At 45.4% G+C, this 114,542-nt stretch overlaps 20 protein-coding genes and 1 long non-coding RNA gene across 28 annotated transcripts; 10 read left to right on the plus strand and 11 right to left on the minus strand.

Moving 5' to 3' along the window:
• The first annotated feature begins 3,625 nt into the window (after window positions 1-3,625).
• Window positions 3,626-40,494, plus strand: LOC6531583 (homeobox protein prospero). 3 transcript variants are annotated; one of them, XM_015195937.3, is made up of 10 exons: window positions 3,626-3,689; window positions 4,746-5,002; window positions 18,773-18,826; window positions 30,474-31,276; window positions 32,346-32,579; window positions 36,917-38,390; window positions 38,450-39,660; window positions 39,751-39,921; window positions 39,981-40,098; window positions 40,161-40,494. In XM_015195937.3, the coding sequence occupies exons 4-10, from the start codon at window positions 30,496-30,498 to the stop codon at window positions 40,189-40,191; spliced, it is 4,020 nt and encodes a 1,339-aa protein (XP_015051423.1). In that variant the 5' UTR covers window positions 3,626-3,689; window positions 4,746-5,002; window positions 18,773-18,826; window positions 30,474-30,495; the 3' UTR covers window positions 40,192-40,494. The 3 variants fall into 3 exon arrangements, with proteins under 3 accessions (XP_015051423.1, XP_039228482.1, XP_002092381.1); XM_039372548.1 differs by having other exon boundaries at window positions 3,641-3,889; window positions 38,450-38,931; XM_002092345.4 differs by having other exon boundaries at window positions 3,643-3,889.
• On the plus strand, window positions 5,037-6,050 carry LOC6531581 (ribonuclease kappa-A). Its single transcript, XM_002092343.4, has one exon. The coding sequence runs from the start codon at window positions 5,453-5,455 to the stop codon at window positions 5,993-5,995; it is 543 nt and encodes a 180-aa protein (XP_002092379.2). The 5' UTR covers window positions 5,037-5,452; the 3' UTR covers window positions 5,996-6,050.
• LOC6531582 (histone-lysine N-methyltransferase, H3 lysine-79 specific) lies at window positions 6,727-8,106 on the plus strand. Its single transcript, XM_002092344.4, has 3 exons — window positions 6,727-6,920; window positions 7,001-7,327; window positions 7,377-8,106. The coding sequence occupies exons 1-3, from the start codon at window positions 6,875-6,877 to the stop codon at window positions 7,925-7,927; spliced, it is 924 nt and encodes a 307-aa protein (XP_002092380.1). The 5' UTR covers window positions 6,727-6,874; the 3' UTR covers window positions 7,928-8,106.
• On the minus strand, window positions 28,172-42,339 carry LOC6531584 (tRNA pseudouridine(38/39) synthase). 2 transcript variants are annotated; one of them, XM_002092346.3, is made up of 6 exons: window positions 41,977-42,339; window positions 41,825-41,916; window positions 41,286-41,768; window positions 40,664-41,224; window positions 40,484-40,608; window positions 28,172-28,472 (listed from the first exon to the last, which is right to left on the minus strand). In XM_002092346.3, the coding sequence occupies exons 1-5, from the start codon at window positions 42,255-42,257 to the stop codon at window positions 40,532-40,534; spliced, it is 1,494 nt and encodes a 497-aa protein (XP_002092382.1). In that variant the 5' UTR covers window positions 42,258-42,339; the 3' UTR covers window positions 28,172-28,472; window positions 40,484-40,531. The 2 variants fall into 2 exon arrangements, with proteins under 2 accessions (XP_002092382.1, XP_043062872.1); XM_043206937.1 differs by lacking the exon at window positions 28,172-28,472 and adding an exon at window positions 34,264-34,592.
• Window positions 31,272-32,347, minus strand: LOC26534516. Its single transcript, XM_015195938.2, has one exon. The coding sequence runs from the start codon at window positions 32,160-32,162 to the stop codon at window positions 31,341-31,343; it is 822 nt and encodes a 273-aa protein (XP_015051424.1). The 5' UTR covers window positions 32,163-32,347; the 3' UTR covers window positions 31,272-31,340.
• A 216-nt stretch (window positions 42,340-42,555) lies between the features above and the next one.
• Window positions 42,556-45,089, plus strand: LOC6531585 (F-box only protein 42). Its single transcript, XM_002092347.4, has 3 exons — window positions 42,556-42,982; window positions 43,041-44,419; window positions 44,477-45,089. Exons 1-3 carry the CDS (start codon window positions 42,802-42,804, stop codon window positions 44,915-44,917), a joined length of 2,001 nt encoding a protein of 666 aa, XP_002092383.1. The 5' UTR covers window positions 42,556-42,801; the 3' UTR covers window positions 44,918-45,089.
• Window positions 45,090-45,092: 3 nt separating this feature from the next.
• On the minus strand, window positions 45,093-50,654 carry LOC6531586. Of its 2 annotated transcripts, none has more exons than XM_015195939.2 (2): window positions 50,502-50,654; window positions 45,093-46,145 (listed from the first exon to the last, which is right to left on the minus strand). In XM_015195939.2, the coding sequence occupies exon 2, from the start codon at window positions 46,134-46,136 to the stop codon at window positions 45,099-45,101; it is 1,038 nt and encodes a 345-aa protein (XP_015051425.1). In that variant the 5' UTR covers window positions 46,137-46,145; window positions 50,502-50,654; the 3' UTR covers window positions 45,093-45,098. The 2 variants fall into 2 exon arrangements, with proteins under 2 accessions (XP_015051425.1, XP_002092384.1); XM_002092348.3 differs by lacking the exon at window positions 50,502-50,654 and adding an exon at window positions 47,825-49,008.
• Window positions 47,402-50,387, plus strand: LOC6531588. The gene is made up of 2 exons (XM_015195940.3): window positions 47,402-47,724; window positions 49,008-50,387. Exon 2 carries the CDS (start codon window positions 49,008-49,010, stop codon window positions 50,259-50,261), a length of 1,254 nt encoding a protein of 417 aa, XP_015051426.1. The 5' UTR covers window positions 47,402-47,724; the 3' UTR covers window positions 50,262-50,387.
• A 252-nt stretch (window positions 50,655-50,906) lies between the features above and the next one.
• Window positions 50,907-53,539, plus strand: LOC6531589 (mediator of RNA polymerase II transcription subunit 16). Its single transcript, XM_002092351.4, has one exon. It carries the CDS (start codon window positions 50,978-50,980, stop codon window positions 53,438-53,440), a length of 2,463 nt encoding a protein of 820 aa, XP_002092387.1. The 5' UTR covers window positions 50,907-50,977; the 3' UTR covers window positions 53,441-53,539.
• Window positions 53,540-53,711: 172 nt separating this feature from the next.
• Window positions 53,712-57,528, plus strand: LOC6531590 (vacuolar protein sorting-associated protein 35). Of its 2 annotated transcripts, none has more exons than XM_015195941.3 (8): window positions 53,712-53,846; window positions 54,283-54,472; window positions 54,532-55,265; window positions 55,321-55,556; window positions 55,612-55,950; window positions 56,008-56,571; window positions 56,632-56,815; window positions 56,875-57,528. In XM_015195941.3, exons 1-8 carry the CDS (start codon window positions 53,844-53,846, stop codon window positions 57,034-57,036), a joined length of 2,412 nt encoding a protein of 803 aa, XP_015051427.1. In that variant the 5' UTR covers window positions 53,712-53,843; the 3' UTR covers window positions 57,037-57,528. The 2 variants fall into 2 exon arrangements, with proteins under 2 accessions (XP_015051427.1, XP_002092388.1); XM_002092352.4 differs by lacking the exon at window positions 53,712-53,846 and adding an exon at window positions 53,881-54,069.
• Window positions 57,529-57,585: 57 nt separating this feature from the next.
• Window positions 57,586-71,253, minus strand: LOC6531591 (tubulointerstitial nephritis antigen-like). 2 transcript variants are annotated; one of them, XM_015195943.3, is made up of 4 exons: window positions 71,087-71,253; window positions 59,447-59,640; window positions 58,367-59,352; window positions 57,586-58,287 (listed from the first exon to the last, which is right to left on the minus strand). In XM_015195943.3, exons 2-4 carry the CDS (start codon window positions 59,610-59,612, stop codon window positions 58,144-58,146), a joined length of 1,296 nt encoding a protein of 431 aa, XP_015051429.1. In that variant the 5' UTR covers window positions 59,613-59,640; window positions 71,087-71,253; the 3' UTR covers window positions 57,586-58,143. The 2 variants fall into 2 exon arrangements, with proteins under 2 accessions (XP_015051429.1, XP_002092389.1); XM_002092353.3 differs by lacking the exon at window positions 71,087-71,253 and adding an exon at window positions 60,830-60,967.
• LOC120321093 lies at window positions 61,062-64,071 on the plus strand. Its single transcript, XR_005560646.1, has 2 exons — window positions 61,062-63,532; window positions 63,585-64,071. It is a non-coding gene; the product is annotated as an uncharacterized LOC120321093 (long non-coding RNA).
• A 1,171-nt stretch (window positions 71,254-72,424) lies between the features above and the next one.
• LOC6531593 (membrane-bound alkaline phosphatase) lies at window positions 72,425-74,351 on the minus strand. The gene is made up of 4 exons (XM_002092354.3): window positions 74,225-74,351; window positions 73,811-74,160; window positions 72,726-73,746; window positions 72,425-72,656 (listed from the first exon to the last, which is right to left on the minus strand). Exons 1-4 carry the CDS (start codon window positions 74,295-74,297, stop codon window positions 72,469-72,471), a joined length of 1,632 nt encoding a protein of 543 aa, XP_002092390.1. The 5' UTR covers window positions 74,298-74,351; the 3' UTR covers window positions 72,425-72,468.
• A 399-nt stretch (window positions 74,352-74,750) lies between these two features.
• On the minus strand, window positions 74,751-76,682 carry LOC6531594 (membrane-bound alkaline phosphatase). The gene is made up of 3 exons (XM_002092355.4): window positions 76,232-76,682; window positions 75,398-76,088; window positions 74,751-75,342 (listed from the first exon to the last, which is right to left on the minus strand). Exons 1-3 carry the CDS (start codon window positions 76,637-76,639, stop codon window positions 74,840-74,842), a joined length of 1,602 nt encoding a protein of 533 aa, XP_002092391.1. The 5' UTR covers window positions 76,640-76,682; the 3' UTR covers window positions 74,751-74,839.
• A 918-nt stretch (window positions 76,683-77,600) lies between these two features.
• LOC6531595 (membrane-bound alkaline phosphatase) lies at window positions 77,601-79,449 on the minus strand. The gene is made up of 3 exons (XM_002092356.4): window positions 79,007-79,449; window positions 78,254-78,944; window positions 77,601-78,195 (listed from the first exon to the last, which is right to left on the minus strand). Exons 1-3 carry the CDS (start codon window positions 79,409-79,411, stop codon window positions 77,693-77,695), a joined length of 1,599 nt encoding a protein of 532 aa, XP_002092392.1. The 5' UTR covers window positions 79,412-79,449; the 3' UTR covers window positions 77,601-77,692.
• Window positions 79,450-80,096: 647 nt separating this feature from the next.
• On the plus strand, window positions 80,097-81,423 carry LOC6531596 (glycerol-3-phosphate phosphatase). Its single transcript, XM_002092357.3, has 2 exons — window positions 80,097-80,915; window positions 80,970-81,423. Exons 1-2 carry the CDS (start codon window positions 80,173-80,175, stop codon window positions 81,160-81,162), a joined length of 936 nt encoding a protein of 311 aa, XP_002092393.1. The 5' UTR covers window positions 80,097-80,172; the 3' UTR covers window positions 81,163-81,423.
• An 83-nt stretch (window positions 81,424-81,506) lies between these two features.
• Window positions 81,507-86,110, plus strand: LOC6531597 (potential E3 ubiquitin-protein ligase ariadne-2). Its single transcript, XM_002092358.4, has 3 exons — window positions 81,507-82,209; window positions 83,671-84,980; window positions 85,041-86,110. Exons 1-3 carry the CDS (start codon window positions 82,131-82,133, stop codon window positions 85,185-85,187), a joined length of 1,536 nt encoding a protein of 511 aa, XP_002092394.1. The 5' UTR covers window positions 81,507-82,130; the 3' UTR covers window positions 85,188-86,110.
• Window positions 86,111-86,213: 103 nt separating this feature from the next.
• Window positions 86,214-87,347, minus strand: LOC6531598. Its single transcript, XM_002092359.4, has 2 exons — window positions 86,910-87,347; window positions 86,214-86,856 (listed from the first exon to the last, which is right to left on the minus strand). The coding sequence occupies exons 1-2, from the start codon at window positions 87,267-87,269 to the stop codon at window positions 86,389-86,391; spliced, it is 828 nt and encodes a 275-aa protein (XP_002092395.1). The 5' UTR covers window positions 87,270-87,347; the 3' UTR covers window positions 86,214-86,388.
• LOC6531599 (solute carrier organic anion transporter family member 74D) lies at window positions 87,346-89,765 on the minus strand. Of its 2 annotated transcripts, XM_002092360.4 has the most exons (6): window positions 89,552-89,765; window positions 89,267-89,496; window positions 88,896-89,210; window positions 88,003-88,844; window positions 87,638-87,948; window positions 87,346-87,579 (listed from the first exon to the last, which is right to left on the minus strand). In XM_002092360.4, the coding sequence occupies exons 1-6, from the start codon at window positions 89,725-89,727 to the stop codon at window positions 87,396-87,398; spliced, it is 2,058 nt and encodes a 685-aa protein (XP_002092396.1). In that variant the 5' UTR covers window positions 89,728-89,765; the 3' UTR covers window positions 87,346-87,395. The 2 variants fall into 2 exon arrangements, with proteins under 2 accessions (XP_002092396.1, XP_039228484.1); XM_039372550.2 differs by having other exon boundaries at window positions 87,638-88,844.
• A 271-nt stretch (window positions 89,766-90,036) lies between these two features.
• LOC6531601 (solute carrier organic anion transporter family member 74D) lies at window positions 90,037-92,375 on the minus strand. Its single transcript, XM_002092362.3, has 5 exons — window positions 92,184-92,375; window positions 91,901-92,130; window positions 91,519-91,839; window positions 90,292-91,459; window positions 90,037-90,235 (listed from the first exon to the last, which is right to left on the minus strand). Exons 1-5 carry the CDS (start codon window positions 92,321-92,323, stop codon window positions 90,052-90,054), a joined length of 2,043 nt encoding a protein of 680 aa, XP_002092398.3. The 5' UTR covers window positions 92,324-92,375; the 3' UTR covers window positions 90,037-90,051.
• Window positions 92,376-92,539: 164 nt separating this feature from the next.
• On the minus strand, window positions 92,540-97,287 carry LOC6531602 (solute carrier organic anion transporter family member 74D). The gene is made up of 7 exons (XM_015195944.2): window positions 97,133-97,287; window positions 95,549-96,372; window positions 95,193-95,422; window positions 94,788-95,120; window positions 93,409-94,271; window positions 92,897-93,348; window positions 92,540-92,841 (listed from the first exon to the last, which is right to left on the minus strand). The coding sequence occupies exons 2-7, from the start codon at window positions 95,866-95,868 to the stop codon at window positions 92,667-92,669; spliced, it is 2,373 nt and encodes a 790-aa protein (XP_015051430.1). The 5' UTR covers window positions 95,869-96,372; window positions 97,133-97,287; the 3' UTR covers window positions 92,540-92,666.
• Between the last annotated feature and the right edge of the window lie 17,255 nt (window positions 97,288-114,542).

Raw genomic sequence — 114,542 nt, forward strand, 5'->3', positions numbered from 1 at the left:
TATCCAATTTTAAAAAATAATTTTCATTTGTTTTCTCTGAAAATGCTAATATGGTACATATTCAATGTTTTAAAAACCATACATAAATAAATTTTAAAGAAGAACATTTTTATTTTATTTAAAATAAATAAATTTTAAAGAAACAAATTTTTTTTTTGTTATTAAAACAAATTATGAAAATATCTTAACTGGTCCAAGAGTTATGATTTTTGTAACCCAAAAGTATCTAAGGCGCCACTGTGCACCGCTGCATTTGACTTGCGATTGCTTCGCGAAACGGACGAGAAAAACATTGCAAAATGGAAAAACGCTGCTTAACTAAATCAAAAACAAACGACGAATTCAACCAGCCTGAAAACCCAAATAAAAACCGAGTGGCATTTATGACGCTTTGGCTGAATTAATGAATGAATCGTGGTGGACATGGAAATGGATTTGGAGTTCGGCTTTGGAAGCTGACAAACTTAGAGTGAAATGGTTGTGAAATAGTTATAGCCATGGTAATGGTCCAGATGAAATAAAACATTCCAATTTATTTTTTTTGTAGTGCTCGATTCAAACGGGTTTAAATTAAGCTTTAATTTTAAACTAGCTTTTTAGTTGTCTCAGCTAAAAGACAAGCTCGGGTAAGTGGCGCCATCTAACAGATGGTCTGCTCAAATTTCTTAGCCAACAGATGGCGTAAGTGAGTGTATTATACGTGACATGAATAGATTATGTTTTATGTATTTTACTTTAAAATAATAATATGTAAACATAAATAAAAAGATAATTCTATTATAATGAAAATACTAGACATTATTAAAAATTTGCAGATAGGGAATAAAGAAACCCTTAATTCTTGAACAGCTTCTAAAGGAAAATATTTTACATGTCCAGAAAGAAATTTTGGCAGTTCTTATGGTAATCTAAAGCACCTTTATAAAAATATATCAAAATATTTAAAATTGAAATGATTTTGAATCATATGGAATGAGCAATTTAAGTCTTGCTATCATTCAATCCAACTCTACCTTATTTTATCGATTGTCCTTGGCAGCATTTCCATAGAAAAAGACCCAGAGACTCAAATAAATATAGATCAAAGTCACTGAAGCTAATGACGTATGAGCAATGCACAAACACAGCATTGGGGTGTCGGCGATTTAAAGGGGTTAAATGCTCCCCTAAAATTCAACAGGTGAGCATGTGGGTGGAATATCTATGTTTGTGGGTGATGGAATGGTCTTCGCTGACTTCACTGACCTTAAATCCCATTTTAAGCCCGTATTGTGGAAAATTGCTACCCTATTTTGCGATTCGCATTGATTAAATCAACTTTTAAGCCTAGATTATTATGCGATTAAATCCACTGCATTTGTGTGACTGACTGCGCATTTGAGATTGTTTTTCTTTACTTGTGCGTTTGTCAAGTGCAGTTTGAAATTCAAGTTGCCTAATAACTTAAAACCCCAAGCAGCTTTAATGGCCATAATTCGTCTTTGGCCGCAGAAGAGCTAGAAGAATCCGAAGGCAACAGCCAAGAGGAGTGTCTAGGTGTTGTTGCCATTGCTTTTGTTGTTATGGCGGTGTTAATGTTGTTGTTGCAGCACCACTATTGACATTATTGATGGAAATTCTTTTCTGTTTTTACGGGGGGAAAACGGAATGAAGAAAGTAAAACTTGACGAACCACTGACGAACTTCAAATGCTCTGATGCTTTTACCAATCTAAATTATTTTTAAATTTCCCAATCTTTAAGTACTGATTACAATTCTTTTCTATTTTTATTAGTTAGTTTATAGATGTTTCCACCTTGCCTTTTAATTGATATAAGGAAGAAGTCAGCCATTTTGGGTAAGTAAAAACTATTTGTGACTTGAAAAGTGCTTTATTTATTATTAATGGACTATGTCTTGTTTCATAGTATTACTACTTTCTGCGGATAAGTAGCAACGCGCGCTATTTACCCTTTCTTAGCAGCAAATGAAAGCCCAACGATGAGGTCGCTTATGTGGACAGGTGCAGTGGCCAGGTAAATTCAGGTGTGTGCGTGTGCGTGTGTTTGCCTCCGTTTTCATATGCCGTCCGTCTGTTTTTCGAATGCAGCCCATAAACCAATACCCATACCCAAACCCATACCAACACCCATAACCAGGCCCAAACCCAAAGCCAGAGCCATGGCATATCCATATCCCCCGGCTTCTGGGCCTAAACGAACAGTTATGCAAATCGAGAAGAGGCGCAGCTCCTCCCCCTCCTTTATCAGTCTCCCACTCGAGCGGTATACTTTACTTTTTTTTTTTTGTGTGTGTTTTTGTGTGTATTTAGCGCCTAATACCCAAGTTTATGTCGCTTAATTATAGACCTTAAACAGCCGCCGCGAACCGTTGGCCTAACATGCTAATCGGCAGACTCGGGAGCTAACCCCTTTTCCCATCCTGGCGGCGGTATCGAATGACCTTCTTCTGATCTGAGACGCCACTTGATGATCGATGAGGGGATAGCTTGGAAACTGTAGTAGCTTGGGAGCGGAAATCCGCGATGCGAATACTTTTGTTAGCCCAAACTGGTAATCGATAGTTCGCTTCAGTCCCACATCAATTGCCGGCCTTTTAGAGCCGGCTATTAAGCGGATTTGGCCAATTCGGTAGCGTACAGATTGGAAAAGAATCGCTCGTAGATCTGCTTTTAATAAGGCTTAAATGGCTCTGAGCGGGCACGATTAATTCGCCATAAAAGTGTGGCTTTAATTGGCCGACGAGTGGGAAGCATTAACTAAGGAAAGTGTTTGGCAAAAGAGCAGAATATGAATAGACCACCGACATTACACTGCTAGGAATCAGGAATACTCTTATCTGTCTTATTTTCTGCATGATTGATTTGGCAAGTAACTCCGTGTAAAGTATTTGTATTTTAATATTGATAAAATAATCTGAATTTATTGATTTCTAGTTCTATTTCTGAATTGCTACCATACATATGTATGTATATGTACATATATACTATAAAGTTTTTCACCTGACATTGACAGATAAGAGGGAAACAGGCACTTTGCCCTTTGCACTACATTTGAATGCCAAACGGACTGCAGTCAGAAGTATCCACCCGAAACAATGGGTGGGCGTTTAACAAGTGGGTGGTTTTCCAGTGGGTGGCTCTGCTGTGGGCAGTAGTTGTCCTTCACATGCCCTCTTACCTATGACATTAAGCGAAGCAAATTGAGTGACTGACTCGATTATGCCACTTGGTCAAAGTATTTGCTGTCCTATTCGATTACTGAGTGCACTCATAATGCATGCAATTAAGCGGAAATTTTCAACCATAATTGCAATAATTAATGCAGACCGTGAAATAATTTTTAAAGCGAATTAACATTCTTACTTCTTGTTAATAACAAAAAACAAAAAAATGTTATTTCATACTATCACTTAATGCACCATGATGCTCTCTCGCGAAATCCCCTTCTCATCTCTTCAACTCTCTCTCTCTCTCTACAGCATTTAACACCCACAACAGTAACAGCAAAAGCGCGATGGAGACATTCCCCCACTTGTTGCTCTCAGAGAGCCACTTCTGTGGGAGAGGAGACCCAGTGGGGAGAGAGCGAGAGCGTCCAACTATTTAAGCCACATCGCAAGGCAACTCGTGCTCAATCTTTGTTTTCGTAGCGCGGCGGTCGCATCGGAGTTGAGAACTCGAAGTAAAGGTGAACGAAGAATTCGATAAATACAATTGAATAGTTTTGAATATGTTGCGGTGATTTTTGGATTTGCATACCGGTTTTCGATAAGCGAATTCATTAAAACATGTTATGTTTAAATATCGAGAAGTGTTCCAAAGTGCGAAACAAACAAATTTAACAACAAATCTCCAAAGCGAATCACAAACGTGAGAGACACAGTAAATGTATGAAGTGTGCAAATATGAAGTGATATATATCCATAACATATAAATAGCAACCAATTATTTATTTTCTTATCAGTGTGTACATTATATTTTCATAAAGCACAAATAAAATTCGGTGAAGACACTAAAAAATTCATGCTTAAAGTTAAACTGAAAGCTAAACACTTTTTTTTCGATGAAGTTGCATTTTTTTATATGAATGTTTTTACTGATAACTGCGCTTACAACAAAAACGAGTGTGTGTGCAGTTGCAATGAAGAATGTGCTAGGCAAATAAGGCAAACAACAAACATATAACTGTAACTGAAACCCCACACTGGGAAAATAATCAGCCAAGAAAAATATTTTGACGTCTGTCAATTATTGAAAAATATTCTCTTGTAGTCAAATATTCTTGGAATTAAATTAAACTCTAAAAATAAAAGATCAGTAGAAAGCTTTTGAAAAAATCGTAACATTTCTTATCTTATTTTGTTTTAATAAACTGTAATTTAAATAAAAATGTAATAATCTTTTTTTATTTTTTTCTGTGCTTTCATAAGGAAAATACAGATAATGACAAGTTGATTGATTTGCGCAAAGGGAATTCGAGACACTTAAGATTTAGCCAAGTTCAGTGAGCAAACGCCCTAATGTCAAGGTCTTTGGCTTGGGGATCGGGTTTTAGACTAATGGACTTGACCCCCATTTTCTGGGGCTCTACGAAATCCGCAGCTTAAGTTACCAGAAAAACATATTTACTCACTTGGAGCTGAGGCCTTTTGTCTCAAGTTGCAACATGTGCTGAAAAATACAAAATATTATATCAATTAAGTTTAATTTTTCCAATTCTTGATGTTTCTCTAATCGTGCTTAGTAACCCCAAAAAACTAACGACAATTCGCATAAACAAACACCATAAAGGAAACGTTAAAAAAACAACATAGTGTAAAAAAAAGTTTAGCAACCGCGAAAACGACTTACGAATTTTCACAACAACTTGATGTTTTGTAACGGAGTTTCAAGAAACTGGTAAAAAAAAAAACTTTATTGTGAATTCTTCTGCTGCTTCTCCTTTGCAAGTGCGGCAAAAATTTTGTGGCTCTGCGGATTTATTAAGAACATCAAGTCACGGTAAGTTGTGCTCATTATTTGGTTGGCTATTTTGAATGCAATATCTTCCGCATGATTCACAAGGGGAATGCAAATCAGAGGCTGCCCTTTAATGAATCAGCTATGAAGCTACTTGGAATGGCCTACATTTAGTTCGGTGAAATTCACTTGTGATATAAATACGCAGAACTACATAAATGCAGCCATTGAATTGTAAAGAATTATTCTTGAAATATCAAATATATAGCAGGTCTTCGTTCTGACCGCAACTTACATATATGCTGCTACTACATATATCATTCACATATGCATGCAAATGGTATGGAAGACTGGTACTGTCAGCTGTCCATCATTGGCTAAGATCGAAACTAAGCCATTTCGAGTTGAACAAACCCAATCGCAATGCTGTCGAAAGCGAGAGGCACGGGTACGTTAACTCCATAATCCGACCACTCTGACCACTGTGATCTAATGCCGCTGAAATCGCACAAGGTTGTACTTGTGTACGAACCCGTGTTCATATGCAGATACATACATATTTACATGTATAGTACTCGTATGTGGTCCAATACATTCCGATTACGGTTTCGCTTTCAAAGTCGACTTAAACTTGGCATTCGGCACCTGTTGCGGTCAGAGCAACACTCGCCTACACTGTCGCACAAAGTTCGGATAGAATTGAAGAGAGAGCTGAAAATGATTTGTGGTCGCAAATGCTGTCTGTTCTGCCTGTTCATGAGCTCCTGGGGCTTCATAATGCTGAATCTGCTGGGCATTTTCTTCTACGTCCAGTCACTGATGCTCCTGGAGTCGTTGCCCTTGGAGCACCAGTACAACAGTATGGAGAGATTCAAGGAGGAGGCAGACGAGGCCTTCAAATACGTCTCCACCCGGTGCTTTGTGGCCGCCGTCATCTATCTGGGATTCATCTTAATTGCGATAGTGGCCATCCGCCGGGATAACAAGAGGAGGAAGCGTCTCTACAAGCGGGGAGCAATGCGAACACTTCGTTGATTTGTGTGCTCCAATGATTGGTTACGGAATAAACTATATATTTTCATGGTTCCAATTGCATTTCACCCACTCAGCGACGTCCACCCACTTGTTGGTTCGGATCGAGAGAACCAGTTTGTTGACCGCATTCTGCGATTAGCCTTAACTTCTTTATCGGCTATCCACTTTTCGAGTCTGGCCGACTGTCCAACTGTCCACTCTGTCCACTCTGTATTATGCATTCGTCTCGAGCAACCGATTTTTGACAGCGCACGTGACACCTTCTCCGAGGTGTGTTCTTTTTTGGGCATCATAAATTTCCGTGAAATTCTCTTTCCGAAACATGCTAATGGGGTGTGGGTTCCCAGTTCTGGCTATTCTGGGTCACTCTGGGTGCCCCCTACTTCACTCTGCTCTACTCTATTCTAGTCCGGGGTTATGTATCTTGTTCTTATCGACCGGGCTTTTGTGTCTTACACGAAAACCGTTGTGTAAATTATCGTACACGATTTTCTAGTTGCACTCTTGTGTATCTGACTTGTTATCACCAACCAAGTGCAGTCTGCTGAAGTCACTGCATTTTTTCGGGAACTCGGGTTAACTGATTTGGGGTTCTGGCAATACTTGGGAAGTATTCTAAATTATTAAAAATTCTTATGCAGATGTATATTTATATGTACCTTTATCTTACAAGATCAAACGGAAGCAGAGATCTTTAAAACACGATTCTGGACTGTACTGGCTGAATTCAGGAACATTTGATATTGACATCAAATTGAGATTTTTAAGTTTGTGACGCGTAAAAAATTTTATATTTTAGTAGGCAAACACTTGGCCAAGAAAATCAAAGTTTTTCCAAGACCACAAAGGTCCAGAGAAGGGAAGTGAAGAGCAAGTACTATGTCCCGATTTTTTATAGCCACCAAAGAGCGGCTCCAGAGGGGGTGTAAGTAGAAGCCACGGTTTGAAGAAGTTCAGGATTATGAACTCCCTTCAACGCAGAATAAAACCATCCTAAACCCCCAGTTCGCTTTGGCCAGATGTTGATCCACAACACTGTTTCCCAGCAAATGGCCGCTAAGACGCCTCCTGCGCCAGCAAAAGCGGGCAAGGCCAAACCGCTGCCACCGCCGTCCACCAATCCACCACCCAAGTGTCCGGGTGGCGACAAGGATATGAAACGCAAGCCGGGCTACTTTGCCAGTGGTGGTACGCACGCTGTGCTCAGTGACTGCCCAAAGCCGGAGGGCGACTTTATGAAGGCCTGGTCCGCCAAGAACAGCCGCTATAACCTCTTCCTCATCTCCGGTGTCCTGGCAGCAGGGGGAACCTTGGGCTATGCCTTGTCGTCAGGTGGGAATAGCAACTCATGTTTTCTGCCTTCTGTACCATTTAATCTCAGGTGTCCTCTGTCTGAATTGGACCATTCCCGAGTATCCGTACAACGAAGACGAGATGGAGGATTTTGAGATCGAAGAGGAGCGCCGGCGGGAGGAGAAGGAGGCGCGCGAGGAGCGCCACCAGGACGCAGTGGAGGCCAGGGAGCTGGGCATACGGCGTCGCCGAGCCAAGGAGGCCATGGAGAGGGAGGTGGACCTGATGCAGCGCGACATGGACGGCGGCATCACAGACGCCGAGTTGGATGAGCTGCAGCACCTGGCCGCCGAGCGCGAGGCCTTCGAGCTGTGGGAGAAGGACGAACTGAAGCGGTTGGAGGAGCAGGAGAAGGAGCGCGAGAAGATCCGGAAGGAGAAGGCCAAGGTCAAGGCCGAAAGGGACAAGGAGCGCGAGAAGAAGCGGAAGGAGAAGGAGGCGCAGCTCGAGAAGGAGGAGGCGGAGCGCGAGAAAGCCCGCGAAAAAGCGCGCAAGGAACGTGAAAAGGCGCAGAAGGAGAAGGAGAAGGAAAAGGAGAAGGCCGACAAGGAGGCCGAAAAGGCCAGAAAGGCCGGATAGTATGCCCTTATACTTCAGTTCAATTTACTTTGCCAGCAGTAACACCACAACAGCTAAGAAAATTCTTCAATCGGGCAAATGGAAATCAATACCCTGAGAGTAAAGCCCCCAAAAACACAGGATATACTGTTCAATAAAGAATCAAAATTGGTTGCTGTTGGCCGTCATGTTCTGCATTAGATAATGCGGTGTTTTGTGTTAATATCATATATTGATGATTTGATATCATATATAAATGATATAATATCATATATTGATGAGATTCCTCTGAGAAGATTGGTTGGTCGTTACAAGTTACTTCTAATTTTTGAGGCTCTGACTTTTTAAGCTTAACCAGACTGGAGGCACTCAAGTTTTAATCATGCCCAATCCAGATCCCTGGCAGAGTCTAATTACATATTTGTGTTGTGCCACTTTATAGACTACTTAACTTGCCACATGCAGCCACTTCCAGTGCAATATAGCCAGCGTTCTGTTTCGGACCAAATGAGGTGCAATAACAAAATGCTGGATGGCCCGAAGACCATAGATGTACGTATGTTTTATGCATTTAGAGTCAGTCGGGCACTCAGTGAGCTGTAGAGGAAATGGCTCATTGCATGTAATCAAAAGCAGCGAAATTGTATCTCGTAGATAGCATACGCATAGAGTGGATTCAATTGTGGCTACCATTACGCATCAAAGTGCGATCCAATGTTCGCATAACAACGACCACTTGTTGTTCGTCGCAATAAAGTGAGGTTCTTTCTCCGATTGGCCTCAGTTTTGGTTTGGTTTGGCAGCCCCTAATCTATTTAATGAAAATTCGCTACCGATAGATAGATAGATATAAAGCGTTTCCCCTTGCGCACCGCCGACCAGAGATGTATCTGCATTTGTATCTGCTGTGCTAAGTGTGCCGGCTTGTGCGCACATAATGAATCACAATCGTCGTCAGTTAAGCCAGGCTTATCATTAATCAAATTAGCTGCAGCAGCAGCGACTACAACAAAACACTTGCTTGTCTGACACCGCGTTGCAGTTGCAGTTGCATCTTCCAAGTGGCAATGCGGCACAGTGGGCCAGATCGGCAGTGTAATTAACTATTAACATGAGTGGCTGCGATTGTGCCACAAATGAGCAATTGCCGAGAGCTTATCAAATGGAGTAGAACAATCAATTAACAGCAAGGGGCACAACAAATTCTGGTCCATTGCAGTTCACTGACCCGTTGAAGCGATCTCAAAATCAGCGTGATTCCTATTCGATTTTGGGAGTGGTTTTCCAATGCGTCATGGGTTCTAATTGTATTTCTAAACATGTCGTAAATCTCCTTGATGCTAAAGCGTTGGGCAATTAATGCAGTTCAGTTTGGATTGATGGCTACTTTTAGGGAAAGAATCTTAACTGAAAACACTAGTTATGCATTAGATATATATTAACTTATCATTTATATATTGTATCCTAACAAGCAATAATAACCACGGTGCGGTGCCCACACATGGCCAGTCCGCTGAAGCTAGCTAATTTATCACTGGCATTCACGCTTCGGTATTCCCTATTCCACCTATATCCATACCCATATCCATATCAGACCCCAAGCCCAGCCCCTCCCCATCGTCCATTTCTGACTGCGAGTGACATTATTACTGTCACACTGTGTCGCCCGATGCAGCTCCTCTGCCTTTTATAATGCATTTATGCTGCAATTTGTTTGAATTAGCGGCTCGCGGGCCCCAACTTGCCGCGGATCGGAGTGGCTGGAGCCGATGGAGCTGCTTGGACATGGGGAAGTGTGCTGCGGAGGCGGAGTGGCGCAGTGTCACCGGTTTAGTGGTTTATTTGGGGCGTGTATCCATGCATCTATGCCCGTACCCCACTCGGCCTGGTACAAGTATCTTATGCAAGCAGAGCTCGAAATCAAAAAAAAAGAGCTAGAGATTGGTCTAAAGTAAAAGTAGCTGCATTTACCCAGTTGCAACACCGCCAGATGAAAGCTTCCGGGCAGGGGCGTTGCCCATGGAAATGGGACGCTGCTGCTGCTTAGACCGAGGAAATTCCAAAAGTAACTGGAACTCATTTTCATGAAAATCCCCTTGGATTTCCATCTGCCATCTGTCTGGCTTAAAACAAAGCATTTATCTTACATTTATCTCTAGCAAATATGCGTTTTCAACGGAGTTCATGAGTTTACACTATACTCTATATCGTGCCTTATCGAGTCTTACATGTAAATATTTGCATCAGTGACCGGATTCTGGGCTGTGATAAGATTTACAGCAGCATTTACAACCTAGAGATTATAAACCAAGCTTTTATTTATGGTAGGCTTATTCATGAAGATAAAGTAGGAATATAGAAGAATTTTCTCTTTAGTATACTCTGAAAAACTAAATTAAAAGAAGTTGTATTGCATTTAGCTTTTAATATCCATTCCATTTTCTTAGTTCCCCCTAGCTTAAGTTCTTTCACAATGAATTTTCAGTTCATTGACGGGGAAAGCGCCCTGCCAACTCTAATTGGAACTCTCACTTGATAAGCGTTACAGTAAATAAACAAATTGGCCAAGTGGTTAGTGGCTGCTTGGCTATTTGGCTTGGAGCTGCCTTTGGGGGCCTATTCAGCAAATTGAATCGCTGCTAATCGAAGCTGCAGAATTGAGAGCCAAGAATCGAGAGCTGAGAATCGAGAATCGAGATCCGAGAATGACGAACGAAGAACGGAGAGGTGCGAGCGTGCGAAGCGGCGTTTTGTATCTGGATTGAGGTCTTGCCACAGTTAGCCGAGCAAAGCGCAGTTATACCAATTCTCCATGGCCACAGTCTCGGCCACAGTGGGTCAATTCTCCATGCTCCACTCTGGGCAATCAATTTGTGCGACTTGTTCTAGGCCTTCTTCGCGCACTTCTCGATTTTGTTGTGCAGTGCACGTAGATTGAGTCACTCCTCCTCGCATTTGGCATTTGGTATTCCCATTTGTATACGAGTATATATGTACATATGTACACTCATATTCGTAATTATTGTAATGAGCCATTTCTCTAGTTACTTTCCTCGTTGAGCGGATGGGCTGGGTTTTTAATTAATTTTCCATTGACCCAGCCTGACAGCTGAGCCTCAGCTTTTTCCCTCTTTTATTTGTTTGAGCCCAGATCAGAGCTTGGCCAGCCCAAGAGCATTTCATATTAATTCTCATTTTTTGGGGCTCCAATTCGGGGCTTTCGGATCCGCCTCTTCTGTGTGGCCTCCGGTTTCGAGGGGGCCTTCTGTCCAGATTCTCCAGCTTATTTGTTGTGTGGCCATCGTCAAATTTCGCATTGAAACACGAGACAGTGGAGCCAAAAGCCATGGGTATAATCCGAAAACCCTTGAGATGGGAGAGCAGAATATCTGTGTAATAATAGATGCCATGGAAATTTCATACTAGAATTATAAAATTATGAATATTTACTGTCGGGATTTACTAAAATCAAGGTAACATATGCCAACTACTTTTCAGCAACTGGTACCACGGTGCATGTCCTGCAACTGAGCTTTGTTATAAATTAAATTATTTTCGCGTGCATATATCTCCTCGGTATTTATGTGCCCATGTGCCGTACGGATATCGTTACACTAAATTGTTATGTCGGTCTGCTGACCAAAGAAAGAAGTCCGGAACATCAAAATGGCAGAGGGGGCGTAAGCGATTTGTCTTTCGGTTAATTTTTTGTCGGCCCCTTAAGTTGAAGTACCGCTAAGACCACCGCCTTCGATCCTGTTTCGCCTTTATTTTCTTTTTTGGTATTTTGGCCCATTCTTCAGATTGCGGAATCTCGGGTAATAAAGTAATTAAAGCTCCTGACACTGTTCAATAATTCATCTTTCTTTCGGCGAACGGGAGATTAATTGAGATTGGAAAGGGGTATGCAACTGATTTGCATTTAATTGCGTATAATTGGAAAACCAAATATGTATTATTTTCACTCACTTAACTTTATTTGGCAAATGCAACTCGAAAAACGTTTGCTGTCCAGCGAAAGCAAACAAAAGCGAGAGACTGAGGTAATGAGTGCAATAAAAAGCATTTGTTAATGACTTTTGAATACGCAATTTGCTGTTGTTGCTTGGGTTCCAGTCTTCAGCTTCTTCATGGCTATATACATACACATATATGTATATACTAGTATACAGATATATCTTTTATTTTCCTTTTGTTAACTGTAAATCGTTTTACTTTCGCGCGAGTTTTAATCGCCGCCTGTTGCTTCTGATGAAGATAATGATGATGATGATCTGCCAAATCCACAGTCCGAGAAACATTTTGCAACATTTGTTGGCCACGTTAATGTGGCCACCATAAAAAGCGTGTGAACCCAGTGTTAACGTGTCGAACCAGACAATAAGCCACACTTGGCGACACTTTTCTCTGGCCATCGCTTTTCCTCGCCGTAAGTCGATTGGGTCGTTTTTACCGGCCAAAAGTGAATGCGGCTTTTCTTCACCATTTCCATTCGCCCTAATGATTTCCGTTGAGATTTTAGCCCTTAAAGCAGGAAAAAATATACTTTTCCGCACTTACTTTGCTGCTTCCAATTTCTTTTCCTACTTTGCTATACACAATTTTTACCCACGGAAAATCAGAGATTTAAAATAGATTAGAAACTGTAAACTTATCAACACGATTGTGACAAAATTTTATTATAAACATGGTATCGTTGAAAATATAATTTCGTTTCAGGTTTAGTTTGGCATTTTACATATTTCTACCCAAACGGCCCACTTACCACTTACCACTTACCACCGACCGCAATTCAATTTTCACTTCTTAACCCAATTGCACACCCTCATTTTCCGGTATTATCCACTTGCATTTTCCGCCGAATGGCCGCTGGGCAGCGCCAAGTTGCTGATCCACAAATTAGACTCACATTTAATTGCAGTGCTTGGCGGCGGGAAAATGCAGTTGCAGTTGGAGTTGCAGTTGCAATTTCGCCTTGCGACTGTCAGCAAACCGAAAAAATGCAGCAAAAAAATGTTCATTTCATTGCGCGGGTAAAAGTCGCCTCGATGCAGTTGCTCCGTGGACACAATGGACCGTGGATCGTGAGCTGCACAGACAGCTACTGTTATTTTATTTGTCAGGAAAATTGGGTCAACTTGAGCGGCGATCTGGGGGAAGACTGGCCAAGAACGATGACTAAGAAATGTGTTAATGATAGCGAGTGGCGTAATTAGCCAGAAACATTTCTCGTTGGCCAAAACGAAAACGTTTCGCTGTCGCATGCCACACAAAATGCTCGCATTTCTGGGGCAGCTGAAAGCCGCGGCAGGAAATTGCGTGCATTTTTGGTGGTACATAAATTAGTTAACTATTGCATAAATTTAGTTAACCTTCGACAGGTGAGCGTAAGCCAAAAATTAAACTATATTATCCACTAACTATATTTGCATTTGAGCGTTGACAGAATAAACATTAATCAAAAAGTATACAAAACTAAGAGGGCTGAGTATAGGCAAATGTTTAATTATTTTTTTTAAGCTACATTATATTAATTAAAAATTGTTTGTAAATTAGTTCTTTGAATATTTATGTGTCATTAAGAATTGAGGCTCCATGAAATGAAAACCTTTTCCCCAAATATTCATTAGTTAACTCCAGGCTCATTTGGGTATGCCTTGGGGAAATAAAATGATCAGTTTTGTTATTTAAATAGCTGAATACATTTCGGAGAACTGAACGGCAGAAGCAAAAACCATTCGAAAATCATCAACGAATAAATGTCAAAATAATAACAAATTAACTGCCTTGGCTGCCGTGGCTGCCACAAGAAATATGACAGTTTACAAACGGTAAAAAATGTGCCCCACAGCAGCGGCAATAAACATTAACTTGGCTTAGATGACGTTGACAATTTCCAAGGCGTCAACTTGTCAGACTTGGACGGCTCATAAGGAAATTTGTCTGCAGGTTGGCAGTGGAAATGGAAGTTGGTACTCGGTACTGGTGGTTATGGTTATGCTAACGGTTAATTAGTTAATACAGCATAGGGGTCAAAGAACTGCAGATAACCCTAAAGGGTACACCGGGAAAAATAACTATGAAATAGGTTTGGGTACGCGGTTAAAGGGTAGGAATTGTAATGAAAAAATATAGACTCTAATATTTCCATAAATTTTAAAGCTCTTCTTGCTTCATTTTTATGGAGTGTAAAAATAATAGTACTGCTTCTTTATTTGTTTCTTCGTTGTCTGGCCCACGCGTCTATCCCCAAATGATAAATGATTAAACAAACACGAATGCTCATACATATTTAGCCAAAGGCAATATGCAGGTAGAACATCATTAAACCCTGTCGTCTCTAGTTTAATTGGTCATTTTTACGTGCGGAAAGATTATGGATATCCCACAATCGCTTTGAGGAACATAACTTTTTAGGGGAATTTTCACGCTGCTTAATACTTCAACACCTAACCAGCTTCCGCTGCACTCAGACATCCTCCTCCACTTCTACACTTTAGAGGGTATATATTAAGTGTACATATAGGAAAGATCCGACAAAGTCGACTTCAACGGAAGTACACTCACGACTCGCGTTGGTTCGCATAATCAAAGACATGCAGACAAAGTGTAAAGACCCTTTAGAATTGAATGCTTGAGTCATCCATCGACAGCAACTTTGGCGGCTTTGGATGTGAGTTTTGTGTTTGGTGTTTATTTGTATTTTTTGTTTGGGCTTTGCTTCCGTTTTCAAACAGAGAACCACCGCTACGACGATCGAAACCATTAGAAATCCAAAGCTGCCACCTGTAGTCGGCGTTTTTCTGTGGCAAGTGCACAAATGCAATCAACTGCAATTGCAGTGGCAATTGCAGCGTTTCCGCTGCTTTTGGCCAAAAAAGGCATTCGACAATTATTGTTATTGAATGTGAGGAAAGGCAACAAGTGCAATGCACTGCACTTAAATTGCGCCCACTTATAATCCAGTCGATGAGTAAAAGGGACAGCAGCAGCACTTCGGTGGCAACTTCTTCGTTTTATTTGCCAACACGAAAGGCAAAGACCGGTCAACTTGGAAATTGTCAACACACAGCCAGATAGCCAGCCAGCCACTTGCCACACAACTTTGCCTACAACTCCCCAGAGTTTCGTAGCCTCGTCGATTCGTGGGGCTTCGGCGGGGTTACCAGACATCCAGCTGCGTAGACAGAGCTCAGACAAACGTCAATAGACCAGCAATATAGTCGAACTCTGCCTACGCTTCCCTGACGTGGAAATTATCGAGAAATTACCGGGAAGTGCAAATAAAAGCGGTTTGAATGTTTATAGATACTTGCTGCTTTTTAAATGCATGTGGGTTTAGCTAACGCAAAAGTTCAGTGCCAATTGAAACTAAATAACTGAATTAATCCAAGCGATTTAGTTATTGTTGATCGCAAACCATATGCCATAGTTCTTGTACCGATTTCAGCAATCCGATGCCCTATCATAATCTTTGGCTAGCTTTGCAGTTTGGTTGCTTCTCTTTTTTTTTGGCATGTGCCGCGTGAAAAACGAAATGAAAAGTTGTTGCTGATGTGTCGATGCGGCTGCTGCGCTGTTGCTGTTGCACTGTTGCTATTGCAGTTGCAGTGGTCAGTTGGCGGCGTATCTTTTGGCCAAACGAAGGCTGCGGACCCAGCGAAGTATAGACACACACTTGCAAACACATTTGAAAATGGAAAGTCGTCGTCTGGTTGTCGTTTGCAGTTTTGTTTTGGGGGTTTCGTTGGGGTTTTCTTTTTCCATTTTTTTCGGTTTCATTTTGAGATTTTTTTTTGCTAGACTGCAGACTGCAACCGGTTGCATTAGTGCAACAGCGCTCCGAAACATTAGCACATGCAACATATTTTCGTAGTATTTTTATTAGATTTTGATTTATTGTTTGTGTGGATTGTGGGGGCCTAGTGGCTAATTGGAGTTGGCCAAGTCGGAAAATGCGGTAACTGCCGTGCAGGCGGGATTCTTGGCGAGAAACGAGAAATCTCCGCATCTCCTTTGCGGAGGAAAGCGAAAGTTAGACGCTTTAAATTTGAAATTGAAATTTCTTGTTACTCGGTTTATGGCCGAGGAAAAGCAAAAGCCGCGATTCGCGAGACTCCAGCCAAGTGCACGTTTTGGTTTGGGCCATAAACTGTGGCCTGCCATTATGAGCTAACGCGGCCAGGGCGACGGAGAGGTTTCTTTTCGCACTCGCACTCGACGGGTTACATAAGGTTGCGGTTCGGCAAAACCTTACCGAACGTCATTAAAATTGCAAATTTCTTTCCGCCTTTATCTGCCTGTGTGGATAATGGGACCAGAAACTAATAAGCAGGTGCCGCCTGGATGTAGAAATATCTGCGGCAACGGACCAAAGATACAAATCCCATTGTTACAGCCAGATAAACCTTAGAGCAAACTTTCTGCTTTACTCGGCGATTCTGCGTGTCAACGATTTCCAGAATCGAGTTTATAAATAAATAAATAAAACATCAGCTTGAATTAGTGACTGGCCCTGACTGTCTATCGCTTTATAGTTGAGTTGAAACAAAACCATAAGCTGGATTGATTTATAATCGCATACAATATCTGTATTATACGTTTCCTAGACAAAGGTTGTGGCACAAAACTACCGTTTTATTGAAGAGGCGAGCTAGATTTTGATATATTTTTTATGGTCATCGCAAAATCAATTTTGCGGTTAATAAAGGGTTTAGTGGGCCTTTTTATATTCTGCACAGTTTTTTAATAGAAAGGCAAAACTTTGAATGTATGTTTAGAAGTCTTTAACCGAAAAACCATCTTTTCCCAAATGAACTTGCCAAATTTGGAAAGATTTATGTATGGCAAAGATTACTTTCTTTAATCCAATTAACCATATATATCTCATTATTCTCTTGACATCCCACGATGGTCTCAATGGGTTAAAATTTCACCCGCTTCAATTTCAATTTGAGGCCGTAATCAAATACATTTGGCCACTGCCCACTCAAAAAAAAAACACACACGCACAACAAATTAACAAGTTTATCAATTAACATTTGAATTATATTTATGAGCAAAATATTTCGCTCTTTCATTGCCATTAAGTGTTTATAACTTTCACTGCAGCGTCGCTGTCTCATCTCTCAATAGAAAACATTAATTAAAGCATTAAATGCACATAATTAACACAGTCGCAGATGCTGCCGCTTCTTTTGCTCGTTTATATATGGTTATATATTGTATGTCTATAGTGTGTCTTTCTGCCCGTTTTTGCCAAACAGTTGCACATTCGTATGTGCGGGATTTTAATGATTTTCCTTTGTTTTGTGGTTGGTGTTTTTCGCAAACGTTTTCGCATGGGAAATGATTGGGGAGCAGTGCAGAAAAAGTGGGCAGCTCTGCGGGGAAACTCCGCGTCATTGAGGAAAAGCCGTCAAGTTGAGTTAACCTTGAGTTTTCCGGGATAATAAATTAAACTGTTTTGTGTGTGGGGGCCATTTTCAGTTGCGGTAAGCATAATTTCTTTTCTTCATATGCGGAAGATATAATCGAATGTGAAGGAAGCATAACCGCAGACTGTAAGAAAGCCATTCGCCTTAAGTGCCATTTTAATAAAAATACAACTAGCTGTTGGCACAAAGACAACAAAACCACTGATTAAGTTAAAAACAATCCTAATAAGTTCGCTGATAGACGAAACTCTATTATCTTTGACCGTATCGCAGTTTATTTTATGCCAACATTATGTAAACGAAGCCCAAGCCGAGCGAAAAGAAACTGAAAAATTAAATCGGAAGCTTCACCCAAATAAACCGAGTTTTTACAGTTAAATCAAGATGGGCAAAAAATGCGGCGTGTGTGTCAAATACGTTTAAAAATTCAACAAGAAAAAAAGCAGCAGAAATCCATCGAAAAATTTGACCACAGTAAGGGAACAATGCAAAATAAAACCGAATAAAATTAAAATGTTTGCCTTGCAAACCGGTTGGAGCATAATAATAATCATATCAGAACCGGTTGGATTTAAGAACTGTTCAAAATGAACTGTAGTCGAACAGAGAATAAAATCTCCACAGTTTTTCTGCCTTGGCTTGTAATCTCTGAAACCTTTTGGCAATTAATTTTACAATTTAAACCAAAATAATTTAATTTAAGGTAGTGTCACAACGGATCACAGCCTAATTTCAATTTGATTGGCGCTTGATTGAGATCTGCGGGCGAGACAAGCGTGAAGCATGCAAAATTGCCGCGACTCTGTAATATAAATATAATAAACAACTCAACGCTTTTGACCAGAAAGAAAAAGCGGTCGAAAAGATTGCCAAAGTTATTGCCTGTCAGGCCAAGTGACGGCTGCCCAATCTTGGGTTTCTCATTTCGCTTCGTTTGGTTTGCTTCGGTTTGGTTTGGTTTGGTGTTTTTGGGGTTTCTCTGGTCCTGGTACCGCTGATTATTGAAAGAACTCTTCCGGAATCGCGGGGTACGGGGCAAATGGGTATTACTTTCCAAGTAGATAAGCCATCGGGCGAGTGCTAATCACAAGCTGCCTTCAACGGGTCCCCTGGCCATTGATTTATTGCCAGATTTCAAGTTAACACTTTTTTGCCGATCCCAAATTGAGTTATTTATTCCTGCACCGAACGGTCACGTACTCAGTGTGGCAGTAGTGGCAACCTGTTGCACGATGCTAGTTGCAAGTTGCACGTTGCACGTTGCTAGCGCAAAGCTTAGATTTATATACGTAGATTTTGGCAGTCGTGTTAATGAAGTTTTGCTGATTTATGTGCCTTTGAGGCTGTCGCCAGTTGCCCACAGGAAGTGGTTTTCAAAAATCGATTTGGAAAATCTAATTGGAATCCTTTTTTCTCTTTTGCCTTGCAGATTCTGGGCAGTTCACTTCTAACGCTGGAGTCATCACTGGAAACCCATTAACTGGTAAGTGCTAAAAACGTAAAAATATTTAACAGCCCGTGGTATTTGTCAAACATTTAAGCTGCCAAATAAACGTTTCTGTTTACTGCCTGCGATCATTAATGGCTGGTCGATGGACAGGCTCCCAAAAGAACTACAAAAAAATTATCATAAAATCCCCGCTTAAATAAGCATTCATGCTCCAGTTATGAGCGTTATTTGAGGATCTTCGGCCACCTTTCCACCACAACAAACCGATTCGTCTTTATTCTGCTGCGTTTTATGGTTTTGCTTAGCTGCACAACCAGTTTGGCTTTTGTTAATCAAAACGTCAGAGAAACCTTCACGAATGACAAGAAAAAATGTCAAATATTTTGTTGCAGGGGAAAAGTGAAAATCTGAGAAAATAAAATCGTACAAACGCAAAATGAAAATTACTCAAATTGTGGTTTATTTTTCCTAGCAATTCATGCATGTAAAGGGGTGCCAAAGTGAAACTGAAACTGGCTCTTGGTTACGGTTGAGTAAAGTTTGCGATCATGCCTTTAATGGGTTATAAAACGAGGGTTTTGGGTCTGTAAGTGGAGGCCAAGCTTGTTAGCGGTTCTTTTTTTCGTAAGGAATAAATCATGGACAATTTTTGGGCATTTATTTCTTGACCCGAACCGTTTTTGTCTCTTCATTTCACTTAGTCATATAATTTTTATGTTTTCGTATATTTTTCTTGTTTTTTATGCCAAAAGAAAAGTGATTCACGATCTTTTTGGGTCAAGTTTACTGTTTTTTGTTGGTTATACTCTTCTGATTGCCATGAATCACTTGTATCTTGGCCAAAAATCAAACTCATTTTCCACAACAATGTTGTGCGACTCATTAGCGCTGTTTAATTAGATATTTATCTTGACTTTGGCCTGCAGCCAAATTTCGCACATCTATCGTCTGTATTTTGGAGTTCTCTTCGCCTCGCACTTCAGTATTAGGTTCCCTTATTGTGTCAACACAATTCAAAGCAAATTGCCAATTGTTGTCGCTTTGTCAGTTTTGCTAATTCCCAAACAAAACAAAATTGAATTATTTATCAAAGGCAAAAATAAAAGCAAAAAGAAAAACGATTTTTGAGCAAACAAAAGACAAGCAAACTGTGCTTCGAAGTTCATAAATAATTTGTTACAGATTCGGCGTTTTATTTTTGGGTCTCCGCGCATTGTTTAGGTTTCGAACTGAAATACGCCTTTTGAGAGCATTGAAATTTATAGATTCCCCAGTCAAAAGCTTTCAATTTTCTGGCCAGCAACGATTCTTGATTGAGAGCTATGAAAGGAATGGTCTATTCAGGGGTTCTATACTAGGGTTCTTTTCCAGTTAAACGACTTTCCCGAACAAAGGAAGGGGCAACAGTCGGTAGAATACTTTCTAAATGCACAAATCATGCCAGTGGGTAAAGAATTACACGCCGTAGAATAAACATTTCGGTCTCCGAAACTCCTAAATAGGCTTTAATTAACAATTTATGTATGTCCAGTGGCAGTGGCGGTGGCAGCAGCAGCAGCATCAACTTGATGCATCATCCTCGCATCGGCGGGGGATTCATATCTCCATCGGAGGCTGTAATCTGCTGGCTACTGTGCGTTGTCACAGCCAGCTCCTGCGGCCTCTCTTCTGCATAGTCATCCTTAATTATTATGATTATCGATGTTTTATGCTCTATAATTGCCGCTGGCGGTGCGGAGTTGGCAGTGACTTGGACTTTTTGGGCGTCTCCCGGCCCGCCCCCCAAAATTGCTGTCTTCATTGCGCTTGCCTTTTCCTAAGGCCCTTACCTAATTGATATAATTCAGCAGTTTAGGTTTGGCTTTCTTTGTTGCATGCCTGACGTTCGCCACGTCAAGTTCGTGTCCTAAGTCTTTTGTTTTGGCCGTCAACTGCCGCTGGTTCTACATAAATTACAGCAGGCTAATGATTATCTCTTAGTTGGTTAGTCAAGTGTCAGTCTAACACAAGACAAACACATATATCCGCCGAGAGTGAGGAACCAAAACACCGGCAAACTAACAGCCGACATCGGGTGAAAAGCAGTTTTGTTTTGACACAGTTGCTGCACAGTGGACTCATAAAATGTGCACTATTAATTGAACAGTAGTTATGAACACAGCATGCGCCTAATTTATTGGTTCTTTAAGATCCATAAAGGTTAAGTACATTTTACCGCTTAAACTCGATGCCATTTTATGGGTTACAAGAAGTCAAAAGTTTACTACTTACCTAGTTTCAATTCAATAGGCATAGAAAAATGAGAATTTAGTCCCATTTTAAAACAGTTTGAAGTCACTGTGAGCCAGTTTGCTAGCTGGCAGCTCTATCCGGACCACGTCCATCCAACCGGGCGGAATGTCCAGGGCGGGCGTGCATTAAAATTTATTATATAAGCCAACAGAGTCGCCTTTTGCAGTCGCAGCTTCATCTGCCGCCGTCGCAGCCGTTGCGTTGCGTTGCGTTGCAATCTTTTAAAAATCTCGCGTACTCATCAACAACATTTCAAAGTGTACGTACATCAAAGTGGACTAGCCCCTGACTTCCCAGCCTAACAGTTGTACATGGAAGGTGTATCGCATAAAATCACAAAAAGCTATCTAAACAGGAAACCCAACAGCAACACATCAACGGGGCAGTAGCAACATCGGCTGCAACAGCAACACCAACAACAGCAACAAAAGCAACCACAATGTCGTTGGCGGCGTCGAGTAAATTAAAACAAAACGTTGTCGTCGTCTCCACCTCCTAAAAGTGTTCCTCGGGCCTTGCCACTGATCCTGCCCCCCATTCCCATCCCCATACCCATTCTATACCCATTCCATGCCATCGCAGACCCCTTTTATACCTGTTGCTTAGATGTTCTACTCCTGCTCCTGCTCCGGCTACTGGATTGCGATTGCTCCTCCTGGCTGTCTGACTATGTCTGCTACTGTCTGCTGTTTTGTTGCCTTAACACTTTGCACAAATATTATTATGTATTATGCTTTTTCGCCATGTTGCCCATGCTGCTGCTGTTGTTGCTGTTGCTTTTGCTGCTGCTACTGCGGGGTGGCAGCCACAACTTTGATGGATTGCACGTCTGTCGTGAAGAACTCAACTTCAACTTCGACTTCAAACTCGACTGAGTGAAATGGCAGCCACTTTTTTCGTTAGCTGGGCGTGATCGGGGGCAGGAGAAACGACGACAGTAATCAAGAGCAACAGAATTTGAAGGTCAGAACGCGTTGTAGGTTTTTTGGGAAAGTCTCGCCGGAGCCGAAAACGTTGTTTATTAGCATCAAATTTTGGTTGTTTAGATCTGGCATGGAAAAAAAAGACATACTTTAATGTCTGAGTGCACGTTATGTTAAAGATTTATCTATTACACTGCTCATTGCATTTTCAGTGGGTATTTACTGTTTTATATTGACACTGAACCACACTGAATTTTGCATTGAATATAAATCAAGGCTTAAAAACATTTATATTGTGTATCCAAACCAACATAACTTTTGACTTTAATGCTACATTTGATTTAAGGCATTCACATTTATTGTTACTCAAAGCAGATCTTGTCTATTTATGTCGATATACATTGTAAACGCCCCCAAATTTGTAGCCCCCCACTCAAGTGCAATGTGCAAGAAAACAAATGTTGTTGTGGCACGCAGTTTCCCCGCTCTTCAAACGCCTCTGCCTTTCGAGTTGGGTGCGACTGAGCCATAAACCCAAAATTGAGAAAAAGATGCCTTAAGATGGAGCCAATGATGCATTCGACATTGGAGTGCCAATCAAGGGAAAATGAAAACAGGGCTCATAAATGCTGAGTAAATCGGAATTTCTTGATTTCTTGATTTCCAGGCGAAGACCCGGAGCTTTGAAGCCCTAGATTGATTAGTCACGCCTCTTAGAGCTCCAGCTCCAGCTGCTGCAGCTGCACATCCCAAGTGCTTGGCATGGTGGTGTAGTGTAAAAGAGCTAAGCAAACAGAATTCAAATCCCAATCCAAAGCGGCAATTAAGCGGCCAAACGAGTCTAACAATGGAAACTGAGGCCATAAAACAGCATGAGTGCGAATATGCATACACATACCTGTAAGCAAAGCTGCAAAACTGAAAACTGAAAAACTAAAAAACTGCAAAGGAATCCGAGTCTGAACCACAAAAGCAACAGGTGCGCAGCTGGGGATCAGCAGCATGTGAGAGAGCAACAAGTTTACCATAATCACAATAATTTTCAACTCAACTGGACACAAGTGGCACAAACGGAAACAACGAGACCATACCTCAGTATGTGCCACAAAAACTAGAGAGCAGCGGCAAGGGGCAACAGATCGAAGCCTCAAATTGTTGATGGATGCTCTGGACGGACTGAGGAACCGAGAACTGAGAACTGAGAGCTAAGAGCTGAGAAAGAAAAGCGATTGTACAGGCAAATGCAAAGCGGTAGCTGCCACTAATGACGGCTTAGTATCCATAAGAAGCTGCAAGCCAGCCCGAGAATTATTCACTCATTTCGATTTCCCCAGCCTTACTTTCTCCACTGTTCAGCAGTTCTTTTGAGTTAGAAGAGTGAATGGAGGCTTTAAAATTGCTAAATGCAAAGTAAATGCAAAGCTCTTGTGCAGCAATTAATTTGAAAACTCTGCCGATTGGTTGTACATCTAAACATCTATTGCTATTTATCCAATAAAAATGTGGTTCATTTACGAATTGGGGCTGTGAAAATGTATTTGACTGCCTAGCAATTGATTGAAAATAAAGAATACTTTTCATCTTCTCTGAAAATTTCTCTCAATCGATGTCGAACCATGCTGAAGCTTTCATTCTCGATCAGACAGTTCGTATCTTTTCAAGTCGACTTTCTTTCAATCCTGGCCATTGTGCAAATTATAAAGCCATGTCCAGGTGATTGACATGCCACGTAACGGGGCAAGAACCAAGGAAGAGCCCGTCCGTCTGTACCGTCTGACTCACATTATAAAGCCATAAAAATAACACCTCCAGCTGCAGCAACAGCCGAAGACAAAGTGGCATCCATCATTGGGGAGCCTTTTCGTTTCGTTTTCGGAAGGGGGCCACACGCAGCGATCGACAAGAGGCAACTGGGGACAAAAACGGCCAAACTAATTACATGCCAAGTAATTTTAATACCCACAAAAAGAACTTGCCCAGTGCACTGAGCACTCGCACACCAGCAGCATCACTTGCAGCAGCAGCATCACTTGCAGCAGCAACATCCGAAGCAGCAAACGCAGCAGCAGCAGCAGCAGCCGCATCAACGCGCGGAGCAACAAACACGTAATGTGGCAAACAGAAAAAAAAAAAAACAGAAAACCGAAACAACAAAAAGTGGTGCAAGTAAACAGCATGAGGGCCAATGGACTCGCAGCAGCAGTCGCATCAACATCACAACCAAGTCACTGGCTGCAGCAAATGGCCAACAACTCGGGCTTGACCCATGGCCAACATCTGCTGCGATTGCTGTTGCTGCTGCTGTTGCTGCTGCTGCTGGTTGCACTTGTATTTTGGGTGTGCAACAGGAAGTTGGCCTCGCTCGCTTTGATATGTAAATTGTGCCAAATCAATGCCTGGCTCATAGCCTTGCTGCCGAATGTGGTAATTAAAATCGCTGGGCAGCAAAAAAAAAAAACAAAACAAAACGAGCGAGCGATCAGCGGCATTAGTATGCAACTCTCACTCGGAGACAGCGGCCGCAACTGTTGGCCATATAAGCGGACTGAAAAGAAAGGCCAACGCTCAGTGCTCAACAAAACAATTTACCAAGTTTGGCCTAAACGGCCAGTGACAGTCCGGCGACAACAACAATTGCAACTGTTACGGCAGTAACATCCTCATAGCGAGCATAGCAACACGTGCGTTTGCCTTTTGCAGCAGCAGCCGCAGCAGCAGCAGCAACATCAACATCGAAAGGTGCTTGGCCAGGCAACTTTGAAGTTTTTCGCGCGAAATTTACTAACGGCAACGGCACAGGAGCAACAACATTAACAACAGCAACATCATCAGCAGCACAGCAACTGTGCAACTAAAACGCGCGTGCGCAACATTTGCCACAAATGGAGTTATCAACCAAATGGGTCTTCATCGATATAAAAATTGATGAAGCGCTCTTCTCGGAGGCAAAACTTTGGCCTGTCCCAGCATCCTGAGAGATTGCAGCCAGCAATTTTCCAAGGAAATTGCTTTCGCCCCGAGTGTTGGTGCGTGTACTGCCGCTGGGTCTGCTGCTGTTGCTGTTGTTCTTGCTGATGATGTTCCTTGCAGCGGTCTTTGGAGACTCCTTTTTGCTTGTTACCCAATGCCAGTGATTTGTGTTCTTAGCTAATGAGCAGCTATCAAAGAAATGTCCAATAAATTATGGCCACAAGAGCAGCACACTATTCGCACTACTCGCAACGCAGCAAACTGAAACGAACAAAAGTGAAAAGTGACAAAGCCCGTAAATACGTATTTATTGTTTTAGTGTCGTGGAATTTGTAGCTGGCTGTTGTGTCTGTTTGCCTGACACACAAAATCATTGAGGTGTCAAAAGTAAGCGACAACATCTACGAGACCCCATATGTATATATTTGTTTCCTAACCGAAAGGCGAATTGCGGCCATAAACCTGGACCCACTCAGCGGCCATTGGCGTAAAGATGTTGACAGAGATCCGACACAAAGCAAACTTGGATGTGCTAATCCACAGGGATAATGGCGGGGAATGTGCCCTCTTGTTTACCTTTCACTTTTCAACCTGGGTACTCCTTGGACCCGACACCTTGTGGCAGTGTAGCATCGTCCAAAGCACAGCTGCAACATGCAGCACATTCCCGGAGTGCACATGTGCCCTCATAATTGAGGTTCAGCCGCATTCTGAGCACTCCTTTTCCACTGCCGTCATGCATTAGCTAATGACAAGCCATGAAACTATGGCCAAATGGGTTGAACAACCTCACCAGCCGGCCCACTGGGCACCAAATGAAATTGTCATTTCAGAGCGTTCCAGTTGCCATCGCAGTTGTGTTTGCTGTTGCAGTTGCTGTTGTGCAGTCAGAACAAGTTCAAGGCATAATTGCTACAAGCAGCAACATTGGCAGCACTCGTGTGTAATTGTCGTGGCGGATCAGTCGCAACACCTGATTAAGTGAAGCATCACATGGCTGTTGCTCGTTTTTATTGCATCACATGTTGCTGGTGTCGAGTTGCGAGTGGCGAAGCCCGCAAGGATGTGGCATCCTGTCACTGCTTGTCAGCAGCAACACATGCTGCTGGCGCCAGTGCAACAGCAACAGCAACAGCAGCGAAAGTATTGACTTACGGCAACAGTTGTTCACCCTCCCTAATTGAATGGCTATTTTCGGAGCTTGATCTTGTTGTGGGTGTGTGGATAAGGAGATGCAGGAGCACTCATCAAAATCTGCCATCATAACTGCAAACTCAGGTTTGCTGCTGCTGCTTTTGCTGCTACTGTTGAAAAATGTTGTTTACCAGCAATTAAAAAAATTACATGTACGTGCTGCAGCGACGACAAAGTTGCTGCCAGTCCGCAGCAAGGCAGCCAGGCAGCATCATCATCACCGATCCGAGTTCCTAATAGCATTGATTAGAATTTTTCCGCCAGCCTTCTTTGCTTCACTTTTCGTTTAATGCCAGCGCATGTGTGTGCCTCAGTTTGTAGCCATCCCAGCAATTTTCCAAAGAAGAGACACAAAATATTTAATTATCCAAAGTGCAGTGGGCAGAAAATCATAAACACAGATGGAGATTCATTCGTAATTGTTTCCATACTTTGTTGAGTCAAGCGATTAAATGTTGCTTACAACTAAGCGACATTGCATCAAGTACCAATAAAAGTACGGAATATGGGGATATCTAGAATCATTGATAACGTCGTTGTTTATCGGGAAACTATCAGCAACATCGATGTTTTTCAAGCTCTAATTTGCAGCAGCATGTCGCTTATGAAAAATGTGCAGCATTACTTTAAAGATAAAACTCCTGGGCTGAACTTGTTTCTGGGTCCAAGTCGCAGCTTAATTAAGGTGGAAAAGGGCCTGGCCAAAGACATGCATCAAGTGACTGCAGCAGCAACTGCAACAGCAACATCTCGAGGAGGAGGAGCTGCAGCAGGTTTCAGTGATCTGTCATTGCCGGCAAATGGCTAAACCACTGCACAGCCACAACTAAAAATAGTTGCACACGTGCATGAATTTCGGACTATTAGACGTAATAGCTGAATGCATCATAATTTACCTTGACATTTAGACCAATGTCTGCGCATGCCGCAGTTAATTGCCAGCGCGCAACATGCAACAGCAACAGCCGCAGCAGAAGCAGCATAACAACGACAACAGCAACATCCACATCAACAACTATGCAAATGGTTTGCTTACACGCGTGCATTTTGATTAGGTTAACTATTTATAGCCATGCGATGCGGCATCAGCGTCGGCAACATTTCAGTCATGAGTCACAGCAGCAACAGCAACAGCAACAGCAGCAGCAACACTTGCTGCGACATGGGGATAATCACATTGATATGCCTAATTAGCTGCAACAGCGACCACTGCCTAACTGGCTGACTGGCTGGCTGGTTGGATGTTTTCGATAATCCTCCTGCACTGGGCAAACAGGTGCCACCTGAAGGTCAGCCGCTTTTCCAATCGCAGCAGCCGGATTGCCGGTTTCTAGTAGCTGGCTTAATAGTGTCTGCCATGCGGCTACGATTTCGCAGTGCGGAGCAATTAAAGTTCTGATTGAAGCTCGAAAAATGCTGAAAGTTCGGAAGTTCTGCCAAAAACGAATTGGCGCGGCCATTTAAAACGAAAATGAAAACTGAACGCATGCGCCAAAGTCGCCGACGCGCCACTCAAGGCAGCCGCTGGGCAAATGGATTTCGGTTTTTGGTTTTTGGTTTTTGGATTTCGGCTTTGGTTTATGTTTCGCTTGAACTGGTCCACTCCGTCTTGGGGCCCAAAACTCAAGAAACTCCGGTGCCAAACTCCCTGCCCTGATCCGTCTGCGTCTGCGTTTTGGTTTCTGTTTCTTTTTCGGTTTCGGCCTGGCCAACTTGGCAACCTTTAAAAGAATGCGGACTTGCCAGTAGTAGACACACTCACTCGCACACACACATACTGCGATATGTAGGCGCACGGTAGATAGGCCACATCGAAGATATATATACGAGCGCCTTCTATATGTACGGCATGCACGGGAAAAATAACTCAAAAAGTTTGTGGCAACAAAAGGTAACAACTCTCAAGCTGCCCCGTGATAAAGCCACCGCGTGGGGTGGTCAAGAAGTTCAGGAATTACACAGATTACACACTCTAACTTGGCTCTGAAAACACAAACAATTTCTCAACATTTTGGTACAAAGCTTTTATTTGTTGATGTGCAAAAAACATTCGTCTCTAATAGTAGTACAAATTTTATAACACTCGAAACCTTCGAAGAATTCCTGTGGCAACCCATGCAGCCAGTCCACTGCCGCAATTGTTGGCGGGATCATTTGAATCAGTGTGCGTTGGCCAAGGAGTGTGTGTGTGTTGCCAGTTGCAGTTGCCACATGCCGCATGCCGCATGCCACAGCTGTGGCAGTCCGGCTTGTTTACAGGAATTTTACAACTATGCAGCCGGCTCCTCCAGCGGGTCGGGCTAAAAGGATGAGGAGAAAATGTTGTTATTGCTTATTAAGAAAAAAAATCACGATGCGAGGGCAAATTAAAATAAAATTAAGTGCAGAAAAAATGTGGGAGATACGCGAAACGCGGCAAACGGGGAAACGGGGGGAATACAAGTGAAGCCAGGGGGCGGAAAGGCCAACGGCTTAGCCTTGTCCTTGTCCGACTGAAAGGCCGTTTAAAAAATAGTTTAGCAATCGTCAGCCCCGCGGACAGAGAGTCACGTTCGCGCTGCTCACCACTTGGATCCCGATCCCGATCCCGATGCCGATGGCCATCTCGATCCCGAACCGCTGCCACTCCATCTACTCCACATCCACATCATCGTCATGCGGTAATGAGCCAAGTGAGGTTCTTGGAATTGCGCCAGCGGCGCGTCCTTGAAACTGGTTTCGCCCCATAAACAAGGTGGCCATTTGCCTGGATATCGGACTCGGATCCATAATGCGGCTAGAAACTATGACTCGGTCCCTGACTCTGATCCTCAGATTCCCATCTGCTGGCCATTAAAATTTTGCACTATTAATTAGACAACGCACAGCAAATTTACGGCAATGACCTCTCGCAGACCAATTAAATGCACATTACGACAACGTATTGCCGAGTTCTAAACCACAGGCCCCTGCTTAAAAGCTTTAATAAAAATCAGCCAGGCAAGGTTCAAAGCTACTGATAAAATTAGCAAAATTATTAATGCACAGAAGCCGGAGAAATTGGCACTATAGCAAACAACCTACCGATGAGGGGGGATATTTACATATGTAGACATTCACTTCATGATAAGTGAAATAGTGGACAGCGGTTTTCAGGTATAACAACTAAATTTTCAAAACATCGTTTTCAAAACAAGCGCTAATCTAATGCATAGAAAGTTTGTTAAGTGAAAATAAAAGGGTCTGCCCTAACACCAGAGCGCCATCTGTCGGTGATGTTATTATACTGTGTTTTTACTACTACTAGAAACTTGCGCTACAACTGTCTTATATTTATCTGCGCTGACTCGGCATTATTGCAGATTTCTCTCTGTGTACATTATGCGTTGGTCGCTGCACAGGCAAATGTCACATCAATTAGAGACACCGAGGGCCACAAGATGTGGCGATTGCAGCTGGCTTGGCTAAGTTGGCTAGGTTGGCTAACTTGAGCTAGCTTGGCTAGCTAGCAGGCGCATAAAACATCAAATAAGCTTTGACTAGGTTGGCTAATTTGAAAAGTAAGAGGCAGTTGGGCGAATTGCCCATCTCCAGTTGTGGTTGCGCCGTGGTTGAGTGGTTCAATGGCCACCCGGCCACCCACTCGACAGCTGTTCGCTGACCTTCGCCGCCTGACGTTGACTTTCCTTGATTTCTACACGTATCGGTTGGAAAATGTCGAGCAAATATTGCGATACTCGTACCAGCTGTGGGTAAAAACAAAAGTCACAGCACCAGAGCAAATATTATATAAGCACACACATCAATCTGTGTGCTGAGCGTGTGTTTTTGGTTGTTTTTTATTACTGTCTGGTAATCACCTCTGATCCGTTTGTTGAACCGATAACAGTGTCGACCAACTGATAAGCTTGTATTTATAGACATTTAACTACTCTATAAATAATGTCATCAGTCATTCATCAAACCTCCGTGGCAATTAAACACATTCAGCTGGGAAGTAATCACTGTCTCGGAACTGTTATCTGGAGTAGTACAATAAAAATCAAAGCCAAGAAAGTAGGAAATCGATGGTTAACCATTAACCATTGGCCATGCTGTTTGTTGAAGTTTGTTTAAGTTTGTTGAAGAAGCAGCGGCAAACAGCAACACTTAAAATTTGCTGCAATTGGCGTTAATTATACGCTCCGTTGGACGAAAAAAGCAACAGCAGCGAACAAATAGGGAATGTCGATGGAAATTGCAGACAAATTTGGGCCATAAAACAGCTCTACTCTATTTTTGCTTTTCCCGAAAATTAACCCACAATTTTCGTTCAATTGCAGAAACACCAACATAGTACATAGTATGCGTCTCTTCAAAGCGCGCAAATCCACGGATACCTACAGCACACTAGCCGCGCAACAGCAACATCAGCAGCAGCAGCACCAACATCAAGCCGCCGACAGCAGCAACATTTCCCACAGCGGCAACAGCAGCAACAGCAGCAGTAGCAACAAGACACACACACCGGCAACATGCAGCAACAGACTGAACAAGAGCATTGTGAGCAGCACCAGCATATCGTCATCGCTGCCTGATCTGCATGACAAGTCGCCCGTCATGATCCTCAGCTGCACCACCCTGGCCAGCAATGGAGCCACCGCCACGACAGCGGTCACAGCAACAGCTGCCGGCACTGCAGCAACATCTGCCAGCTCGCTGCAGCAGCAGCAACAGCAGCAGCATTTGCAACACCAGCAGCAGCCGTTACGCACGGCCACGCCCACGTGTCTGCTAAGTGGCCGGCAGACGCCATCGGCCATATCGGTGATGTCGCTCCAAGAGGCCACCAGTCTGCACCGCCAGCAGCAGCAACACCAGCCACCCACCATCTACGTGCCGGTGGCAACGAAACTTGGCAGCAATGTCAACACTGGCAACAGCTCGGCTACACTGCTGCTCAGCTATGGCAGCAGCAGCAGCATTGCCAACCTGCAGCAGCAGCAGCAGCAACATGCCGCCCAGTACCAACAGTATGTGGCACAGCGACTGCACGCCGCTTCTAGCAGTTGTTTGTACGAGAAGGGGGCGGGTGCTGGAGCGGGGCCGAGCAGCAACAAGAGCAGCCGATCCCTGACCCCAAATGGTAAGCACTTTACTACTGTATAACTAATGGTAACCATTATTATATATATTTTTATATATATAAATTAGCTTTTATTGGCCGATAATATCATGGGTAAAGAGCTGCAATCATTTAGCTGCCAAAGGCAATTACTTTGCGTGTTTAACGCCTTATCGAAGTAAGCCATACCCTTTAGCACACAAAAAGCTTTTGCCACATTGTTGGGCGCACTGAACAGGACATGTGATGCACCCTGGGATAGCATGCTGATGAAGAAAGGGCTCCTATTATCGCAGACATTCACTAGTCTCAGCCAGTGATGCCTGTTATCCTCCTCAACCTGCCAAATGCTACAGTTAGTATTGGCGCCCAATTCCAAGTGATTTCCAGCAGTTATGTAGAACAACTCCTTGGTGTGTTCAAGACACAAGCGACGAGTCTTCACCAGAAGCCTCAAGGATCTGGGCAAACTCTGCAACATGTTTTGCAGATTATTGTTCCACAGCTCCGGATGCTTACTTTTGAGGCTCCTCAATTCCCGCGCAAAGTTTGAAAGATGAAGCTCGTTCAGAAGATGGGAACGTTTGAGGTGCCAATAAAAGCTCATCCAAAGCCGCAGCTTAAAGGGATTTCCGGTATTGAGATGGCTTTGCAGATATAGAGACGATTTTTGGTTTTCTAAAATATCCGACCAGGGAACATTCCATGCCACTCGCTGTTGTTCTTCTTCATTTAACGACGCACTGATGTCCATAGTCCATGTATCAAAATCCGAAAGGCTTCCATTTAAATGTGTGCCTACAAGTTCAATCAGTTGTCCATAAATATCGCTTTTAATTACCGCCTTAACTGGTTTCAGTAGCGAGCTTGAGCCCAAAAGTATTATGAGCGCAATGTGAACGACCATTGCGATGGAAAATCTTATTTAAACTGATCTATAGATTCCCTATTTGTTCAGTTTGCCTTGTGGGATTTCCGTGTATTTGGCGCTTATCGCGTGTTTTTTTGATAATCCCTTGATATTCAGCTGGGCCAACGACCTGCTTTCCATTTCCTTAAACCCAACTGATACCAATTCCTGTTCCCGCAGGTCACCTGCCCGACTACAAATTGGTGACTGCAATGCCAGTTGTTGTCCTGGACGATGAGCACAAATCCAATTCGTTGCCACCGAGTGAAGCGAGTCGCAACAGCAACATCAGCAGCTGCAACAACAGCAGCAACATGAACGGCAGCAGCAACAGCAACAGCAACAGTCTTGACGTCAGCAACAGCAACTCGCATTCGGGGAGCTCCACTTCTTTGGCCAGCACCACGAGAAATGGTAAGTACTTTGGCCAAAAATAGAACCCGAATCCGGGCAAATGCCTGGAAATTGATTTTCCCTTCAAGTGGCGGCGCCTCGAGGGTTTTTCTTTTCCCGTGGAGTTTGTTTTATTTTGGGGCACATTCTCACTGAGAGTGAGGGGGAAAATGAATCTATAAATTATAGAACGGCAGAGGGTGTGTTGTCAGCCAGGTATTAAGAACTCAATTTGGAGCACATTTTAATTGAAGCAATTAATTTTCCATGGCTAAACATAGGAAGCAGCACTCCCAGTGCTTCCGTGTTTAGCGAAGGGCCAAATCAGCGCCAATCAGTTGCCAATTGTCATCGATACGATCCGTATTGTGCCGCATGCCACATGGCACAGACTCTACTCCAAAATACCGTATTGACCCGATTTCGCATCAATGCGCGCCGCCAACATCGCTGGCTGTAATGCGATCCCATGTCTGCAACTGGAATTTGTATTGTTTTCAGCACCGGCACGAGTTGTTGGTGCGGAGAGCAGGCTGTGGTCTCGTTTTTGAAGAGGAGCCCACCCCAAAAGCCTAAACTACACAGGGAGAAACCCCACTGTACTTGCACATATGTCGAAAGCCTACTTAGAATAGCTTGCATAAACCCTTCTTTTTTAAAAGAGGGGTATAAATAATACATATTCTTTGAAATGTATTTAAAAACCTTTTCATGTTGGTTTCATCTCATTCTCCCAGTGTAGAATATCCCACAGCCAACAGCCGACGAAGTGTGACAAAGCTGAGCATTATATGTCATTCAATGCAGTTCAGTTGAGTTCACTTTACTTTGGTTCAGTAGAGTTGAGTTGAGTTTAGTTATAATGATTTGCACAAAGAGCACTTTATATATTTATTTTTATTTCTGCCCGGTTATGTGATATGCGATTGAGGTTTTCGGTTGTACAGATGGGTGGAGTTGTGAGGAATAGATATGGATATTAGAGTGGCTAGTTAGATAAGCGATGAATCGAGGGCAGGAAACGGCTGATGAAGTGATTGGCAAATCAAAATCAAAATGCCAGGCAAGCATGGGAAAATATGAAAGCCACCGAAAGAAAGCCAGAATCAATACTATATTTATGCGCAAGCGATTTTCACTTTTCCTCGACAGCTTCGCACAACCACAGGCCATCATTATAGGCCGCGAGTTCTAGCAAACGGCAATTCAAATAATGCATTTCAGCCGCACTGCGGCAACCGCAAAACGTTTGATGATTGCATTCTGAGATGCCGGCCGACAAAAGCGGCCAAACAGCTGCAAGTCGGGCTGGAAAGATATGGCAGGTTTTATCAGGTGCCGCCGGAATCTGCAGCTGTTGCTCCACGAGACTCATTCATCTTGGGACTGAACTCAAAGTCACTCCAAAGCCATCGCCATCGCCATCGCCATCGCTGCATTGCATGCCAAAGTCACATTCTAAGTTCGTTGAGCTTTTGCCGCCTCTAATGCCGCACTTAATTGGTTTTAATTAAAATTTTACCAAGTGTGCCGGCCCAAGGTCAATTTCAGTTTATATAAAGATATAGCTGAGTAAATATTTTCGTTTTGCACATCGACCCAAAAAAAACGATGAGAAATCAATAATCTTTAGGCCTCGCTCTCAGCGTAAATGCTATAATTTTCGATCCAGTTGAGATTTCTGGATGGTTTCACCTTCCACTTCTTTATACCTCTGATGGCGCTGCACGCATGCGCATTTATTGTGGATTATCGCTTATTACATGTTCCCCCTGACTTGATTTCAAAACCGATTATCGATCTCTCATTGCCCGCCAACTGCAACTCCAACTCGAACTCCAACTGAAGCTCCAACTCCATTCCGTTATGGCTAAGTCTTCTGAGAAGAATTCTCCGCCAGCAATTCGCATTTGTACGTGAGATATTATTGCATGCCATGTGCACTTGGTCTTGGCTTCTCCCCGATTCATTCCCAAACTGATTTTGATTCCGATGTTGATTCTGATTCTGATGTTGATTTTGATTCCGTTTGATCTGAAAGTGGCACAAAATCGCGACTTTTGAGTTCACATTTGCATAAATGAATACGCCTTTCCCATGGCTTTTTGGTTATTGAACTTTTGTTGACCGTTTTTACACTTTTAAGTGGGATTTTTGTGATGCATATCAATTGAAGTTGTTATGGCTTCTTAGGTTTCAAAATGACTTCCTATTTTATTCAGTCCTCTTGAGAAAGCGCATCCTAACAGCATACATAATATCTTAAATGAAACTTCTAAACTTCTTCAGCTAATAACATAAATACTAAAATATTAGATTCCTTGATTACGCAAAGTAATGATAGTTTGCAAAAGTACCAGAGCTATCTGTTCCTTTCTCTGCCAACTCTGGAGAGCTCCACTTCATCCGCCAGGAACCATGCCTTTTCCTCCTCTGCAGCACTTCAGATGTTTAGCTCTAAAATTCAGCTCCAGCTCTCTGGGTCTCGAATGGTTGTGCCTCAACATCGCTTGCATGTCAGCCGGCAAAAATGCAACAAAGCCATCTCCGACCAGCAGCTTTTGAAATAGTGAAATAGTGGAAATGGGGGAAAAATGGGGGGAAACGGGCCTCTTGGGCTGGCGGGCATTTGACACCGTCTTGAAAGTTAAGTGGGTGTAGAATTTGTGGCATGTGGCCGGCGGTGACTGCAGATGGAGATGGAGCTGAGGCCCGGGAGAAGCAGAGATGGGGAGAGCCTCTTGGAGTGTGGCTGAGGTTGTCATATAATTGATGCCCGCGCGCCGTTTCCTATTATTGTTTAACACTCTGCTGCAGCTCCTCATGCCCCCACCATCCAATCCTGCCCCCCCTCATTTCCTTTGGCTGTGTGATTGCAATGGTGAAAACTTTAATCAAAGGCGAACTCGGTCAGGCCTTGGGTGGAGTTTCGCCGTTTGGAGCGGCTGTCAACCTGCATTGGCTCTGGATCTGGCCACCCCTCAAACGCCTCCTCATCATCATCATCATCATCAGCATCATCATCCGCATCCCGGCTTCCAAGCCACTGCGCCCACACATGGCCAGAGCCAGGGCAATTTGAACGGACCAAAGCCCGTGGCTGGGCTGCGGCTATTAAACAACTTTGGCACGAGTCAGCGAAAGGAGCTGGAAGAAGCCAGAGATGGCTCACACTATCCTCAGTGATCACTGATTACCGGCTGGGTGCCGTGACTCAACTAAGACTTGTTCTACACACCTAATAAATAGTAACTTAATAGTAGCAATAATCAGTAACTTTAAGATATGGTTTAAAAATCTCTTTGCTTTCTTCTACAAGTTTTTGCATCACTACATCGTAAGCTGCTAAAATCTTAAGCACTTCTTTGAGCGGCTTAGTCAGTCACCTGAGTCACCGCCTCGCATCACTGATCACGGTTTTGGGGTCTCACTCCGCCACTTCGATTTGATGAAAATAGTTTGGGAAATTTTATTGGTGGAGCCGTATAATGCGCTTTGAAGTCAATGGCAATGCGACGCCTTCTTGATCCCTCGAATCATTGGATGTGCATGTTTTATGCTAATTGTTTGTAAATGCCCCAACCCGCTGGATCGGCACCTCATCTTCTGGCGATAAATATGGAACAAGCGCATAAATTTGTTTATTAACCAGACTTAAAGTGCTGTTAAGGCCGGATCGTTAAAGTATTTTACGATGTTATTAGATTTCCACTGGACGATGGGCAGTTCGAGTCCATATAATGATTGGTTATGCTCTATTAGTAATTGAGGTGTGTTTACTGCTCAATAACTGTGCAGAATAACGATCTTTCGATGACCAGGAGATGGGCTGCTAATGCTCAAAATCAATCGAATATACACACCTCTTTAAATTCTATTTATGGGCATGCTTACTTTATTTTTAAAATTATAAATTAAAATACTACTACTACTATGCGGGTGCTTATCACTCAATATTCAACTCTACGAAGGGGTAAAAAACATTGCTATGACCATCTGATCCCTCCACTCTGAGCACAGTCGTCGCCTGCATCCTTTCTTGTCAAAAGCCTTCAACGTCAGTTGAGGTCGAAAGATCTTTAAGGCCGACCACTTCTTTTGTGTCTTTATGTGGGGGAACTCCAACCGCAAGTACGCGAAATCGGATGCCTTTTCACAGGCACGTGGCATTCGGCTGACCACAATGCAGCTGGAGCGGTAGATTGTCATTGGCCATGTGCAAGATCAAGTCCGTGCGGAACCCTGGACATTTCTCAGCTTGTGGCCAGGCGTTGAGATTTATTGAAGTGTTATAATTAAGTTAGAAATCGCTTTCTGATTGCAAATCCACTGTTCTTCCCTTCTCCACCCTCCTGCAGTTTTCACCTGGGGCAAGCGCATGAGTCGGAAACTGGATTTGCTGAAGCGGAGTGACTCGCCCGCCGCCGCCCACAAATCGCATTCGGATTTGAGGAGTCTGTTCCACTCGCCAACGCACCACAAGAGTGTATCCGGTGGTTCCAGCGGACCCAGTTCGGCGAAGGCCTCGCCCTCACCCACTGGCGGCCATCAGAGCAGCTCCGGCTCCACGACCAGCACCCTCAAGAAGTGCAAGTCGGGGCCCATCGAAACCATCAAGCAGCGACACCAACAGCAGCAGCAGCAGCATCAATCGGTCCAGGATGTGGGCACGGGACAGAGCCAGAGTGCTCAGTCCACGCCCACGCATCAGTTCCAGGCGGCTGCCCGCCCACAGAAAGCGCTAAAGAACTTCTTCCATAGGATCGGGTCCACCGGCATGCTGAACCATCGCTCCCACAATCTCCTTAAGGCTTCGGAGGCGGCTCAACAGGCCACCCCGGCAGCCACCACATTGTATAGGAGCAGCTCAACCAGCCAGCTGTCCAGCAGCTCCTACGTGAAGTGCGACGATCCCACCGAGGGTCTGAATCTTCAGAGGGAGCAGCGCGAGCAGCGTCTGCCGCGGATCGCCAGCCTGAAGTCCAGTAGCTGCGATGACATAGCCAAGGTGAGCAGTTGCCTGACGGCCAGTACAAGTAGTGGCAGTGCTGCCGGCAGTTTGGGATCTCCACCGAGTGGTGGAGCAGCTGGTGGAGGCGGAACTGCAACCAGTGCCCAACACGATCCCTCGCGTCGTGGCGCCTTTCCTTACGCCTTCCTGCGATCACGTCTCTCCGTTTTGCCCGAGGAGAATCATGGAAATGTACCAGGACACCTGAAGCAACAAATACAGCGGCAGCGGGAGCAGCACCAACAGCATCAGAGGGATCTCCTCCAGCAGGAGCAGACATCGTCGCCCCTACCCCAGCGCCGATCCCCCGAACAGGCGATGCTGAACAATGTGTCACGCAACGACAGCATCACCTCCAAGGACTGGGAACCACTTTACCAAAGATTAAGTAGTTGTCTAAGTTCAAACGAGTCCGGCTACGACAGCGATGGGGGTGCGACGGGAGCCCGACTGGGCAATAATCTGAGCATCTCCGGCGGAGATACCGAATCTATTGCCTCGGGCACACTGAAGCGCAACTCGCTCATCTCCCTCAGCTCCTCGGAGGGCGTTGGAATGGGCATGGGTCTGAGTCTCGGAATGGGAGCTCCATCGACGAGGAACAGCAGCATCTGCAGTGCTCCCGTGTCGCTGGGTGGCTACAACTACGACTATGAGACGGAGACGATACGGCGACGATTCAGGCAGCTAAAGTTGGAGCGCAAGTGCCAAGAGGACTACATCGGGATTGTCCTGTCGCCCAAAACGGTAATGACCAACAGCAATGAACAGCAGTACAGATATCTCATCGTGGAACTGGAACCCTATGGCATGGCCCAAAAGTGAGTAGTGGAAAGTTACGAATTTATGCATTTCCCAACTTTCAACTTTTCTTCTACAGGGATGGCCGCCTTCGTCTGGGCGATGAGATTGTCAACGTGAATGGAAAACACCTGCGAGGTATTCAATCCTTCGCAGAGGTCCAACGCCTGTTGAGCAGCTTTGTGGACAACTGCATCGACCTGGTGATTGCTCACGATGAGGTGACCACGGTAACTGATTTCTACACCAAAATCCGTATCGATGGCATGAGCACGCAGCGCCACAGGCTGAGTTATGTGCAGCGCACTCAGAGCACAGACAGTCTGAGCAGCATGCAAAGTCTGCAGCTGCAGCAGGAGAGGATGCAGGGTCACAATACGGAACAGGAGCAGGAGGCCCAGGGCGAGGATCAGTGCGATGCGCGTTCAATGGCCAGCGTCAGCACAATGCCCACTCCGATGCCGCTGATGCAGCATCGCCGGAGCTCCACGCCCAGACACTCATTGGATGTCGGTGGACCGGAGCATGAACTCCTCAGGAGACGGGCACGCAGCTCCTCAGGTCAGCGCAGCTTGGCTCTAACACCGACCCCACTCTTTGCCAGCGGCAGCAGCAGCTGCTCCTCCTCCCCTAACCACCGGTTGCTGGATAACGAGAAAGACCCTGCTAACGACACCGATTCCTATACGCCAGTGTATGCAAATCGGGCGGCCAGCGTGTGCGTGGCCTCCTCCCTGGCGGACGATGAGAAGTGGCAGTTACTGGCACGGAAACGTTGCTCGGAGGGTTCCGCCCTATCAACTACACCCAACCCGCAGCAATTTGGCCAGCGCACTCACTACGCCAGGAACTCCATCAATCTGGCCAACTCGCACTACCGCTCGCTCCGATTTGCCCACTCGCGGTTGAGTTCGTCGCGGCTAAGTCTGTTCATGCAGGCGCCGCCTAACAGCCTAACCGTCGGGGAGGGAGTCGCTAACACCCCATCCTCTACAGCTACCACCACAACCACTGATCTCACTAACCAGCAGCAACAGCAGCCAAACCAGCAACAGACACACCAATCACTGTACATCAAGCACTCGCCAAAGAGCGTCTCATTGTTCTCGCCTAATCCCTATGTTAACGCCTCATCCTCACCAGCTTCGGCATCCACATCAGCGGGTGCCGGCTCTTCCCTGGCCCCGCCAGCCGCTGCCCTAATGCATCACAGGCCATCGCTACCGGTGGCCAAGCTAACAATACGCGACGAGGAAATGGCGGAGGTTATCCGTGCGTCGATGAGTGAGGGTGAGATTCAGTAATCCAATAATCTACTAAATACCTTACTAGACTAAATCAAGACCTTGTCAAATACTAAACACTTGTTAATAATTATAGGTAGTGGTCGTTGCACCCCGAAGACTATAACCTTCTTCAAGGGACCCGGACTGAAATCGTTGGGCTTCAGCATAGTGGGAGGTCGAGACTCGCCCAAGGGCAACATGGGTATCTTTGTAAAGACTGTGTTTCCCTCAGGTCAGGCAGCCGACGATGGCACACTGCAGGCGGGTAAGTTTTTCAAAGGCATTTCGATATCAGCAGCCATAACTAAAACACATTTCTAACAGGCGACGAGATTGTGGAGATCAATGGAAACTCTGTGCAAGGCATGAGTCATGCCGAAACCATAGGACTCTTTAAAAACGTAAGAGAGGGCACCATTGTGCTCAAGATATTAAGAAGAAAGTAAGTACAGCTGAGAAAGCGACGTTTATGAATTTAAAACTAACGTTTTACTTTCTTTGCAGATTGCAGAAAGCTAAATCGATGGGTTGTTAGTTAATACCCACATTTGACTTATTCCCATGGTAATACATGATAATGGACAACCTACATCGTTTAACTAAGTTAAATGTTAGCTTCGCTAATAAAGTGAAGCCTCTTTTGTAATCGTACAAAGCCCCTTGCAAGAACTATACTAATACACAGACTCTATTTAGAAACTAGAATCCCAAATAGTATGTAAAGAAATGTATGGAGTTACAATTTTAAATTATTTACCCATTCTAGACTAGGATAAGGTTCGAAACGTTGTACAAGTTCTATTTACATACAACCTTAATATATTTACCTGAAAAGCAATATACGTTTTGTTTCAATGAAATTATATTTAAATAAATCACTCTGTTTCTGTATCATTCTTCACAATCAGTCGTTGCTTTTTTACAAAATGCTCTATCCGGTTCTCCAAACTCTCTGTAAAAACCAATTAATTAGAGTAAAATAGAAAAAGTGTGTTTTCTGAACCTACCACATCGTTTGCGTTCTAGAAGAGGCTGATATTGACGTGGTTTGACGGAATCCTGCAAAAGGATCACTTGCGCCTGCACCTTCTCTTTCGGCTTAAAGTTATCTTCTAATAAGGCTTCCAGTTGTTGAAGAACATTACGTATCATGGTGCTTTTAACACTAAATTGCGTCCACTCACACTGGGTGTTTTCAATAAGCTTCTGTAGATTTTCCTCATTGTATATCCACTTGGTAAGATCACGCTCTAAGTGTTCAGCAACATTTGTGTTATCTGTTTCTTCGGTGACTGTATCCATGGGCTCTTCATTTGCATCACCGCTGCCTGGATGGTTTACACTTCTCGTTGTCTGGTCCCGAAAGTCGCAACGAAATAGATTTAAGGGTAATCCAATGGCGGGTGTGTACTGAGGCTTGCATGGATTAGATTCCACATCAAGCAGTTTACTGATTACGGCGGGATTTTCTTTTTTCTGTCCAACAAGCAACAGCACCGCCATTATGCAACGTATTTGGTGCCAGAGAAAAGCATTTGCTTGAATTTCCAGGTAGTACATGTCGTAGCCTGCGGAAAAGTTATGTTTGAAAATGTAATTGATTTAGAGCCAATACAGAGCCGAACAAACCTGAATTTGTATGATTTTCATCACAAGCTTCCACCCTGGCTGACTGCAGGTTTCTCATGTAGTTGGTCACTCCGTTGTGAACGTCCATTTTGCAAAAATTTCGGAAGTCTGCGTGACGCACTAGGAGATCACAGGCCTTACTCATGGCTGCAATATCTAGATCACCCTTGGGAAAATAGTAACGATAGCTACGGGAAACGCAATCAAATCGAGCGCTATAAACCGGACTTCGCAGTGGCATCCACGCCACGCACTGTATGTTCTTTGGCAGCACTCGATTTAGAAGTCCACAGTAGTCGATCTCGGTGGAAATCGCTGTGGGATCCAGTTGGGATTCGGGTGGATGCTTGCTGCGCAGATCGATGGAGATCACCTGGCAGAAGGCGCTCACCTCCTTGTCTGTGCGTCCACAACGGTGATAATTGGAAGTGGCTCGGGATTCAATAAGGCAGGTGCGAGTTAGGGCGCGGAACAAATTGGCTTCTGTGGTAATGCGAAAAGTTCAGCAAAAATCTGTAAGCGTTGTGTCAAGAACCTACCAATAGTATCATTGGAATCCTCCTGGCAGGCAAATCCTTGATAATCCCAACCGAAGTAGGTTATTTTTAGTAAGACATGACGCTTGTGAGCACTGAAAAGATGAATGAGTAAATGCATCTCGACCTGATCTGGAAATGGTTTAGCAACTTACCTGCTCCAATCAAACTTACGTTGCTTCTGCACTTTGCTGGACGTTTTAGCCACCTGGGTAACTCGGTCCTCCGCTTCGTTGCCAAAAAGTACAGAATATTCGCCAAGTTTATCCTGCTCGGTTAACTTTTTCTGCAGCAGATTTCTCAACTGAAAATTGTAGGCCTCCAGTTGGACAACTTTGTCGATCAGCTCGGTTTGGGTCAGTTTCTCCAGAGCCTCGCGGGGCATGCCTTTCAATCGTTTATTTATTACTATTTTCTTGTCATTTGTTGCACTCATTTTCGCGGTAAATAAGAAATAAACAATTTAAAAGCAACACGTGAAATTCTGTTTGGCTTTTGCCATTCGCAGGGAAGCGCGGACATCAGAGATGTGCAAGCTTAGCTAATAACGCATATCCACTGTCATTGTGGTACATAAATACATGCATTGCTATTTAAGCGATTATGCAGGCAAATCAGGCAGACAAATAATAAAGCTACTAAATCATCCTGCCTTTTAAAAAGTGATCAGAAATAAAAGTTTTGATAATGATGTAGAATAACAGTATATTATTCTAGAATGGCAATAGTTTTGGTATTTTTATTGTGTCCAGTTGTATATATCTTGACATCAGCACGGTCACACTGTTCGCAGCTACTGTTTATGTTATAATTTATTTTGGTTGTCTAAAAACCAAAAATCATCTGGAGTTCAAGCCAGCATATTAGTAAAGCGACTTTCAATCTTTCGCTGCCTTTTGCTGCTTCTGTGGTGCAGCATCTGAAGGTGAAGGACACCACGCACGCCACGAAGAAAGGAGGCTGCAAGGACATCACAAAGGATGGACGCAAGCAGACACAAGGTCGACGGCGAAAACGACAATTGCGAGGCGACCTTGGCCGCTGTAAATCTGAATGTCCTTCCCGATGAGATACTGGAGTTCATATTCACCTACCTGCCACCGTACGGCGACTTGGAGCACTGCAGCCTGGTGTGCAAGCGATGGCACGCCATTGTAAAGAGTGAGTATCTGGAAACTACAATCGTAATACCATTTAACTATCTTCTAATCCTTTGCAGATCTTGTGCGCCGTTCCAAGCTAAATCTGGAGAAGGGCCTCACCGACTTTCGACTGCGCTGGGAGGTGTTCTCCCAGCAGACTGTCAATGGCGGCGCTGGTGCACCATTATCCTTCATTGCCGGGCGATTTGCTCACTCGGCTGTGCGGCAAGGCAATTCCATGTACGTGTTCGGCGGCGGTTCCTCCTCGGACACCACCTTCAACGATCTGTGGCGCTTTGATTTGACGCACATGCGTTGGGCTCGGCCAGTGGCCACTGGGACCTATCCCTCGCCCAAGGGAAGTGCTTCAATGGTGGCGTGGCGAGACCAGCTGATACTCTTTGGCGGCTGGCGATACCCCTCGCTACATCCGCCTTACCAACCATGGTGTTTGTTTGACGAGCTGCACTACTACGATCTTGGAAAGAATCGCTGGCTACTACGAAGCTCCCTATCTTCACCGCCACCAATGGCTGGACACTCCGCCACTGTTCATGGCGATCGGATGGTAGTGTTTGGCGGTTACCAGATCAAAGACGATTTCAATGTGAACTCAAACGATACATGGGTATTGGATCTGCCGGAGCAGCGCTGGTGGCAACCACTCTTTGTCGGCAACACGAGACCCAGTCCACGATACGGACAAATCCAGGTGGAGTTGGGAAAGAACCATCTGCTGGTTGTGGGAGGATGTGGCGGTGCCAATCGGGTGTACACTGATGCCTGGCTGCTGGACATGACCAGGGATGTATGGAGCTGGAAGTCTATTACTGTGCGCAACAAGCGTTTCGGAGCCGTCCACATGTGGTGCAATCCCGGTTGCAAAGTCAACAACTACCTGGTGGTCGTGGGACCATCGCCCAACATGCCGCAGGACTTCCAGATGATGAAGCAAAGCAGAGTCCCAGTCGTTGGAGGACGAGGACCTCCGCCGCCGAATCCTCTTCAAAATGTACCTCCCAGGGGATACCGGATACCAGTTCCGGATCGTCGGCTGGGCGGAGGATTGGGTGGACCTGGCCCAAATCGTGGAGGAAACATCCGTCCTGGAGTGGGAGGTGCAGCAGCTGCACTGGGCCCTCAAGAGCAGTATTTGGCTAACCGAAGAGCAATTCTCAATCAACATATGCAGCAAGCGCAGCAATTCCTGCACAACAGTAATGTGAACAATAATAACAATAATTACCAACCACGCTCGGGAAGATTGAGTGATCTCCATGCTCCGCCAGTTCCGGCTGCAGCTGCTTCTCCACCATCTCCGCCCGTGCGACCAAATGCTCCACCGTCTCCCGCCGATGGCGATGTGGATGCCGCACAACGCTTGCAAAGAAATTTAGCTCTAAGGTGCCGTGATAATGAACCTAGGCTGCCAAAACGCTTTGATGAGCTGTATGAGGTGAGTGTTTTCTAGCGCTTTTATTACAGAACTCTTACTTATTCTTTGTTTCATAAGGATCCCTTTCGAATGGCCGCCTTTAATGTGCCCACGCGATCGCGGAGTGCCTCCCGGGATCACAACGAGAGGATCCGACGCATGGAGGAGAAGATGAACGCCATCCGCAACTCGCGACGCAGCGCACCTGCGGCCGCCCAGGTGGAACCACAACCGCTTCGCGCACCCTCTCCCAAACGATTGCGCTGCAATGTGCAATCCCTGTTCGTGTGTGACATCTCCGGCATTTTGGACAGCAGCGAACCCGCCCTCGAGTGGGTGGAATACAAAAACTTCGGAGTGCTCAAGGGTGCTCCGGATCGGTTAATCCTGTCGAGCCTCATTGCTGGCAACGGCGAGCTCATCCTCTTCGGGGGCGTGCACAAGGAGACACTAACGGACATCACACACCATGTGTCCAATTCCATACACTTCCTGAGTGTGCCACGTGATATTATCTAAGCTCTGAACCGACGGCCCGTCCTAGTCGAAAGTTACTCGGATAGCAGACTGTTGCTGGTAACCCCACTCCCAAAAAACCCTCACAGTTCGGCGTTTGAGGTTCATTTAGGCATTAAATTGATTGTAATGAATATGTTTTATGATTATAAACGATTATTTAGAGGATCTCCAACGATTAGCTCTAATTTTTGCTATCGAGCATTTTTATTAGGTCGTAAGCATGTTGGAAACGCATATCACAGAAGTCATCTTGGCATGCCACACACTGCTCCAGGAGCAGCTGCAGCCTTTCGTTGTTCAGATTCTTGAGCAAGTAATCCCTTAGCAAAAGGCACGCCTGGTAGATATTGGCATCCAGCTGGTGGCCGGAGCAGAAAGCCGAGACATCGAATGTAAATCCCTCGCCCGGCAGAGGCTCATATTTTTCGGCTTGTCCTGTTGCGGATGAAGCGTCCACCAGTACCACGGAGTCCAAATCAATGAGGTACACCTTCTTGGTGTGTTCGTCGTAAGCGAAATTATCGCCGGTGAAATCGGTTAACATAATGCGAAAGTCCGAGAAGCCAAAAGTCAGCTTGAGCGAGAGCTGCATCAACTGGAGAGCCAGCTCCACTCGCAGATCTTCTTCACCTTCGAAGTAGTTAGTCAAAGTACGTCCTGCGTAGGATTGGAAATGTGTGAGACCGCAGGAGGCGTAGGTGGTAGGCACTGGAAAGCCTTGCAGATACAGTTCCTGCATGAGCAGCGGACTGACGTAGTGCATCATGTAGAACCACACACTTGCGGAGGCATGTCCACGCTGCTCCAAGTACGAAACGAAGCGGGGTTTCCTTGACGGAGTTCGGCAGAGATGGAAGCCACCAGGTCGCTCCCCTAGTTCGTAGAATGCTTTCTTCACATCTTTGATCTGTTGGTTCTGCGCATCAATGATCTTTCTCTTGGCTACCACCTGATCCTGGTCTTTAAACCTTAGGAAATAAATCACTCGACGATCAACGAGCAAGGAAATGGCTTTTAGAAGTTTACTCCAATCGGAGGGCTCTGCGATTTTCTGGAAGATTTCCCCGCACAGCTCTCTTTGTCCAAAGAAGCAGTTTGGGCACAAACGCAGATCCTTCTCGAAAAGCTCCTGGAACACTTCCCGCTGCGGCTTCACCTGCAGCTCCTGCAGCAGGGCCAAAATGAGCACCACTTTCAGTTGCCCGGGCGACAGGTGCATCACAGGGAGCTGCAAAGAGACAGACGGGGAAACGGATGAAGGGGCTTGCCAAACAACAGAAGAAGCCACACGTGTATGTATCCAAAGAAATGTGCGTGAGGGCCCAGCCTCCAGTCCACTGACCACATTACCTGTTTGGCAGCTACACGCCAAAAGCGAACCTAAGCACCGAGCCAAAGAAGCAGCTGGCTGTGCCACCTTGACGAAGCGTCTATACTCTTTCGCCACATTAAGTTCCATTTGCTATTGAGCAGCGCAGTCGTATGTATATTTCAAGTAATGAAAGTACTGCCCTCCAATAAAAAAAAAATGCTAAAATTCTATTTTTAAGATCCCCCCCTTAAGCACTTTCTAATTTTAGGATCTTCAGATTGGTCATAATTATTGCAGATTAGATTATGAACCATTATCGCATTTATCTCACCAGCTTTGGGTGTATGCCAGAATGGTTAGCTCACAAGGTCTGTAGAGTAATGGCGTCGAGGGAACTTACAGAAATAACTTTGGTTCTGAAGAAGAGCCAATTGAATGGGTTCAAGGTTGGCCATCAATCGCTGGGAGCAAGAAGGCAGACGCTTAATTTGTTATCTCTGCAGAGGTGGGAGAGCAGCCATTATGGAGATACCGGTCGCATCCTGCAAGACCTCCACTTCCACTCCCAGTCCCTTTCGCCTTGCCCTATACTTCAAAATTAAGTGTGTCCCAGAATGGACTGGCTCTGGGAGAAGACGTTGGATTTCTGGTGCTCATTCTTTGGCGACCACGAGCATAATTACTCGACTAAAGATTCAGCACCATCGCTCACGACTTCGCCAATACCTCAGTCTATCAAACGCAAATCCCGTGTGAGATTCAGCCGCAGCACCATACGCAAACTACAACTTAACGAACTGGAACAGTTGGGCTCCACAAATGCCTTCTTCAATTTCCTGCTCGCCCAGCGGATTCGGCAAGTGGGCTTGCTCGGTCTCAACTACCTGGATGTGTTGAAATCCCACCGACTTATTTCGGGGCAACACATCTGGCACTCCATGGATGAGAAGGAGCGGAGACCCTACCTAAAATTGGCCGAAAGTATTCGGCAGCATGATATGGAAACCTTTCAGGATAGAAGGAAACTTGATGAAATCGGCTATCAAATGTATGCGTGCCAAAAAAGAGCCAAAATCGCTGAGAACTCGGAACGCAAAGCACCAAGAGATTGGGAGACGCAACCGAGGAGAGACCTGAAAACGAAATCGCTTGGAGAACGTTCCCCCAAAGCGACTAAGATCAGTTGAAGGTGGCGCGTTGCGCTCGACGGTTGTCGCTATTCTGGTGCTCGCTCAAGTTCTCCGAACTCTTGGAACAGCTGGGTAGTCTGGCCTGGCGCATTAAGACGCGATATCGGTCAAGTTCAGACGACAACGACAACGACGACGAAGACGACGCTACGATCAGTCAATTAGCCTCGCCGTGAGGGCGCGTGAAATTCACTTTTAAATTTCCCGAACTCGATTTTCATATACAACACAGATCCACAGATCGCTTTTGTTACGAATCTCGCGTGTGCGCTTGTTTGAAAAGGAATTTGTCACAGTGCCAAAAGGTGTGTTTCTTCTTGGAAATGTCCACTTAAATCGTAAACTTTTCCAATGCGCTAAAAAGCCATAAATTAGCGCTAAGGTCGCACGAGAACCCTTCATTACCTGACTTAGGTTCGCTTTGCGCAACTGAACAGCGCGATTCGAGGCGAGTCAACAATGTGCGCAGCAGAAGCCCAGATTATTGATTGACTTTGCAATTTACGATGTATATTTGCATGAGCTCAGTTCGAGATTTTCAAAAGCAGGGAATTAGCACTCATCTCATCTTCGGGCCAGGTATTTTTTATTTTGGCAGATCCCCATATTCAAGTACTACAATATAGAGAGATATATAGATAGTTAGATATAATCGTGTGTTATTTGGCTTGGCAGTTAGCAGTAATTGTGGGGCGACCACCGAAACCACCGTGTTAGCTGCCCATAAATTACACGTTAGATAAGACCGACATGTGCTCCTCGCCGACTTCGAGAGGCCCCCATATAAGTCGCCTTAGCCTGAGCCCCACTTGTCCAACTAAAATCTGTAAAAACACTTTAAACCGGTTATATACATATAGTACCCGCTGGGAAAACAAATAGCGAACCCGAGCCGGCAATAGATGAATAACCAAGCCACCAAATGGCTGGCAAACTGGCGCGTCGTAGTTATATTATTTCGGCTTATTGATAAACAAAAGTCTGTATATACAAATGTGTTTATATACGAGTTTTTGCATTCGGCGATCTTGATTCAGCGCGTTCTTGGCCATGACTAAGGAAATCAAATGCAAGTCGCGTAATTGATAATATTCAATTCGATTGCGTCACGTTCACTGGAGACACTCAAAAAGCTCCTTCACTCTACAGATTATGTTTTCAAGGGGATTGCGTTATCGGACATTTTAATCTTCTCGGTTTATGGCACACGCCCTTTTAATTAACACCCATAAAATGGCGAGCGAAATTGGAAGTGTGAAATTTGATTTGTTTTAAATATCATGTGTTACGACTTTTCTAGCTCTTTTAAGACTTACTAAAAATAGTTACTAACTGAATAAACTATAAGAAACAAAGAACCCATTAAACATAGCAAATACCTGTTTTGACCAAACACTTCCCCAGATGCCTCTCTCATTTTTGAGTTTTTTTTTTAATTTTACATTTCGTATCGCTTTCTATTCGCCCGCGCCTGAATAGTTTCTATTGTATCGCGAATGATTGATGGACGCCCATGACACGGGCAAATTATAAACCGGTTCTCGAATGGCTCATTAACATTAATCGCCTTTCTCTGCCCCATTCGCAGATGAGCATCTCGGCGGTGGATCGCAAAGAGCAGGCTAGTGTGGGCAACGCTCTGGGTAGGCGCTATGGGCAGCTGCTCCATGGAGCCAAATACACAGATTGTGTGTTCCACGTGTGCGAGGAGCAGGTAAAGTGCCACAAGCTCATACTATGCTCCGCCAGTCCTGTTTTTGAGGCCATGTTCTTTGGTCCTATGCAAAACCACGAGCCCGAGCCGGAAATCGAAATCCCCGACATAAGTGCAGCCATCTTTAAGGTGCTGGTGGAGTACATCTACACGGGCGTCGTTGACTATAATAATCTGGAGCTGGTGGCCTGCATAGAGCTGTACTACGCGGCTGAGAAGTATCTGCTGGAGGAGTTGATCGCCGACACGCTGATGGCCATTACCCGCAAGCTGCGCTTCGCCAACATCCTGCCCGCTCTGGAGCTAAGTGTTTGCATGGGCCTCGACGGGCTGCTGGAAGTGTGCATGACCTTTTTCATGCGATGCTGTGTTAATAATGGACAGTATATGAGCCACCTTAAGGAGCACTATGTGCACGTGTCCAAGGAGTGTGTGAAGGCCATCATAGCGGCGTGTAAGGAGCCGCACAAGCTGCTCATCTGGTACGTTTACGAGTGGACGCGCCAGGAGTGCGAGCAGCTGGGTCTGGGTCCCAGTGATGCCGACTTAGTAGTTCACGACTTGGGTGGCAAGACAAGTGATTGGCCAGCGGCTGCGGGTGCTAATGATTTGGAGTCACCAGCCTTAACTCCGGTGGTGTCGTTGGAGCGCTGCTATTACAAGGCCTGTCGGCCCTTCACAGTGGATGCAGAATCTCCGGTGTTTCGCCTGCGTCTTAAGTGCGCTAGGTTTATCTCATTGATGGGCTTGGTCCTGAACAGCAGGCTGACCCCCAACCGTCTGGGTCACGTCCAGCAGCTTGAGTACCGCGAATCGCTGCGCCTGGATCTATGCGAGGTGCCCGCCGACAGTGATGGCCCTGCCACGACGCCCGTGTGGAGCCATGTTGTCCAGGGGCAGAGCACGAAGTACAACTGCGACCTGCATCTCGGCTGGCGTCGCGAAGAGGCCTGTGTGCTCAATCCGGAGCTGACCTATGAGCTGCAGATCCGCTGGGACAGCAGTGCCTACGGGGCGGAGTATCCGTGCAGCCTGCAGTCCTGCCAGGCGGACGGAATCCGGTTCATCGACGAGGACAGCTTTAGCGGAAGTCTCGTCAAGGGAGTGCGTTACGCCAACCTGGTGTAAGCGCTTCAGCCGCGATACGCGATACCCCCAAAATTAGTTAGTTCGTAAGACGTGAATGTATTTATTGCCCTAAGTTAATGTACGCCGCCTCAGAGTTCAATAAACTGTGAGTAAGATCGCTTCAAACACAAGGCGTCTGCTGATAAATGGAAAAGCCGGTTTGCAGCCGCTTTTGTTTGGCGAATGTCGAACTCGATCGCGGAACGCCGTTCCGACTTCGAATACGGGAACTTAACTCACCTGTTGTCGCGGCCACAGATCAAGACACCTGCTTCGACGAATGGACAGCAAACATCGGAAAAATAATAAATTATAATACAATCATCTGATGTAAACAAAGCGAAATTGAACAAGAGACAGTGTGACCAGGTGGGGATACTACTTTAAAGTTTAATTAGGGCGACCCTAAAATAATCAACGGTGGTAAACTGGCTATTTTATAACTTACAATGTTTTAGGTTTAGTAATGGATTAACAACTGCAACATTATAACAATTCTTTGCTGTTCAGAAGTAAGATATTTAAAAGAACTACCGAAAAACCTAAGCATAAATCCCAAACATTTATTGTAAAAAATGCAGTGGAAAAGCAGTGGAAACGCAGTGGACCGTAAACACCCGTGCAACAGTGCTGTAAAGCTGTGAACAGAACAGTGTTGGCAGACGCCGGTTGCAAAACAATAATAGTCCGCTTTGGTTTTTGTTTACGCTGCAAAAATGACGATTTTGTACAAAGTGGAGGGCAAGGAGTTCAGCAAGGACAGTGTATTTCCGCACAAGAACGTCCTCTGCTCAGTCTCCGCGCGGAATATCGTTGCGTTTAGCGCCCTGCAGAGCGCCATTGTTCCGGCGTCCCACGGAGGAGATGCAGGCGATGGATCCTTGCCAGGAGCGGGCTTGGGCGTAGGCGCTAGCAACAGCCACGTGTACGTGTGTGACATCGTTACGCCGTGGGAATACTACAAGGTGTGCTCCTCCAAGTCGCTAATCAGTGTTCTCCAGTGGAGTCCCAACGGCGAGCAACTGCTGCTTGGATACGTCGGTGGTCGCGTCGAGATCTGGCGGCCAAGGAACCAGTCCATAAACCTGTGGGTGCTGCAGTATCACGCGACCGTGCCCTGCGAGGACATCATCGAGGCACAGTTCTTCCACAACGGCAAGGGCGTGATCTTCAATGCGCTGAAGAAGGATCACACTTACTATGCGGAAAAGTTCGAGCGGATAGAGCAGCAGAGACCCACTCTTAGCGGATTCGGCGGAGTGGCCAGCGAAGGATGCGTGCTACTCACTTCCTCTGGACTGCTGGCCGCCTTTAGTCTGCCCGTAATCCAAAAGATAGCCACCGGAGGAGGAGCAGCTGAGGGACCGGCCCATGAGGTCGTCGAGCTGACACCCACGCTCCACAGCATCGGGATTTCGCGCAGCTTCATCGAACACTGCAGCTTGACGCCAAGTCCAACAGGAGCCCTCAATATCGCTTTCAGCTGTGGCTGGCAGCAACAATTAGTGCAATGCTTTAAGGTCTCGCTTTCTTTGGAGGGCGAACTGGGTCTGGAGCAGCACTTGGCCATCAAATCCGAGTCCCAGACCAGCATATTCTTAGGACCTCTTGACGGGAGACGGATCAGTCACCTAAAATGGACACGGGTGGCCAACGATGATGTGATTTTCATAGCCTACGCTTGTCCGGATGGTGCTGGCAGTCAACTGGAGCAGTGGACGTTGACACGCCGGCACCAAAGTGTGCACGCCCTGCTCCAGGGTGGAGGAGGTGCCAACAACAAGCCAAATGAGTTCGTGCAATCGGAAAGCTGGGAGCAGGTGGGCAAGGTACAGCTAAATGCATCCTTGGCGGATATCAGCGTAACACGACTATCAGTATCAACGCCGGACTCTTGTCAAGTGTACGCTATTCTTCAAGACAACAGCGTCCAGGTGCTGGAACCCAATTCCATGAAGCAGCTTAATCACACCCAGTTTGATAAGCTATCCGACGCCAGTGGCGGAGTTAAGTTCGTTAGCGGCGACTTGACACCCAGCAGCCAAATGCTCCTCATTTTTGACAGTCATGCGCAATTGCACGCCATGCAGGCACCTTTGCTGAAGCAAGGAGGATCGGGTTTGCTGCTGCTGGAATATTGCATCGTCACAGGATGCGATGCCAGCGATGTGCTACTCCTTAACCTGGGAAACCTGGAGGCTCTGGTGGAAAAGCTAACCGACAACTTTACTCGGCAGCCTTCCTTTGTGCGGCATTTTTACTATGCCAATTTTCTGGCCCTCAAATCCAACATATGCCGAGTGCAGCAGCAGGAGTTTGACAATCTCATTATCTTACACGCAATATCCACCACATTCAAGAGCCTCCTACGGCCCTCTGACCTGGGTTTTCAGGATAAGGGACCTGCCGATAACTTAGCCATAAAGCTGGCCGAATCCATTCCGGATGTGGACACCGTGATGCTGAACCTGGACGCCAAGGACTTCACTGTGGAGCCGGTGATGCTGCAAAGTCTACAGCAACTGATTCAGTGGGTCACAGACCTGGCGCTTAACATGTTGCACCGCCTGCCCGAGGAAGTTATGAAGAGCAAGCTCTCCGGAAAGCGGCCAAGCTACGACATCAGCCGAGACATCGTGGCCATCAGCAGTCTGCGCGAGCTTCTGGTCATGATACGCATTTGGGGCCTGCTGAACACCCAGTGCCTGCCCGTCTACACCAAGACTATGGACAACATCGATGTGCTAGTGATCCTGTTTCGTTTACTAACTCGCCTGGCCCAGAATCCTGCCGAGCCGGACGAAATGCTGCTGGACGAGTGCAGCCTGCTGTCCAAGCAGCTGCTGATTCCGCAGCCCACAAAGTTCAACCCCACCACGTTGCTGAGTGCCCAAGGATTCGCGGCCGTAAAGTCGGGACAGCTGCAGTTCACCTCCCTGGTGGAGCCAACTTGTTTGCAGGACATGGAGACGGAAGAGGTGATCTTCGCCCGCTCCATTAAGGATGGCGTAAGCAATCTCCAACTGGGCGCTCGACCCAGCAACATCCGGAGGTGCGCCCGCTGCGGATTTGTTTTCGTCAATAACGCCAGCAAGGTGGCCAAGACGTCGGCCCTCAAGGCGTGGTTCAGCAAGTGGCTGCACTGTCACTGCGGTGGCTTCTGGAAACAGGTTCACTAGTAAATCTAAATGAGCACTGTCCTTAGTTCTTAAGTATAATTTAAGCTTCAAATAAACGTGAATAATGGCTAACAAGTTTAGAGAGATTCAGAAATTGAATAATCAAAATTGAAATTATTTTTTACCGTCGGCAACGTAACATCAACAGAGAAGTATCATCATAATCAAATTCACAATTTTTAAACGAATTGTATTTGAATTTAAAAAATTGGTAACTGGTTGGTGTATTCGCTAACGGTTCGATATCAACAATAACAACATATTGCACAACTAGCATCACTAGCATGCCAATCGATATCAGGACGTCCAATTTGTCTGTCGGCTGTCGGCAATCGATATCTGCTCTGCAAATAGATATTTTCAGAATAATTGGCTAATTTCACATCGCCTTAACGCTGCAGTAATGGTAAGTGCATCGAGGTGCATCCTGTAGTCGCCAGTAGTCGGGATTCCTAGAGATCAGAGTGCCGCAAGTCGAGGCAAGGCAAGAGCTGACTGCGCCCCTGTCGACGTCAATAAAAGGCTGCCTGTGGTGAGAAGCAACGCCCCCCGGTCCAAAACCCACGTCCATGTATCCCTGGAGCTCCTCCTCGTACGGCGGCCAGGTTCCCAGTGCCGCCAACGTCCGGGTAAATACTCCACGAATCCCAGATTACGAATCTTGGATATGTGTAATCTCTAACCCACTTATCTTCAACTTGGGCAATCCTCCGGCTCAGCTTCCGGACTTTATCCGGGAATGAGCAAAGTGTGCTTATCTCAAGCCGTCTCTGTTGCTCGTGCTTAAAATATATTCCATGTATCCCTTAGCCAATAATATTGCCTACCATCTGTCCTTTCAGACCATGCCGAATGGTTTGGATGACCAGGAGAAGCTGCTCGCCGAGGCTATTGGAGCGGCGAGGAAGCAGGCCTTCCAAATGAATCACTTTCTGGACAAGGAGCGAATGCTGGATTCGCTCAAATGCGCCAGCACCATGCTGAGTGAGCTGCGGACCTCCGTCCTCTCCCCAAAAAGTTACTACGAGCTGTGTGAGTAATACTTACACGTAATTTCACCTCCAGATCTCATTGCATTTATTGAACCGCAGACATGGCCGTCACCAACGAACTGTGCCACCTGGAGCTGTACCTCAGCGAGAAAATTGACAAGAAAACCGATTTGTACGAGCTCGTTCAGTACTCGCACACTATTGTGCCACGGTTGTACCTCCTCATAACAGTAGGCATTGTGTATATTAAGAATGACCCTACACTGAAGCGTAGCATTCTGAAGGATCTGGTCGAGATGTGCCGTGGTGTCCAACATCCGCTGCGAGGTCTATTCTTGCGCAACTACCTGCTGCAGTGCACCCGCAACATCCTACCCGATGTGTTGGTGGAGGAGAACGAGCACGAGGGCAATGTCTATGATGCCATCGACTTCGTGCTGACCAATTTCGCCGAAATGAACAAGCTGTGGGTGCGCATGCAGCACCAGGGGCACTCTAGCGAAAAGACGCGACGCGAGAAGGAGCGAGAGGAGCTGAAGATCCTGGTGGGCACTAATCTAGTGCGATTGTCGCAGCTGGAGTCGGCCACTCTGGAGACCTACCAGCGACTCATTCTACCGGGCATTCTCGAGCAGGTAGTTAGCTGCCGGGATGCAATTGCACAGGAATATCTGATGGAGTGCATCATCCAGGTTTTCCCCGACGAGTTTCACCTAAAGACACTTGACCCCTTCCTAAAGTCCTGCGCTCAGCTGGAGACCGGCGTTAATGTGAAGAACATTATAATATCGCTGATCGAACGACTTGCTGCCTATAACCAGCGAAGTGGCAAGGTAAGCTCCTCCGCCGCTTCCTGCGCTAACAATGTCTAAATCACTATTATTTTAGACTAGTGGCAATGCCATCGATGCCATCATACCCGCCGAGGTGGAACTGTTTGAAGTTTTTAGTGTCCAAGTGGCAAACATCGTGCAGACCCGAATGGACATGCCGTTGGAGGATACCATATCGTTGCAGGTTGCTCTGTTGAGCCTGGCTCAGAAGGTGTATCCCGATCGAGTTGACTATGTAGATAAGGTGCTGGGCACAACCGCACAAATTCTGCAGCGCATGAATATGAACAAGTAGGTTGAACTCTAAAAGGGAATATCTAGTTTGCTACATCTTCATTCTTTACAGCATCTCCCATCTGCTATCTGTGAACCAGGAGCTATCCCGCCTATTGCGCATCTGTATTGACTTCTACAACAACGCCTTGACCATAATTCAGCTTCATAACTTTTGCCCGCTACTCGAAAAGTTTGATTACACATCTCGTAAATCGCTGGCCCTGTACCTAGTTATGAATATCTTGGACAACGAGACCCTAGTTCCGACAGCTGATCAGGCGGATAGTCTGCTGACCATCATTACGCCGTTGATTAAGGATGATGACACAAACAAAGAGAACGGTGCGGCAGCAGGAAATACGAGTCCGGATGTCGAGGAGTTTGCCGAAGAGCAAGGGGTTGTGGCACGGTATGTCTTAATTTCTTTTCTAGATACGTGTATAAATCATTTCGTTTATTGCTTTAGATTCATTCACCTCATGCGCTCCGATGAACCCGACATGCAGTATAAAATGCTGCAGACCGCCCGAAAGCATCTGGGAAATGGGGGCGGCCAAAGACTGAAGCATGTCCTACCTCCGCTTGTCTTCGCCGCCTACCAGCTAGCCTTCAAGTACAAGGCAATCGCCGAGCAGGATGAGAACTGGGACAAGAAGTGTCAGAAAATCGTGCAGTACTGCCACAGCACCATCAGTGCGCTGGCCAAAGCCGATCTCGCAGACCTAGCTCTGCGTCTTTACCTGCAAGGTGCCCTGGTCATTGGGGAGATCGGTTATACGAATCACGAAACTGTCGCATACGAATTCATGACTCAGGCCTTCTCTCTGTACGAAGACGAGATTTCCGACTCGAAGGCCCAGCTGGCAGCCATAACGCTAATCATGTCCACTTTCGAACAAATGTCCTGCTTCGGTGAAGAGAACGCTGAGCCGCTCAGAACGAATTGTGCGCTGGCTGCATCAAAATTGCTGAAAAAACCGGATCAATGTCGCGGAGTTGTGGCCTGCGCGGCGCTCTTCTGGAGTGGAAAGTATGTTAGAAAGCCCTTTCCTAACTGAAATTTTACTAATGTGACTTTATACGCTACCAGGCAAAACGGCGAGCAAATGCGTGACGAGAAGCGAACTCTGGACTGCCTGAAGAAGGGTGCTCGAATCGCTTCGCAGTGCTTGGATACCGGGGTGCAAGTTCAGTTGTATGTGGAGCTGCTGAATCACTATCTCTTTTACTTCGAACGCGGCAATTCACTTATCACTGTGGCGATGCTTAACCAGGTTACTATTGCTTAAAAAAGAAAAATTCTCTTTAACTGGAATGAATTTCAATATTACAGCTAATTGCCAAGGTGAACGAGGAGCTGCCCAACCTGGAACCCAGCGATGAGACCAAACAGATTGAGAGCCATTACAAGAACACACTTGCACACATCCGCAGTCGCATGGAATCCAATGACTCGGAGCTGGAAGTCTCCTTTGCGGGCATAACTCTCAATTAGCCCAGCGCACCCACTTTGGATACCCTTAGAAAGCATCCAAGCGCTAAAAGCCTGCAGGACGACCGGCCAGGCCCGTTTTTATACAGCTAGTTATCAGCTTGCTCGTAGACCGTTTAGATTTACTCAAAGCTCTGCGAGAGTATTCAAATTGCTTGTGTGTGAAATGAAATTCCATGGTTAGGAAAGTTGTGGGCCTTCGACCAACTTTTGATTTGTCAATTTGATTTCGATCGTAATCGTAAGTGCAAAGTAAAAACATTCTTGATTATTTCCCCGATTTATTTAGTATGATAGATATGCGTATATTTAGCCCAGAAAATTTTTAATTTACCATATTTAATCTCCTATCCTTTCCTCAAAAGTAATGTGAAAATATTGTTAAACAAAAATAATACAATCTTACATACCATTATTGGATTGGGTCACGAATCGCTACGCGCTACGTAAAAATATGTATTACAAATAAAGTTAAGACCAAATTGTTTTCGCGAATTCACAATTCGCCTGTATGTGTGGCCTGGACTACAGTGAATCAAAAGTCGTCAGCGATAAACATGTAAAGTAATTCGTTTATTAAAAATATATAAGCCGACTAACTTTCATCGGTCTATCAATCAGTTAACTTAGCATCCATTTACAATACACGATGAGTTCGCACTCGTACATATCCTACAGACTCTAGCCGATCGAATCTCGCTCCTCGATTCGTCCTTTCATCAATCACATGCGCTACAAGGGTGCTGGATGTTCGTGCTCCTCCGGTTCGGTTCCTCTGGTGGGTGTGGCAGTTATCGGGGGATGGAGCGGTGTTTGGTGGCAGTTTCGTGTTGCTTCGAGACCAGTTAGTGTGGAGAGTGGGAAGTGAGTGAGAAGAGTGGTTAGGGACAGGCCTGGTACTGCGGGCAGTTAACTTGGGGCGTTTGCGCAACTTAAAGCTAATATTTTTAGTCACTAGGTTCTAAGCATAAACATTACAGATAGAAGCGCCTAATTCACTTTGAGTGCCATATAGCAAATGGAAAATTTTGAAGCATGAGATAAATTTGTTTTCGTTTCCGCATAGCTAGAGATTGCTCGATGCGAGGCGTAGGCCCTCCTTAATCCCCCTTAAGCCGACTTCACATTGTAGTAGTTGTAGACGTAGGGCCAGGAGGCCAGCACGTACTCCTCGATGCCGCACTCGTTGGAGCCTCGCAGGATGCGGAAGTAGCCACGCTCACCCCACCAAGGACCCCACGAGTTCGCTGCGATCTGTTGAAAAAGGATGAAAAATGATTAATGACATGCAGGATTGTGACTAGCGCAGTAGCGCAGTTAAGCCGACACTCACCCAATACTTTTCACCATTGTGCTCCTCTCCCCAGCCGACCAACTTCACCGAGTGGAACCCAGTGGGCGCCATTCGGTTGGCTGCTGTCTGGCGGTAAACGCCTCCTGCGTATGCGAAGAAGTCCCTGTTAACCCGCATGGTGGCCTGTACGGGACCGGAGTGGAAGATCTCGGCCATAATGTCGGCTTCGCGGTTCAGACTGTAGGCCGGACCCACCGTGTAGAAGGTGTCCCTGTCCACATTGTATGGTGTTTGGCAGCCATTGGCCCTCAGAGAGCGACTGTTGTGGCGGATCTTGCAGGTGTCGCGTTGCTGGGTGTACGGATAGCAGCTCTCGTCGACCACGCCCTTCTTGTGCAAGTAGCGCCAGGCGGCGTCCAAGTGACCACCTTCGCAGCCCTGCTGGCGACGTGTGCAGGAGAGGATGTTTTGGGCGGACAGCTGGACGGCTTCCTTGCCCTTGCTCTGGATAGCGAAGCGATCGCTGGCCACCGAGGTGGTGGACAGCACCCAGGAGGCACCGCACCAGCCTTGGTCGGGCACCTCGGAGATGTAGCTGGACCACTTGTCCAGGGCGTTGAAGGAGCTGGGCAGGCCATCGGTGGGATTCTTTAGACGGGTCATCGCCTTCACGCGGTACGTGGGCTCCTTGGTGCCCAGACGCAGCTTCAGTCCCTCGGAGTACTTGCGTCCCCACCACTGGTCATATTTTCGGGCGGACCAGCCGAGTCTTTGGATGGAGTTCACGCTGTGTATGAGGGCGTCGTCGGTGAGGCACAGATTCTCGTCGCACTGCGTCCTGCCGCCATCCAGGCAGCGGCACTCGTTGCAGTTGTCCCACGTGCTGTTGAACTTGCTGAAGTAGACGCCTTTGTGCTCGCAGGAGACCACAAGATCGGGCTCCTTCATGCAGAAGGAGCGGTAGTCGGGACAGCAGTCGCTGGAATCGTCCCGATCGCAGAACTCATCGCAGTAGCAGAGAGTGGCTGTAAAAAGGGGTTTAAATTAAGGTCATACATTAAATATATAACACTTTTAACCATTGATTACTGATTTGATATACTATAAATCTCTACTTACTGGAGATGGGCACCGAGCAGCCGTCGTGCCGATCCTTGCAGCAGGTGTTCTCACGGGCGCAGTAAGGACCTGGGAAGTCCCTCTTCAGTGTGTGATCGAAAATGGCGTTGGCCACGCCCATTAGCAGGACCAGAAGGCCCACCAGGTGGACGCACTTGATGGACATGGCTCCTCGGACGACCTCTAATCAGCAACTGAATAGGGAAATATGCGGAATTCATAATTTTGCATGTATGCTTAATATACTATCTTATCGCTTATATCAACAGCCAGATAAACGTCTTGCAATATGTCAACAATTAGCGGAGCGAATGAACGACTATTTTGCAAATCGCGCATACGACCCGTGGAACGCAGTCAAAAAATTAGTCAGGCAATTCGAAAGCCGTCCGGTCTAGGTGGGATAATTAATTAGTGTATCTCTTGGATACGGGCAGCTCCTCATCAGAAATTCGCTGGCCGCGCACAGCAAAGCAGCCAAATAGCCAAACAGTTAACAGTTAGCTCCACCAAATATATTCTGATGACGCCAGCTGGTTTGGCGATCCGCGGTCTAAACAAAAACGTTTATTTTTCCCCACTTTTTTGCTCTTTGATTCGGCAGCGAATTTAAATTTGCGCACACCAATCGAAAAATCCAACAAAGTCACTCGTCGAAGCGCCCCTTTATTTCATTTTTTTTTCGCGCTTTCAAATATTTCCTTTCCACTGATAATTCTGGAGGTGAAGACGAAGATTAAACTCGTTTATCTTTGAGAATACGACGCGGGCCCAAAGTTTCATAAATAAATGCAAATTGCAAATAGATTTTCCTGTTTCGCCTGCTGGCTAAGCATTTTTGTCGAGCGTCCAATGTCTAATATATCTAGAAATCTTCTGATTCACGAGTGCTTCTTGCCAAACAAAAGTCTTTAAAGGTGTTCAAACATACACCCCACCCTATGGTATACGAATATATATGATTTTTTGTTTATTGATTGTGCGCTAATGCTGAACCCGTTTTTAATTTAGTGATAATTAATTTGAAAGTTCGTGTTGATAATTAATGACCCAGTCAATTGGCAATAAAGTTTTGGCACGAAATGCGAAGCCGAAAAGAATCAAATTGAATTGTAGTATTGTAGTTTGAGCCGTGACGAGGGCTCTATAATTAGAAGGCCAGTAAACAGTGGGGATAATCAACTTCTTTGCAGATGGGCCTTTGCCCATTGTTGACACATTTCGACGTTTCGATGTTTATTCCCGATGGAGCCGCAGATATTCTGAATACCAGGCATTAAATTGAACTCCAAACACTCTCGTCTTTTGCTGACACAGCAGTCTGGTAAACAAAATGAGCAGGCGGCACCATTTACTCATCCAGTTACCGTACGGAATACTAACATTTCGAAAGTTTGCACAATTCAAGTCAAATGCCCGCACCGATTTAAGGCCGATTTAAGCGTTCTTATACACTCGATTTCCTCGATTTCGCGCGGTGTTCTTACTCCGATCGCGGCTGCTTGCTGACTGAATTCAGTTAGAATTATGGGCCACCACATAAGGTTGCTGCTGCTGCTGCTGTTGTTGCTGCTGCTGCTGCTTCTGTTATTATTGCTGCTGGCAGCGCTGCTCTGCCGCCCGATCTCGGGACCTATTGGCTATATAGCATATAGCTTATAGCTTGTATCGCATGGCGTAGGTGGTGTGGTTGGCAAAACGAGAGGGGAAGAGAGAGAGAGAGAGCGGCGAGTAAGGCAGCCGTCCTGCTGTTACTGCCACTGTGGCGTATACGTCATTTGTATCTGATGGGTTAACAGAGCGCATCCCAAGGTTTTGCGGTGGGCAAAATGTTTGCCCGATTTTGGCATACGCAAGTGACCAAGTGGGATTGGGTGGATGGTATGCAAACCCACCTATAAGGTCAGAGATCATTGGGAGCCATTTTCATGTGCAAATTCCTCGGCGGATTTTTGTGCGCAGTTAATATTAGTTTGTTTTTGTTTGCTCTTATCTTTGTTCCGCAAATGATAACATATCTAAATATGTGTGATAATTGAACCCAATTTGAGTTCAAGGCCTTTGGCCAATAATCAAATAAATTTAATTGGGCCATGTCTTTTTTTGCCAAATCAGTGCGAAATTTGCATACCATCCAAATATATATTTTTTGAGCAGTCTTGTATCTTTTAGATTTTATATCTCATTGTCAGTCGTTTGGGGTATGCGATCATCGCCAATATGTCTGCCATTTCACTTATTTTCGATCTGGGACTTCTGCTCTTTGCATACGAGTAATTATCATTGGGAGCACTTGCAATGCCAAATAGACCGCATCATTCCAGTCAACAGAGCTTCGTCATCCAGGGGATGATCGAATTACGCCTTACGACGAAAACAAAACAAACTATGCCGTCAACCTTTATTTACTTATCGATGGGTTCTCTTAGCCGGAAGTAAAATTTGAATCACCCATAATGCTTTAAGCATTTCCCTTTTGATTGTAAGCGATAGAGTGAATCATAAATAACTTCTCGATAAACTAAGCAATCTGAAAAAAAATAGGAAAGCTAATTAAAAGCATGTCTCCATCGCCGAATGGGCAACACAAATCAGACTGCGATGTGTGAAATAAAGCCATCAGACGACATTAAGTCGCCCTGTCGCCCGACGCGATTTGCATGACATTAACTTCGGTTTTATGAGCGATATCTGTCCGAAAACTGCCGGCCAAATTACGATCTGTGGCCGAAAGCGGACAAGAAACCACAAAGAGATTAATGGAGACCGGAGCGAATGATTTGCCTAATGGCCAAGTCGAAAAACAGGCGGTAATCTGTTCCTTTCTCCCTGTGCATTCGTTCACCACATGGATGAGCTTACACCAAAGGCGGATAAGGCAGATCATATAACTAAATAATTTATCTTGACCTAATTGATTGCAAATGCACTATTTACTTCCTTAAGGCATGAGTAATTGGTGAATCTGCTACTTGCTTGTGCATCTAAGTTTGCTAATCGCTGACAACACGACAACGTCGTCGAATTCGGAATGCAATTAAAGCGAACTATGCATCAACGTGAGGAATTGATGACATAGTTGATCTGGCGGGTAAATGAAGTCATTAATGTGTCGTCGACTGACTGCCTTATCATCGCGAATGCCTGACTAAAACTGGCCAATCAATTAGCGGGTATTTATACAAACATAATTATGCCATTATTTAATTGGCCCCTGATTAGCATTATTTCGAGTTACTGGCTATGCGGTGCTATGGCATTTTATTGGTATTCCGGCCGTATAGATTGGTGGCATTCCATGGCGCTGAAGTCACAATATGCTGTGCTAAATTGTTGGACACAAGTACCTGTAGTGGGAACAGGCGGAAGAGACGAAAGAGGCGTATTCTCGATACACGAAACTAGTTCAAGAACAAGCCAATCCAATGGCAATCCCACCTGTCATGTAACTTCCTTATCGCGAATGTTATCGACGCGATTTACATTGTTCAATTTGGTGGACAGATTCGCGTTATTTCGTCATAGCGCCAACTGATAAGTTCGCTTGGCTTGGCGTTATAAAAGCGGTTTCCCCCCAAATAAATGCCTGTTTATCGTCTAGGAAGTGGTGAGTGGAATTTAAATCAGCTCTGACTGTCTCGAATTTGAAAGGAATTTTTTCGAATTTGTAAATATTTTTTTGAAGAAATTTCTATCGGACTGCGAAGCAATCTATTTTCAGAAATTAATAACTGTGGTTAATCGTTGCCAAGTCGAATGGATTGCAAGGCAAGGCAAATTCAACGAAGAATGCATAAATATTTGCCAGAATTCATTGAGAGTTGCCAAGGCATTTTCAACCATCCATAATCAATTTACTGATCATTAAAAAGAGTATTTATTTGCTCAACTCTTTAACGGTCTGTCTTTGTTTATGTGCAATTGCGAATGGGAATTTTGAACTTGTTGATCAAGCAATTAATGTAGTATACACCAGCAGGAATTTTGGCTTTCTCCTTGGCATTTAAGGTCACCAGCTGGAACCGAAACTGCAACCTTGGGCGAATCGATTGGGTGAGAATTTCGGCATGATTGCAGTGCGTATGGGTGGGTATATTTGTTTTGATTGGGTCTTTCACAATTACAATTACGATTACAGTTCCCCAGAACTTTCGTCTAGGTATGCCAGGAATTTGTATCAATAAATCGAACTGCGCCTTCATATATGTATGTCTTCAAGATCGAGGTCACCCAGTTTGGCACGCAATATTCGCATCAGTTCCATTTTGGGTGGAATGTTGGTCAAATAGTGACGAAATACCACCGAATTGAATTAATTTCATTTGTCAATTGGGTCCATTTCTCGGTCGGCAGCCACAAACGAGAAGAGAACACGACCCAATGGAGGTCACTTTTTTTTCTTTTGGCATATTTGTGTTTAATGTCTCAAATTGTCGATTCGTTTCAATTACACTCCACTTGTGGGGCATCGAGTGCAGGGCACTCTACTTGCTTTCATGCAATTTACATACTTTCTGCTCGCCAGTCTGACATTGAAAGAGAATTATTATGTTAACAATTAAGCAAACGGAATAAAAGATACAAAAATGCGGCGACAGAGGTGTCAGGCATATTAAATGCGGCAATTGTTTGTGCGCCAAAGTATTTTATTTATGCGAGTGCAGAAAAAAGTGCTGCGAATTTGACAGTTTGACAATTGGTTTATTATTCCTTTCGACCAGCTGCTTGTTAGCCAATTTATTGATCGGCTACGGTTTCAAAATGGTTTCCGGGTGCAAAACCCCACACGTTTACACCGCACACCCCACCTCAGATTTGCATTTTCATTGTTTGCAGTTTAGGTTTTACGATCTACAATTTGATTTAGATGCGCTATCTCAAAATCATATCAGCTTATCGTGGGGCATTTGGCTATTTATACGAGTTATTTCACACAAGATTGGAAAGCAATCGAAGCGGCCAAGCGGCTAATTTTAAAACATTTGCAAACACTTTAGACCGACGTCATTGTTTAATGAGTTTGGATTATTCACGGCTGGCTGGAGAATATTTTGGCTAAACGCCGGCTGAAAGATTAGGTGGAAATTTCAAAATAGAACATTTCGGCCTTCCACTTGATTTCTTTATGGCTTCTTCAGAATCCTTGGTCTTGAATGAATTTTCGTAAATATTAAGTTTTGTCGTTGAATGCCTGGAAATCACCTGTTTCCAAATCGCGCAAAATCATTTCCCTGTTTACTCTTCCAAAATTATTAAAACAAATAAGGCTGGATACTTCTGCTGTTCTCCAAACACGAACATTGAAATTGATTTTTGTTTTCCTCAAATGTTGTTGATAATTAATAATTCGCTCATCGAAAGCAATTCAAGAGGTGTTGGCTGTGTGTAAGTTTCTATATTTAGAGTTATGCCCGTAGATTATTAGCACAGGGCAGGTGTACTGGTACTGGTACACTCGGAAATTGCACTCAAGTGCCCCCCACACGATTTGAAATACGTTGCTACTTTTTTTTCGGCATGTTTGCAGTTGATTAGTAATTACTAATTAGCGAAGGTGTCAGTCACTCAGCTGCTGCTCCCCACCAAATTGGGCAGTTTGTCAATCATCATATCCCCTAAAAACCATTATTCCACATGCATTCAGAAACAAAGGCGAGATCAGATGTTTTCAAGGCTGTCCCGTAAGTCGTAACATATTGGTTGGGAGAACAAGGCCCTCAAGCATTATATAGCGAGATCGAACCCAATCGTCACCTCTCGCAAGTAATTCCCAACAACTCGGCGTCGTACCGTTTGTTGAGTGCCTTAACTGCTTGGGAATTGTAGGCGCGCGTGGTGGTGGCTGAATTTTTGGTTGATAGCACAACAGCACTAAGGGGCTCTGTTATTCTAACAGCTCTGTTGAGCTCCACTAGAGGAATTTTAATGGGCGCCTTTATTATGAAACTGGGTGGATTTCTTGAGTTTTGTGTTTATAGCGGTCGCTTTGTCAGCCGTTTAATTTTGCGGTGGTGCTGGCACTTAAGCTAAATGCCTTGCCATCAAGTTTCTAGATTGTTGCAGCCAAGGGATCCAAAATAAACTGTGGCGCTCATAAAACGGCGGCCAAAATAGACAGAACGATATGTTTACAAGTCAGCTGTTCTAATAGTTTTGGGGCTAATATAATCGAAACTAAGCGGTTTACTTCCCCACAAGCTAGTGACGTCAATTGTGCCTAACTATATTGGCAAGTAGTTTAGTTGTAAAAAAATTACTATGCAACCTTGTAGTTTATAGAGTATTGTTTTTAAATTGTTGGTCAAAATAATATTGTACTCCTATAGTAGTAGTATGGTCCAAGATAAGGAAGTTGGAGTTCAGAGAATTTTAATGATTGTGAAAATTTTTGAATAAGTAATTTTGGTGATTTGATTTTTTGTATTTTATGTAGGCTGCCAATCATTGATTATCAAATCGAGTGTGGATGGAATTTTTGACTCGTTTGTACTAACATATGTCGATAAAGTGTGCTATTCTGATAGCTCCAGTTCCAGAGTTCGACTCCCCTCAATTATTCGGTATTTGCAGTGGCTCAATCGTACTTATTATTAATTGCCAAGCATATGCGATCGCGACAAATGTTTTAATTATATTGAGAGTAGTGCTTTCGATACGGCTTGTCCCATATTCCAACGCCTACGGTCTCATGGGTCTCCACTTCGAGCAGGCCAGTGGGACAAGTCTGGTATCTGCGATCTCGGCAGCGGCCCCGCCCTCCGATTTGCATGGCATAGCTTACATATATATCTGAGCGACTATCTGAACCCGAATCCGAATCGGAATCCGAATCCAAATCCGAATGTTATACAAGCGGTTTGTCTGTCTGGAGCGTTGGTGTCACTCGCTGTTCTATTCATAGCCGACTTGATTGCGATTTGGAATTGGCCTCTGATTCGCATGACGAATCTTTTCTGGCCACTTTCTTCTGTACGCCAATCAAGCGCAAAGGTAGCAAATTACGGCCTAAAGCGAATTCATTAGAAACAAGAGAGAACGCTATAGTCGAGTTCCCCGACTATCTGATACCCGTTACTCAGCTAGTGTACATAAGTGCGAAGAACAGTTTTTGGCGGTTTGTGGGCGTTAGAGTGGGCGTGGCCAAAAGTTTTTTGGCAAATAGATAGAAATTTACAAGACTAATACAAAAATGAAAAAATATCGAAACATTTTTCAAAAGTGTGGGCGTGGCAGCTTTGGGCGGTTTGTAGGCGTTAGAGTGGGCGTGGCAAAAAGTTTTTTTGCAAATTGATAGAAATTTATAAGACCAATACAAAAATGAAAAAATATTAAAACATTTTTCAAAAGTGTGGGCGTGGCAGTTTTGGTCGGTTTGTGGGCGTTAGAGTGGGCGTGGCAGCATGATTCGACAAACTTGCGCTGCGTCTATGTCCCTGGAGTCTGTATGCTTAGTCTCAACTTTCTAGCTTTTGTAGTTCCTGAGATCTCGACGTTCATACGGACAGACAGACGGACAGACGGACAGACGGACGGACAGACGGACATGGCCAAATCGACTCGGATCCTGATCAAGAATATATATACTTTATATGGTCGGAAACGCTTCCTTCTGCCTGTTACATACTTTTCAACGAATCTAGTATACCCTTTTACTCTACGAGTAACGGGTATAATTACGCTCTCGAAATTATTTCTACCTATTTGCATGCTATGCCGAATATTGGGCGAACCGTGAACTAACATCTACAACCGAATGTTTTGGGGTCTGCCAAAAATTTAATTTCAAACAGATGGTTGAATTTGAGTGGTCGTGCAATTACTTTTACTTTTCGACAGCGAATGAAATTTTAAGTGCCTGCATTCGAGGAAAAACACGGGGATAATAAATTTATTAAAATATTGCAATGGTATTTAAATGACTTTGGATTACCCCTTAAACATTCTTAATCCATCTTTATATTCTTTTAGATGAGTATCCAGTTCATTTATGCCTTAGCTATACACTTAACAGCTTAAATCATAAAGTAGTTACGATAAAATCAATTGGAGTGTCTATTTTTAGATCGCTGTGTAACATGCCCCATAATCCTGAGCGGGTTAAATGGGTTAATGAGCTAACCGAAATCCCCAAGCCCCCAAAACCCAAAGTGATCACTTGACGTGCGAGCTGGCGACTATTGTCGCTTTCGCGGATGTTTGTGCCATTGTTACGGCCAGAAAGTCATTGTCAATGCCAAGTGCGAATCATTTGGCGTGCGATAGATACAGCTCTATCTCTATCTGTAGTTGTATATGTATCTGAATATCTGAATATGTCTGCGGTCTCATGTACGAGCTGTGTGTATTTTATTGCGGCCTCATCCAATGTCAGTGACACTCAGCTCAGAAGTCAGTGTCAATGTCTGCACGAAGATGACAGCGCATTCGGTCAGCGTGTTTAATGTGTTTTGTGTTGACCAAAAAAAATGCTATTTACCTGAATCATTGCAAAGCTATTTTGATACGTGTTCCGCTATTTGTGAATATGACGTGCCTCCAACCGAACCCCCAAAAATTATATTTCCCTACCTCTTTCACGCTCGTCAACTGTCCCACAATGTCGCCCCAATTGTTGTTTAGTTGTTAAGTTACATATCATTTCATTTCAAGAACTTTGTGTGATGGTTATGGGCGATATGTCATCATAAATTAATTGCTCTCGCATAATAAAAACTGATGGACAAAAGAGTGACCAAACTAAACAACTCATAAATTAATTGTCGCGAAAAAATAATAATTTAATTTCTGCTTAAAAGAATTTCCGCATTTTTTTTCAACTATTTGTTGGGATAGAAAACTGAACGGAATATATAATATGTATATATAAATTGAAATTGAATTCAAATCTTCTGGTTCTGTATCTTGAAGTGAAGTATCTCATGGATAAGCAATTTCCACTTTAGGCGACGTCCACTACTCATTCATAAACTAATATGGCTTTATTCGCTCTATCTTTCGATCTGAGTGGCTGTCACTTTCTGGACTGGGGTTTCACTTTGGCCAAGTTCAATTAGCACGGGTTGCATAATTGACAGTGCCAACGGGTCCCCTGTTTTCGATCGCAGGGCGCCACTTTAGCGCTTGCCAAGGTGTGAACTGCTAATGGGCCACAAATATCGACTGGGAAAAGCAAATAGGCCATGTTTCTTGGCCAAATAACAGCCGGGCCGAAATGCCTAGCGCTGTGCAGTGCAGGTGGGCCGTGACGTCACGTAGATCCGTATTTGCAATTGGCAATGGAGCGTACGATAATCATCGGTGACGTCATTTGTCAACCTGCTGACAGCCAAGTGATAGCTAAATGCATTTTCCATTTAGCATTTAGCGCCATTGAATCACTGATTGAATGGGAGTCGATACGTGCCGTAAATCAAATTCGACGGCGGTGGCAAGCACGGTGACAACACCAGATCGTACTTCTCGTTAAATGGCGAATTAAACTAGCAGGTAAAATAAAATAAATACAAATAACGATGTACACATTCAATCACCTGGGAAAGGTTAAAGTTGAGTGCCGAGAGGTGTGGGTGTCCATTAAGCTCATGCAAGCCCCTTTGGCGACTCATAACCACGTTGTGGTAATCGTAATAACCATAATAACCATTCGAATCAATTACGAGAATATGCTAAGATCGGACGCGATACACCCGAAGCGTGTCAATTGCGATGGAATAATTGAATGTGTGTGCATTTAACATATTTACTCACTATTCTCCGAAATAACCTTAACCGCCGCGCTGCAGTCGGCCAACGGTGCGTATGAGCCATATATCAAAACGATGACGGAGCAATTGACGGCAGAATGTAAACTGCTTGTGATGCAATTTACATTTTAATTGCCGATTTTCGAGCTGAGCTGTGCTCTGTGTTCTGTGTTCTGTTGCCCAGGCCAATCCATTTAAATGGCGCTTTGCCTAATGACACCGTCACGTTGCCCCATGTCTACAGTGGGCACCCACTAACAGCACTTCCCATTCCCCCCATTTCAAATCCGAACTATTCGAATCATTGATTATGCAAATCCCAGGTACCAGAGGTAATCAAATAGGCCTGATGGCTGTGGCAAATACTTAACGAGTCGTAAAGTCTCTGAGAATTATGTAAATGCAAATTGGATCGGCGACGTAAAGATCTTAAGTATGGCAGGGAGGTGGAATTCGTTACGTGGCTGCCATAATGCTACACAGTTCAAGATCCCCAACCCCAAAAACCTACGAAACCTCCGATACCTCCAGCCATCCCGTGAACAGAGATAAATATGACATCACCTGGACAAGACCAGTAGCCATGTCTCTGGGTTTTTGCTCACTCACCTTTGTCAGGTGTGTTGTTTGCTTTCGGTTTGTTTTTGTTTTTTGTTTTTTGTTTTTTTAGGGGCTTCGGAGGGGGAGGTGCCGGAACTGGACCGGATTGCGTGTTTGCTTTGTCCGCTCAAAGATGAAAACTAACAAATTTATGGGATTAGTTGCGATACTATATAATACCGAATATTTGGCTGCTCTGGTTTTGTATTGTTAATGGTGTTTCGTTACAGATTGCTCGAGCAATTCGCTTCCTGCCCGAATTCTGGTTAACCTTAGCAATAGCCTGCTTTATTTACATAGATATACATATATCATCTGCTTATCATTAACGCTGAATGGGCACATTTGGCCAAGTGATACCTGACCCTTCTGAGGGGTTACGTGCCGTAACTCCAATCTCACAGAATCAAGCACTTTGCACTCTAAATTCAAAAGATAGTGCATTTGCCTGTTTGCATGGAATGCATTCGGAATTCCATTTGTTCAAGTTCACGGTCAGTGGAGCAAAATACACAGAACTAGAATAACATGTTCGCCTGACGGCAGCAAAAGCTAATGCCCAAAGTAAACATCGCCGGAGGCATTCCAGCTGCACATCGAAAATTAAGACGCAATCCCCAGGTTGTCTATTTGGGTTTTAGGTAAAAATTCGGAGCCAAAAGCCCACCGCTTTCCTCGGCGATGATCGATTGCAGTCGTGTTGGTGGAGATTTTTCTTTATTTTTTGTTTTTTTTACTGCTGTTATAAATAGCGTGACTCTGGTGGATTTTGCATCCATATCTGGTGAATGCATCTGCATCTGCATCTACTCTGCACCCACGAAACGCCATCAGCGCTTTTGGCCAGACCCGATCTTGGCCCAAAGTGGCACAAGCATCTTCCAGACTTTCTAGCGTTGCGTCCCGTGAAAAATGCAAGTTTGCTCAGATTTCTGATAAGTGTTTGTGTTTGCCGTCCAAATTTTTCAGCTGGCGAAAGGGGTAAAAGTTGGGCTAAATGGGTGAGCTCTTTATCCAAACGGATGCCCAAAGTAGAGCAAATATTTAAGGTCGTAACTGTTTGCTCAGTCTGATTAATTAGCAAGTGCCATGCCAACTGATAGCACATAGAACGCGATCCTACTGTTGTTATTTTCCGACTCGAATATCTGTTCGTTAACCGCAAATCCGGAGACAAACCATCTGATATTGATTTCCCGCCGAGCCACGCATTCAATTACAATTTCAACACTTGCTCTGCGTTGCAATTCGAACTGGATTCGGTTTATCTGTAAGTTTATCTACCTCAAGTTCTCACCTGTCACACACAATTCAGTTGGTAATCACCCAAAACTGAGATTCAAATGCTAAAGTTACACTCGCGCACTATTAGCTACACTATTAGCCAGCCAGCCGAAAGTCAGCTGAAATTAGCGTCAAATCGGGCCTAAACTGTAAAGACTGATCTGATCCGCACGCGACAGATTTGGAACCCAAACTGAGACTGAGACTGAGCCAAGTTAGCAGACCAAGCTGAGCTGCAAACTGAGCTGCGATCAGAGGACTGCGAACGGGGAAACGACGCGACTTTAAAAGCCGACAAGCGATTCGCGTTTTGCGACCACAACACTAAGATACGTAAACGAACCGCTGGCTGCCTGGCTTCCACTTTTCGTTGAGCCAGCAAATCGTCGAACAAGCGAATTTTTCAGAACTTTTAAACAAAAAAGACCCAAAATGAAGACACTTAGTAAGTAACCCGAAACAAGGACAAGGCACGAGCGAAAATGAGCTCAAAATGGGTTTACTTTGGAGTTGGTTGCGAGCATCTTTGCTGAAAATTTTTATTAAAAAAAAGGTGGGATAGGTAGCCACAATATATGTAAAGCAAAAAGTAAATTAAAGAGATCATCTGTAGTCGCATTGATTTTCATCATGAACTCAAGCATAAACACATTTAAATTACTCGCTTTTGGCATTTTCCATATTTCAATGTGCGAATGGGAATGTTTTCTGTGCATGCAGACTAATTGAGTTATTGAAGTCGTTGGGGAGCGAGGACACCGCCTTGGCCAGAGTGATCCTTAATTGCGTAAGAAACGAGCAAACATTAAGCTTAATTGTCTGGAGCTGCGCCTTCATCTCCACTCACTTCATGTCAAGCGCATTTAAATAAATTCTGTTGATCGAGCAGCCCATAAACAAGCAAACAATTACAAGTCAAAGTCAAAGCGAGTGAAGGAGCTGCTCCAGATGCGTGTGGGTGTCGAATATATATCTACATCTGTGCATCTATATATCTCCATCTGTATATCGGCGTATCCCCAAGTGCCGGCAATGCCAATGCTTGAACCTGACATTCGGCGAATTCATATTTATTCACCCCCTTCACAAGTGACAGCCATCCACTGGCAACAAATCGATGCGATCGCTCAACGAATCTATCTAAATCTTTGTTTGTATCTGTATCTGTATCTGTATCTGTATCTGTATCGGTATCTGTATCTGCATCTGCGAGTGTCTGCCTAACCGCTGATGCGTTTTAAATTGAAGTCAATTCGGCAGACTCATGCAATTATTTACGGGAGTCGGTCCAATTTGATTATTGATTATTCGCCCAAGTGCTTCACCAGAAACAAATCAAAGTGCTAAGAGGTTGCTTTCCAAATACTCTATATTAAGTATGATTTTATTACAATTCTAGTCCTCATTGTCGCAGAGAGTGGGTCCCTTGCCGATGCAGGAGGCATAGGCCATTAGATGGGGAATGGTGCTCTGCTGCATCACGCCGGTGAAGAGATGACTTTGCGGACCAGTGGCGAAGATACCCACATCATCGCCAGCATGGACGCCAATGGTGCCGTGGATATAGCTGGGATGGATGAAGTCTAGAAAGAAAACAGATTGGATGGCTTATCACTTATGGAGGCGCCCAAAAGTAGAGTACAGTCACATACCTTCCGCGCCAATTTGATCGGTGAGATCGATGCGCTGGCCATGCTCATCCAGATACTGATTGGTGCCCACTGCGTAGTTCAGAGTGGCGTACTTGACTCCATTCACATCGGTGTCATCTTGATTGAGTCCCAGGATGGGTGTTCCCCTGCTAGGATAACCAGAGATGGTCAGCGGATGAGCATGATCGGAGGTGACTACAATCAGGGTCTCCTCGGGATCGGTTAGATCCAGTGCCTCCTGAACCGCCTGCTCGAACTGAAGAGTCTCGGTGAGGGAATGGGTTGGGGAGTTGAAGTGGTTGCCATAATCGATGAGTCCACCCTCGACGAACAGGAAGTAGCCATCATCGCGTTTGCTGACCATCTCGATGGCTTTGCGCGTCATTTCCGCCAGTGTGGGTTCCTCTTTGGGATCGGCAAGCTTATTGAAGCTCATCACTCCTGAGCGGAAGGTGCCAATCAGGTTGGTGATCCTCGAGACATTCACACTCAGCAGCTGGTTGCGATTGTAGGCCAAAACACCGCCGGGATGTAATCCCTGCCAGCGGGACAGCAGATTTACTCCATCGGAACGCTCGCCCTTCTTGTTGAACGGATCGGTAATTGTGTTGGGCAGGAACTTGCCAATGCCACCGCCCAGCATCACATCGAAGTTCTTGCCAGGAGCCTGGGTGATCAGTTGGGTGGCAATGTCCGTGCAGGTGGCCGGATCGTTCTCACCCTCGCCATAGGTCACAATATCCGTGTCGCTTTCGAAGAATCGGTTGGTGGTCTTGGCATAAGCACCCGATGGACTGGCATGGGTCAGCGTGGTGGTGGTCACGATGCCAGTGGACTTTCCGGCCGCCTGAGCCCAGGCTGCGATGGAGTCCACCCGGTTGGCCGGATCCTCGCTGCCACTGCAGTTGTTAAAGTTCACGGCGGCCGTAATTCCCAGTGCAACGATATTCGTCTTCACGCCGCACAAGTAAGCGGTGGCCGTGCAGGCGGAGTCGGGCACCTGGGCATTGGAGCAGTAGGTCTACGCAAAAGATGGATCAAAATAGTTAACACAGTTGTAACCAATTCCGGAGCATAGCACTCACCCTGCTCAGGCCAGTGTAGGGGAACTTCTCGAAGCTCAGGGAGTCCTCCTCGCCGGGATTGCCCTTCAGCTGACCCTTGTGGATGCGGGCAGCTGCCACCGTGGACAGGGACATGCCGTCGCCCAGGAACAGGATTACATTCTTGGCCTTCCTCTTGTCCAATTGCGGCTGCTCCAGGCGCTGGGCGATCTCCTCGTAAGCCAGATCGTACCAGAACTGCGCCTTCTTCTCCGCCTCTGGAGTAGCTTTACCCTTGGCCATGGCATTGGGATCGATGAGGTTTCCTGCGCGGGCTTTCAATGCGCTCACCGATTCTCCTACCAGCTGGAACTGATTATGGATCTCGGGTACTGGAAATGAATATGGAATGCGGTGAGAAATGTTTTGGGTTTTGGCTCCAACTGCAGCACTCACTGTCTATGGATGCAGACGATGAGGTGGCCACCAGGGCGCTCAGCACCAGGATAATTCCTAAGTAAGTCTTCATTTTCGGTTAGATGAGCTGGGCCCAGGGTAACCGATTGAACTACTGCCGCCAAGCTCTTGAAAACGGCCATTTATTAACCCCTGGCGATCGCTGTTATCTAGTTGGCCATATCTCCATATCTCAAGGCATAATCCCAGCGGCGAAAACGCGCCCAAAATATCTGACTTGGTCTTTTGATCATTAGAGTTTATGAGCATTTTACGGGCCGTTGAGTCAATAGACCTGCTACCATCCAAAGCTTTAGACCAATGGCTTGCGAACACATTCCCGTGACTTCCAAAAGTGGGCACGGCACCAAAAGCTTGAACCATGCGAACTGACCCCATCCCACACTCAAGGTGAGCTAATCGGGCTGACTGCGCTTAAGACCATAAGTGTGATTGCTATAGGATATAAAGATTACCGAAAAGATCGTGATAACTCTTGGGTAGAGTTAGAAGCATCTCAAGAGTATTAGTATTAGAACAAGGTTTATTCAAATGTGATATGCTTAATACTAAAGAAAGGACAAGCGGTGTCTTTGGGATCACTTCAAAGCTCCTTTATTTATTGCACACCTGCTTGCCACTGCCAACGCATGAGGCGTAGGCCATCAGGTGGGGTATGGTGCTCTGCTGCATCACTCCGGTGAAAAGGTGACTCTGCGGACCGGATGCCCAAACACCCACATCCTCCCCAGAGTGCACTCCGATTTCCTTGGCAATGTAGCTAGGTGATATGGCGTCATCGGGGCCAAGGATATCGTCCAGAGGAATGCGCTGGCCACTCTCATCCAGATACTGATTGGGTCCAGCCGCGTAGTTGAGCACCGAGTACTTCACTCCGTTGATATCCGTGTCGTGTTGGTTCACTCCCAGAATGGGTGTACCCCTGCCAGGATAACCGGCTATGCTGACGGCGTGTCCGTGATCAGCCGTCACCACAATCAACGTGTCACTGATGTTGGTCATGTCGCGAGCCAGCTGAATGGCCTTCTCGAACTCCAGAGCCTCGTCCAAGGCGTAGCCCGCCTGGGTGTAGTGGTTGCCATAGTCAATGAGACCGCCTAAAAGGCAGTCAAACTTGTAGTAAGTGGTATATAAGACTAAGGAAGAACCTACCCTCTATGAACACGAAGTATCCGTTTTCATTATGCCTGAGCTTCTTGATGGCCACCTCGGTGAGTTCCGAGAGAGTTGGCTGATAGGTGGGATCAGCGTCCATGTGAAAGTCCATCAAGCCCGACTGGAAGGTACCAATTATGCTGGAGGCAGACGAAACGTCTACGTTAAGCAGCTGCTTGCGATTGGTGACCAGGACGCCTTTGTCGTGGAGTGCCTGCCAGCGGGACAACAGATTCACACCATCGGATCGCTCTCCAGCCGTTCCGTGACTATCCTTCATGGTTTTGGGTAGGAACTTGCCCATTCCGCCGCCGAACATGACCTCGAAGTTCTTGCCGGGCGTCTGGGTCACCAGCTGGGTGGCCATGTCGATGCAGGTGCTGGCATCCACTCCATAGCTGGTCACATCCGTGTCGCTCTGCCACATTCGATTGGCCGTCTTGGCATATGCTCCCGATGGACTGGCGTGGGTCAGTGTGGTGGTGGTCACAATGCCCGTGGACTTGCCGGCATTCTGGGACCATTCCGCAATGGAGGTCAGGCGGTTCGCGGGATCCTGGCTGGCGGTGCAGTTGTTATAGTTTACTGCTGCACTTACTCCGATATTAATGATGTTGGTTTTCACGCCGCACAGATAGGCGGTGGCAGTGCAGGCGGAGTCGGGTACTTGGGCGTTGGCGCAGTAGGTCTGTAAAGATAATACTTTTGTTTGAATAAAGCATTTAGGTGGATTTTATAATCCTGGCACACGTTTTGAACTTAGCCATGATAAAGAAAAAGGTTAGGGTTTGCTTTTGTTATCATAATTACTGATACTATGGAAAGACTCACTCTGCTTAATCCCGAATAGGGGAATTTCTCGAAGCTCAGCGAGGACTCCTCTCCAGTTTTGTTTTGGCGTTGTCCTTTCAGGATCCGAGCAGCTGTGACAGTGGAGAGTGGCATACCATCGCCGAGGAACATAATCACGTTTTTGGCTTTTAGGGAATTGGGCTGTGGTAGCTGCAGCCTCTTGGTGATCTCCTCGTCGGCGAGCTTGTACCAGAATTGAGGATCCATCTCCTCCGGCGGTGTATATTTGCCGGTGGCCACGTCCGTGGAAAACCTGAGCTTGCTGGCCTTCTGGCCGGTCAACTCCAACACATCGTGCACCTCCTGAACTCTACTGAGTGTGGTTCCAACGAAGGCCAGCAGGAACAGAAGGATCGCATGCAGCCAGCGGCTCTGGGAGAAATGCATCTTACAACTGCAGTGATACCGATCTAACTACACCGAAGTTGTCTAATTTCCCGGTCTTATATGCACTGCACCGGATTATTGCATTCAAAACAAGGGTTACCTAAAATTAGCTTTATTCCCACTTTATACCCCTTGGACTTATCTGTGCTGGTACTCCCGACTTCTGGGAAGATCAACTGCAACTTGCATCACTACGTCTCTATAAAACCACTACCCTGTTGTAATAGTAATAGCTTTTGAGTGTGGCTGTTTGCTTAGCTTATTATGATATCACGTGTGCAAATGATTATTGCAGCTATCTGAAATAGTTTAGTCACGTTTGCAGTTGTAAAGATATTGGCTGTGATTCAAGATTCCACAGCCTAATGTACACGAAACGTGACGCGTGACTTGATTGTTGTTGAAATGCTTGCACTTTTGCATCCGTAACTTATAGAGTTAATGGATGTACTAGATTCGTTGAATGTATGTAAAAGGATATAGACTGCAGCCAACTGACCAACGCCTAAAGCACAGATCCAGGAGTGCCCTCCTTATTAACAGTTCATGGAATTTTCAAAAATCTCATTATTCTATATATTCGATATAGTTTAGATTGCATGATGCGACTTAGCTATTACCATCGCTTTACACGCGTCTCTGTGTAGAGCCAAATTAGATAAATTTAATCTTAACTGTCGCCTTTTTAAAGCCATATAGCTTAAATGTCTCCAAAAGATCTCTGAGTATATTTAAACAATCTTTAGGTAATTACGGTTTATGATTATAAGGGGTAATTCAGCCATTAGACTTGGCTACCAGTTCAAAAGCCCTAGGCTACTTTCGCCATATTTTAATGTTTGAACCGACGCCCAATGTTTGAACGCACTCAAGGTTATATCTTGGGGTAAAATGTCCATGGTCTACCCATAATAGCCACCTAATATCTTAAATAAGTTATATAAATGCATACACATATTCATTAAACTGCTTGGTACATGTTTATTATGGAAACAAGTTGTTGACGAATTTTAAAAACAGATTTTCCATTGGCTTTCGACCAAAGCTGCCAACTCAGTTGTCGCACACCTGCTTTCCGCTTCCAATGCACGCAGCATATGCCATCAGGTGGGGAATGGTGCTCTGCTGCATTATTCCGGTGAAGAGATGACTCTGCGGCCCGGAGGCGAATATGCCCACATCCTCGCCGGAGTGCACGCCCTGATCCTTGGGAATATAGCTGGGGGTGATGGCATCGTCCGCGCCAAGGATATCGTCCAGAGGAATGCGCTGGCCAGTCTCATCCAGATACTGATTGGGTCCAGCCGCATAGTTGAGCACCGAGTACTTCACTCCGTTGATGTCGGTGTCATGTTGATTGATTCCCAGGATGGGTGTACCTCTGCCAGGATAACCGGTTATGCTGACGGCGTGGCCGTGATCAGCGGTCACCACAATCAAAGTGTCCTCGATGTCCGTCATGTCGCGAGCCAACTGAATGGCCTTCTCGAATTCCAGAGCCTCGTCCAGAGCATAGCCAGCTTTAGTGTAGTGGTTGCCATAGTCAATGAGACCACCTACAAATATTGCGGATTATATATACTCCATGAGGAGATCATTTCGACATGAACGCACCTTCAATGAACGCAAAGTATCCGTTCTCGTTCTGGCTGAGCTTGTTGATGGTCACCTCAGTGAGTTCGGAGAGGGTGGGCTGGTAGGTTTCATCAGCCTCCAAGTGGAAGTTCATCAGCTCGCTCTGGAAGAGCCCAATGACACTGGACACTGCCGACACGTTCAGCTTAAGCAGCTGATCGCGATTGGTGACCAAGACGCCTCCATCGTGGCGTGCCTGCCAGCTGGAAAGCAGATTCACTCCGTCGGATCGCTCACCGGGGTTTCCGTGCGGATCAACGATGGTGTTCGGAAGGAACTTGCCCATTCCGCCGCCGAACATGACATCGAAGTTCTTTCCGGGCGTCTGAGTCACCAGCTGGGTGGCCATGTCGATGCAGGTGCTGGCATCCACTCCATAGCTGGTCACATCCGTGTCGCTCTGCCACATTCGATTGGCCGTCTTGGCATATGCTCCCGATGGACTGGCGTGGGTGAGTGTGGTGGTGGTCACAATGCCCGTGGACTTGCCGGCATTCTGGGCCCACTCGGCGATGGAGGTCAGACGGTTCGCGGGATCCTGGCTGGCGGTGCAGTTATTGTACTCCACAGCTGCACTCACTCCGATATTGACGATGTTCGTCTTAACGCCGCACAAATACGCGGTGGCCGTGCAGGCTGAGTCGGGCACTTGGGCGTTGGTGCAGTAGGTCTGCAAGGATAATGTTTCGTTTTGACTGGCTTATAGCCGAGAGTTAGTTAACCACAACTCACCCTGCTCAAGCCGGTGTAGGGGAATCGCTCGAAGCTCAGGGATGACTCCTCACCGGTGTTTCCTTGGCGTTGTCCTTTCAGGATACGAGCAGCTGCCACGGTGGAGAGTGGCATGCCATCTCCGAGGAACAAAATGATGTTCTTGGCTTTCAGGGAATTGGGTTGTGGTAGCTCCAGCCTCTTGGTGATCTCCTCATCGGCGATGTTGTACCAGTACTGGGGATCCATCTCCTCGGGTGGAGTGTACTTGTCTTCAGCCACGTCCGTGGAAAACCTTAGCTTACGCACTGCACGTCCTGTCAACTCCAGAACGTTGTGCACCTCCTTTACTCCACTTAGTGCTGTTCCGGCCAAGGCCAGAAGGAGCAGCATCGGGAGTACTAACTGCCGCTGGGAGGAGCCCATCTCTAATTGCTGTGCTGCTGATGAAATATCACTAACTACACCAAATTTAGCCAAGAGTACGATCTTTTATAGCTTGCCGAAATTCGTGCGCTGTGGATTACTGGGCTCCAGACAATATTGCCTAAATTTAGGTTTATGGACCTCTGGGCATATCTCGGCTGGAGTGCCTTATCTTTCATAACAACAGCTATGTCTAGCATGGTGCCCATCTGCTTTGGAAAGGGGCAGGCCAAGAAAGGGTATCAGCTATTCCAACATAACGTAACCATTTTTTCATAATCTAAAACATACTAAATATCATATCTTTTGGTTCCTTAGGATCTAGAATTTGACCTTTATTACGTCAAAAGCTCGAAATACGTTGCCCATTTGTCTAGCTCATGATTCCCAAAATGGTAGACTCACCTGTGCAAAGAATTTCACCAGCCTTCTGAACCAGTTCAGTCACGTTTGGGGTTATAAAGATCTAAAAGAGTTCTATGATCCTAATCTTAGGAGAACGTGTAGCTAACTTATCACAGCATTTTTGCTTTTTCACTGTGGGAGGTATTTTCAACCGCATCTCGTGGCAGAAGATTTTTTAAAGAAGAAAACAATTTTTATTACTATCAGTTTACTTTTGCCAAATTCACGTATTCGTACTCCTGCCTCTTTTATGATATTTTGCATTCGGCGTATGGAATTTTCAGCCTTAGAAAATAATGTCATAAACAACTGAAATTTCTTGTATTTCGCATTCTAAATTAAATCAAAATTATATAATGTTTAGGCGCAGTCTAAGCCATCTGGACAAGCTTCCCAAGACCAAGGTGGCCGAATGGCTGGCCGGGATCGACACCATCATATGCAGAACGGATGGGGTCCTGTGGCAGGAGAATACACCCATTGAGGGTTCTGTAGAGGTGATCAATGCCATAAACTCAAAGGGAAAGCGATGTCTCATAGCCACCAACGAGTGCTGCCTTACAAACAAGGATCTGTTTCAGAAGGCCAAGTGCCTGGGCTTCAATGTCAAGCAGCAGGACATTCTCAGTTCGTCAGGTGCCATTTCGAGTTATCTTAGAGACCGAAAGTTCAAAAAGAAGGTCCTTGTATTGGGTGGCGATGGCATCCGCAAAGATCTGAAGGAGGCGGGCTTCTGTTCCGTGGTGAACGATCTACAGCCAAATGACCAGAAAAAAATTGACTTTGTCAGGACCTTAACTCTCGATCCGGATGTGGGAGCTGTTTTGGTGGCCAGGGACGACAACATGATAGCAAACGAGTTGCTTGTGGCCTGCAATTATCTTCAAAATCCCAAAGTCTTGTTCCTTACCACTTGCATGGATGGATTCCAGCCATTTGGGAAAAAGAGGATCCCAGATGCCGGGTCTTTAGCTAATGCCATCGAAATAATTGTACAACGCAAGCCTACCGTATTGGGCAAACCGAATCCACGAATTTTGGGCAAGTTAATGAAATCTGGCGAAATAAAGCCGGAAAAAACGCTTGTCATTGGAAATTCGTAAGTTCACTGATAAGTTTCAATGATTATTATATTTTGTGTTCTTTCCTTTAGACTAAAAACGGACATTTTATTTGCAAGTATATGTGGTTTCCAATCATTATTGGTGGGCTGCGAAAGCGGAGCTTTCGAAGAAGCCGAGAAAATTAAAAAAGACGGAAATGAGAAGAAAATGAAACTCGTTCCAGATGCTTTTCTGTCCAGTCTTCCACCTTTTTTGGAGTATTTATCCACCTCGGTAAAGTAGGATAAGAAAGGAAATTCAAAAAATTCAAAATTCAAAGTTTAGCGGCTAAAGCTGAACAGCTGTTTTGCTTCTCAGCACTTCCGTGTGCTAAAATATATCGATAGTGGCTTTTAGCACAAGTCGTGAGTCAGTGTTACAAGTATTTTGTAAAATTTGAATTAAAATCTTTTGTATCTCTTATCTGTAAAGCAAAACTAATAGTATTCCACCAATAATCTTGGATAAACAAGTTGATTAAGTAGAATAAATAATAAATATATACATTTTGTTGGTATATTTTTGGTATATGTTTCGATAGCGAAATGGTCGCACTTAAAGAAGAAGACTTATGAAACATCGAACTATCGAAGAACGATAGACCCCGATAGGTTCGGACAAGACAAAGAACAAAATGTTCTCTGCAAAAGCTGTGCTCGTTTAAAAACGCAAAAAGTCAGTGCATTTTGTGCATTGTCAGTGGTGCATAAGATTGTTCTATAAATAGCGAAAAATGAAAATAAACTGCAGGCGAAATAGAAAAAACACCTTGAGTTGAGTGCAACGGCTGTGCGAGTGTGTGTGCGTGAGAGCGAGAGTTCGCTCGTGTGCGTGTGTGTACACATGCATGTGGATAAACGAAAATAAAACAAGGGACCGCCCCCCGCCGAAGAATAGCCACCCCGCAAAGTTCATCACCCTGCCCAGAATCAGTGGCACTGCATCGCGCTAAATCGGCCACTTTCAATTATCCGCATCCACCGCCCCTCCCGCTCCCTTGGTCCTTCATCCACCTCCTGGGAAAACAACAATAGCAACCACCAGCGCCCTTGCAACAACTGTTACAAAAGAGCAAGAGAGAAGACACCCCGCACACACAATCACAGGGACACACGCACACACACAAGCAGAGAGTGTCCTCGCCAGAAACTCGAATTCCCAACCAAACATCCCGAATCTGAGGCCCAAATCTCAAGCGCCAATCCGCCGGAATGGACTCGGACATCGAAATGGATATGGAATCGGACAACGACGGGGAGTACGACGACGACTACGACTACTACAACACAGGTGAGTGGAAACTACAAGTAGTACCTGATCTAGAGGGGCAATTCCCCCTGACAACAATCAGCCATCGATTTAACTGAGGCCAAATTAGGGGTACGAGTGTATCTGTGAGGAAGTACACACACACATGTCGTTGGGCACTCGGTTTGGTTATTCACCTTTTTGGAAGGAGGCTCGCAAGACCAGGGAATTTGCATTCAGCACTTGACATTCGCCTTGGGTTCCACGTCCACATCTCCGCCCTTCCTCACTGACCATGGAGCTTAAATTATGGAATTGAACTTGAAACCAACACACACGCACGTAGCTGCACGGCGAGAAAAAGTATGGCAAAAAGTGCAAATGACACTATGTCAAGTAAAAAAGTTTTTTTTTAAAAGTTTTCTTCACAACTCGGCCAAATTACGATATTACATTTCCCAAAACAAATAAATACAAAAATAATAGAGAAGATTTGATAATTAAATTCCTAAGAGCATGAGCTAAGCATTGTATGATATCAACTGATATTAGTTTTGTTTTGGTTTAAATTAACCCTTATAAGGAAATCAAAGCTTTACTATAGATTTGATTTCTCTCAGTGGATGGGCAAGTACAATTGGTAGTTGCGAGTTGGGACTGATTGCGAGACTTGTGTTTTGTGGCTGGCTTCATTATTACCCGCCACTCTGCTCACGCTCTTCGTAGCTCCACAACCCACACATGCACACACACAACACACACACAACACACATACACCACACACACACATACACCACACACACCATCTCAGGTGCGTGCTCAAGTACGCAGTTGCATTCTGTTGTGTGCGGCTGTTCCGTCAACTCGGTCTCCGCTTCTTGACCTGTCCCTTATTGTTCCGACCTGGCCAAGACGCCCCCTAACTCAACCTTCAAGCGGATAGCTCATATCGGTAACATCGCAACGTCGAGCATTTCTATGGCAGCCTTGTCGTGCGGTTGTTTTCCTAAATTAGCCAATGCGACTAGCAAAATGCAAACGTGATTACCAGCTACAGGCACTGTAATCTCTTTTGATCCGTAAATGTCGGATTAAAACAATCGCTAATAATGTCTCGTAGGTTTGAAAAGCCGTCATTCCCGATCTACGTAAATCTGTCATGACTTAACTTACAAAAATCCATAACCTCTGTAACTCTGGAACCAGTTTTGCACAATAAGGGATTAAATGTGCCCTTTTGTATGTAACTGCTACACTAACTCAAGGTTCGTTAGAAATCCACCCTTGCTCTGTTATGCAGTATTCAAGTAAGCAAAGTCTGGTTTTGGTTTTAAATGCAATCAGATACCTTAAGTTACCAAAAGAGGCCTAAACAATTCAAACTGTGCTATCAAAGCATATAGAGTTTGTGATAACTTCTATAAAAGTTATAGAATTTATTTATATTTTATTTGTATTACTATTTTGGGCGTATATCCTCACTAATATCCTGCTCTTCTTCAGGCGAGGACTGCGATGTAGAGCGCCTGGATCCGAAGCGGGCCGACCCGGAGTACTTTGAGTACGAGTGCCTAACCGTCGAGGACATCGAGAAGCTGCTGAACGAGCGCGTGGAGAAGCTGAACACCATCCTGCAGATCACACCCTCGCTGGCCAAGGTGCTGCTGCTGGAGCACCAGTGGAACAATGTTGCCGTCGCTGAGAAGTACCGCCAGGATGCCAATGCGCTGCTGGTGACGGCGCGAATCAAGCCGCCATCGGTGGCAGTGACGGATACGGCATCGACGAGTGCAGCAGCGGCGGCGGCCAGTGCCCAACTGCTGCGACTGGGGAGCAGTGGGTACAAGACGACGGCAACGGCGGCGCCACAGTACCGCAGCCAAATGTGCCCCGTTTGTGCCAGCTCGCAGCTGGGGGATAAGTTCTACAGCCTGGCGTGTGGGCACTCGTTTTGCAAGGACTGCTGGACCATATACTTCGAGACGCAGATCTTCCAGGGAATCTCCACGCAGATCGGCTGCATGGCCCAGATGTGCAATGTTAGAGTGCCCGAGGACTTGGTGCTGACGCTGGTCACACGACCCGTGATGCGGGACAAGTACCAGCAGTTCGCGTTCAAGGACTATGTGAAGTCACACCCGGAACTGCGCTTCTGCCCCGGGCCCAACTGCCAGATAATTGTGCAATCATCGGAGATCTCCGCCAAACGTGCCATTTGCAAGGCTTGCCACACGGGCTTCTGCTTCCGGTGCGGCATGGACTACCATGCGCCTACCGACTGCCAGGTGATCAAGAAGTGGCTGACCAAGTGCGCCGACGACAGTGAAACGGCCAACTACATCAGCGCCCACACCAAAGACTGCCCCAAGTGTCACATCTGCATCGAGAAGAACGGCGGCTGCAACCACATGCAGTGCTTCAACTGCAAGCACGACTTCTGCTGGATGTGCCTGGGCGACTGGAAGACGCACGGCTCGGAGTACTACGAGTGCTCCCGCTACAAGGACAACCCCAACATTGCCAACGAGTCGGTGCACGTGCAGGCACGCGAGGCGCTGAAGAAGTACCTGCACTACTACGAACGCTGGGAGAACCACTCCAAGTCCCTGAAACTCGAGCAGCAGACGATCGACCGGCTGCGCCAGCGGATCAACTCGAAGGTGATGAACGGCAGCGGCACCTGGATCGACTGGCAATATCTCTTCAACGCGGCGGCACTGCTGGCCAAGTGTCGATACACGCTGCAGTACACCTATCCGTACGCCTACTACATGGAGGCCGGTTCGCGAAAGAATCTCTTTGAGTACCAGCAGGTGAGTCGCAGCATGGCTATTCTTCCATTGGTCACCCAATAATGTGATGATTCCTTGCAGGCACAACTGGAGGCCGAGATAGAGAACCTGTCGTGGAAGATAGAGCGCGCCGAGACAACGGACCTGGGTGATCTCGAGAATCAAATGGACATCGCTGAAAAGCGCCGCACCACGCTACTGAAAGACTTCTTCCCAGTAGACGCATAGGCAACCGTCGAGCTTCCAGGGCCACCAGAACGGACAGCCAGTCTTGTTTAGCACAAAAACTCTTTGATTGACTGCTGACAGGTCGACGTGACGCGACAGTATAGAGACGCTTATTTAAATTAAATTATACACATATTTACATGTATCCATCTAGCAGTAGGCCCAACGACGTGTAGCTAATTTTTAAATTAAACTAATAATCAAGTGCATATAGACTAGAGAACGTAGCATATAGCATAGTCGACTACTCGAAGTATAATAACTATAGTTGTGACATTCGAAATCACTCAAAATGATCGGTGTAACTGCAATACAACGCCTTGCGCAGAATGTTAACGATATACAGTAGCTATAGCTAAAGCCCTAGCGTTAGCGATACCGGTAGCTATACCATAACTATAAAATTAAATTTAAATCTAGCAACTGACTTAACTGACAAACCAGACGCATTTCAGTGGCCAAGTGTTCCAACAGTTTTCCAAAAACTAGCCCAAACGACCCGATGAAATGCAGAAACATAAACATAAACATAAACAGCAACTGAAACTGAAACTGAAACAATTCTAAATGTATAGCGCCGCAAGTCAAGCAATTATAGATCAAAGACCGCCTAAACAGATCGGCTCATCGGTTAGACCCTAAGTTTTAAATCTTGTATTAGCCCCGCGTAAACAGCATCAAGTATTCGCAATCTGTATCTCGCCACTAATCGCAGCACATCAATCGAACGCAACCGTTTTGATTAATAACGAAGCTAGATACTCCACGAACCCCGTCCCCGATCCCGTTCCTTTTGATTCTCACTCGATTCTCGATTTAAGTTGTAAGCTGAATCATAAATTATATTCTAGGATTACGCTATGTATGTATGCTTATGCGACTGAATTTGAATTAAATTTACACTAGATATACAAACTACACTATGCAACTGATTTCCTTTGATTGGACTGTGGGCTGTAAGCTTGCGACTTACTGTGGGCTTTGTGCTTAAAGCTGTGCGGAAGCTTATGCCAAGCTTGGACTGAGTGTTTTGAAGCTGAGCTTTCACTCAAGCTTGTGTGCTTGTTTATTTATTTCTAATTTTCCCATTCTGTAAATATGTATTTATGAGTGAGTGTTCGAGCTATATTCAAACTCATGCTGATTGATTTCGGTGTTATTCAGATCGCATGTGCTTGGTCAGTCTTCGTTGCTTTTGCTCTCAGTTTGAACCCTTCTTTGTCTTGCCGCCCAAGGAACTCTTTCTGCTGCTCTTCCGGCTCTTCGTGCTCTTCCGGCTCTTTCTGGTACTCCCCCTAGCAGTGAACATTAAAGATGGCTTCTCCTTCGCCATTTGACTGGCCAGAGTGAACAGCCGGCACTCGGAGTGCTCCTTCAGCACACTGTTGGCGAACTTCTTGACGCCCGATATCTTGGTCACCCGCACGTTGTTCATGTTGTCCACCTTCTTGGCGGGATAGACCTCCACTTCGCAGCAGTTCTTGATCAGCAGCAGGTCGCTGTTGTTGGTGATGGGATACCGGTAGTAGAGTTCATTTCCGCAGTCCAGGCAATTCTTTTTCATGCGTCTCAGCTGGAATTTCATGGGAAAGCAGCGACCTACGATGGTGTTATTGTCCAGGACAATGGAATGTTTGTATGTGGGCTTGGGCAGGGGTCGCTTGGTCCACTGTGTAATGCTGCTTATTAGTAAGGAATTATTATACTGGATGTTCCACCTACCTCATTCAGGTGCAAATAGGTTTTAAGTGGCCGGCACTGCGCCGAGCAGAGATTGGGGTGCAGATTCTGCTCCTGGGCCACGCACATGGTGCAGCATCGCAGCTTATCCTTGTCGGATTCGAGAAGCGGACGTCCCTTGCTGCACTCCGCCCGGATGTTGATCTCCTGACGCACAGGTCCGTCCGGTTCGATGACCGCTTTAACCCCATCCACCGGAAGTTGAGCCACGTCTGCTGCTGTAGGCGTTGATACCCTGTAGTCGATGCATGGTCCGCAGCTGGACTCAAAGCATTTCCTGCATGGACCGGGAACAAAATTTTTTTGTATCCACCGCCTGCAACTGGTCTCCGGAGCGGACATTTTGAAGGACAACGAATTTAAGAGCCGGAAAACGAGTAATTTTGTAATTTGAAATGACACAGAACAAAATGGAAAATTGAAGCTACACTCAAAGCTCGTTTATTTAGCTTAACAAATAATTACATTTTAATTCGCCAGTGGTTTGGAATCAATGGGTTTCATTTCGACCTCATTGTTCGTGTTCTTTAAACTGTCTTTGGGTGACTGCTCATCATCGAAAATCTTAAGATCCTTTGCATGATACCACACTGCAATATTCAAGAAACCGCCCAAGAATATAAAAACTGCAGCCGAAAGATTTAAGGCATATCTGAAAAGAAAATGGGATTACTAAAAAGTTTTATACTTAATTAAATAAGTTGGCGCACCTTAAGGATTTCGTGTCATAGAGCCAACAGTTTCCCTTGTTGGAGCAGGTCTTGCCCCACACCAAGCAATAGTTGTCTATCAGCCAACCGAAAAATACTGGACTGGGGATGAAGCCCAGCAGAGAAGCCACCATGGAGCCCAATCCCAGGGCGAAGGTCTTCTCCTCGGGAGGCATGCAGCGCAGGGCGATGAGCAGGTTCGTCGATTTACTAGATGCGCCCACGAGTTTCAGGAAGCACATTACGCCCAAAAAGATAAGGAACTCACTAAAGCAGTCGACTGGACAGGTGCCATCCACGGCGAATTGGGACTGAAAGTAAGGCATCTTATATAAACGGAATAACCAATGACAAGAGTCACCCACCTCTGGTTGAGGGTTCAAGCTTGAAGAGCCCAGGCACTGGCACCCTGTGTAAATGGTCCTTCCCAGCGCATCCTTCGTCCTTTCCGTACATCCCGCATGGCAGGCGGAGATGTAGGTGATGTTTTCCGGACTGCAAACGGGAGCATAGTGCACATAGTCGCAGTGGCAGGACGCACTGCAGCTGTTCCCGGCGGACAGGGTGGTCAGGCTGTTCAACCTGTCGCTACCCTCACATCCGATGGCAACATAGCACAGGATTCCGGCCACCGTCACAAAGTCCACGATGGCGTTCCAACAGGCCATTGCCCGGGCACTCGGCCTGTACTTGGAGATCACGTATCCCGAGATGAGGACTCCGGCGGCGGAGAATCCCAGAGCCACTGTTCCTGTTGCCATCGTCGCCATGGCAGCTGACTGTCTATACTGGGTTTCTATGTACTTGGGAGTGAATATCCAGTAGGCCATGTAGCCAAAGAAGTAGAGTATGGATGCTATTGTATTGTAGATATACACCTTGTTTTTCGACAGTTTCCGGACTGTCTTCATCATGTCACCAAAGGATCGCTCTTTAAGTGGCAGTGACTGCTTCCGTTCAGTCTGCTTCAGTTGAAGGCGTCTCCTCTTCGAGCTGGGCAGCTCCTTGGGGAACATGAACAGCAGGATGGCCGAGACCAAGGTCATTGCAGCCAGGACCAGCCAGCCCAGCCACCAGGCACCCAACCAGCGGGGATCCTCCCGCCCAATCAGTGGCTCCAATGTAGGCTCAATGTATAGGCGCAGGCAAAGAGCAGCTAAGGAGTAGCCAATAGCTGGACCCAGCATCCTCAAGAAGGTGGACATGCCTGGTGAAGGTATAAATATTAGAAATGCATATAGTACCGTGTTTTACTTACTTAGCATGGCGGGTGTCTTGGACTTGCTGGCATTGTCGTCCATGTAGGCTATGCCCAGGGTATAGAACAGAGCCTGCCCCACGCCCGCGATTAGTTGGGCCGCAAACAGGAAGACTTGGGGCACCCACTGACCCACCTCCTCCTGGACACATCCTCCTGCACTGGGTTGGCACAACTTCTTGTCCCGCTCCTGGCTGGCCAACGTTTCGTTGACCTGCCCAAATTCTCGGGTTAACTTGAGGGCATCCTCGCCAGCTCCGTAGAGAAAATGCAGTGAGCTTGTGAGCAGGCAAAAGGCCACGATGGTAAGCAATCCTAAATGGGATACTATCATATGTATTGGGAATCAGGTGACACAGATCTCGACTCACCTATGCCCATCCAGCGAGGTCGATGCCCATGACCGGCATAATAGCCCAGGATTGCGGCCGTTAGCATGGTACTGATATCGTTTCCCACCGAGATAATACCGGAAACCTTTGTGGGTATCTTATAGCGCTTCTCCAAGGTCGTTATCGTCGCATTAAAGTAGGCAAAGGTCATTGTCATCACACAGCCAGCCAGTCCATATAGAATAACGTACATCTTCTCAGTGGCAAATCTGAAGAGAGAAGTTCTTTAGAATGAAGGTAGTTGATGGATACCTTAGGTGTTACCTTTGCATAGAAGGGCCCTTCAATATCCAGAAACCACAGTGAGTATCTTTACCATCATCTTCTCTTCCCGATTCATTTTCGGATTTCCTTGCTTCATCCGATATGGCAAATGGCTTTTCAATAAAGGGCAATGTTTCACTTGTCTCCAAGGTGTCCTTTCTCCGCTCCTCTGTCATGTCTCAACTTTCACCTCCGAGCAACTCGAACGAACTGGCTCGATCTTAATCAGATCGCTCCACAATATAGCCAACTGCATTTAATGGGCAAACAGCTTTAGATCTTATCAAGTCTGTCAGATTAGAGAGTGCGGATCAGACAAGCGACATTTATATACTATGTATGGAAATTAAACTTTTAGAACTTTAATTGACGGGGTTTCCTTATCATACTTTCGTATCTATTTCGGAAACAATCTTTTCACCACTTATGTATGGGCCACGTACCCCCCATTATGCATATATAAATAAATATATAAAAAGTATATATTTTTATGAAAGCGTTTATTTTTTATTGGTAACCACTTCTTTTGGCTTTTCCTTAAGCTCCATTTCTTCAATCTGCTTGTTCTGCACAGTTTTCTCCTCCTCATCAAAGACTTTCATGTCCTTCGCATGATACCAGACCCCAATGTTCCAGAAGCTGCCGAGGAAAATCAGAGAGGCGCACACGAGATTCATGGTGTATCTGAAGAAAAGACATCTTTAACTTGTTGTCCACTTATTCCTTAGGGATCTACTTACCTCAGAGACTTTGTGTCGTATATCCAGCAGTTACCCTTGGAGCCGCAGGTCTTGCCCCAAACCAGACAATAGCTATCCAGCATCCAACCAAACACAATGGGACTGGGAATGAAGGTCAGCACGGCGTACACCATACTGCTAAATCCCAAGGAGAAGGTTTTATCCATCGAGGGAACGCAACGCAGTGCTAAAAGCAGATTACTCGATCTCCCAGAGGCGCCCACGAACTTCAGGAAGCACATGACGGCCAGGAAGATGAGGAACTGTTTGTCGCAGTCCACCGGACAGGCTCCATCCATGGCGATCTGCGACTGGGAGGCCAGGGATGTCACATTAGATATAGAAATCAGGCTGGAAAAGTTGCCCATGCATCGACAACCCGAGTAAAATGCCTTTCCCAGCTCATCCATGGCCTTTTCCGTGCATCCCGCGTGGCAGGCAGATATGAAGGTGATATTTTGCGGACTGCAAACCGGAGCATAGTACACATACTCACAGTCACATGAGGCACTGCAGCTGTCACCGGTGGGCACAATGGACAGCGAATTAGCCCGATCACTCTCGTCGCAGCCCACGAGAACATAGCACAGCATTCCAGCCACCGTTAAGTAATCCACCACGAAGTTCCAGGAAGCCATTGCCCGGGCACTTGGCTTATACTTGGAGATCACATATCCGGAGATCAAAATTCCTGCGGCAGAGAATCCCAGCGCCACGGTACCCGTGGCCATGGTGGAAGTGGAGGCCGATTGTCTGTACTGGATCTCAATGTATTTCGGTGTGAATATCCAGTACGGCATGTAGCCAAAGAAGTACAGAATCGAGGCCATCATGTTGTACACATACACCTTGTTCGAGGCCAGTCGCTTCAGGGAGTCCAGCATATCCTGAAAGGAGCGCTCCGCCAGCGGAATATCCTCCTCGCCGTCTGCCTTCAAGCGCCTGGCCTTGGCACTTGGCATTTCCTTGGGGAACATGCCCACAAAGACTGCTGAAATCATCAGGATGATGGTGAGCAGAATCCAACCCAGCCACCAAGCGCCCATCCAGCGCGGATCGCTGGTGGTGATCAGTGGTTTCTTGAATGGATCGATATACAGCCGGAGGCACAAGGAAACCATCGAGAAGCCCATAGCAGGACCCAGCATACGCAGAAAGGAGCTCCAGCCTTTAAAAAGCATACAATGGAAGTGAGACTGAAGTAGGGATACCCATTTCATCCCATACTTAGCATAGCTGGGGTCTTGGAACTCGCGGAGTTGTCATCCATGTAGGAGAGTCCTGGCGCGTAGAAGAGGGAACAACCGATGCCACCTATAAACTGGGCAATGAAGAACAGCACTACTGGGGTGTAGTCCCCAGCTCCTTCTATACACTTCGAGTCCTTTTTATGGCACAGTGAGTCGTTCTTTTCGGTGATATTTAGAGCAGCATCAAAGGATTCGGGCACTCCGTATTCTTCCGTGAGGCGCAGAGCTTCTTCGCCGGGTCCGTAGAAGAAGTGAGGAGTCAACATGAGCAGGCAGAAGATGGCTATAATCAAGAGGCCTAAAGGAGTGCAAGGGATTGGCTAACTAAAGTTGATTTCGGTATTTAAGGAGTGTGTTACCCAATGCAACCCAGCGTGGGCGATGTCCTCGACTCGCGTAGTAACTCAAAAAGGCCGAGGAGAAAACCGTGCTAATATCATTACCCACCGTAATGAGACCCGATATCTTGGTGGGTATATTGAAGCGCTTCTCCATCGTGGTGATGGTTCCGGTGAAATAAGTAAAGGCCATGGCCAGAAAGCAGCTAGCTATCCCGTACACAATCACGAACATATGAGCTGTCGCAAATCTACATTTCTAGTTGGTATTATAAAAAACTCGAAGGAGCACCGAATGATATACCTCTGCAAGGCGGGGCCTCGGAAAATGGAGAAGCCACATGTGGTATCCGCAGAATGCAGCCTCTTCTCAGCTTCAGATGCATCTATGCCGGCTTCCTTATCCTTTAGAAATCTGGAGGTTTCGATCTCTTCACTGGCCATGTTGGTCCTTCACTGTCGAACTACTATCAAAGACTGAATTCGCAACTCGGCGGCAAACTGCATACAATCAACATGCCTCTTGGGGGTAAACAAAATAAGCTTCCAGATAAGAGACGGCGACCTTCGTGTTTGTAACTAAGTCCGTCTGAGTTTTATCTTACTAATCGGGATCTGGACTTTAATTGTCAGCAATTACCATATGTGTACACACAGCTCTACTGTTGCAATACCGTTTATTATGGTACTGGACTCTACGTTGGAAATCACACATGGATATTGACAAATCAAGGCACCAAGACTCTCTCTTACCCACACAGCACTTAGGAGTAATAATAACTTAGGACTAAATCTCTGTATTCTTCTCATTGCTGGCCTCCTCCTCGTGCTGGACGATCTTCATCTCCACCTCCTTGACGTCCTCGTCGAAGATTTTCAGATCCTTGGCGTAGTACCAGACACCCAGATCGAAAATGGCCCCAATGGCAATAAAGACAGCTGCAGTGAAGTTTAGTGTGTATCTAAAACAAAGCAGTTTTATGGTTGCATATTTCAGAACTATATCGAAAAGCTTACCTCATGGAAAGTGGATCGTAGAGCCAGCAGTTTCCCTTGTTTGTACAGGTCTTGCCCCACACCAAACAGACCCTATCGAAGACCCAGCCGAAGAATATGGGACTGGGAATAAAGGCCAGCATCGAGCACAGGGTCATTCCGAATCCCATGGCCGCCGTCTTGTCCTTTTCCGGCACACAGCGCACGGAGACCAGGAAGTTGGAGGCCCTGCCACTGGCGCCTACGAACTTCAGGCAACACATCACGGCCAAAAAGGCCACGAATTGCGTCCAACAATTTACAGGACATGCACCTGGCATCGCCTGGCCATTCGCCAGAGCCTCCAATTGGCTGTGAATCGAGGTGTTCTGGCTGAGCTCGTCGTTGCTCAAATCGAAGCTGGTTAGGCGCTTGAATTGGGTCGTGGAATTGCCACTTTCGTCGCTGGGAATGCAGGAGCAATCGTAGAAGATCTGCCAGAAGAGTTGCCTGCTACATTTGTCTACAATATTCGAGGTAAACTTATCACATACCTTTTTGCCTTCGGAGTTGACGAGCAACTTCTTGCAGCCAGCATGGCAGGCGGAGATGTAGGTCATGTTGTTCTCCCCGCAAACTGGGGAATACCGCACGTAATCGCAGGAGCAGGCCGAATTGCAGGTGGTGGTGTTGCCCGCCACGGAGCTGTCGTGAATATTGACAATCACGGAACTCTCATTTCCCGGACAGCCAATGAAGGCGTAGGCCAGGATTCCGGCCACCGTGAGAAAGCCCACGATCACGTTCCAGGCGGCCATATAGCGAGCCCTTGGCTTATAGCGGGAGATGATGAAACCGGAGAGCAGCACTCCCACCGCTGAGAAGGCCAGGGCCACTGTGCCGGTGACCATGGATGAAGTGGCCGCCGACTGGCGATACTGTACCTCGATGTACTTGGGCGTGAATATCCAGTACGGCGTATAGCCCACCAGGTAGAAAATGCTCGAGAGTGTGTTGCACATGTAGGTCTTGTTGGTGATCAAACGGCGGAAGGTCTTCAGCATGTCCTGGAAGGAGGCCTTCGCCTCCGCCGGACTCTTCTGATCCAGCTCCGCCGTTAGGCGTTCCTTCTCCGTACTCTTCACCGACAGTCGCTCCTTTTCGCGGCGGCGACTCTCCTCCACCTTCCGGCGGGCCACGGCTCTGGGCAGTTCCTTGGGGAACATGGAGAGAAAGACGCCGGAAAAGGAGAGCAGGCCGCCCATCACCAGCCAGCCCAGCCACCAGGCGCCCAGCCAGCGGGGATCCTTGTTGTTGATCACCGGATGCATCTGCGGTGCGATGTACAGGCGCAGGCAGAAGGATGCCAGCGCATAGCCGATGGCAGGACCCAGCATTCGCAGGAAGTACGACAGACCTTAAAATATATGTAGGGTATATTGCATTTTTTAAAGCCTCTTCTGCATTTAATTGCATATGTGATTGAAGATGGTTATCTTAGAGATAGCCGTATCTTTTAGGTTAATAATACAAAATGCTCATCATTAGTTTGTCCAGCCGCTAATAAAATATTTTTCAAAGTCTGTCAAAAGATTATTCCATTATCTGATGTTAAATATACAACTCTATTACAGTAAGAAAGTCTCTACGCAATACATTTTATACTTCTACTTTCAAAGTGGAGATATGAAAATTGTCTACGAAGAAATTGAGTTTGAATTTCAAAATTAATCTAAATATTTCTTCGGTACATTCTATTATGAGTCAGTCTCAATGATTTGGCACTTCCCCAGATAGTCGGGAAATCTCTAACTTATCTTAGTAAACACTTAGAGGCTAAAACTATTTAGCTGTTGCTTGGATTAACCGCCTGTCCTCGCATCTTTTGTACGTTTCTGTTCCGGTTGGTTAAAACTACTATAGCGCTACTCACTCAGCAAAGCCGGAGTCTTGGACTTTTTGGTATTATCGTCCATGTAGGACACGCCCAAGGTGTAGTAAAGAGATCCTCCAATGCCCGATATGAACTGCGCCACAAAGAGCAGCAGTTGGGGCGCAAAGTTTCCCTCGCCGACCTCGCACTCCGCTCCACCTCCATTCAAGCGGCAGAGGGTCTTGGATCGCTGCTCCTCGATGGCCTCCATTGTGGCGTTCTCATCGGGCACCCCGCCAAACTCCGAGGTCAGAGCCAGTGCATCCTCGCCGGGTCCGTAGAGGAAGTGCGGTGCGGTGGTCAGAATGCAGAAAAAGACGATGGTAAGAAGACCTGAACATTTACAAAATGGCAATTATACCTTAACTTCTGAGTAACATAAATATATCTTTCTATAGATCTTACCAAAACCAATCCATCTCGGCCGATGGCCCTTTCCCGCATAGTACGCCAAGACCGCCGACACCAAGGTCTGACTTATGTCATTGCCCACCGAGATGATACCCGTATTCTTTGAGGGTATCTTGAAGCGCTTCTCTATTGTGGTGATCGTGCCATTGAAGTAGGCATATGTCATTGAAAAGATGCAGCCCACGATTCCGTAAAGTAGAACGTAAGCAGTTTGATTGGCAAATCTGCAGGGTTACAAATAAATCAAGGATAACGTAATATTAATTCTATACGTTGTTTAAATTACTTTCACTTTTTAAGAGGGTAGAAACTGTCCCTTTTCAATTGATTCACATTTTGAGTGAACTCACCTCTGGTAAAAGGTTCCCTTGAATATCCAGAAGCCGCAGGTAACATTCTTCTCCAGCGGAGATTCTGCCAGCAGCTTGTTGATCTCGGCGGTCATGAGGCGATCCTGCTCGGATTTCTGTTTCTTCTTTTTCGATTTTCCTGTCTTCGGAGCGTCCTCTTCGCCGTCCAGGTTGATGGCCGCCTCCTTCTCCTTGTCGTAGGTCTTCCCATTGTCCAGTAGTCTGGACTCCACGTCGGAATCGTCTCGGGACTCCCGACTTCCGTGGTCCATGTCCAGCCTCTCGGCTCCCAGGCTGCTGGGTTTCTCGCCCTGCACCATGCTAGTTGCGGATCGACTCGGATTGCGATCACACTTGGCACATTGGTTTCTTCCGGTTTCGATTGCCGAACTCACTCACACACACTCACTCACACACACTCACACACACGCACACACACTAGTACTGTAGCAGATTCTCTCGGAATATATTGTATTATTAATTTTCGCCAGATCTTTCGCGGGCAATTAGCTGGCTTTGTGGGGGTATCCGGAGATCTAAGAGACAACCTGGCACGTGGATGGGAGCGGATCGAGTGGCATGATGTGGCACTGGAGCCCCTGATCTTAACTGTATCGACGGACAGCCAGATCCAGACAGACTCTCGAAAGATTTGCCCCAAAATAGCAACGTTCCGACAGTTTGTGGCAAATATTTTATCAAAATGTTATCTCGCTCCCGGCTTATCAATCCCCTCGGGCCATTAAGCTAATCTTGGTCGGCTTGCGAGGCACGTTGATGTTCGGTCATGCTGCTTCTGTGGACGATGTGGACGCTGTGGATGCCTGCGAAATTTACAATTTGTTTGCAGGTTGAGTTCGGGTGGTAAAAATGATAAAATAGACAGCTAATGTGTGTGATAAGGCGGCTCCAGACGGAAGATGTGCAGCGGATGGCGAATGGCGAATGGCGGATGGCACTTATCTTAAAGCGCCAGTGATTCGCTGGGTTTGCACATTGATGAGCACGTAAATCTCAGCAGAGTCATTGCCTGAGACTTTCGAGGAACTGCGAGCCATATACCCCCTGGTTAAACACTAGATCTGCGTGCTCATTGTTTTGGTTTCGGCTTAGAGATGGGGATCAATGTGATGTACTTAGTGACTATTGCTATCTTTTGCCGAGCGCCAAATTAGTTTAGTCAGAGAGCTGGAGAGCGAATTCGTTTATTATTGTCAGTCAGTCGGTCGGTGCCGAATGGCCTTTTCTTCACACCCCCGCCGAATCTGCCGCGATCCCCCAACTTGTGCTCTATTATTTAATGTGTACCCCCATGTGTGTGCATAGGTGTATGTGTATGTGTGTGTGTGTGTGTGTGTGTGGAGCTTATGTGTCGCCACAATTCACTTAGCATATTTAAATTTATGCGCAGCTTATCACTTGAACTTTATCTTGATTATTGCGCTGTTCTTGGAACGTATTTGAATAGCTTTTCCACAACTTTTTCCACAACTTCGCCCCTTGAACTTTATTCGCTTTGAACGATTTCGAAGAACACACAGTTTGGGCTAATTTTTGTAATTTATTTGCCCTTGCATAACTTACGAGTGGGTACTATTAATTTGATTTGTTTTGTTTCGATCGCGCCTCTCGATTTTCCCCAAGACACGGTCTGCCTGCAAGACGATCTCAATTCGGACAAGACCGTAAACGAACTAAACTAAACTAATCTAAACGCAGCGTGTTGTGGTTGCTCCGCGAAATGCTCGCTCATCTCAGGAAGATTTTCCCCTATGTATTCCATTTGTCGAGCCCACTCAGAAAGCTTGGCTTTAGCTCCGACTTGGATTCGGATTCGGATTCAGATTCGGATTTGGATTCGGGTTCAGAATGGGGTTCTTGAGCTTCGCATTTGGACTGTGTCACTGACATCAATTCACCGTCGAAATAGTTGCCATCCATACATCCATTTGTATCCGAATGTTTTTGTGTAGCTACCGTCAAAGCAAAATATTCACTCTCCTAAATTGGCCACTCGTACTCGCATTCGAATCCGCGGCTGAATGACCGTGAATGAAAGTGAAATCATTGAGTAATCATGGGCATTTGCAAAGGGCATTCGTTACATATTAAAATAATTTTCGGTGCTGCGTAGTGAGCAGCAAAAAATCAATAGAGCGACAGAAAAAATTACATTTTTCCACACATTTTGGCTTCCCATTTAATCACTGCCCAGAAATCAACTAAAACTGAGCAGCTGCTTTCTATGAAGCATTTCCACGAGGAAGCAAATCGACAGATTCAGCTAAACAGTTGCCAATATGTGTGGTATTACATTATATATAGATATCTGAGGCCTGCGGTTGCCAGCGGCATCAATCCATCCCCCAAGACATGAAGATGTTCAGTGTGGGTATCGGGTTTCCGAGAAAGCTCCCACTTATTTTTCAGATCGTAAACGATAAGCAATAAGCAGCTATAAGCTGCACTATGCCAATGTTTTGCCCAACATCATTAAATTGAACTCAAAGTGCAATTACAGCGACCACATATGTGAAAAGCAATGGTAGCTTAAAAATAATCCCAAGACATCACTTCCGAAAAAAAAACATAACATACATGTACTCGTACTATACATATCCTGTAAGGGAACGGAACATCATATGTTTCGCGAGGGCAATAAAAATCAAAGGCATAATTTCATGATATCAATTGAGCGGCAATAAAACGCCAGCCCAAGCATGTTTATTATTATTTTTGTATTATTATTTTCAATTTTTCCCAGCACCACTCGCTTTTCCGCTCTATTTATACCCGTTACTCGTAGAGTAAAAGGGTATACTAGATTCGTTGAAAAGTATGTAACAGGCAGAAGGAAGCGTTTCCGACCATATAAAGTATATATATTCTTGATCAGGATCTGTAGCCGAGTCGATCTGGCCATGTCCGTCTGTCCGTCCGTCTGTCTGTCCGTCTGTCCGTCTGTCCGTCTGTCCGTATGAACGTCGAGATCTCAGGAACTACAAAAGCTAGAAAGTTGAGATTAAGTATACAGACTCCAGGGACATAGACGCAGCGCAAGTTTGTCGATTCAGGTTGCCACGCCCACTCTAACGCCCACAAACCGCCCAAAACTGCCACGCCCACATTTTTGAAAAATGTTTTAATATTTTTTCATTTTTGTATTGGTCTTGTAAATTTCTATCGATTTGCAAAAAAACTTTTTGCCACGCCCACTCTAACGCCCACAAACCGCCCAAAGCTGTCACGCCCACACTTTTGAAAAATGTTTTGATATTTTTTCATTTTTGTATTGGTCTTGTAAATTTCTATCGATTTGCCAACAAACTTTTTGCCACGCCCACTCTAACGCCCACAAACCGCCCAAAGCTGCTACGCCCACACTTTTGAAAAATGTTTTGATATTTTTTCATTTTTGTATTGGTCTTGTAAACTTCTATCGATTTGCCAAAAAAATTTCTGCCACGCCCACTATAACGCCTACAAACCGGCAAAAACTGTGTTTAAGACTCTCCTTCTCCCTTCCACTAGCTGAGTAACGGGTATCAGATAGTCGGGGAACTCGACTATAGCGTTCTCTCTTGTTTTTAGCTGCGTGTGTATGCAAAAAGGAAAGCAGGGAAAGCGGAAAACGGAAAACGGCAGAAGCAAATGTGACCGCGGCTCTTATGGGGGATTTCCATATACCACAAGGGCTCAGCATAAATAACAACAAATGAGCCAATGCGCGAAAGAGGGAGGCAGATATCACAGACCGCACAATGCAGCATCTTTATCTTTGTTGTTGCGGCCCGCCCATAAGTATGCTATATATGCGGCCGAGTTCGAGCTGCTTTCTTTATGCCGTCGGCACGCGTTCCGTTTGCGATTTTATTTCCGGCCAAAACGTATGCAAATGTGTACTGCCCCCTCCCACTACCAACCACGCCCACCATTTCCCCGCCCCCTTTTCTTATCGCTGGGCCACACATAAACAAGCGGAAGTTGAAGCCGCTCGCGTTGACAATAAATAATAATTTTTTGTTTCGCCAAGTGAATCGTCATGAATTATAAACGCCAATGCGAAACTTGCTTATCGCCAGGATATGGAAAGTGGGCTGCTCCAACTCAGTCACTCGGTTCGGGAATCTCCAGTCTCAAGTCTACTGAAAGATGAATGCTGAGACGGCTTAGCGACGCCGCGGCAAACACAGCGAATGCGAATTCGAATACATTCCCATGCGGAGTTTCCGCTTCCGGTGGCAAAACGGGCATCGGTGGGGAGAGGAGGGGAAGAGGCAGAGGCAGAGAGCGACGTGCCAACTAAACCGCTTAAGCACTCAATTTGCGCGTGAAAAGGAACTTGACACCCACACGGTCGTGTATAAGTGTGTGTGTGTGTGTGTGTGTGTCTCTGTGTGTGGGCAACCGCATAGGCCCAACTTCACCCCCTTCCCGCCAACCACGGCACATGTCAGCACTTTGTTGTGATTTCCGTTTCCGCTGTCGCCTCATCCTCGCCACCCTCGCCACCCCCCATCCATGCATGTGTTTACCCCTTCGCCGCATGTGTGAGTGTGTGTTTATTGATATTGTTGTCTTCCTTGCATTCGCATTTAACGGCAGTTAGCATACGTTTCAGTTGCGATTGAATTATCCTTGAACTTGCAAGGGGTAGCAAGGACTTTGCTTGTAGTATGCTTCAAATATATAAAAGAAAATAATAATCATAAGTTTACTTTGTATTCATCACAGTTTATTTAAGATTCTTGATTTAAACTATAAACTCTTCGAATACTTTCCTTTATCATTTGTTTCTTATTTTTACTGAGCATTACAGGGTGTTGAATATTTCACGCGAGATCATTGACAACTCGTTTTAGTGTGCTCCTTGTAACCCTTGATAAGCGTAAATGTATTTATTTGTGACTTGCCGTCTGACGCCGCACCCCCTGTAGCATCCACACCCCTTTCGCGTTCGTCAAGGTTGCGTGTGTGTCAAATTAGGGTTAAATGCTTCCCCTTCCAACCGCCCAGCCACCCCACCACCCATCTCTTCCCCTGTCTTCTTAGCTAATTTGTTGTTTCTTGCTTGGATTTTTATGCGTCGCTTTTGTTGCGGAATGCTTTCCCGGCAGCTTAGGAGTTTTTGAATGGAGTACGGCCCAGTGCTCTTGGCCTTAAGTAGGTCTTAAGTCTTCATTTGTCTACTCCGGTCGGCGAAATTATGCTACTCCTGCGAAGTAAGCGCTTAATATGCCGACCGCATGGAAAACCCACAATTTTCCAGTCCAATTTTTGCTGTCAATTTAAGTTGTAATTAACAGACCGACGGCTGCTCCCGCTCCACCTGCTCCCCACCCCTCGCTACTTCGCTCACCAAATAGTGGCCGAAAAACCCAAAAAAAAAAAAAATGAAGAGAAAAGAATATTGGGAGTCGTGGGTGAAAATTGGCATATGGCATGCAGCTCACGTGCGCTCATTACGCATTTGATAAATTTACCATAAGCCGCCGGGTGAGGGGCACACCTTGAGCGGGCAATTTTTCGGGAAAACTGAAAGAAATGGAAACCCCTCGGCAAATGTCAAAATAGACAATGCACAGATTACCTGAATTACCCGGGTGCTGCAAACTCATACACTCTCGGCACATAATTAATCAAAAAATAGAAGCTCAAGCTGTCCGCTTTTGGGGCAGCCGAGAAACTCCGCCGGATTTGGGTCATTAAAAGCGACCCGGCCACTGGGCGTGCATAATGAGCTGGAGCTCTTGGAGCTGCCAAAAGGATTAAGGTCCTAAAGCTGGCCAGCATTTTTAGTGCTGGGCTGCCACTTCCATTGTTTTCCGTCTGCTCAACCATTCACATTTTTACATTTTTAATTCCTTTGCTTTTTATATTTTGATTCCTTTTGGCCCGTTTGTTGATGCATCTTATGCCACTTCGGCGAAAGCCGCTCTGGAAAATGAGCTTAGGAATGGAAAACAAACCGCTGTCTAACTACCACTACCACTGCCTCACCAATTTCCCCTTTTTCATTGTGTGTAATGCGCTTCGTTATATCTATCGTTTTTCCGATTTTAATTCCTCTGTTTTTTTTTCTGCTCGCGTTTACGCAATTAGAGTCCTTTTCCCTCCTTTTTCGGGATACCAAGCTTAACCGGGCAGGGTATTTTCTTTTCTCCGCTTTTTTTTTTTGTTTTTTTTGAGCCCAGAACCGTGACCACTTAAGTATGCTAAGCTCGCAGCTTAATCTTGCTCTGGGTTTTGACCTCTTTCGATCACGTTTTGTCTTCGGTTTTAATTGTGTTTCATGCTGTTTTTGTCTCAAACATTTTCTTAACATAAGCCAGGAAGAACATTTTGGCAGTAAGCTTGACTGCCATTGATAAATTTCAGGCAATATGCTGTAATAAGCAGGAAAAAAAAAGCAATTTCAGAAACTTAATTTTTCAGCGATTATGTTTGTAAATATTTTCCGAGCCACCCCAAGCCGGGAAAAACCTCACCAGATTCTGTGTCCAATGAGACAAGCAAACCGAAAGACAAGCAAAGTCTCTTTATCATCAACAAACATCCTGTTTTACCCACCCCTACTCACTGGTCTCAAATATGAATTTATTTTCCATACTTTTCATCTCATTTCGCTTTGTGTTGTTTTTGCTTTTTTGTACTTTAAGTCCTTGTAAAGTGACCCTTTTAATTTTCCTGCGCTGGGTATTGTTGCCACTTAATGTATCTGTATCTGTATCTGAATCCCCCAACCAGCATTTTTCCGGCATTTCATATCGTTAATATATTCATGCGCCAAGTTTTTTGCGGTTTGACACGCTTGTTCTGTTCCGATTCCCAGATTTTATCAGATTCGGTTTGTTTTTTTCTTTGATTATGAGGGAGAGTTTCTGCCCGATTGAATGTATTATGTTTTATTCCTGTCGTTGAAAATGTTCAATATGCATTTAACTTTTTAATTGCATTTATTTGAGCATGAACTGAGCTTTCAGAAGTTTATTTTTAATTTCATTAAAAATATGATTGCAACTTATCGCAATTGCCCTCTAGGTCCTGTCGAAACTTTATTTCTAATCAATGGACTGCGCCAAATACATAATTCAACTATTGAGCACTCTAACTAAATTAGTTGGAAAATTAGACTGTCCTTTGGAATTCTCTGCGCTCCACTAAAAGGACATGCAGATGCTCTCGCATACCAATGACAGCTCTCCACTTGGAGACAGAATCCCGAAATGGCTTCCGGTTGAGGGAGTCGAATGGCACAAGGATATCACTGGGGGCATTAAACGTTTTCTAATTAAGTGCGCCGTGGCTTGCTCGCTGTCCTGTGATTTTATTATTGTCCTGGGCCAGGATAACGAGTGCTTCTTGGCCAGGACCAGCGATGCGTTTCCTTTTCGAACTGTAATACCCCGAGAAAAAAGGGTTAAAAATTGGAAATGGAAATGCCGCGGTGTCAGTTGCACGGTCTTATTGGATTAGATGGAAACTGGCGCGGTTCTGCTTGAATGTACGGACATTGGACATTTGGTTTCAGAAACCGAATACATTTAATGACGGGATTTTACACAACTTGGGATTCATTCCCATCCCTTAGAGAGCTGTGTTTCATTAAAGAAATCGAGAGGCGAACAAAAATATTTCAAAGACGCGATTATCGGTGTCCTTTTTTTTCCAAGAAAAAATCGTATTTTCTTTCTGCTTTTTCCAAAGTTATTGAAAATTCCGTTTTGTGTTTGTTTAATTACCAACTTTTTTCCATTGACAAATGCATTTTAATTCTTCGTCGCTTCTTTTTATATTTGCTTCTGTCTTTTAATCTGCCTATTTAATTTTGAGCAAGTTTTTCTTTGATGTTCGAAACTTTTTTTTTCCATTTCCATGCAGGGTTTTTTTCTTAGTATTTACTTGGCCATCTTAAGCTTATTTTCTGTTTAATTAGCGTTTCGCAGGTGAATGCTTCCAATACTTGAATGATAAAACACATAATTCTTGAGAAAATTTAAAGAAAAAATAATTCTTTCAAAAATAGCTACCGCCCTCTAAAGTATGCTAACTTAATACGCTAGCTCACTCCTTTCTCCTTGATGGCCACCATCTAATTTCAATTAAAATCAAATGCAACCAGCTGTGAAATAAACAAGAAATCACTTAATGCCAACAATTACGTAAGCAATTACGTCTCCCGCCGCATTTCTAGTGTCCTGCGAAAGGAGTCACCGCAAAACTTTAGCCGGCAAATGGGGCACACGAAATCGAAGTCGATTACGTTGGCAGAATACAAAAACAAACCCAGTCGTCTACTTAACTGGCCAAAAGTCGGACAAGTTTTTTGGGAGTCCTTACTGCTCAGAGCCCTCAGTCTTCTGCTTATGAGAACAACAAGATTTGGACAATTTGTTGACTTGTTTGGCATTTGATACTTGATACGCTTACGGGCTATTCGACGGAGGGAAACTGATAAGCTACTTGAATGCTGCAGATTTCATCCCGAATGCTGCTTAAAATATTTATAAAAATATGAAAAAGCTGCCATAAAAGAAGCATAAAAGAAGCGTCCTGTCCCGGCAGACTAAGCTGATATTGTCAAGCCCAACTAGGCGTATGCGTGATGTGTGTGCTGTGTGGTGGATGGTGAATGTGTGTTTGCTCTCAACTATAAGTCGAGCACTTACTTACCCCAACTTGTGACTTATTTTTTATGTGTGCCCCGGCCGATAAAGTCAACACAATGATAAATCGTCGCAAGGGTCCGGCTAGCGAGTTGCATGTGTGTGTATAATCGAATTTTTATTGATACAAGCAGCTTAGGTTGAAAGGATGTGGCCCCTGGACAAATACAAAATAAGTCGATGACCGGTCAAATAAAAAATATATACTAATACGCATTTGAATCAATTGGTTCTTATCAAGAACTCTACCCAGTGTCCAGGCAAATTACCTTATGAATATGTTTAAGGACCCCAAAACCCCCTATAATTGCCCAACTGATTGTAAGCTGACTTTGCGACTTTAGGAACGGGTCCTTGCCCCTTACCCCTTACCCCTTACCATTTCGAATGGACAATAAAGTGTATGTATTTCGATAGTGAATAGAACAGCTCTCCGCACAACTTGGCTGTAACTCAATTAGCTCAAAGGCAGCCAGCCGGGCAGGGCAAAAATGCTTGATAATTCATTTTTCCTTCAGCAACCCTTTGATTGAGCGACTTCCCTCAGAGCATCTTGATAAGATTAATCAAATTTTCATAAATTTCTGCGCCACGAAAGCGAAGTGCTTCGCAAAGTAGCGTGAAATATGCTCGGCGTGTAGAAGGGATTTAGGCGTAATTGTATAAGAAAGGCGTAAGAAGAGCTCCCAGAAACTGGGATGGGGCTTAATGAAAGCGGGCACAATCGAGTTGACAGCGCTAAGAAGTCTATTCAATCCCCCCAACCCCAATTCGGAGTCCTATTCGAATTTCGAAACCAACTCAACCCTTTCATCGTATAGTTTTCTTTTGTTGCATACTTTCAGGCAGCGCACTTAATTAGCAATCAAAAAGGTTGTGGAAAAACTGGGCATGTTGAATAGGGGGGAAGGGGCCGGGTTTTAGGGGAGACCACAAAATAAATCTTTGGGTAATACCCCCATGTATGTATGCTCGTAGTTTTGTGTCTTTCATTGAGTATTTGCATTTAAAATTTTAAGACGTCTGAAAGCTTCTTTACCGTGGAACGCCTCCTGAATTGTCAAAGTAGTGGGCAAACTTTTCGATATTTACATTTTGCAGCCCACTGTGAGCATTTGGTTTCGAATATAAAATGTAAAACTAAATTTGCACGTTGCTCGCAGCAGCAGAAGAACATGGGCTTTACCGGGAGCGAAAGCAGTTTCCTTTACCCAAACTGCTTAAGAATACTCGAAGGATGCGTTGCCAGGACACCTTCGCCTCCAGCCTCCAGCTCTTTAGCTATTAGCTCTCGGCAGACTCTGAAAGAAATAAGGACTTAGCAATCTTGACAACTACTTTCCGGTTGACATGCAATTTCCACCGTAGATAAATTGAAGCAAACCTGGAACGCTGAAAACTGTAAACTGAAAACTGAAAACTGCTAAAAAAAGGGAGCCACTGAAATGGGTTGGCAGCGCAAATTATTTCAGCCACTGTTTCTGCTTTTGATTCTGATTCTGATTCTGCTTCTGATTTCGATTCTACCTCATCACATTTCATTGAGTTTATAATGCCATTGGAAGGGGGGCCAGCAAAGCCAAACACAATTGCCATCAACGCGCAAGACACGAAACGGAAGCTCACTGGAAGCCGGCATGAAAATGCATTTTCCACCCATCCACCACCCACCCATAAAAAGCCATCCCAGAGATAGTTGTCTCGATATCGGAGCAGTGGAGTAGATGCGGCAGCAGTTTCCGTCCGAAAGCAGGAATTTACTTGACATTTTCATTAGTGCGGCACAGCCACAGCAACAGCCACAAAACACTTTGCCAGTCTGCTAGTCTGCCAGTCTGCTAGGCAAAGGAGCAGGAATGGGAAAGGAATTGGGAGCTGAAAACTGGGAAACTGGGATTGGAAAGCTGGAGGAACAGCACTTTGATAGAGGGCTCACCCACTGGCTGCGTTTTGCCTGCGGCTTCGGCCAGGAATAAAAATAGTAAGGATTGCTTTCGAAACAGCACACACGAGCAGCCTTGTGGCTGAGCACTCAACTTGCTTATATATAGGACTAGTCTCCGCCAGAAAAAGGCTAATTTAGACATCTAAGTTCCTGCTATATCATCACATATTCTAAAATGTTTAGATATTTAAAATTGATGCAGGGCAATGAGTCTTGAAGTTTGGATATGGTAGCTATAGCATGGAAGTGGACTTTATTGTTATTGAGAACATCTTTGTTATCTTCCACTGCCAAAGATCGTTAATTACTGCCTCCACTGTACAGTGAACTCATGCGCGGTGGCCAAGAGCAATTGACAGTATCCTTCCACCAATTCAGGACCCCTTTCCATGCCGTTGGTGAGCCCCACAGATCACGCACATAAACCCCATTTGGAACGGCTTAGTTTCCCGGGGGTTCGCAGTGCCATGAATACGCTGCCGGTCCACGTCGACAGTTGTCACTGAATCGAGTGGCGATGGAGTGGGTTCTGGCAGGGATGGGGTTGCCGCCGAGGATGGGATGGATGGTAAGGATGGCCGATAGAGAGTTTCTCATCTTGATTTCGCTGTGTGCTGCTCTGAGGCTGTGCTCCTTGGATCCTTCGGCCTTTTTGCTCGGTCTGCGAGTGAGTCCGTGTGTCTGTGCCCGTGCCTAATGTTGTGGGAAATTGCATTAATTATTCTATTAGCAGCGTAATTCGTTCTTAATTGCATGATAAACTTTATTGCCTTTTAGGAGGATTGTGAGCATAAGTATAAGTATATATTGCATGGCGTGTCACCCTTCTCCCTGCAAGGATTCCCATTCGATGAAATGTTGCGCATAAGTACAAATTTATTTCACTTAAGTGGGCATCTTAGTTCGAGTGTTAGCCTTAAGGTTGCGGTAGCGGAAAGGAGCTGGCCCTCTGTTTGCCGTAGATAGCAACCAACTGACGTAAAATGCCTGGCTTTCCAATGGCTATTATGACATGCACTATATATTGGCTAACCGAATTGCTTAGCAACTTCAATCATTTTTCCCTTCAAGAAGGCTGTTTACCGCGGCGACACTGATTAGCCGCGATTTTGAACAGCACTCGAGGCGATCTATCTGTCTATCTGTCTATCGGTCGAGTTATCTAAGCGAAATCCAATTAAGCTTTATCGCCTCAAATTAATCAACGGGTAACAGTTGAACACAATAGCTAAGCAAACAGAATCGTTCTTAAGTCAATATTAATCAAATCGCAAAACCAAATGAACTTATCGATCTCGACTGGGCATAAAAAACGGCCATTCTAGGTGTTTAGAAGCATATAGCCCACACTCGAGCGACCTTACGCGCTTTAAAAGATTTCCCATTCGAGATAAGCACCGGTGAAAAGTGGAGTACTCCAAACTGAATTCGAATTCGAATTTCTAGCGATCAAAGCGAGTGATTTGTTTTGTTTGATTTTCGATTCTCTACCACGATTCGATTCAGCACAGTCCGCTGTTTGTTTAGGCCACGAACACGAGCCGGCTCTCAGTTTTTAACCAATATTTACCGCCCCCCAGCCGCCGCCCACACAAAATGTTTCGACCGGCCTTCAACGCTCCCCACCCACAAATGATTTGGCTCTTTGGGTTTTTCTCCCATCTTCCATGCCGTGCAATTAATTTAATTATGTGGTCACATCAAACTATCCTTTGGTTAGCCGACCCCACTGCCCCCCCGCACCAGAAATGAGCTGCTTTTAGCGGAAAATGTGGAAATGTTGGAAATTCTGAAATTGAGTTCAGTCCGCTCTGGAGTTTAACCACATTTCCTGCTGGACCATTGATGAAATTTGTGAAACTAGAAAATTGCGGTAAACTCGCCATAAAAGCCTCAAATGGGGGAAGCTAATGCAGTTTTTTGAAAAAAAAAAAACTCAAAATGGGTTGGGAGTGGTTCTAATTTGAATATGGTTAAATAATGTTGCCTCTTGGTGAGCTGATAATTAACTCGGTGCTTACTTTAAGGGTGAATGTGGTTTCAATATATATCATGTATAAGTATGTGACGCTTATGGATCCATTTAATATTTATTGTAAAACCAAAAGTAGCTATTCAGAGTAAGCTTTTTTCTACCATTTTTGTGGCAGTCTCCCCTTTAAAAGTTCCATATACTAAAGTATGTATGTGCGGCGGCATCCCACATGTTTGCTTGCGTTAATTTTGTAGACCATTTAAAAATAAACCATTACCGAAATGAGCAAATCGCGCAAGGTCCCCGTGCAGAAAGGTGGGCGGAGGTGGGTGTGGCAGCAGGCCCTTTTTTGCGGACTAGCAGACGAGACCGAGACCTCGATGGCAGGGCAAACAAAGTCAAGTGTTGCTCGTGGAGACGGATGGGCACGTGGATAGCGGGTAGAGGAATCCATATGGATGGATAGGTATATGCTAGGTAGTCCAGGTAGTCAGCTAGATGCGGATGCAGATGCGATTGTTTGGCCAACAGGCGACTCTCGACTTTTGGCTAAGGCGAGAGAGAGGTCAATATTTGCACGGACGATAAGCAGCCAATCGAGTATCTAAGTATCTGAGTATCTTTTTAATTAGGGATTTGTGACGGGCGAGCCGGGCCACAATGTCAAGCATCAAAGACAACAGGCAAACAAGGCCGATAGCAATTGACTATCGATCTATCGATCGATAAGCAAACACACACTCGTCAAACATTGTTAGGCGGCATCCACAAAGCGGGGAAAACAATCTGCTTGCCTGTGGACACTGCGGGCGACTCCATTTTGGTCTTCGATCTGCCGGTTTCATTGTCAAGCCACCAAAGTCGAGCTGCTCTTATCGCCGGGCGAAATTTACAAATCGATATCTTGTACGGAGCGAGCTTTTGATGATGCCGGCCAAACGGTAACCGCAATCACTGTCACATCCGATTCCGCAGCTACAGATACAGATACAAATGCAGATACAGATACAAACACCGATACAGATACAAAGTCATCGAATTTATCTATTGACTTGAGACTTTTTTCTCCGGTATCTCGGTATCAGTTAAATCAATTAAAGCTTTCAAGTGGAAGTTTTGCCGATCGCAACACGCTTACCAGTGTCACTGCAGTTTGGGTGTGTGCACCACCACCACCAACACCCATAACTACTACCACCCATCACCCATAAGCACAAACCACCCAGCACCACCCGCTCCGCTTTCAATTACCTCAAGTGGTAAATGTGGTTATTCCATTTAATCATAAGGTGCGACTGGTCCAACAAAGCTCGTACATTGTTTGGCTAATGTCTATGTCTCATACCTTTCAACTTCTTCAACTAATTGACGTGCCTTCCTCCCCGACCAAGGTTAGCCCTTTGAAAATGTCGGTCAGAGTCGGGATGATAAGGAAACTGATTCAAGGTATGACTACATCTTAATCGAGAAATTGGTGAGTTCCGGGAATTGGTGGGTACTTCTTAAGACATCTTTTTTATATATGTATTAAAAGACCATATTGGGAAAGACCTATTAGAATCAAGGAGCATACAAATCATATTTGAACTTCAGAGTAGTAATACCTTTGCGATAGCTAAAAATAAAAAATTAAACCATATTATAAACCATATACATAAATATATGGCTGACATTAGCACTTGTATGTTCTTTTAAAGAAAATTGGAATTATAAGGATGTTAAATATTTTTAGCAATCTATTTCAAGTGCTGTTCAAGTTGCTCGTAATCCTGTTCCTCGAATTTTCCCCCGCTTTATTTCCGCTCAAGATCGCATTTTGCGGTTGAGGCAAGTAAATAGCGCGTCAAGTACATAATCGCCTATGTAAGAAGCTCATATACGTATCCGCCTTGGTATATAAATTGGGGGAAAAAATAAAGGAAAACCCTAAACTGGCGCAGGCGCACTTCCGCTGAATGCTGCTGAGCTCCAATGGCACCGCCAGCCGTGGATATGCCAGCTCCACCCAACTCCCACCGCCTGCCACATCGATACTTGAGCCAGGCGAATGGCAGCACTGCACTGGCACACACATCCTGGCGGCAGGATAATACCGAAGCTTCCCTAATCGTGGCATTCGAGTTGGTTGGCCACCAGTCGGCAGGCAGAACGCCTGCTATTGTAAATACTTCTGTACATAAGTTTCGCAAGGGGCCGATGTCCTGGCTGTCGAGTGTATCCTTGAGTGCTCGAGTGGGTTGATAAGCCAGGCTGCCGCTGCCAGGACCACCCAAAAAATCAGGACGCCCTAGCAGAGCGGAAATGTCAAGTTGACGCTCTCGCCGGAAGTGCTCAGTGCTCAGAGCTCAGGGCTCAGAGCCGAGGGCCTGGGAGATAGAAAACAGGACAATGCCAACGATACCAGGACTATGTATCCTTCTCGGCATTACCCAGTCTCCGGGCGTTGAAAAAAAGGGGCTGTGGCTGTGATGCGTTTAATCAACAATAAAATCAGAAATCAAAAACTTAATGAATGTCCTTTTGTCATTACGCCGACAATGACACCGAAGGAGGTTTTGTTTGCTGCTGGGGCTGTTCCCTGCCGGCCGCTGATGATTATGGCGATGATGATGATGACGGGTAGCTCGCCCCACTCCGCCGGAGACCGTTACGGCATCCGTGTCCGTGCTCGCAGTGTCCGCTCTGTCCGCTGTGTCCGCTATGTCCGCTGTGTCCGCTATGTCCGGGATGATGAGTGCGATGATGCTGATGGGGCAATGACGGCAAAGAGGGCTCTTAGCGCGGCTGATGGCTGCCACATTCCGTAATAGCGGTAACGGGGCATGGTCAAAGCTGAATGGCCCACTGACCGCCCATTCCGCCCACCGAACAGTTCAACCCGCCCACTCCAATCACTACGCCAGTCTTTATAGCGCCACGGTGTCTCCCCTGCACTGTTCGCTTTTAGAGTCAAAAATAACGAATTTAGGTATAATTTATCATTGATAAAATAGGAAGCAATATTGATATGGATTCCTTATATATAATAATAATACTTTTATAGGCATTATTCTGGCGAAATATATGATGATGTCACATGGTGAACAAGTTTGAAAAATCCTGATGAGTTACTTAGTATACTCAAAAGCTTTTCTTCAGTGCAGAAGCGGGACCTAAAAAATGAGTATTTCAAGCGCGGTAGCACTGTAGCTTTAATAGAATTATTGATTTTCCGCGTTCCGCGAGCAGACCTCCTGGTCCTTCCCCACCTCAAAAACTCTCGCCCAGCATGTGTAGGTCTTATTTAAATATTTTTCCGCACCACATATAGCCGAAGCAGAAGTTGGAACTGGGGATGGGATGGGATGGGGCTCGGTGAATGGGAGTCAATGATGAGTTGGCTAAAAGTAAATATAATTTACGTTCGAAGTATGGGCGGCCAGCCAGACACATGAATTTATTTTTGGCAAGCAGACAATTTTGCATCGCGTTTGGTGGCCAAAATGATGTCGTCGAACCGGAAATGCAAAGTGTGTGCTTCAGCGGAGCAAAAGTCCTTAAAATTGTGGTTTCGGTTAAAGTAACAAATAGTTTATACTCGAAACCTTTGCCAATGTAATAAAGATTGTATAATACATTTATTAAATGATTATTTCTTTGAATTTCAGAGGCAAAAAGTTTTGCTTTTTCCAAGTTAATACTGCCATAAAAGCGCAGAAAATCCCTTTAACGGGAGCCTGGCTCAGTTCCTACTTTGTAGTTGGGTTATTAACTTGACTTGTGCTGGGGAATTAATTAAGTTCTTCTATTTGGAAGCTGAAATTACAAGCCACATGGTTGTGTATCTGTGTGCCACATAAAAGGACCTGCGTGTGTGTGTGTAAGTGTGCGCTGGTGGGGAAGGGGGGTTTGTCTGAAATGCTAAGAGCAGCAAAAGATTTTGAGCCCCGAAATTTGGTAAAGCTCCGCAAGAAGGGAAGTTGGCTTGGAGGGGGGGTGGTGATAAAACCGCAGTCGGAGCCCATGGGAAAAAGAATATAGAAGGGCGCAAAAAAGAACAAGATGAAGTCTCCGGGCAAAGCGGCTGCTTAGCCAATCAGCGAGCGGCGGGGGCGGAGTCTAACCCGAACTGGTTTGCCGGCGCTTTTTATGTTGATTTCGTGTTTTTCCTCTTTTTTTCGTATTTCGTTTCTTTGGCGTTTTTCGCCTTGCTCATCTCTCTTTGCTCTAATTTTTTCGATGGGTTATCTCGCTCTGGCACGATTCCATAGCAGTGACAGAGAGGGAGAGAGCGAGCGTTTGTGTTTGTGCTAGTACTTGTGTTTGTGTGAGAGAGCTGCCAAGCGAGAGAGAGAGAGTGAGAGAGCACACGTCAAAGAGGGAGATGGGGAGATTTTGCGCATTCAGGAACTGGAGAAAAACCGAGAAAATCGTGGGATAAACATATCCAGATCAAGGATTCTATTATATCTGGAAGTTATGATAAATAATATTTTAAAATTCTAAATAAAATATTGTTTTCATAAAAGCAATAAGAAGGAGAGGGCCTATTTATTCGCTTTAGTTTTTTAATGACGGATATATGAAGGATCCTATACTAATTACCAAACCCACTGTAACTCCTCCTATTTTGGGTATTTTCCTCGGCGCAGCGCTTCTCCTACTTGTTCCGCTACATAGAAATCCTATTTACCATATACTTGGACGCGGTTGGCTAAATCCTGCAGCCCGGACACCTAATCACATGTAATGCGCGCGCATTATCTGCGCTCTTATCTCTTGTTTTCCGGGGGAACACCACCCATCCCGACCCTCGGCGAAATCCACTTCGTGCCGTGAACTCACGAATCCTCAACGAAGGCCGTCGCCATTCACGGAGGTGCTAAATGCCGAGTGGGTGTATCCGATACCCCCAACCCACTACCCACCGCCCACCGAGAGGAATAAGCAATGCCGATTTACTCTTTCATCCCGAATGCCCGAACCTATTGCCGCACTGCTCGCACCCGCTACGCCGTTGCTCACGCCCACGCCCACTCTACACGGTGTAGGGATGAGTGGCTGTGTGTGTGTGTGTGCGGCATAATTCCACCCGAATTTGCAGCAAATCCATTCAGTTTCGCCACAGCGCACGAAAAAATAAAAGAAAACGAGCAGCCGAATGAGCAAGTGTTTGTCGGGGGAGGGTGGTTTCGGTTCAGGGAGGGGGGTTGGGCGAAGGCTGCGGCGACGACAAGTGCAATTCTGCGCTGAAACAGGTTTACCCACTGTTCCTGTGTGTGTGAGAGAAAGCCGCTCTCTGCGGGGCTACTCTCTTTTCTCTCTCTGTTCCTGTGCGTGTGCTTTGTTTTGGTCACTCACTAACGCACACACGCAACGCTGATTGTTTGCCTCACTCACTGGAATGGAATTTCGCAGTATTTCTACTGCGCTTTATTATAATTGCAATATTTTAACACAATGATACTGTGATAATAAAATCACTATCAGTTTTAAAATTCCATTAAACTTTTGCAGACTACTAATAACATAAAGCGTTTGACTTTGCTTGAATTTTGTTTCACAGTTTTTTGCGCATATAATCTTTTTTATTTTTAACATACTATGAAACGGGAAGTACCAATTGGTCGTACTTAAAGCGAACCCTATACTAGAATATTTCAAAATATGCCTGAACTAAATGTAATCTCAGGCATAAGAACACAATTATGTTTATATGAATACTTATCATTTCTTTTTGTTGAGCAAAATTGAGTGCAATGGTAACAAAAAAACTTAGCATGCTTCAAGGCATTTCATCGCTAAAAATTTGATTTCTTTTCTATAATTCAATTCGTTAATTCGTTTTGAAAATACCTAACCAGAATTCTTAGAGTTGCTCACTTGTAAAGCAGATCACTTAAGGTTTTAATCCAATCCCAATCCAGCAGCTCAGCTAACGCGTGCCCTTACTACCTTTCCGGAGTCTACTACCTTTTCCACGCTCTCTCTCCGCACGCACACATGAGCAGGCGAGAGAGCGAACTCGTTGGCTCTCTGACTCACACCAGTGCACACGGACTGGCGGCAAATGGAGCCGCGTGAGAGGACCATGGCCAAGAAGGGGATTGGGGGCTGGCTGGAAGAGGGCGAGAACGAGACCGAAGACCGACGGCCGAAAGAGACCGAATGCCAAACACCGAGCACCGGCTCACCGGCAACATGGACTGCGACGCCGGCAGAGGCGGCGGCAGAGCCAGCGGGCGAATGTGCGAAGGCGAAAGAATGCCGTCAGTTGTGCGACAACTTTGGCCAAGAGAGGATGTCTTGACGCGCGTCCGCTCACCCCCAAACACTGCTCAACAACACTGCGATACCCTGCGAAGAGAGTCTAGAGAGCCAGATCAGTCCGGAGCCCAAGGACTCGGTACACCATCTGCTGGAGAAGCC

This window comes from Drosophila yakuba, chromosome 2R (genome assembly GCF_016746365.2).
Source record: "Drosophila yakuba strain Tai18E2 chromosome 2R, Prin_Dyak_Tai18E2_2.1, whole genome shotgun sequence".
Classification (NCBI taxonomy): Eukaryota; Metazoa; Arthropoda; class Insecta; order Diptera; family Drosophilidae; genus Drosophila; species Drosophila yakuba.

Excerpts from the sequence above, each read along its gene's own strand:
- LOC6531581 (XM_002092343.4), top strand. The coding sequence starts at position 5,453 with ATGCCGCTGAAATCGCACAAGGTTGTACTTGTGTACGAACCCGTGTTC.
- LOC6531591 (XM_015195943.3), bottom strand. The coding sequence starts at position 59,612 with ATGTCCATCAAGTGCGTCCACCTGGTGGGCCTTCTGGTCCTGCTAATG. Across the intron at positions 59,353-59,446 it reads CTGCTCGGTGCCCATCTCCA|CCACTCTCTGCTACTGCGAT; the intron begins GTAAGTAGAGAT and ends CCCTTTTTACAG. Across the intron at positions 58,288-58,366 it reads ACAATGGTGAAAAGTATTGG|ATCGCAGCGAACTCGTGGGG; the intron begins GTGAGTGTCGGC and ends CTTTTTCAACAG.
- LOC6531585 (XM_002092347.4), top strand. The coding sequence starts at position 42,802 with ATGGACGCAAGCAGACACAAGGTCGACGGCGAAAACGACAATTGCGAG. Across the intron at positions 42,983-43,040 it reads ATGGCACGCCATTGTAAAGA|ATCTTGTGCGCCGTTCCAAG; the intron begins GTGAGTATCTGG and ends AATCCTTTGCAG. Across the intron at positions 44,420-44,476 it reads GCTTTGATGAGCTGTATGAG|GATCCCTTTCGAATGGCCGC; the intron begins GTGAGTGTTTTC and ends TTGTTTCATAAG.
- LOC6531601 (XM_002092362.3), bottom strand. The coding sequence starts at position 92,323 with ATGGCCAGTGAAGAGATCGAAACCTCCAGATTTCTAAAGGATAAGGAA. Across the intron at positions 92,131-92,183 it reads CGAGGCCCCGCCTTGCAGAG|ATTTGCGACAGCTCATATGT; the intron begins GTATATCATTCG and ends CTAGAAATGTAG. Across the intron at positions 91,840-91,900 it reads CCCACGCTGGGTTGCATTGG|GCCTCTTGATTATAGCCATC; the intron begins GTAACACACTCC and ends GCACTCCTTTAG.
- LOC6531599 (XM_039372550.2), bottom strand. The coding sequence starts at position 89,727 with ATGACAGAGGAGCGGAGAAAGGACACCTTGGAGACAAGTGAAACATTG. Across the intron at positions 89,211-89,266 it reads ACCTCGCTGGATGGGCATAG|GATTGCTTACCATCGTGGCC; the intron begins GTGAGTCGAGAT and ends TATCCCATTTAG. Across the intron at positions 87,580-87,637 it reads TATGACACGAAATCCTTAAG|ATATGCCTTAAATCTTTCGG; the intron begins GTGCGCCAACTT and ends TTTTCTTTTCAG.
- LOC6531598 (XM_002092359.4), bottom strand. The coding sequence starts at position 87,269 with ATGTCCGCTCCGGAGACCAGTTGCAGGCGGTGGATACAAAAAAATTTT. Across the intron at positions 86,857-86,909 it reads CCTATTTGCACCTGAATGAG|TGGACCAAGCGACCCCTGCC; the intron begins GTAGGTGGAACA and ends AGCATTACACAG.
- LOC6531590 (XM_002092352.4), top strand. The coding sequence starts at position 54,010 with ATGTATCCCTGGAGCTCCTCCTCGTACGGCGGCCAGGTTCCCAGTGCC. Across the intron at positions 54,473-54,531 it reads AAAAAGTTACTACGAGCTGT|ACATGGCCGTCACCAACGAA; the intron begins GTGAGTAATACT and ends ATTGAACCGCAG. Across the intron at positions 55,951-56,007 it reads GAGCAAGGGGTTGTGGCACG|ATTCATTCACCTCATGCGCT; the intron begins GTATGTCTTAAT and ends TTATTGCTTTAG.
- LOC6531593 (XM_002092354.3), bottom strand. The coding sequence starts at position 74,297 with ATGAAGACTTACTTAGGAATTATCCTGGTGCTGAGCGCCCTGGTGGCC. Across the intron at positions 73,747-73,810 it reads CCTACACTGGCCTGAGCAGG|ACCTACTGCTCCAATGCCCA; the intron begins GTGAGTGCTATG and ends TCTTTTGCGTAG. Across the intron at positions 72,657-72,725 it reads CGATCAAATTGGCGCGGAAG|ACTTCATCCATCCCAGCTAT; the intron begins GTATGTGACTGT and ends TTTTCTTTCTAG.
- LOC6531595 (XM_002092356.4), bottom strand. The coding sequence starts at position 79,411 with ATGGGCTCCTCCCAGCGGCAGTTAGTACTCCCGATGCTGCTCCTTCTG. Across the intron at positions 78,945-79,006 it reads CCTACACCGGCTTGAGCAGG|ACCTACTGCACCAACGCCCA; the intron begins GTGAGTTGTGGT and ends TTATCCTTGCAG. Across the intron at positions 78,196-78,253 it reads ATACTTTGCGTTCATTGAAG|GTGGTCTCATTGACTATGGC; the intron begins GTGCGTTCATGT and ends CAATATTTGTAG.
- LOC6531602 (XM_015195944.2), bottom strand. The coding sequence starts at position 95,868 with ATGGTGCAGGGCGAGAAACCCAGCAGCCTGGGAGCCGAGAGGCTGGAC. Across the intron at positions 95,121-95,192 it reads GCCGAGATGGATTGGTTTTG|GTCTTCTTACCATCGTCTTT; the intron begins GTAAGATCTATA and ends GTAAATGTTCAG. Across the intron at positions 94,272-94,787 it reads CAAGACTCCGGCTTTGCTGA|GTCTGTCGTACTTCCTGCGA; the intron begins GTGAGTAGCGCT and ends ATATATTTTAAG.
- LOC6531584 (XM_002092346.3), bottom strand. The coding sequence starts at position 42,257 with ATGAGTGCAACAAATGACAAGAAAATAGTAATAAATAAACGATTGAAA. Across the intron at positions 41,917-41,976 it reads CGTAAGTTTGATTGGAGCAG|TGCTCACAAGCGTCATGTCT; the intron begins GTAAGTTGCTAA and ends TCATCTTTTCAG. Across the intron at positions 41,769-41,824 it reads GGATTCCAATGATACTATTG|AAGCCAATTTGTTCCGCGCC; the intron begins GTAGGTTCTTGA and ends GCATTACCACAG.
- LOC6531597 (XM_002092358.4), top strand. The coding sequence starts at position 82,131 with ATGGACTCGGACATCGAAATGGATATGGAATCGGACAACGACGGGGAG. Across the intron at positions 82,210-83,670 it reads CTACGACTACTACAACACAG|GCGAGGACTGCGATGTAGAG; the intron begins GTGAGTGGAAAC and ends GCTCTTCTTCAG. Across the intron at positions 84,981-85,040 it reads ATCTCTTTGAGTACCAGCAG|GCACAACTGGAGGCCGAGAT; the intron begins GTGAGTCGCAGC and ends GATTCCTTGCAG.
- LOC6531583 (XM_015195937.3), top strand. The coding sequence starts at position 30,496 with ATGCGTCTCTTCAAAGCGCGCAAATCCACGGATACCTACAGCACACTA. Across the intron at positions 39,922-39,980 it reads CGATGGCACACTGCAGGCGG|GCGACGAGATTGTGGAGATC; the intron begins GTAAGTTTTTCA and ends CATTTCTAACAG. Across the intron at positions 40,099-40,160 it reads CTCAAGATATTAAGAAGAAA|ATTGCAGAAAGCTAAATCGA; the intron begins GTAAGTACAGCT and ends CTTTCTTTGCAG.
- LOC26534516 (XM_015195938.2), bottom strand. The coding sequence starts at position 32,162 with ATGGTCGTTCACATTGCGCTCATAATACTTTTGGGCTCAAGCTCGCTA.
- LOC6531589 (XM_002092351.4), top strand. The coding sequence starts at position 50,978 with ATGACGATTTTGTACAAAGTGGAGGGCAAGGAGTTCAGCAAGGACAGT.
- LOC6531582 (XM_002092344.4), top strand. The coding sequence starts at position 6,875 with ATGTCCCGATTTTTTATAGCCACCAAAGAGCGGCTCCAGAGGGGGT. Across the intron at positions 6,921-7,000 it reads AGAGCGGCTCCAGAGGGGGT|TTCGCTTTGGCCAGATGTTG; the intron begins GTAAGTAGAAGC and ends CTAAACCCCCAG. Across the intron at positions 7,328-7,376 it reads GGGCTATGCCTTGTCGTCAG|GTGTCCTCTGTCTGAATTGG; the intron begins GTGGGAATAGCA and ends ATTTAATCTCAG.
- LOC6531586 (XM_015195939.2), bottom strand. The coding sequence starts at position 46,136 with ATGCACCTGTCGCCCGGGCAACTGAAAGTGGTGCTCATTTTGGCCCTG.
- LOC6531596 (XM_002092357.3), top strand. The coding sequence starts at position 80,173 with ATGTTTAGGCGCAGTCTAAGCCATCTGGACAAGCTTCCCAAGACCAAG. Across the intron at positions 80,916-80,969 it reads ACGCTTGTCATTGGAAATTC|ACTAAAAACGGACATTTTAT; the intron begins GTAAGTTCACTG and ends TCTTTCCTTTAG.
- LOC6531594 (XM_002092355.4), bottom strand. The coding sequence starts at position 76,639 with ATGCATTTCTCCCAGAGCCGCTGGCTGCATGCGATCCTTCTGTTCCTG. Across the intron at positions 76,089-76,231 it reads CCTATTCGGGATTAAGCAGA|ACCTACTGCGCCAACGCCCA; the intron begins GTGAGTCTTTCC and ends TTATCTTTACAG. Across the intron at positions 75,343-75,397 it reads ATACTTCGTGTTCATAGAGG|GCGGTCTCATTGACTATGGC; the intron begins GTAGGTTCTTCC and ends ACTGCCTTTTAG.
- LOC6531588 (XM_015195940.3), top strand. The coding sequence starts at position 49,008 with ATGAGCATCTCGGCGGTGGATCGCAAAGAGCAGGCTAGTGTGGGCAAC.